At 40.4% G+C, this 132,839-nt stretch overlaps 8 protein-coding genes, 1 non-coding gene and 1 pseudogene across 13 annotated transcripts in view; 4 read left to right on the top strand and 6 right to left on the bottom strand.

Annotated features, from left to right (window-relative positions):
* REM2 (RRAD and GEM like GTPase 2) overlaps positions 1-2,176 on the top strand; it is a 3,650-nt gene extending 1,474 nt beyond the window's left edge. Inside the window, exons 2-5 of one of the 2 annotated variants that reach the window (XM_053468399.1) lie at positions 195-527; positions 616-689; positions 767-974; positions 1,163-2,176. In XM_053468399.1, the coding sequence (XP_053324374.1) occupies positions 195-527; positions 616-689; positions 767-974; positions 1,163-1,440 (893 nt within the window). In that variant the 3' untranslated portion in view covers positions 1,441-2,176. The remainder of the gene's footprint in view (positions 1-194; positions 528-615; positions 690-766; positions 975-1,162) is intronic. The other variant, XM_053468408.1, reaches the window with a different exon arrangement.
* Positions 2,177-9,140: 6,964 nt separating this feature from the next.
* On the bottom strand, positions 9,141-17,416 carry RBM23 (RNA binding motif protein 23). 4 transcript variants are annotated; one of them, XM_053468373.1, is made up of 14 exons: positions 17,278-17,416; positions 15,498-15,596; positions 13,487-13,566; positions 13,353-13,394; positions 13,070-13,231; positions 12,582-12,641; positions 12,022-12,139; positions 11,777-11,929; positions 11,223-11,360; positions 10,710-10,775; positions 10,425-10,629; positions 9,971-10,060; positions 9,807-9,891; positions 9,141-9,670 (listed from the first exon to the last, which is right to left on the bottom strand). In XM_053468373.1, exons 2-14 carry the CDS (start codon positions 15,567-15,569, stop codon positions 9,667-9,669), a joined length of 1,275 nt encoding a protein of 424 aa, XP_053324348.1. In that variant the 5' UTR covers positions 15,570-15,596; positions 17,278-17,416; the 3' UTR covers positions 9,141-9,666. The 4 variants fall into 4 exon arrangements, with proteins under 4 accessions (XP_053324348.1, XP_053324333.1, XP_053324354.1 ...); XM_053468358.1 differs by having other exon boundaries at positions 13,353-13,397; XM_053468379.1 differs by having other exon boundaries at positions 12,582-12,623; positions 13,064-13,231; positions 13,353-13,397.
* A 3,191-nt stretch (positions 17,417-20,607) lies between these two features.
* Positions 20,608-29,767, bottom strand: PRMT5 (protein arginine methyltransferase 5). The gene is made up of 17 exons (XM_053468303.1): positions 29,624-29,767; positions 28,020-28,138; positions 27,782-27,867; positions 26,980-27,114; positions 26,778-26,893; positions 26,649-26,698; positions 26,354-26,517; positions 26,114-26,275; positions 25,082-25,159; positions 23,113-23,171; positions 22,879-23,001; positions 22,412-22,587; positions 22,220-22,329; positions 21,591-21,684; positions 21,376-21,492; positions 21,203-21,267; positions 20,608-20,993 (listed from the first exon to the last, which is right to left on the bottom strand). Exons 1-17 carry the CDS (start codon positions 29,722-29,724, stop codon positions 20,841-20,843), a joined length of 1,908 nt encoding a protein of 635 aa, XP_053324278.1. The 5' UTR covers positions 29,725-29,767; the 3' UTR covers positions 20,608-20,840.
* Positions 29,768-30,072: 305 nt separating this feature from the next.
* On the top strand, positions 30,073-30,145 carry TRNAR-ACG (transfer RNA arginine (anticodon ACG)). Its single transcript has one exon. It is a non-coding gene; the product is annotated as a tRNA-Arg (tRNA).
* Positions 30,146-32,560: 2,415 nt separating this feature from the next.
* HAUS4 (HAUS augmin like complex subunit 4) lies at positions 32,561-37,484 on the bottom strand. Its single transcript, XM_053468390.1, has 10 exons — positions 37,411-37,484; positions 37,309-37,350; positions 36,149-36,288; positions 35,248-35,379; positions 34,987-35,127; positions 34,566-34,662; positions 33,686-33,831; positions 33,311-33,441; positions 33,146-33,214; positions 32,561-33,065 (listed from the first exon to the last, which is right to left on the bottom strand). The coding sequence occupies exons 2-10, from the start codon at positions 37,328-37,330 to the stop codon at positions 32,882-32,884; spliced, it is 1,062 nt and encodes a 353-aa protein (XP_053324365.1). The 5' UTR covers positions 37,331-37,350; positions 37,411-37,484; the 3' UTR covers positions 32,561-32,881.
* A 1,769-nt stretch (positions 37,485-39,253) lies between these two features.
* C1H14orf93 (chromosome 1 C14orf93 homolog) lies at positions 39,254-46,277 on the bottom strand. The gene is made up of 6 exons (XM_053468350.1): positions 45,683-46,277; positions 44,394-44,732; positions 43,741-43,802; positions 43,551-43,654; positions 40,353-40,465; positions 39,254-40,212 (listed from the first exon to the last, which is right to left on the bottom strand). Exons 1-6 carry the CDS (start codon positions 46,241-46,243, stop codon positions 39,808-39,810), a joined length of 1,584 nt encoding a protein of 527 aa, XP_053324325.1. The 5' UTR covers positions 46,244-46,277; the 3' UTR covers positions 39,254-39,807.
* An 11,819-nt stretch (positions 46,278-58,096) lies between these two features.
* Positions 58,097-61,837, bottom strand: PSMB5 (proteasome 20S subunit beta 5). The gene is made up of 3 exons (XM_053468445.1): positions 61,630-61,837; positions 59,679-59,985; positions 58,097-58,716 (listed from the first exon to the last, which is right to left on the bottom strand). The coding sequence occupies exons 1-3, from the start codon at positions 61,807-61,809 to the stop codon at positions 58,430-58,432; spliced, it is 774 nt and encodes a 257-aa protein (XP_053324420.1). The 5' UTR covers positions 61,810-61,837; the 3' UTR covers positions 58,097-58,429.
* Positions 61,838-66,257: 4,420 nt separating this feature from the next.
* LOC128468749 (uncharacterized) lies at positions 66,258-66,437 on the top strand (annotated as a pseudogene).
* A 2,589-nt stretch (positions 66,438-69,026) lies between these two features.
* On the top strand, positions 69,027-69,835 carry LOC128504138 (proteasome subunit beta type-11-like). The gene has a single exon (XM_053474290.1). The coding sequence runs from the start codon at positions 69,053-69,055 to the stop codon at positions 69,833-69,835; it is 783 nt and encodes a 260-aa protein (XP_053330265.1). The 5' UTR covers positions 69,027-69,052.
* A 6,831-nt stretch (positions 69,836-76,666) lies between these two features.
* On the bottom strand, positions 76,667-120,699 carry CDH24 (cadherin 24). Its single transcript, XM_053468466.1, has 12 exons — positions 120,445-120,699; positions 112,328-112,706; positions 108,752-109,046; positions 106,074-106,193; positions 104,026-104,193; positions 101,765-101,952; positions 99,886-100,139; positions 94,941-95,077; positions 94,434-94,555; positions 78,178-78,286; positions 77,793-78,041; positions 76,667-77,209 (listed from the first exon to the last, which is right to left on the bottom strand). The coding sequence occupies exons 2-12, from the start codon at positions 112,553-112,555 to the stop codon at positions 76,686-76,688; spliced, it is 2,394 nt and encodes a 797-aa protein (XP_053324441.1). The 5' UTR covers positions 112,556-112,706; positions 120,445-120,699; the 3' UTR covers positions 76,667-76,685.
* Positions 120,700-132,839: the final 12,140 nt, after the last annotated feature.

Below are 132,839 nucleotides of genomic sequence, written 5' to 3' on the forward strand. Positions count from 1 at the left end.
CACACTTTTTGATTGATGGCTGAAGTGTATATGAAATAAACGCATTACCATTGCCAGATGTTTAACCGTTTTAGTGCCATGGATTATGTAACAGTTTGAGTTGGTGGTTTATTAAATGTAGTTTGGACGAGGAATATTCAGATTTAATGTCTGATTTTTATATCTATTTTTTTTCTCGATATACCAACTTTTAGATCGACACCGTACCATGACACTAAATAAGAGAGAAAAGTTGGCCGGGATGCGGAAGCACTGGGGAAGCCTTCCTCTACCTCTAGAGCCACGTCGGCGTGGCAGTATGCCACTACCGTACAAACACCAACTTCGGCGTGCACAAGCTGTGGACGAACTGGACTGGCCAAGTGTCCATTCTGGATCATCAGACTCTGTAAGGTCCACAGACAGTATCTCCGAGCCTGGGGTCTACAAGGTGATGCTTCTCGGTGAGAGTGGAGTGGGAAAGACAACTCTGGCTGGAATATTTGGTGGAGTGGAGGATTCATACCCCCATGAGACAGACCACTCAGGTAATATATATAAGATTAATATTGGGTGCGCGTAAGACGTACATGGGCATGATGGAAGTTAGTGACCTGGTCATTTTGTTATACACAGAAGACACATATGAGCGGAATATGTTTGTTGATGGAGAGAAGACAACTCTAATTGTATATGACATCTGGGACCAGGTGAGCAAAGACATCTCACCTTTTCCATCTCCACTCGCTAGCCTCATTGTTTAGTGATACTTACCTATGTCTCTCAGTCTGTTTCACAGAGCTGGATGCAGGATAGCTGTCTACAGATGGGCGATGCATTTCTTCTCATCTTCTCAGTGACAGATCGAAGTAGTTTCCAGCGACTCCCTGGCCTTCTACTCCAGTTGCGTACAGCTCGTCCAAATCATCGCATCCCAGTTATCCTTGTTGGCAATAAGGGAGACCTGGCTCGTTCCAGGGAAGTCAACGTGGAAGGTACTGACACCTTTATTAAGATATCATCACAGTTCCTACATGGTGACTGGCCCTCCTATAAAATAGAGATATTTACACTTTCATGTACATCTTAATTAATTGCTTGTTGATTTCAGCACTGCTGTTGGGTATGTGTCCTATTTAGTTTAGTGCTATAAAAATACATTAAATATCATTATGTCTTTCAGAGGGACGTTCCCTAGCTAACATGCTCAACTGCAAATATACAGAAACTTCAGCAGCTCTCCATCACAATACACAGGAGTTGCTTGAAGGAGTGGTGAGGCAAATCCGCCTGCGCAGAGAGGAAGGGGAACACGTGCCCCAACCAGCTACCCTCCTTCCACCAGGACGCAGGGAAAGTATGACCAAGAGGGCCCGACGACTTCTTCATGGGCTGATGGGGAAGCACCGTGGCTTCTTCAAGCAACGGTCAAAGTCCTGCCATGATCTTTCTGTTCTGTGACCATCCTAATAACATACATTGAAGAAGTTAGACTGGCCATATGTCCTTAGAAAAGCCAGTGTGAACTGAAGCCTAGACTGACCATGTTAACCTGGGGGCTATTAACTGAGTGGGCTATAGTTCAAATCATTGAACCACGTTCTTAATAAGGGACCTTTATAGGTACAGACAAAACATCTAATCTAACTAAACATAATTATAGGGGGGAGAAAAAACACTTTCTGACTACTTAATAGAGTCCCCTGGGTGGCATCTGGTCACAAAATAGGGGTAGCTCTGTCACAGGACATGTGATCCAAAGATCACGCATTAATCCCAGGAATTCCAGGTCTGGGCCTGGGTTAATTTTAACACCACAGGTACCAACCAGTTGCCTTTTAAAACAACCATTAACCCATTCCTCATTACTGCAAATAAGTAATGCTTTGTTTATGTCTTATGCTTAACACTGTATATACACAAGTGCTCTAAAGTTAAAAGGGATTGGATAGGATTTAATATAGAGAATAAGGCAGGCATGAGTGTATACATTTTGGGCAGCCAATCTTGCCAACCATGGCACCATGCGCATACCGTGTGCTGTGAATAGTCACCAAAAATAAACAACAAGGCTGTTGGATTTAGGCTGATGAGGAAACGATTTGCTATGTGCACCCTGCACCTGTAGACTGTTTTTTTTTTGTGAAGCTCAAATTGTGTTTCTATATGACATTTTCTTGGAATAAAATGGAATAATCATACAGAGAAATAATTAACAAATGTTGTTAGAAAAGGGACATTGTAAAGGCCTGTGGTTTGCTGGAAGTGGGGAGGAGGCGGGTTGTGGTTTTTTTTAAATAGAGTACACGTGAGGTGGGAGATTGCAGCAAATGTGGCTATAGAGCTTGTGTGACTTTGCTGTGTTTTAAGTACCTCTATTCTCTATACACCTTCTCCCCCCCTCCATCTCGTTCTCTGTCTCTCGACCTTAAAAGGAAAAATTCATCTGAACAGCCTATGTTGTCATGGAGACCACAAGCCAACTCTCTTGCACTGCTCCCCCTGTATCAGGGGGAGACGTTACCATGGTGACTCATTCAAGGTACCCCATACCACAGTAAAGACTATTGTGATGGGAGCAAGAGGAGCACAGATAAATGTTTCTGGAAGCAAACATTTCAAGGCCTTGCACACTGAATGTTTATGAACGTGATGTACCTACAGACAATCACTCTTCATGTGAACGGCTATAATAATCATAACTGCTGTACAGATCCGCTAGGAAGAAAGGAATTTGCCATTTCCAGGCCAGAGGTGGAAAAAATGAAATATAATTGAACAGAGAGGGTCACGTGTACTTCGCTCTTTAATTATACAGTGCATTAATTACATGCCTGCTCAAAGGCAATTATACCCTAAATATGTAACGTAATATCATTATATATATATATATATATAGAACATGTCTCCTGTCTCAAGCATTTCTCGTATTTGTATAATTGACAATGCTGGGAGCAACCATTTTGCTTCTAAGGCAGACACCAGGGAGCTGGAATATTACCACATATTACATATATGTTATTCATTTACATGGTAACACTTTTTGTTATACATTTTTTAATGAACCTTTCAAATATTGCTTATATGTATTGTTATTTCAAAAGCTCCATCGTTTGGCCTGTTGGCCTAGTTTTACCATTTTTTTTTTAAATTTACATATGGTTTAGTAAAACATTGAAGACCCTAACTCTTCCCTCTATGAAAGGCTCGATTCAGTAAGATGTCCAAAATCCAGGCTAACAAACCAAACAGCCCTAGTAAGCAATTCAACTCTGTGGACACACAGTCAACAAGCAATAACCATTCAACCGCGCGCATACTTCCTTTAAGTTCCAGTTTTTGTAGGTCCCACTGTTGTAGGTAGTGGGGATCATGGACAAAATGGGACATCTGGCAAGTAGATGCTGCCAGGTGGCTCTTCCAGTAAGGTAACTCTGAATACACCCCATGTCTGGGAGCCCTACAGTATGAACTAAAACTGATAGAAGATAAATACAACCTTTACACATACATAAATATATTCTGTAGATTTTTAAATGTAACAAATATTTAGCATATAATAACTGCAAATGACCTCTGAATAATTAAAAATGGGAAATAAAGGCACAAACCTTAAATAGCTTAATTAAATATTATCCACATCGCAAGTAGTGGTGCCTAGTGCTGGGTTTTATTTATTAAATATAAATAGGTAATAGAATTGCAAAAATTATTTTTTTTATTCCGGTATTGCAAGCAGTGATGTAACCTGGCCTAGGCTGCCCAGGCCAGCAGGTGGCAGCCCCCACTGGGGGCAAATCGCTGAGAGCGTGTGTTTCCTCATGAGTTATGCAGTTATGCATAAATGTCTTGGGCCTTTTCAATCTACTTTTGATCTGTGGAGCACCACAAAATAAAATATTCCACACCGCTATACCTCCATATTACAACTTCCATGCACAGCACACTCACAGAACTCCTGCCTTCCCAACCTTCTCTGCTGCCTGCCAGGTAGTGGCGCCAATATGCAATGCACCCAGAAATGACAGCACATCTGCACAACTCGGGAAGTTGTCTTAAGATGGCTAAGAGGAGAGGGTGTTCTGCTTCACATCTTAAAACTGCCCCTAGTCTGTCGGAAAATGCACCTTCTGGACCCAGGGGACAATAAAGCCAAGTGGTCCCATTGGCCCCAATATACACAAGCTTACACTCTCAAACACCACCATTACACAGTCTGCAGGCAGTCATATTGTACGGTTATATATATTGAATGACTCCGCACAGATTTACAGACATCATACCCAATACCTAAACAAGAAGGGGGGGGGGATAGTTGGGTGACTTTGGGAGCAGAAATAAACAGATAAGCTGTTACTGTTAAAGGAAACCACAGAACAATTACTCTGACAGGGAACAAGCATATAGCATAGGTAGCTACTGCATTTGATTATGCTAAAAGCCTTGAAGCTGACAGCCTCTCCTTGTAACTGAAAAGCATATTTACACCCAGTTCCAAAGAGATGGTAAAGTCACCTACCATTGTTGAGTAATAGTCTGCTAAACTGATGGTTTATTATAAAGTGAAAAGAAAAGAGTGATATTCATGCCAGATATCTGGTGTAATGACACAACTTAACCCCTTGGCTGCTAAGCCATTTCACACCCTGGTGCTAAGCTAGTTTTCGGCATTTTGGTGCATCTCACGTTTAAACGCGTTTCAAGTACATTTCTTGGGAATAAACTATACAAACCATATATTGTTTTTTTCAGCACACCCAGCAGATTCCAAATATACCATTTTTATATGTGTATGTCTCATTAGATTTGCAAAATACAACCAAAAATGGGAAAAAAGTGTAATTTTTCACTTCCAACTCAATAAAAACTAGTTTGTAATGTTATTTTTCTAAACTCTAATATCAAAACCTGTGTTGCTAAATATTTGTAGTAGGTAACCGGTCTAAAATAAACAGACATTAAGAACAGTAGACTGTGTTTTTCTAATATTTTATTGCTAAAAGTTAAATTTATTAGACTATCACAAAATTCATCTTTAAATTTAATGCATGGCTGCGTCAATTAAACAGCTCTAGCTGCCCGGGATGTTAAAATATGCCAACAAAACTATATATTTTTAGAAACTACACCCCCAGCCACAGCAAATGAGGTCTTATTTGTATTTGTATCACAAATCTGACTTGCACAACAAATAAGTGAATATCACACAAATAAAAATAAAAAATAAATAAAATTAAAAGCGACAAGTTCATTTATGTCTTCCGCACTCCAGGTTTGTCCTAGAAACACATGCAGCCCCTCATTTGATGCGCCAAGGGGTGTAGTTTCTGAAAATATATACTTTATGTACCATAATTTAACTTCCCAGCTGTCTAGAGCTGTCTAAATGCAGCCATCACCCCTAAATGTTTTAAGACAATTTTTAACAAGATTCTCCAATCTGCCATATCTGAAGTTAAGGTGGTCTAGACATCTGGGAAGTTAAATTAGGGTACATAAAGTACACATTTCAAGAAACTACACCCCTTGGAGCTTCAAATGAGGGGTTACATGTATTTCTAGGACAAAAGTTAAGTTCACAGATAATGATGGAATATGTCGCTTTGGCTAGAAAATATGTTTTTTCTATCCATAGTGACATGTTCATTTGTGTCTTGCGCACTCCAGGTTTGTCCTAGAAACACACGCAGCCCCTCATTTGATGCGCCGAGGGGTGTAGTTTTTGAAAATATGTACTTTTTGTGCCATAATTTAACTTCTTACGTGAGCAGTAATGCCACGTCAAGGCTTCAACCCTAATTACTGACCATTCACACGCTTTTCATATCTCCATTCACTCGCAGAAGCACACACCATACTTTCCATACATTCACTCGCAGAAGCACACACACCATTCTTTCCCCTTACAATCCCAAAGAGATGATCGTAAAGGGAGAAAAACATCACTTTTACAGCAAAAATAAGTTTTGCAGTAAAAATGCAAGGGGCTCCAGGGATGACATGGTTAACTTACGTACTACAGGCTATACGGCTGATTTTTGCAGTTCATCTGGATTTCAAAAATTGCCTTCCTCTACCATTGGCTAAATTTAACTCCATGATCAAAGGGATCATGGGGTTAAAATTTAGTATCGGCCATTTTTAAAAAGGGAATGTAACTTTTTATAGCTGTATGATCACTGTGGTAACATTGGCTACCACAGTGATCATTTAGCTAGAATACTTAAACTTTTTTTTTTTTTTAAAGTTAAACCAGTTTATGTTTAGATAATTTAATTTGGGGGTCTCTAGGCAACTTTGATCTTTATTTATCTGCCTTTAGAGACCCCCAAATCATTTTTTTTACTTTTTTTGTACATTTTTATTTTTTTAACATAATATTTTTTATTCTTTTTTTAAAAGCATTATACCGTTGGAAAGGTGAGGCGATTACCTTTCCAACGGTATATGTTGGGGGTCTGTAGCTGCTCAGATGCCTGAGATACTGGCATCTAAGCAGCATGCCCCCATACCGTGAAAACTGACAATTGTCAGTTTTCAATAAAGTTGCGCGGTGACGTCATCGCGTCATTACGCGCGACGTCACCGGCCGGATCGGGTGGTCCCAGTGATGCCCTTCAAAATGAGGGGCAGATCGCCGGGGTAGGTGGTGATGGGGGTCCACAGACCCCCATCAAGGTAGGAGAGTGCCAGCGACGGCATGGTGCCGTCGTTAGCACCTGACTGGGACTGCTAGCGACGGCACCATGCCGTCGTTAGCAGTCAAGGGGTTAAACAAGTATAATACCTTGGTGCTGCAGAACCAACACACTGACCACAAGTGGGTAAAAGATAATACGCAAAACAAAGAAATAAAGTGCTGCGCAAAATCCTTCAATAGGTTCCTCTGTTGGGAAGCCCATAGAGCCCCTTCTGGGGAACATGGTTTCTTCCTTGGACCGGTGTACCAGAAAAGACCGGAGGAGAGAGTTAAAATAAAGTAGTAGCTTTAATATAAATAAAAAATCTTACATATAAGAACACTTTAAAGCTCCCGTGGAGAGGACCGGAATAATGCTGTGTAGTAGCAGTAACAGCTTGGTTCTCACAGGATTCCTCTGTGTCCACTTCCTCAATGGGCGTATTCAGCACAACGCGTTTCACCAATCAGCTTCCTCAGATGGTTTATTATAGACACTAACCGGTTATTAGATATGATGCCATCACTCTTGCATGAGCCCAAGAAGCAGGTACAGCTGGGTAGCCCACAGACCCTAGCCCCTCCTCACCCACATTGTGAGTATATGTATATATGTATGTGTATTGCACACCATTCCAAATATTCCAAGCCTGGTGCTAGTAACCAGCAGTTTCCATACAAAGCACTCTCAAAAGATGGTGAGCACTCCAGGTCTTTAAGTTAACAACTCAATTTGACGTTTCAGTCATTGCTGACTTTCATCAGGACATACCAGGTACAAGGATGCCGACCATCTTTTGAGAGTGTTACACACACACACACACAATCACCCTCACTCCCTTACCTGGAAGTCTTCAGCATGTTCCAGGGCCCTATGCAGGCTGGGAAGTCTGCAGCTGATCTTGTCAGTTTCTCATTTTTATGCTACAAGGCCCTGAGCGATTTACCTTGTTACTATGTCTCTGTTCGACTGTATCTTTGTCCTTAATTAGCGTACCTACACCTTTTTTTGTTTTAAAGGCAAAGAATAAGCAATTTCAGTTTTACCTGTAACTACATTCATTAACTTGCTTTGCCGCCTATATGCCTACAATATCTTTGTGAGGCACATACAAGTTGAGCATTTTTTCTTAATTTTAAGCCACCCCATGAAACTACAGCATTGGAAAGACAACCCAGGGTTATTTACTAGGAGCAATTTTTTTTTTTAATTTACTGCCACCCCCATAAAATTTTAAAAGCAATTATTTTGTATGACATATAGTATTATATATTTTACTTTTGTTACACTGATACCTGGTGTATAACAATGTATATAGACTCATTTTGGGTCTATGACCCCAGGGGAGCCACTTGTGTCATCCTATGGGGGAACCCTCAGATCTTTCCAGTCCTGTGGCAGCTGGCATTGGGGGGGCTGCAGCATACATTAAAGCACACAGACCCTGCTGCATCAAGGTGATTGCCACCACCCCCAGACGTTTGTTCAAGCAGTTTCCAGTCGTAAAGGGGTTAAATAACTAATTCATGCATACACATCGTTATCAAGGTAAATAAAATGATCTTCAGTCTCCCATCTGCCCAGAAGTGTAAGATTAAGTGAAGCAGACACATTAATTCATGGTTTGTCACCATTGCTATCTCAGCACAGTACTGATTAAACAGAACACTCCATGTTAAACCATATTTTTATTTCACTTCCTTCTATAGCAGAAAAAAACAAAATGTTAAACAAAAATACAAAATTTCTTAGAAATCATAAGCCCAGTTATCCAAACATTGTTCAGTCATCCCATGTGGTACAGATGATCCAAGAGCTACAAATAATCCAGACACACAGAATGATTTAACAGTTACAGATGTGTTATCGAGCCACAAAAAATGACACCAGTATGTCTCATGTAAGCTACATTTAGCAGCGGTGCATTTCAAACTGAATTGTTGATTCCTGAATTGTGAAAACGAACGGATAAATTCCATTTAAGTTCCGTGGCTCTTTAACTTGCAGCTTCGATAAGACAAGACCCATTATGCTGCCAAAAACATTCAGCCCTCACATAATTTCTGTACTAAAGATCTGCATGACAATGTAGATTTAAATACTACAAAAAGATTAAAAATAAAAAGATATAAAAAATAAAAACAGTCAGGGCTGCAAAGGAGTTCACTTACCTTTCCTAAGCAGAGGTGTTTATCTTCACCTCATCCCATGTCCACAAAAATCAGTCACAAGCCAACATTAAAATGTGGCCTTCAAAGAAATAATATTTCTGCTTGAAAAGGAACTACCCTCTTTAGCATGAGAAGACCACAGATGACGCAGTTATAGTAGCTGTGGTTTGGCTGATTAAGACCAACTGCCTCCTCCGTGACTTGGAAAAATATAACCATATGCCTCCTTACCAGAAGCACCAATATGTTTCCTTCACTTCTATTTGGGTACCAGGTCAGAAGGTTGTTGCGTCTACCTTAGGGTCACACGTGGAGGAAGATACCGATTAAATATGTTGGTGATTTAAACATTAACACAACCATGTGGCTGTCTTACAAATCCAGGATTTTTGGAATGACGATCTTTCCTTACACATACCTTCCAAAACGTATGCAGTGCTCGTGTAGGTTACCATCACAAGTATCAACATCCACCTAAATCAAGCAGTATTTACAAGTTCTACAGATCATAGATCTTCCAGAAGAACAGAATCATAGTGCAAAGTTGAGACAGACTGTACATAGGTAAGAAAGGGTCAAAGAGTATAATGAAAACCTCTAGGTGAGGGTGACTGATGAATACAGGCGTTATCGGCCGCAGGAACCTGGGGTAGTAGGAAAACTTATTTACAAAAAGGCTGCTCAGTTCTCAGTGGTTACATCGATCTCACAAGTCTATCCTTGAGTTGTTCAGTGAATCGGGCATGGCTGGTTTGGCAGGGAACCAGCATCCATCAGGAGAAATTCTGGGCTTGTACTGCTGTCCTGCAGTAGAATCTGGAATGCAACTTCTTTGATTACCTATAAGTAAACAATGCCAAAAAATAAATCAGACTAGATCTGGAAGCATGGGAAGATATATACATCTATAAAACACACACCTTAATTGTAATGACACCGCCTGAAAATACATGGTATACTGTTCACAATTACTCACATGGTCTGGGGGTTGAAGAGGTGCGAAAGTTCGAAGCACTGAGAGGAGATGGACTGTGTTGCTAGATTGAGAGCTGGACTCAGGGCTATGGGAAAATAAAATACATCAAAACAGAGTTCCTGAAAGCTCTGTAGAATATGACATATACACAATAGTCCTCTTACCAGAAAGTGCCGGACTTAGGGCAGTCAGGGGAATGGCTCCATTTAGCTGTAGAGCTGCCTGAGCAGCAAAAGGCATCTGCAGGCCGGTTCCTGAGAAAACAAAAAGCCACATAGAAAAAAAATTGGCAGAAAATTTCGATACATGTGAAGACTGCCCGTATCACGCTACCCAAGGCAACCTTCCTCTGTATCTAAAAAGGTATAAAGAATAATTCGCTAAATACAGTTTACAAACCCAAGAAATACTGAATCACTGATATTTAACACACTTAAACGATTCATAGGCAGGTTTTTTCTACCCACTTTATGCGTTAAAGAAAAAAAGAATGTGTGTGCTAGCTGAGTTTTATAAGAAAAATAAAATTACCATACAGCTTGATCTCCAATTATAATGCATGGATAAACTATTATCTTTAAGACACACGTCAGGAAGCCGGTCTACGGAGGCACTCACCTTCGGCCAGCTTAGCCATGAGCTGCAAACGACCTGTAGCTCCAAGATCAACACCACTGCGTTCAAGTTCATCACTGTCCAAAACGGATATATCATTACCGCCATCAACACGATCAGTCACACGGCCAACCTTCATAGGCCGCCCTGCAAGCTCAAACCCATTCAGTTGTTCCAGCGCACGGCGTGCACATTCTGCATCTGCAAACTAAGCACAAAACATAAATGATATAATTACGAAGACTCCTACCTCTGTCAGAGACCTGCCATGATCATTCATGATCTTACCGTTATGAAGCCAAAACCTTTAGATCTTCCAGTATCTGGCTCCTTCAGGAGCTGAATATTCTCAATCTGTAAATGAAAAAACAAAAAACATCAGTACTATAGAATTATGCGGAAGTCATACGATGAAGCACAGCAGCATAATAAAATGAGATCATTAGATGTAAAAAATTGCCATAAGATTGGCCACACAGAGAAAGCCAGTGCGTTCTCAGGAATACAATATAGCTGCCGAGATAGAAAGACAGAATGAGCATATATGTAGAATTTCAGGTACTTCAGAATTTATCTATATAAGCACATGTATAAAAAAAAAAAAATAAAAAAAAAAAAACAGACAAGGAGTTGCACACCGATATATATTTGCACACGTAGTTTGTGTTGGAGAAAAGGGCAACACTGTGGAACTAGAAACCAACAGAAGAATGTCCATAACCCTCCATTCCAGAAGCTTTGTTTTATCATTTGTAATTCTAACCTTGTATTTTGGAAGATTATATCTATATACACGCTCACCTTTCCAAAAGGCTCAAAGATTCCTCGTAACATGTCTTCTGTGATGTTAAAGTGTAGCGAGCCAACGTACAATCTCATAGGCCCAGAATTCCCCTTTTGTAGGTTATTTGCCATGGCTGCCAAACGGTTCTTCTCTGCCTGGAGAGCAAACATTTTCAGTATCATCAGTATAGAACTACTACTTGTGGCCAACAAAAAGCCCAGCTCATTCAATGTTACAAATCTCATACAGATTATATTTTATATAATCTTCAAAAATAATAATTCATTGCCGCAGCCACCATTTTAACTACACTAATAGAAATAATCTCGTCATTTTAATAAAACTTCTACGTGTTTATTTCTTGTTTCCATGGCAGACAGATGAATGGGATTTCTGTCATCTAGTCGGGAGACCCCCCCCCCACATGCTACAATAAGGTATCTTTTGCAATGTTTCCTTTATTCCACAAGTGCAGTGCCATGTATAGTTAACTATGAGCTACCCTATTACATCATCAAAATACATCTGAGTTGCTATTCTGATTAATCAAGGTGTTTCACAGCCCCATTACCTGTGAGGCCTGCACAATGATAGGCACGCCAAGTAGCCTCTGACCAGTGAGTCCGATGGCTAGCGGCACAGACTGTATGTCACAGAACTCAACGTATGCAATGCCCTTAGATCGACGGGAGTTTCGGTCTGAAATGATCCTCACATCACGCACCTAAATTTCAATAAAAATATAAAGTCATGTAAACTGAGCAGAAACCTCATTTACACAAACGCTTAAAAAAAAAAAAAAAAAAAAAAAGTCACCTTGCCAACCGCGGAAAAGAAGTCTTCAAGGTCTCGTGGACGGATGCGTGCAGCTAGCTGCATACAGAATACAGTCCGAGCATCACGCTCCTCTGGGGTCAATGTGTTTTCAGGTTCCCTGAATGAAGAATTTAAACAGGATAAATACTACAACATATGTACAATTTAGAGGCATAAAATATCACAACTTACATGAACAGGAAAAGAAAAGTGTGCAACAGCGACTTTTAGCCCATTTTAGGATTTAGAAAACACCTACAGTCTTCCTGTAATTCGGTTGTTAAACATGTTTAATATACATGACTGCACATTCCAGTCTTTCATTTAATGAGCAACACCAATACTTAAGCCCTTTGACCATGGAACATAACTTGTATCCCAGCCAAGCACTCCAGATAGCACATCAGAAGGTACAACCATCCTTTGAACTATTTAAGAGCAAAGCTTTTGTCTATTTATGCAAATAGGAATAGACAATTTAGTAATTCACACCCCATCCAAGCCTCGCATGCATGCAGTAGCCAACTGACAACCACAACAGCGTGTGAAAGTGGGAATACCTAAGAGGGCTTTTCTCCCGGTGTCTGGGACTGCGGCTCTTGCTGCGGGTAAAGTGACGTCTAATGGAAAAATAAACATATTATAATGGATGTTCCGAAACAAAACAAGTGTCTATAAATGTTGATATATACACAAACAATATAAGCAATTCTCAATAGTTACCCTGATTTAGAACAGAAACATAATTACACCAAGCCTTCTTGCGTTTTTGTAACAGGTACTGATCAGTGGAGTCTACCTAGGAGACCTGTACTATTACTTTACAGTAGCAAACATAATTTGGTTATAAATTATAATATTCCAAATCCACTGAATTTTCTCTAAAGAAAAAAAAGTTTACATAAAGCTGCCCCTTTTTCAGAAGGTACATCACACAATTAACCTGAAGGGAGAGAGCTTAATGCATCTGATATAAGCTGACAAGTCCTCAATTTACAAACAGGTATGCTAAATATGAGATTATATATATATAAAAACACACACATACCCAGGGCTACGATGCCTGGATCGCTCTTCTCTGCGCCGGTCATGGCTTCGGGAGCTGTAGCGTCTCCCCCGGCTCCTGCTGCGGCTCCTGTGTCGTCGTTCTCGACTTCGGGGCCTCTCCCTACTGCTTCGATGCCTGTGACGATCCCTACTGCGACTTCGGCTTATTTCAGTTAGGGAAAGGGAAGAAGCAATAAAGAAACAAAAAAAAGATGTATTTTAATACAATAACTAATTAACTGGAAGATTATAGCCAAAGTTCAATCCATAGTCAAGTTACATACCTTCTACGCCGATCGCGGCTTCGGCTGTGGCTTCTCTTCCTACTACTGTGTGGAGGGGAAAAAAATAGATGTCATGAAAGGATACATACAGAGTACACATACACACCCAGAAGCAGACAAGCACATGGCCTCACCTGCTGTGGCCTCTGCTCCCATGGCGGCTGCTGCTGCTGCGGTCTACATCTTTTTTTGTCTCCTTGTCTTGGCTTTCCTCCTGGTCAGCCAGACATAAAAATTAACAAGCCAAGCAACACCAGGAAGATCCAGCAAGAGGTGAGGAAAGGGTTATTAAGGAAAAGAAAATGGAGGGAAGAGGGAAAGAGGAAGAAAAATAATTAGTTGAATGCGCAGGTGGGAAATTACAGATATTCAGTAATCAGACGACATTAAAGTGCACAACTCTCCAGAATAAACGTTTGCATACCTTACAGTCCTAACTGGCAAACTGTTGACCCTACATGGAAGATAAACACAAGACATGTCTGCAAAGTGTACCTCCCATTATTACCTTACCTGTGTGGAAGAGGTGGATATTTAAAATAATTAAGGGTTTGCTATTTCCCCCACTGGGTCTTGTTTCACAAAATCCTCGGCCTGGAGCAAACATACAGAGGTCACATTGCTATACAGTTTCAGTAGTTACACGCAGACCGCACAGAAGTATGAGGTACGGACACTCGCACATACAACCGGCCTCGAGAAGTGGATTGTTCCCTTTACAGGAGTAACATCGAGCACAACATTTACTCCTCACAGTTCTAAAGCACATTCCTAGCTGCTAAATTTCATGCATAATAGACCATTAAGATTATAAGGAAACACTGTTGAGACACTATTATAAAATCATAAACAACGAGCCAGCTTATAAAAACCACCATATTTCATATTGGCAAACAATGGCAGATCTGTTTATTCTCATCACACTCAAAGGTTTTGAAACAAGATATCGAAGATAAAGCGGTGAACTTGGAAAGGAAGACCTAATATTTGGCTACAACTCTCGTTAGCAGCTCTCTCTGAAGACCGATAACCAAGAATTCTGAATACCTTGACATGAACGGAAAAAGCCACCCATCCCATTGTACAGTGCTACGGAATTTGATGGCGCTATATAAAACAATAAATAATAATAAGAAGGTATTCTTATATCCCATTGTGTTAATGAGTAAACTTCCTTAGGTTTGTATCCAGCGTGTCCTGGCACCCCTCAAGTCACCCAAATCGAGAATAAAAAAAATGCAGGGAAAATCTCTACAACCTGTGGATTGAATCCATAATTAAAAACTATCCAGTAGGTCACCTGAATTTCCTATGTATAATATGTATAAAACTGCTGAATTATAGAATTTATAAGCATTATCCCCAGCCTGTAGCACAAGGTAAATAGATGGATAGTAAAATCCATGCTGTCAATGGCCACATTTACTCCCACATCTGACAAGCGTCTGATCGGAGAAGCTAATCTATAAACTCTTAACTGAATGCCCACAGGGACAAGCAGTTCCTTCAATTTGTTAAAAACTTTCCCAGCACTCAAATTATAGATGAGTGACTAAGGCGTTAGGGAAATACAATCAAAATGTTTTCATACACCCTACACAAAGATCTTTGGTTTGGTCCTCTGGTAGTCTTGTCTCCAACCAGTTTTCAAGGCCCTTCCTCAGAAGAGCGGGGTAGAGAAGAGCACTAGGTTCTATGAAGAGAAAGGGATCATTGTGTGTTATTGAGCATGTGATATGGGTCTCTTTAAGGAAGTTATTTGTGTGAGAACACCAAAACCCACCCACAACATAGATATTTATTTTTATAACATGCAATGAATAATTAAATAACCGTGCAGATTTGACACTTTAGAAGGCACACCCACCCCCAAACACGCTGTCATATGCATACACAAGGGATGTAAACCCTTCAACTACCCATTTCACACCATTCAAGCTCAAATAGGTCTTAATATGCACAGCAGACTTTGGGGGCATAACAAGTCAGGTCCAACATTAACCCACTGATGAGGAATTTAGAGCCACTATTTAAATTGGGGGGATTTTGAGCAAACAAAGGTTTGAGCCAAGTGTAACACCTACCATACGTGACAAAAGCCCCAATTTATTCTGAGTAAATATATACCCGTTCTTTATTACATACCTCCTTCTCCTTGTTCTTATAAGGAGCTTCCAGCATTGCTTCTATCACAATATCAAAGTCATCCGAAGCCATGTTTGATTTGTGCTCACACACTGTAGCCTGGGGAGAAAGTAAATAAAAGCAAATGTAATCCTGTTCCACTAGCAGTATAAACATGCATGGTAAATCTGTTGCAAACCCCCCCAACAATAGCATAAAGCTCAGTGAAAGGTGCCACCTTCATCTAGATTCTAGAGTCACAAAAGTTCTCCGAACCTCAGGGAACTCTTCTTCATACATCGGGCCACTATAATGTATAGTGGTAACTTCCAAAGATAAGTTTTTTTTGAAAGGTCATAGGTACAATCTTCAGTCATCAAGTGTTCCAAGCGGTATCTTGTGATGACCGAACGCCAAGCACAGTGGATGCACAAACGCACGCGCCATCAAGGCACAATATTACACGTTTTTCACAGTAAGTGAAGCAATACTCCCAGAAACCTACAATCTATACACATAATAGCAACTAGGTTGAGGGTCACACAAATGCTGGCTATAGTGGTTCTTAAAATCTGATTTTTCCAAACAACCTAGCATTCAAGTTTCCAACATTTCAGTGCTTGCTTTCTTATATTGTGAAGCACTTTAACACACTGTACTTGAATATCCTTTGGCAGATTCCCTTTATTAAATGTGTTTACTTTACACAACAAAAAAAGCTCTTCCAAAAAAGGTAGATATTCTGTTGTCCATCGATCCAAAAAGCGATGTTGAACCAGACTAGAAAATTACTAGCAGTTTTGAGTCACATTTCTATTTACATTAAGCATTGCAGTCTATGGGCTCCAACTCTCAGCATGATTATTATTGGGTCAATCTCATCATCATATCCAGCTTCTACTTCAGGTGAGTGCTCTCATATCTTGGAAACATTTATATTAAAGTACTCGCAGAGTATGGAGATATGGATTCTTTGTTGGAGGGGTCACTTTAATGAAGTGTTACTGGATGGCATAAAATTGACAACTTTTATATGTATATCAGAAAACACCCAATTAATCATTTTTTAGTTTGCAAACACTAAAGGCCTGTATTTAACCCACTGAGGGCTGTTACTAAAGGGATGACCAGGTAGTAAGACACAGTATGGTGTGGATACCGTCTCAACACCACTTAATACATCTGTAATTCAAACTCACACTGCACATGCATGCATCCTTATACCCATGTTATACTGCATTAGGGTTTTCATCATGAGGAGATTACACAGAACATTTCATTCAATGTAATTGCAAGCGCAATCATTCATGAACTCTAATGCCAAGATTGACTTTCTCGCCTAAGTATCCACCTTAGTACTTATTCACTATCTACTCGCTTTCCCTGAAGAGCCAACGCTATCCTGCCCCTACTGAGGACCTTCATTATGTTTTTTAGGGAGCCTGAAAGGTTGATTCAAACAGTAAAAGCTTCCAGAAAGAAAGACGATATCTCCATTTAAAGACATTCATATTTCTCATATGTCCTTGGCCAGGCATACTCCAAGTGCCGCCCAGCAGCTTGCTTATGGCCTGTATGCTATTGAGGGAATTCATCTCACATACCGCTGGGCAACCCTTAACATGCACTAGAAATACGAGGAGGACGCTTCAAAATGTCATCACAAGAACCGACGTATACATAATACGAGACACACAACGAAACAGACTCCCGCCGAAACTTATTCTCACAAAGTGCATTTATCATACCGGTCACCGAATAATTATTTTTGTCGCTAGAATAATATGCCAATTTTTCATACCTGCTCAAGCGACGGTTCCTCTGAACTTCAACTGAACAAGATGGCGACCAGGCCTTATTTTCTAGAATCTTCCCCTCCTCGATCCAAGAGACAAATCTCCAATAACCAATAATGCACCGTAGCGTCAGACAAAAAGGCGGGACAATACGGCTATACCTGACTCAGAGCAGTGGGTTTCAACAAGCCAACCAATAATAGAAGCCGAAATGGCAGGAACCAAATGAAAACGAGTCTTGAACCGCTTCCATTGGCTACAATTATTGAAGCGTGGAACGCTTATAAATAATTACGCAATTGTAACGGAATTTTTCAGTGGTCTATGTTTTGCACGTGACCCCGTGTATCTACCCTTGGGACATACATTTCGCTAAATGAGGCGGTACATGCTCTTCTCTTGTTTAGAATAGTTTATTTTTGGAGTGCCGTTTAGAAGGTTAGAATGTGACAGCAGAAAACCATTCTGCCCAAATTTTCCTGATGCAGAGACACAAACCTTAATCAATCTTTGGTCTTGTCTTTATATCTATCCCATGCATGTATCAATTCCCTCACTATATTCACCTTTACCACATCTGCTGGGAGGCTGTTCCACTTATCTACCATCCTCTTAGTAAAACAAAACACCCTTACGTTGCATCTAAGCCTATGATCCACTAGTTTTAGACTACAATTTATTGTTGTAATGCCCCCCCTTCTTTGAAACAAACTTCTTCCCTGTACTTCCCTTTAAGTATTTAAATGTTTCAATGGCATCTCCCCTCTCTCTCCTTTCCTCCAAGCTATACAAATTCAGATCCCTTAGTCTTTCCTGATATTTTTTATCATGTAAACCAGGGGTCTCCAAACTACGGCCCACAGGCCACATGCAGCCTGCAGCAACCTGCCGAGGCAGTAGGCTGCCTTACCTGGGGCCAACCATCTCATAATATGTGTGGCCACAGCTGGAAGAGATCTGTGTTGACATCCAGATCTACCTTAACCTCTCCCGATCTCTCTCCTCCTGTCTTAGATCGTGTCACTAAGTGCCTGGCATCCGTCTCTGCCTGGATTTCTGCACCTTTCCTAAAACTGAACCTCTCATCTTCCCTATCTCCAATGCTAAGATTCCCTTCATCAGTTTCTGTTGATGTTAGCAGCGCTATCATCTCCCCGTCTCCTCATGCCCGCTGTCTTGGTGTTACCCTCGACTCCGACCTCTCATTCACCCCCCACATTCAGTCTTTCTCTAAAAACTGCTATCCCCCTTTTAAAACCATTGCCCGCATCCCTCCCTTCCTAACACAAGGACACAATATGCCACTTAGGCTCTTGTCCATGACCTCATTATCTCCCGCCTCGATTATTGTAACCCTTTCCTAGCTGGTCTGCCTTATACCCATCTCGCCCCTCTACAATCCACCATGAATGCTGCTGCCAGTCTTATCTTCCTCTCACATCGCTTTACTAACGTCTCTCCCCTCTGTCAGTCTCTTCACTGGATGCCTGTGCGCTTCAGGATTCATTTCAAAATCCTCACTCTTACTTTCAAAGCCCTTCACAGCAGTTGCCCTCCCTACATCTCCTCTCTCATCTCTAAATACACTCCTAACCGGTCTCTCCGCTCATCCAATGATCTCCTTCTATCCTCTCCTCTGATTTCTTGCTCTCATGCACACTTACAAGATTTCTCCAGGGCTGCCCCTATCCTCTGGAATACTCTCCCTCGGTCTATCCGTCTCTCCACCTGCCTTTATTCCTTCAAAAAATCCCTCAAGACCCACTTCTTCAAGGACACTTACAACATAGCACATTAACGCCCTCCATATTCCTTTAGCTCACCTTTCCTAGTCCCTCTCCTGCAACACTTTTATTAGCGTGGCTGGTCTATCCCTAACCACGGCACTTTTACCTGTTGCGTAATACACCCTAACTAGATTGTAAGATCCTTTGAGCAGGGCCCTCCTCACCTGATGTTTCTGTAAATCAAATTGTTATGTCATATATTGTCCTGTCCATTGTACACCACTACAGAACATGATGGCACTATATGAAACAATAATAAAGATCCAATGTACATCTCCCGGTCAGCATCACACCAAGTATGACATCATATCCGGCAGACATGCACAGCAAGAGCGCAGAGGGAACAGGGAGCTGCTCACTCCGTTTGGAATGCAGTACATCATTTATTAGCTATCAGGTATCGCTACACCCTTAATCCCTAACGAATTCGTAAACCGCAAAACGTATCCAAATGTTCATGGGGCGGCTCCACACACTAAGTAATGTACTAAAACTCAAAAAATGCTTCCAGGGTAGCGTTGTGTTATTTTCTATTGTGCCATATGGTGTTTTGCCCTTGTAGTTCACACAGTGGGGGTTACTCTGTATTGCGCTAGCTCTCGGAGAGTTATGCACTCATCTCAGATATATTTACTGTTAAGGCGCTTAAAACACAATATGAATCGGTGCATGATTGAGAGGGTATGAAAAGGCAATAAGGCTGGGTGGGTATAGAGATGGAGAGGGATAATGCTGGCGCAAAAGCGGGTGATAAAAGGCGATGAAAAATGATGGTGGGGAGGACTATGACCTATTAATTGGGTGTGATAATGGGCAGGGGAAGCCCTACAAACACAATCTATCACCTTACACTGACATATACACACAGCACAATTTTAAATTGAAACTGAAGATCACGTTAGGCTATTAAACTGTTATAGGCATTCTTTGTAATCTGTATGTTTCTCTGCTGATGGATGCCCACAATGCAGGGATTGCATGCGATAGCCAGTTGATCTACGCATCCATGTCGTTCTCATTTAATCTTTAAGCGCGATGCAGTTCGGACATTGGATTATCCAGTTGATCCAAATAAAACATTCATTGGTTTATAAAACAGATTGAGTTTCCTTGGCCCATGAAAAATGTGCAAAATATACGGTGTGGCCCTTATATAGAAATAGTGCAAAGACAGACCCCTCCTGTACACCATTCACCATTTTGTACCCCTCTTATGAACTCTAATATATCAATCTCCTTCTGGGAAAGGGGTCTCCAGAGCTATACACAATACCCTTGTGAGGGGTAAAGTGCCAGAACCACCTCGTTCTTTCTACACTAATGCCTCTAGCTATACAACCCACTATGCCTGTTTGCAGCTTTTACTAAAGACTCCATCTTACTTTGTCCACCGCACCAAATGGAACATATGAAAGCTCTCAAATGTTTTTTTCTTTTGCAGCTAATATTATTAAATATACCACATTAGAAACAACCCTGTATAAGGACACCTGAAATAGGATGTATAGCCATGTCAACAGGCATTTGTATATAAACATTACATGAACGGCATGAAAAACATTTATTTTAATCTTCTATTGCCATAGATAAAAAGAGCTACGAGCAACAAAAATGATACAGTACGTTGGCAGGATCCTTTGAATCAAGGCAAGTGCTAATAACTATCACATGTGTGTCACAGGCCTCTCCGTGTGGTCTGTAGCTTCTGTGAATATTCTGTCAGTTGTATCCTTGGAATCGGCCCCCTGGTAGTAAGTGTTATGACGGAGGCTGGTGGCACATTACAGGCCAATGGTGTAGGAACGTCCCGTAGGATTGTGAATAGCTGAGCAGATGGGGGAGGTTACAGCCCATTCATACCAGACTTTTTTGCCGTTGTTACATCGCCAGAACCGGACGCAAACCGTGTCACCTTCTCTTAGAGGAATAGGTTGCTGCAAGAGAAAAACACGAAAAAAAAACAAGCTATTTGAATGTTCTAGGATAAAGAAGCAGATTCTAACGGAACAGTAATACCACACAATTATTTACAGACGTTCAGAAACCGAATTTATGGGAGATAATCTGTAAAAGCATTCAGTTTTTCTTTCCAAAGAAAAAGTAGCAATTTAAAATCTAGTCTATTGCGTTCATCAGTATTTACCTTGATAGGGAAAAGTATAGGAAACCAAGAGAACATGCCAGGCGAATGGGTTTCAGGACAGATACCTACAGGAAACAGATTAAAAAAAATACATATATAAAGTAGCAGAAGGCCAGATTTATTTGGAAGCCACAGTGAATAGAGGAGTGCATACTGGATGATATGATACTAACTTAGAGTGACATCTTTGTATAGCACTGTTTGGAAGTACCCTGCAAATCCGTGCAGGACAGTATTCAGCTCCACATTGTATTCTAGACAGCAGTAACGGTTATTATCAATGACAGCATCTGAAAAGAAGACCATAGGAGCTATTACACTTATCATTAGGATCATTATCATTATCATTAGGATGACATTAATGTCTTCACAAGCTTCTAGAACTCACCTTTATTTGGGTGTACAAAAGTGAAACACGGCAGTGGTTCTGCCAGCTGGTGGAAGTTGTGCAGTCTAACTACGTACGGCATTTCAAACTGAGCCTAGAAAATGACAAGGTCACGGAGAGAAATCAGAGGCTGCGAGATATAGATATATTTGATGCATTGTGATTACAGATGGATATATTTAGCCTTGGGGATAAACAATGGTCAAAAGCAAAAACACTAAGCCCAACATAAATCAAGAATTTTGCTTTGAATAGATATATCCAGCTGGGTAGGAGACTAATGACATAGCGTTAACATTGTGGTTCCTTTCCACGGACTTGCTATTTTACATGCAGACCAAAAACAGAAACACTACGTTACAGGTCTAATAAAGATAGATTAAATATAATTAACTACAGCATGTAAAGAACCACACAAAGAGCACATGTACTGATACATACATTGATCCACTTTCATGTAGTTAAACATTTCTGCTGAGCTACCTGGCTCTGGCTTGCGTCATAAAGCTGGTGAGCCATTGTGTTTTATGGATGATGAGAGTTGCACACAATTGCAACAGTGTTCATTCACTGAAAGAAGCAAGAACAGCTTGCTTCTCAAATGTTTGAGAATTAAGACAGGAACTCACCTCAGGGTCCCTATCCTTCTCTCTACATGCACGTACTTCATTATAGAGTTTAGATGACGAGATTGGAGCCAAATAAGATGTGTATTCACCAGGTATACTAACACCATCCTCTGCCGAAAGGAAATAACATCAACGTTAAGAAAAGTTAGCTGCTATGGCATTAAGACTGCGTTAATTATTCACACACTGGACCTTTAAGGAAGTGCTGGGCTCCATCCAAACATTCAGGGGACAGCTCGTTGTCACCAAAAGATCCCAAAAGTTCACTGACTATGATATCGGCCTTCTCTGGAGCTTTCCATTGTCTCATGTCGCTTGACACCACAGTCACCTGACTGCCCCATTCCTCACAGCGCCATCCCTCAAGCCTGTAAATCAAACATGGATTCTTGTCAAAAGAGCAGCTGACAAAACTAGATTCACGCAATAAATCAGTGAGAAGCTGCAGGTGACCAACTGAATAAAAATCTCCAGTGAGAGATGGTTACCTGTGCCTCAAATGCACTTTCTAAAAATAACTTAATTTATAATTAATTTTAGCAAAGAGGGCTCTGGGTGCATACTGGGCTCTAGATATTCTACCACCAGCACAGAAACCATACGCAGGGAACATATATTCTACCACCAGCACACGCAGGGAACATATGTCCCATACTCACGTTATAACAGCGTTGGGATTCTTCTCCACAGCATACACCTTAATCTTGCGCTCTGCTTGCTTGGCAGCTCTGAGGGATGCATTCACCAGGGGACCACGACCTGCCCCAAGAACCATTAAGACCCTACAGACAGACAACAACCTCAGAAAACGGTTTGATTTAGCAAACTACAGTTATAACAGATCTACTGGAACACATCACTGAAATATCCAGAAAAAAAAAGTGAAAACTCACTGTGTGTTTGTTTCCTTCTCTTCTTCTGGCACTCTGTCCAGCAAACATTTATATACAGCCTTTTAGAAAATAACAGGGTAATTAAAAACTCGTACATAGAACAACTCCCTTGAAAAATCCAGCACTCGAATATAGACCCCCCCATTTGCTGCTCCAGTAGCCATCGGTCAATACAGACAAAACTAAGACAAATGGACAAAGAACAAGGTTTTCTATACATTAGATTTCTGTAATTGTGTTTTGGACAAGGAGCATGTAGGCTGCCAAATGTGACTGGCCTGCTTTATTAATGGAAAGGCTGGTTGGATTTAGGGCTGCAACTAACGATTATTTTAATAACCGATTAGTTGGCCGATTATTTTTTCGATTAATCGGATAAAAAAATGCAATTTTTTTTTATTTAAAATAATGTAATAAAAACTTACAATTTACACTTTCATCTCTTTATTGCAATGGCCTCTCGCTATTCACCTTCTTATTTTACCGACATAATAATAAAAGCTACAAGAACCCAAACACAGTGTTTCTCAAACTAGGTTTTAATACAAAGTTATTAGTAAATATTAATTCATATGTTAACTAGTTTTCATATTTAATAAAAACTGAGAAAAAAGCCTTGCTTATATTTTCTTTTATTTACCAAACTGCCCCCAGTTATGCACATCTGACCCCCAGCTTGCCACTATGCCAGTGATATCCAACTGAGCCCCCTGATATACCTTTTACCCCCAGATATGTCTTATAACTTCCAATATGCCACTCTCCCCATTTATGCCTTATATCTACCTATATGCCACTGTGCACCCTGATATGCCACTCCGCTCCCCATAAATGCCCTGCACCACCCTGAAATTCTCCCTGATTCACCACTCTGCCTCCCACAGATATGCCACTCTGAAATTCATTATACCCCCATACACCACTCTACCTCCCCCAGATATGCCATTCTGCCTCCCTGAAATTCATTATACCCCCCATACACCACTCTACCTCCCCCAGATATGCCATTCTGCCTCCCTGAAATTCATTATACCCCCCCATACACCACTATAACTCACCCATGCACCACTCTGCCTCCTCCCCCTCCCATGCACCACTCTGCCTCCTCCCATACTCCACTCTGCCTCCTCCCCCCTCCCATACTCCACTCTGCCTCCTGTCAGCAACAGAGGTTCACAAGACACAAGGGAGCCGGGTAGAGAGGCAGAGTAGCGTATGGGAGGGGGAGGAGCCAGAGTGGAGTATGGGAGGGTGGCCTCTCTCCCGACTCCCTGGTATTTTGTGAACCTCCGTTGCTGACAGGCACTTTCACTGCAGCTTCATAGAAGCCTCAGCGTAAGTGAAGGGCAGTAACGGAGGCCGTCTGTGCGATGCAGACCCCCACCAGCTGACAGAGAGGATGATCCTCTGCAGGAGACCTCGATTCTCTGTCAGCCGGTGGGGGTCTGCACGATGTGCACAGACAGCCTCCGTTACTGCCCTTCACTTACGCTGAGGCTTCTAAGAAGCTGCAGTGAAAGTGCCTGTCAGCAACGGAGGTTCACAAAATACCAGGGAGTCGGGAGAGAGGCAGAGTGGTGTATGGGAGGGGGGAGGAGTCAGAGGGGTGCATGGGAGGGGGAGAGAGAGACGGAAGTGAGAGACCGGCCGACAGTGAGGGGAATCCAGGATCTGGATTCTAGTGTTATAATCCGATCTCTGTTTGAGGTCGGATTATATAAGGATAAAAATTGATTCGACTAATAGATAATGAAAATCGTTGACCACGATTTTCATTATCGATTATTATCAATTTTATCGATTGTTTCAGCCCTAGTTGGATTTGCCTACTGAATGTTGTCAGCCGTCCTCTGCTTAGCATAGGCTCCAAAACCACAGAAAGGCATTGTTACCAACTGAAGAGGGTACAAGTGCGTGCGCGCGCACACACACACACACACACACACACACACACACACACACACCTCACCTGCTGGTACTGAGAGTATTTCACTGGATCTTTCTCAAAAACTTCATAGGTTTGAGATTCCAAGTTATCCATCAGAGGCTGAAAGAAAGTATTTGAGATACTGCATGTTTAAACCAAAGAACAAAAGATGTAAAGGCAGCCCTGCTCAAACAACTTAAATAATATGAATCCATGCATATTCACTCGTATCAACACTTGGGGAGGTAAAAAAAAACAAACAAAAAAAAAACACATTGCTAAAGACCCAACTCCCCAGCAAAGCCTGTCATCTGAAAGGTTAATATCCCTACTCCGCTTCCCTCAAAGTTTCTCACACCAAGTTGAGCGGCTGGTCCACAAGTTGAAAATTGTTACTATACAAATGAATGGAGTGTGATATTCACACAATATGCTTTCCTGGGGTCCTGCACGCATATAAAGTACTACTGCAGAGCCGATGCAACATTATATGGTGCAATTGCGTCACTAAGCATTTCATTTTATGCAAGTGTTTCAGAACAGCCCCATTCTGAATGTGCCTGTTTTAGGAGTATGTGCATTGTAACCCGTTGTACAGAGATACAGATGCCACCGGCACTATATAAATCACTGCTTTTCTTCTACGGGTTCATGACGAGGCACCTGTTGGGGAAGGGTCCCGCTTTGTGGGAATCTATTATGGTTATACATGCCAAACACTGCAGGGGTGCACTTTGTATGCCTAGGGCCTAGGTTAGCAACACGCGAAATGTATGTCAATTTAGAAGTAACAAAAACTCTAATCCACTTTTTCCTTTGGCGTTTGTTTTATTTTAAAGGGGAGGCGCATTGCAAACCTAACCACCAAGAGTAACTCCCACTTCCAAAGACAGGCAGAATATTCCCAGCACAGGTCAGGACAAAGAACTACAAAGACAGCCCTCAAAACATTTTCCCAGTAGCCGTTGCCAACACCTAGCAGGCTGCATCTCCACTGGGTTCAGGTTGGGACAAGAACCCCACCTCAACAAAAAAAAGTGAAAGATATTTGTGTATATTCTGCCACCAAATTACCTGTAGAGGAGACTGCAGGTAATCCTCATAGCCCTTGGCAAACATCTCATATGCATTTGGAGGTGGCCTGTTTTGGCTCAGATACTCTAGATACTGCAGGTACGAGGAGAAATCCTTCTCTGAATGATGATGGGAGCCTGAAATGACAAACTGTACCTCCAGCTAAAAAGAAACAAAAACAGTGCATTCAGTGAATATGGAACATCTTTCTTTGATCGTGTGAGGCTGCTGCATTGTTACCTTGAACAAACGAAAGATGAGACGCTGGTGGCTTTTGGATAATACAGGGAATCCTTTCTTGTTTGTTAGGAAGATGCTGGTTGGGAGGATGGCTGCCTTAATTGGTTCCCCAAGCCAACGGTCGATGATTTGACTACAAGGAAGGTCAGCACCCACCTCAATAGCTGATGGGGGAAAAAAATTCTATTATATATATATAGATATATATCTATATATCTATATATATCTATCTCAGATATGACACAAAGCTATTTTAAAAGCTATGAAAGACTAGGCAATCTCAAAGTATTCTTACCCAAAGCAACTCTCTTGTTATAATCGCATAGTGTTCGGAAATCATGCCACCTTGGAAAATAAAGATAAAGTAAAATCTCAGACATATAACAGACAATGCACTATTGTGCCTATTGTGCTTGTAACTCACCAAACCCAAGTCTTCTCCTCCCCGTTATCATTATTCTCAGACCTGACTAAGGGTTCATTCTCAATGAGGTCATCACGTAGGTCACTCGCATCCATAAGGGGCACTCGCATCCAGAACTAAGAGACAGATTATATTAATATATATATTATATATTCAAAGATAAGGGAAACTTAACAGCTAGTAACTTAGTAGTGGCTCTTACCATGGTGGAATGATGGCCCGTGTGAATATGGTTGAGGAGGAGCCGAGCCAAGTTGCTATTCTCTTCTTGCTTAATGGGGATAAGGAAGGCTGGAAGCCCCAAATAGGCAGAGAAATTTAACTCCTGCATTAAAGCCTGAAAGAGAAAGTTAGGGTATGGTTAATCTGGAAAGGTTATGGTATTATTATACAACAGGACATGGTTAGATGACAATAACCTACTGTGCTTGTATTTTGGCGTTTTGTAATATATTATATATATATATATATATATTTATTTATTTATTTATTTATAGCAAAAATAATAATTTTTGTTTCTCTAATTTACCAAATAGGACACTGAAACATAAAATTGGATTCATAGCATAACTAAGAATGTTATTCGGTAATGTATTCTAACTGCAAAAAGCAGCACCTTTTGGTTGTAGGGTGCACTTTGATGAGAAAAGGAGGCTTCTGTGCTCCTGACATTGAAGAATACACTGTGAGCGCTACTACAGTGTGTGCAGGGGTTTGTGTTACGTCACCCTGGTAGCACCAGACGAGAGTTATGGCTATGGACCCGTTATTATATATATATTATATACATACATATACACACACACATTTGCTTTGCCTTTGTCCAGCACAACTTATAGGTCCCACTAGAAAATGCTTTAGCTGGCATTGCTGTTTTTAAATAACACACTACAACCAAACTGACACCAGAAACATTTCATACAGAGCCCAGATTTAGACAGAACATTATCCGCCACTGCCTTATAATAATCTTTTAGCATGACCATTGAATCTTAACGTCTCACCATTTCTGAGGTTTTGCGGATTCTCAACACCTCGGAGTCTGGCTTTATCCATTCTGACAGCTTACCCACAATCAGCGTATTCCAGTCTGCAGGGGGAATTAAGCCACAATAAATTATGTTTAGAACCCCCTATGTAAATCCAATATACCAGTGTCCCAAGCATATGTCCACCCAGAGAGCTTCCTCAGGTGCCAAGATCTAACCGCATCCTATGAAAAGGCAAATCAGGAAACCTTACCACGCCCTGAAAGCAGCAGGTCCGAGCGGGTCTGGGGTCCCGGTCGTAAACTGGCCGGTTCTTTGTGAAATTCCCTTTTGAAGCGTGGGTGAAAAATCGGCATACACAGGAAATCGAATCTAAGAGGTAAAGTGACCAGACATTAGATCAGCTGAACAAAAGGCTTAAATTCCAGGATTTTACTGCCACGTACCTACCTTGCCGGACCATCATCTATCAATGTCTATGGGAAGGTCTATAGCGAGCAGTCCAAACAAAATAGTTATGGAGTTACCCAGTCCCAATAGTAACAAATATTGCCATAACAAAAGTAATAGGAAAGATGACACATGGACAACTTAACTGTAAGCAGTCTGACTCAAAATCTACTTAAATTATACACAGCAGCGCAAAAAAGTAAGTTACAAAGAAAAACACAGGAAGTCAAGTCACTTCTGCGATAACCTAGACTGTGTTTATGATGCAGTTCTGTCCATGTACACCCAATAAACACAAAAAAAAGATTTCAAATGAGGTATATTGAGCCCTAAGTCACCACTCTGTAGTGTCAATGTGTGCGGTTCTTTAACTGCCATGTGTGTTAATAAGCCCAGTTATCTGAACGGTGTGACACTTGGCAAGTTTGGAAGCTAGCAGTAGGTTCTGGTTAGGGTCGCATTAAAAGGACTATACAGCGTGCCGCACAGCCACACCAACGGAGAATACCGTACTTATTAATTAATATTCATTTTAGGCGAGGCCACACCCACTTAAAGCAGCCAATCACTGGCAGAAAAGAGGTGTCCTTTACCTCAATGGGAGCATTTTCTGGAGGAGGCAGCGGTGGAGTTGGCAGGGAGGACAGCTCAAGTGTGTGCCGGTAACAGGGATGGGGTGTGACAGCCAGGAAACAGCATAAATACATAAAAGGATTGTGATAAACCCCTTCATGCATTTTTTTGTGAACGGATATGTGAAAGTGCATATGATGGCTGCAGCATCCCTTTAATGCGGCATGATAACTGTGACAGGGCAGGGGGAGACAAAAATGCCCATAAAGGATAGCCCATGACACGCTTTCTCACAGGGAGACTGCCCTATCTGCGATCTGCATCTTTCACATGGGCGTCGGTAATCCCAGGTGAGACCTTCCCTGGGGGCAACATGGAGAACAGATTTAGAGTAAGAAACCTCGAAAGTCCCAAAACCGCTACATCCTTTACTGTGAAGGACCAACAAAATGTGTGCACTCGGACCCTAAACTCCGTCTTCTCTTGGGTCAGCAGCCCTATACCCACTTTTCACGCTGGGATCATGAAGAGCAGGCAGGCGGGAAAAATGTGTACCATGAGACCCTGACAGGTATAATACACATGTATGTAAGTCACGTGTGCCTGCATGTTTCTGTACCACAGCAGCATGACATGTAAGAAAGCCCAGAGTACATTATTAAATCGTTTACAGCATCATACATATGATGCCGTAATGTGCATAGATACACGCACGCTTCACACTAAAAACGGACTAGAGATGTCACACGGACTAGAGATGGACGCAAATACACGTGCCAGGTACATATACATCATAGCAGGCAAAGAATCCCCCGCTATATCAGGAGGCCTCACCCTTGCTTTGCCACAGCGCTCAAGGTGTCCGCCACCTCCGGGACACAGTTCAGATCCCGTCCGCTAGAAACGCGGCCTCCGCCGCTTCCCGCTGTCGCCATCTTTGCACTACAACTCGGTCCACGCGCGATAGGCTGGGCACCCCCTCCCAATCATGCCAACTGCAACCTTAGCCAATCATGACAAAGCTCATGGGGAAATATTCAACCAATCCGAGTGACGAATTTACAACAGCAGAGTCTCAGATTAAGAACAGTACGAAAAAAAATGAATACAGACAGAAACTTTACCCTATTACAACACAGAGCAAAATGTAGGCGTGGTAAATGCTGCATGCCGGCTTTTTGACTAAAGCACACCCATTAACACCATAGCAACAAAAAAGCCAACCAATCACCTTCATCCGAGAACATTCATACTGGTTGACCGAAACCACCTCGTATGTCAACGGGCCAGTGGCGCAATGGATAACGCGTCTGACTACGGATCAGAAGATTCTAGGTTCGACTCCTGGCTGGCTCGAAATGACAATTTTTTTTTTTGGCGAAATTATAAACACATTGCTCAGCACAAATTTTATTCACATGGTTACCAAAAATAGAGTGCTTTCAACAATAATTAATTTATGAAGTCAAACGTAATTTAGAAGTGACCTAAACAACATTATTCCTTCTGCAGCATTAACATCAAGTTTGCGTCATTGTGTCAAATAAACCACTCTTCTATCTCTAAGTGTCTTTCACTATGCAGGTTTATTGCTCATTTTAGAGTAAACCCAAGCAGTATGTAATGCAACCTGAAAAAATATATTTTTGATGTAGGAGTAAACAGCTAAAATTCTTCTGCATTCCAATACCCCCCCCCCCTGCAATCTTCAAGGGATATTCTTGCCTCTGACCTTTTGCTATGAAATTGGGGCAAACCTATTCAGTGTGTGTTTTATATATATTGGGGAGAATAAAAGTTAAAGAATTAAAAATATAAAAGGCAGACAAGTGAGAAAAAAAGGGAAAGAAGGAAGAAAACAAATGAGAAAAGGTGTCAGCAAGTAAGATACAAAAGGACAAAAGAACAGATCAGAAGGAAAAAAGACTGCAAGTGGATGTAAAGAAGAAAAATTGGGAGGGGGGCGCTAACATCCAGAGAAGGGACCCCTTCCTTTGTAATTGCTCCAGGGTCCAAAGATCCTTAATCTGACCTTGTGGGTTGAGCTACCATATAAGCAGAACAGGTCATTTAGGGCCCCCAATGATCTAAAGAGCCCCTTAGAGCATGGAAACAAGAGACCTATAAAGGTCTGGCACAGACTGCTCATAAAGCTATCACTATAATGTATTTTTCATGGTAATAAATACTGCATCATCAGTTTATGCATTATTCTTTTCATTACTTGTGTTAAAATGTTTGGTTTGGCGCACCAGAAATCTAAAGCTGTGCCTGTCCACATTCTGAAACAGAATCTTCACGGGGAGCACTCATGCGTTTATGTTTTGGAGTCTGTAAAGTAAACCTTTTCCCTATAAAGCAGGTTACAGTTAATGGTTGGTGGAAACACATCGGCATCTATAGCTTTGCATTATATCGATATCCTGGAAACAGAAGAGTAATAAAACAAATGAACCCTATGATTCACTTCACCTGTTAGTGGCCATAATGTTATGTGCATATATTATATATTAAGTTAATTAGGGTTAATTAGCCGTTTTCATTTGTAGCTGTGGTTTTCTAATGAGAACATTAGCCTTTTTAACTCAAACTTGAATTAGCCAACACATCATGTCATTGGAACACAGTGATGGTTGCCATTAAAGGGCCAATAAAGATATTCCATTAGAAATCATCCGTTTCCAGCTACAATAGTCATTTACAACATTAACAATGTCCGCAGTGTATTTCTGATACCTTTGATATTATTTTAATGGACATTTGGCTTTCTTTCAAAAACAAGGACATTTTCCAAATGTTTGAACAGTATTGTATATCATAGACTTACTAAGGGAGGTAGGAACTTTTAAGATAAATATTAAGTCTGCCGTACCCTTTGTTTGAAACTTATTATAAAATTATGTGTAGAGCAAAGTAGTAACTTTTTCTATACATGCATATTTAATTACCCTATGCCTCTAAGCATATGGCTATATAATTATATTATATGCAAGGAGGGACTGAAATGTGAAGTTTGAATATAAATCATTTGTGAACTTAAAAAAGCCCTGGCATACTGAGGTTCTTTCTTCTTATATTTGTTGAGCAGGCTGATGCACCCAAACCTACCAGACTCTAGGGTGAGTGACTAAAGAATATTATAGCTGAGAGGTCCCCCTTAAAAATGCATGAGGGGATTCGTCAAAACCTACTCAATATGAATTTACTTCTTTCCCCATCCTCCAACTATATGCCATGCTGGAGATAACTTTGGCCGAGCGTACAGTATCTCATGAGAAGTGGTATTCTTACTGCCAATCAGCTCTGCAAATATTCTGGGGGGTCTAATGAGATCCCCTAACCATGAGCATGTATGGAAAGCGCTACCTTTAAGTTCATAGGAAGCACTTTGCCACTAATTTGCTTTTTCAAGCAGCCACTCAGCAGTATACAACTGCGTCTCCCTTTTCAGGCTTTAAGAATGGATATCAAAAAACTTACAAAAGTACTTTCATACGAACAACGGTGTGTTCCTTTAGATTTCTATTGAAAGACATGTTTCTTAGACACACTAAACATGTTGCCAGCCACGAGCACACACATATATATTATATATAATATATAACGATAATGATGCTAGTAGTTGTTGTAGTCTACATTTACTAACAGTTAATTCATATTACTACATTTCCTATGATCCATAACCAGAAAATGGTTATTTCTTGTCAGACCTATGAGTTGCTCAAAGAGATGCTCGTGTTTGATGGTATTGGATCCAAAAGAGTGCAGACATTTTTAGTATGCTAACAAATAGTTTTTATTATACAAATATTGGTAAAGTGAATGCATGAAACTGGGAAAGGTATTGTGGTGGGATATATACAGCGTAGAGTAGCCACAGTTTATTATACAGTTTATTATACTTCAGGGCAGCCAGCACCCGTGATTTTTATAACCGCCATGTTCATGATTCATGGAAGTAACAGCTCCACCAGCTATAGTGTTAAGAGCAGCATCCTTATCACCTGCAGTTGTTATTGTTTACAATCCAAAAGTGACTGTTTATGGTGCATTTTTTGTTTTTAGAGGATGAAACATTGACATTTCGTGTATTCAAGGAAGCGTCTTGCTGAGCTCATGGAGCATCCAACGATTATCTTTAATCTTATCTCTCAGCTGAGTGTACTCTTGCACCAGCTCGTCAAATTCTGTACCCAGGAACTCGTAGGAGGAGAGAATCTGTCGGGACACAGATAACTCATGTTTCTCTGTCTTCACAGCAGTTTCCAGACTGGCCCTGTGAGGGAAATGGGGTTTTTTAGTCAACAAAAATCCCACCTCAAACATCTAATCTATAGGGATGGAAGAGGGTGTCACCTGATTTTCCTATGAATATCAATTTTCTCAGGAGTGTATGTGTCTGTGAGCACCTGCAACTCCTCCATCCTATGGGGAACGAAAGTGCACTCATAATTGTACTCATCGCTTAAATCAAGAATATGTACAAATTATCCATCCAGTTCACACATTTAACAATCTCACCGGAGCTTCAGGAACAAGGCATTACTTTTTGCCTCAAGGTACTCAGCATTTGTGCGATCGACTTCAGATTGAGCTTGAAGACGAAGCTCTGAGGCAGCTTGTCGCAGGAGAAGAAGGCAGCGCAATAACACCTTGACATGCACAAGAAAATATTAGTAGTGGCATTATGAAGGAAATCATTCTGATTGATATAAATAAGGAACTTTGTGAATCAACTATTTACCCCAAGGATTATCTACATACAGCATAGAAGTAACAGCATATCATCGCAGAATAGTGTATCAGGTCAGTGAATCTTTTGGGAAGATTTTTTTAAAAGCTAATCACATCACTATAAGATACAATGATATGCACATAAATCATATTCATACACACATGAGGATACGTTTCTTGCTGTCTTTCTAGCAAGGCTCCGGTCTCCATATACTTCTCTCTCTCATTCTGTAAACGTCTCTTCTCATCCTCCAATGTGCTGGCCAAGCGTAACGCTTTTGCTGCACGAAGGACATCACTTTCCTCATCTGAGAACACAAGGCAAATGAAAAAAAAAAGACAGCAATTCTATTTTCTACATGTGAACTGCTATCATCTACCTGTGACATAATTCTGTACCCAAACATAACCGAGTAAAAAGATCTTCTGAAAGATCTGTTGATAACAAAATAACAAAAAAAATATGACTTAGCATGATCAACCAAGACACATCTGTACCACAAAGTGAGTTAGACAGAGAATGAAGTATAACCTAACTAGCAACATGATCAGAGCTTTCTGAACATCAAAGAAATGCACAGAAAAATCCCTATAACCAAAAAATTTGAAATGTTGCCCCCCCCAAATAGAAAGTGATTAATGTGCTATGCCAAAGGGAATTAAAGCAAACAGAAAACATGAAAGTGGATAAATGCAAAAACATCAGTGTGAGTATGTGGCATTTTTAACGGCCAACTGGAGTCATAATTCTACATGTATGTTAATACAGTGGAAAAGGCCAAACTCCTGTGTGCCACAACATTTTGCAGTGGTGATGCAACCAAATAATCGTCACAGTGTGCCCATTTAACACAACAACAAATATCCAGCAAGATTCTCCCAGGAAACATCCTGCTGAAAATGGGGTTACCTTCCTGTAAAAAGGCACCCAGAAATACAAAAAGGTACGGTTGATGGAAACATTGTTTAATTGGGTTAGTCATCGGTTGTTCAGCGCAAAGTAAGTTTATCTGGATACAACGAGACCAGTATCTGTACAAACCTGCCTCAGGCTGGTGAAAGGTAAGAAACGTGAAACATTTCTTTCTCAAAGACTCTTCAAGATGTTTGTGTAGCCTATCTCTCATCCACAGAATGTGCTAGGAAGGAAAGTAAAGAAAATATATTGTAGGTCACTTTAAAGAGCCACCAAATTTGCCCTTTAACCCATTAAAATCAATGAATTGTGAGCCCAGCTTTATGTACCTTCTAAGGTATACAAAGTTTAAAACTGAAAGGAAGTGAAGAGGGTCCTCTTTTTTACCCCCATTCTAACTGCAATAAGATACAAGACTATAAGAGGCAGGCCTACACCAATTGCAGGAGACAAAATGATTTACAGCAAGTTAATTTAATCCTAATTATAAATGTAATGGTTTCCAGGTGAGAAGGAACAAAGATAACGGGCATCTTGTGGCTTTTACCACGTTTGAAGGCAGATGATCAAGCAAATCTTGCTTTTCCAGTCCAAGAAGAGACATAGAATCAGACAGAGACACTGTGTTTGACGTCAGCAATCGAGAGCATTCTGAGACCAGCATACATTGTTGCAGACTATCGTAGAACTACAAAGAAAACAGAAATGTGAAAGTTCTGATTTTGAGGCGTGAGTACATGGCATGAACACCAACTGGAATGTAAGTGGCATTTGGGACAAAACGATTGTAAACCCAACATCATTTTACCTTATTTTCTTCCTCATTTAGAGACCCATCTTGCTTCCGGACCTGAAAATCTAATAGCATCTCTTGTATCAGCCGGTGAATGATCTCTGACCTGAACCAGACTTTCCTCTGCAGCCGCAGCTCCCTCTGTGTCTACAACGCAAAGGCATGGTCCTCATAAAGTAGAGGTACTGCACAGCAAGTACTTCTTCGCTTAACACAGTTATGTCATAATAAGAATTACGACTGTAAAATTGACACGTGATTTGACAGCTATTGCCAATGCACAATATATATTTATATTACACAAAAGCGATTGGAAATATATATTAGATGGACATATGCAAGTTAATTTCAGAAGAAACTAATATTCTGCCTACCTGTTCTGCAGAATACCTTAACTCTCTCCTATACCGCCACACTGATGTTAGCAGCCAGATGCACCAATATCTGATTGCTTTCTACCTCTATGGAATCTGTAGGTGGACTCTGTAATTCCCACGCAGTTAACATTAGCTTTGCAATTTAGGCTGCAGTTCAATAGCAACTAGAAACCCAGACCCACGGTTTTGTATGGGATTGCAGGGTTTATTGACTATTTCACATTGGCTGCTTATTTGAAACCTTTGTTAAATGTTTGTAAGCTGCTGTATTACAAGCAGCAAATTGAGGTAGTTCACACGATTGCCCAACATATAATGTGTTTCACTGCACGTAGGGTAAAATCTTATTACAAATCTTAAAACCTGCCATATGGGGTGTTAAAAATAATGCAAGTTACCAGGGTACTTACACAGTCAGGGTGATATAAAGGGTCACAATTACAAAGATGTAAAAATGAATACACTAAATAAGATGGGTCTCTAAGCATTGAAAACAAGAAAAAAAACAAAAAAAAAAAAGCAATGATAGATGCCGTTACCTCTTCCAGCTCCTTGTTTAGGCTAACACTTGCACCACTTGGGTCAAGCATCTGAGACACTTCCAACAAAAGTTTGCTAAATTGGGTATTTCTCTCAAGATCCTCCTCGACTAATGGAATTATTGAAAGCCGATTGCTTACTAAAAAAAAAAAAAGGAGAGTTCAGAAGGCACTCTGAGCATTGACTTGTGCAGGCTAATCTTTGGAAAGTGAGCAATACATTAAAGATATCTGGAAGAGACAGTTATGTGCTGCCCTAAGCCTTAATAAGCTCAATGTCACCCAAAGTTAACTCTTAAATGGACTTAAACTCATTTCCGAGTGCATTATAAAGAAAGCATAAAAATAAGTCCCTTAAGAGGAAGCTGCAGCTCCCTGCCTTCTCCATGGTCTGATGATTAGTGTCAGGGAAACACTCCAATTGATATAAATGGGAGCACTTTTGGGGAAGTATATATATATGGGCGGTGTGTGCACATTCCCCCATGCATTTGCAAAGGGGAGATTGTTAAAGTGCATACGATGGCTGAAGAAGTGTCCCTTAAATCAGATAATAGTTGTATAACAACCCGATCAGGCATTCAATAAACTGAATATTGAGATATATATATATACACACACACATATATATATATATATATATATATATACATACATACACACACAGATACACACACACAGACACACATATTCTTGAAAGAATCCCGTAGCTGGATGGAGTTTGATGATTTCAATGCCATTTATAGCAGGCTGTCTTTTTTTTTTTTTACATAACTTAAATACTTAAAATCTAGAAAACATTACTTAATAGATGCATTATTAACCAATGATGCATCTACTGAATGTTTTGAAAAGCATATGCATTAACCACATATACAAAAGTTCCTAATGCAAGGCCTATTAGAAAATAGTTACTAAAAGAGAAAACTCAATACAAATTGCCCCATAGCATAGGACCAAATTGTTTAACTATTCTGTAAGGCATTTTCTATCGTCTACAATGTTTCTCAACGGAAACAATCTTTCAGGTACATACGAAAACAATGTCATTAAAAATAACATTCATAAATGAACTTGTTTTCCTTTTCACACCCGTGTGAAATATAGCCATTCAATGCAAGGTGACAGTCAATGGGTTAAATAACAATCAGTGATCTCACCATACTGCAAAGTACGTGACATCTTCTCCTCCGGTATATATCCTGTGCAGAAAACTCAAACGAATCACTTTTCGTTTCTTTATTCTTTTCAAACTTCATTACCGGCGCACAAAATCTATAGCAACTGTCACCGGCGCGGGAAATGTTCAAGAACTGGACGAAGTGACGTCATCTTTGCGCGTCTCGAAGGAAAGTAAAATGCGCCGAATTCTAAGTGATTCTGGTCGGTGTTCTGGTCATTTAAGGGAGATCTTATTCTAAAGCGAGTGCCACATGGCAGTTTACGCAGCTATATGCACTGCTGAATAAGATTATTTATGGAAGATGTAACCCGAACTACTGCAAGCCTGTATCATGTGATAGAAAAGAGATAGCTGCATTGTGTCTCGTCTGTATAGAAACTTTTAGAAATAGGGCTTTGATAGTTGCTGGTTTACCTTGTGAGCTACAGGTTCACCTGGTAAACTGCGGTGTCACAACCAGTTTTGTTTTTAGTAAATATGTAAAATCGACTTCTGGGTTAGGTGGAGAGACAGATGGGTATGTTCAGTTTGCTTGAAAGTTGTTTCAGCCAGAGATGTAACAAGAAACCCCAGGGCTCCGGGCAAATTACTCCGGGCCCTGACTTCACCAAGCAACATGTCCCATAGTAGCTCCAAACAGCTTGTCACTGCCTGTAAACAGCCTGTATGTGCCCTCTTTGCCATCTTTGTCCCAACCAACTGATCAGTGTAACAGCTTGTCTGTGCCTTCTTTGCCACCAAACTGCTTCTCTCTACCATCTTTTGCTGCCACAGATCAGTGCCCCAAACAGCCTGTCTGTGCCATCTATGTTTCTTGACAAATGCAGCTTACAACTGAACTGTTAAAGGGATATTTTGCCGATTGGTGTTTTTTCAGTAAGTTGAAGCCCCTCGCTGTAGTAGATTTAGTAGATTGTAAGAAAATTATTAGTGAAAAAGCCCTCTCCCTGTGGGTGTTACTTGTACCCTACACTTTGACGACCTTTTTCTGTTTTCAATTTGTGAAAAAATACCCTTTTTTAAACCTCATTATAAAAAGTAATTCTTGGCAAGTTTTTCCGGTATCAGGGCTGAATGTATAACGTATAGTTGAATAAATGAGATGAATTTCAATAAGGCTCATTGAACTACCCAGGGTCAGCACAGCACTTGCAGAAACAAGCTTCATAAGGCAGTGTGAAGTCTTCAACTATCCTGCAGACTCTATTCACTGCTGCCGTAATTTGTTAGTTTGATGGACCCTGGAAGCTAGGCTCATTTTGTGTTTTTTTTTTTTTTTTAGAGGTTGTGTGTCCTTATTTTGTTGATATGGGTGGGCACGTGTTATAGTGTTATTTTTTTAAGTTATAAACATGAAAACTGGGAGCCACACTAAGGTGCAGGCTGTATATACTGGTCCCTGTACATAGTTAAAGATCAGATTTATTTTGTGGCTGGCACTTAAAGAGTTAAACATAGTCAGTGATTAGATTACACAGAATATGCCACAAAACACATCCCTTCCATGTATCTACATTCAGTCCTGATATTATAGCTTTCAATCTGAAAAAGTAAGAATGAACCTATGACATTGCATCACTTTAGCTAGTGGGTATCATTACCCATCAGCTATAGAAATGAGGGAATCTTGGCCCATCAAGAACACCGTCTTTTCACACTAAATGAGCTTAACATAACAGTAACACTTGTGATAAGATCACCTCCTTACCTGTTGCTTCTGTAAGTCATACGGTTTGTTACATACTACTTGTTATGTCCTGTCTACCCATTGCACAGGGCTACAGAATTTGATGGTGCTATATGAAACAATAAATAATAATGATAAGTATACTCCCCGTGTAACTTTATTCACTTTCACCAGTGGAAGCTGGCACCTTTTGGCTTTTTAACCACGCATACCATCATGCTACCAAGCGTCACTCTAGCACACTTACATTTAATGGAGAAAAAAAACGTTACCATTGTCATGTGTAACAGCAAGGGTCACTTTGTTGCAACAGATAAAAACACCAGTTAATTTGACATACATGTAGATTTTTTTTGCAATTTATATAGCACAACATATAGCTGCCCCATCAGTATTACAGGACACCGATGTATATTAAAGTGGGGCATCTTCTTTGAATTTGGCAAGGCACCATACCAATTGCATACATTTGGTTTTCATTTCTCTACAAATATCTAATTTGCTTACAAAAATATATATATTGGAAGGTGATCTTTACTGAAGTTAACATTAATTATGAAAATAGTCATTTATTTAAAATTTTACAGCTGTGCAGTCAGCACATGGCAATTACACATGTACAGCTTTCATAGCGGTTTCGGTATGCCACACCATGCTGTAGATTCATTTCCTCTTCTTCTTTCATAAAATGGGAATCCCACCCGTCTTACTGTATGCTTCATTTTCCACACGTGAGTAACATTTCCCTAAATGTTTTCTTTTCTTCAAACTCGGTAAACAGTCATTCATTCATTCATCTTTTTCCACTTTAATCTGTATGTAAGAATTGAGATCAGGGCAGAATGATTTCCTTCCAGTCTCTCCATCCTCCGGTTCCCCTTCATCATAGTTTTCTCTTTCCCAATCTGAATTGTAGAGGTGCGGGGGTAGTAACTTTACCTCTGCGGAGGGTAACCGGTCGGAAAGAGCACCATAGACACGATTGGCCTTGTTGCCATGTTTAGAGTGTGAGTCTATACTGTAACAAAGTCTGGACAACTCAGCTGCTCGAAAGCGCGGTGGTCGGGCCACCCAGACTCCAGGTTCTGATAGACTGTCCTCTTCATCTGACATTAGCTCCTCGGTCACTCCTTCCCATAGAGCCTGATCCTCTACTGAAAACTGCTGTACACCCCAGGAACGGTTTGCAAAAAGCTGTGTAGTAGACAGATGGAAACATGATTAGAGAGATGCCTGATTCAAAAAACATGTTAAAATGTCATAGATGTGTGGTCAAATAGTCATTGTGTATGGCGGAAAAGCAAAGAAACTTTAGTGATGCAATGGACCCCCACCCTGTATCGCCGACTTCTCAGTTTCTTCTCCTCTTTCTCTTTCAGACTTTTGAAGGGATTCATTGAGTTTCGATATTCTCTTCTCTTGGTCAAGAAGTACGCGACACAGGCACCTGTCTCAGAAATAGCAGATCACGCTGTGCATGAATGCCAGGCAGTTTAATGTGGACAGCACTTTGCAGTCAATATCATGTATTTCTTTACTATTTAGCTCACTGTCTACAGACACAGAAGGTAAGCAACATGCTTTATAAGTGAGGTGCTTTGGGTCATAAAATATGACGCTATTTGACCATTTGTGGCAGGCAATGACGGCATCTGCTTAAGTAGTTCTTATGGCCAATCCACAGCTTTTAATGTGAATACTTTTATGTGCATTCTTAAAAACAAGCAAAAAATGACACTTACCTGACTTGGAAGATGCAGCCGCAGCGCTGCCTTATATCTCCGTGGTCTGACACTTCTTGACACTGATTAGCTGCTTGAAGCAGCCGATTACTGGCATGAAAACACTCCCATGTCACCTGACACAATTTTAGTTTTTGCATAATATAATATTTTCAGGCATCTGCATATAAGCTATTTGTGTTCTAGTTCTGTTAGCTTAGTCCAGTCTGCTAGACAAACACACATACTACTAAAGCGTGCACAGGCAGACACAAGTCTATGAAGGAAAGGACTTCATACCCAATGAAAATTAGGATTATTGGAGATTTGAGCTCTCGGCTACCTGCGAGGTGATACCTGCCGAGTCAGCAATAGGACTCTAAGGGACAGTTCATGCGCATAAAACGTAACTGTTCAAATAATTCTATATACCAACAACAAATTAATAAGGTTAACGATGAATTTATACAAAAAGGTTATCCAGAATCAATATTACAAAAAGCTATGAGAGAGACCGAGATGGTAGAACGGACACATTTATTAACATCCAAAAAAAGGGACGTTCAAGAGAATACGATACCTTTAATTTTCAATTATGATAAATGCCATCACGAGTTAAAAAAAATTGTCAAACGTCATTGGTCTATACTTTTAAAGGATGATGACCTGAAACACATCCTCCCTGAAACCCCTAAAGTGATTTATAGGGGGGCTCCAAATTTGAGTTTAAGTTTAACTTCTAGTTTTATTAAATCTCAACATAAGGTTAATGGATTTATACATAATAATACAGGGTTTTATAAATGTGGACAATGCACCTCATGCCAAGGGATAAACTGTATGAACAGGTCAGCAATAAAAGTGTTCAAGAGCTGTAGAACAGGCAAACAATATAACATAAAAAATGTAATAACATGCCATACTAAAAATGTTATTTATTTATTGGAATGTCCATGTGGACTCCAATATGTTGGAAGAACGGTGAGACCACTTCATAAAAGAATCGATGAACATGTCAGAGCAATAAGGGGGGCTCAAACAAATCACACTGTACCTCTACACTTTAAAGAATGTCACAACAGTGACCCTAAGCACCTTAAATACATAGGTATACAGGTAGTCCAGAGAAATTGGAGAGGAGGAAATTTTATTAAAAAAGTTGGTCAGATTGAGATGAAGTGGGTCTATTTATTGAAAACACTACATCCTATGGGATTGAATCAGGATTTTGATCTATTTAATTTTTTAGATTAATTATTCCCTCATATAATATGAAACTAATTTATTATTATTAATATATATGTATATGTGATTTTAGATACCTATTTCTTATATATGCTTTTATATGTTTTAAATTATGTAATGTATATCTGTTTATATGGGTATTTATACATGATTTTTATAAATATTCTACTAATATGTGAGAAACACTACATGCCCCATACGGATGGGTTTGATAGGTCTCTGAGCCAATTTTTAACTTATTATGATTAAAATGTTTTATAGTTAAGTGTGTTTTTAAATCATTCTCTTTGTGCAATATGGACATTGTTACAGTTATTTTCATGGACACTTTAATATGAGTGCTAAATATGGACAAACTTTTATACATAATGCATTCTAATAATATTGGATTTAAACATCAGCTGCACTTAAAGGGATTCCACCTGGCAGATCTAATGCAGCAGAGCATATAAGGATAATGAAGAGGAGGGACTGGTATGCATCTGAGGAAGCCTGATTGGGTGAAACGCGTTATGCAAATTGGCGACACGCCCACCTGGAAGTAGCACAAACTACACAGGCAAAGCATGGAACTTTGTTTGCTTGTTGCAAGCATATAGTTTTTTAGATTTTACTACTAATAAATTGCTATTTTTACTTTCAAATCCTCCTCTTCATTTTGACCTCCTGTATATCTTGAGCTGATACTCATTGAGGAACAACAACATTGAGTGGAACACCACAAGCTGCTGTTTTCCAGAAACTATTGGATCCTATGATATTCCTACACAGACGCCCTATAGTTTGAGCAAACTTGGTTGCTCAAAAGATTGTGAGTACCAATCTTATAGGAGGGTTAATATCTTTTGTATAAACAATATTATACTATTATCTATATGTTTCTTTTATTTTTCATGTGAACCTGCTGAGAGTCTCATAGAAGACATCACATGTGATTTGAATCTAAGTATACCTGGGTTTTTTTTTTTTTTTTTTTTTTTTTTATGCACGATGGGTGTTATTTTGTAAGGACGGACATGTTCAAGTATTGCATAACACTATTAATATAGAATTATTATAAACTGAGCGCTGCACTTTATCTTTTGCTTGTTTTATTGTCACGTAGGGGTTAAGTGTCAAGTGCTGGCAGCTATTTATACTTACTTTATATATCAAAATATTTATTAGAAGCGCCGTTATTCACTTTATTTTTGTACAGCAATAGGAGGGTGCCTATGGCCAGCAAAATGTAAAGATAATATAGCTATCTCTCTGATTTGATTGTCTCACTGCTATAGTTACGCATTTACATCTTTTTTTTGCAGAAACCCATGAGGGTAGATTACAGTTTATGTATATTATTTAATAGGGCTTTTTTGTAGATATCGATATTAAAAGGTTATATTTTATGAACATTGCAATGAAATCAAAAAAGTCAACCAAAACAACATCACATGACTCAAAAGAATGGTAGTCTCTAGGTCTGCAAACAAAGCAAGTTTCTTGGTCTTACTTTATCTGATTTATTTTATGCTCAAGGAGGAAAAAAACTCCATGGGACATCCCTCTTAAACGGAAGCCACTCACCTTTTAATTCTTTATCTGTGTAATTATGGATGCTGGACACAAGTTCCTGTCTCAGCTTTTCCACCAGGAACTTTAAAACAGAGATATTCCAGGATGATTTGATGCTACAATGAGAGTAAAAGATGGAAAATCATATGTCATTTGAAGAGGACACTCTGGAACACTATACCATTGTTATTTATGTCCTCACCTCTCTGAGCCATTGAAGCGTTTATTGTTGGAGATGTGATTGTGAATGTTGTGTACCAGTTTCTGAGGAAACAAAGAAACAGACTGTTATCAGGTATCTGTCACTAAAACAGACTGTAAGGGAACATAGAATTTGACAGCAGGTAAGAACCATTCGACCCATTTTTTCTTGATGTAACGACTCAGACCTTGATCAGTCCTTGGCCTTGTCTTAGATTCAGTATAGAATTAAGCTGATCCTATGCGTGCTTAAATTCCATCACTGTATTAGCCTCTACCACTTCTGATGGAAGGTGGTTTTCACTTATCTACCGCCCTCTTGGTACATTACATCTAGACCTCTGACTCTGCAGTCTTACACTATGGCCTCTTGTTCTATTATTTGTACTCTGAAAAAACTCCCTTGTACTTTAAAATTACTTTAATACATGATTTGCAGATAGCTTAGAATTGTGCATGTCACGCACAACCAATAGTACATTTAGCGATCGAGTATCAGTCTTGTATATGATAAAGAAACTTGAAATTGAGATCTTAAAAACAGCACCTGCATTTATGTTTAAACGTGTGATATTAATCCCTGTAATGAGTTACAATGGGTTTACAACTGTTGCTCTTAAATGCACAGCCTCCCCATAATGTACACACACTTACAGATAAAACCAGATCACGCTTCCGTCGGGAACATTTTTGACCGCTGCTTTTCTGGCGGCTGTTTGAGCCAGTGTAGAACTGTGATAATGGTGGCGAGGTCGATGGCCTCATGTCCAATGCTCCACTTGTGGCCTCTGCCATAATTAAGCCGCTGGGACTAAGTGAGCTATCCCTTTGTATCAAAAGATGAGAGTGTGTGGATTTATGTACTGGGGTGGGTGATTCGTTCAATGCTTCCATTATATCGCCATTGGGCCGGGGAGCAGTTAGCTGCTTGACGAAGCTCGGAGCCAAAATTCTCGGAGCAGAGACTTCTGGGTTTAGAAAATCATCAATAGCCTGCAAGAGCAGATTAGAACATCTTAGTTTATTCTTTTGAATATTGCAGAACCTGTGAATTTATGTATGCAGCATAACGTTTTCTGAGTGACGAGGGTTTCACAATATACAGTCCTGGTAAAGTAAGTCAGGTGCAGAGTTAACAAGCAGAGCAATCGCTAGTACAAAGTAAACACATAGCTATAAAATACAACAGATGGTCCAGCACTGGTACACCTGCCAGAACTGCTGTAAACAGAAGCAGTCCTTATTAAAAGTGATAGACTGGGACTCCCATGGGGATGAAGTAATCCTAAAACTAAGTGTATGCAGTCTGCGCTGATATACACCAATCACGCTGTGGTGCTAATTAAAAATGGCCTTTTGGAATAGGGATGTAATGTACTGAGTTTGGGGTGAGGGTGGATAACCAAAATTTATATATATATATATATATATATATATATATATATATATATATATATATATATATATAATTATACATACTATAATCAGTATCAATCTGTCTTTACCGTCACAAACCGCTCTGCGGGAAGTGAAATCTGACTAATCGCACAAGTAATGGATCGTAACCAATAATGGATTATTAGGTTCCAGCACATTTCACAGAATATTACAGACTTATATGGAAAAAAAAACCCCCTAAAGACAGTTGAAAAAAAGATGCTGCCAAAGATATACATTAAGAAAAAATTATATTGTAAAAACCATTTAGTCCCATTTTTAAAAGCCAAAATGATTTCACGTGCCACTCATTTGTAATTATTCACTGTATTGTCAGGTGCCTTGGAATGCAAATACTTAAATCTACTGCAAAAAAAAGAAATAAAACATCTTAAGGCATGTTAAATCTTTCTATTATACTGACGTTCTGTATACACTTTAGCATGTTTCTTAGATATTTCTGTGAATCTTGGTCTGAGAAAACCCAGTAGAAAGTATCCACTCACCTGTACATGCATGGGACTGAGTAAGGGGGTAGCTTCAGCAAGCGTTGGCCCTGAAGGTAAGGATCCTTCCCTTGAAGCCTTGTCCAAAGATGGTGGGTGAAGCCCAGAAACTAAAGATGCAGATGCTGCACCCAACTGCCTCAGCTCTTCTATTACCACTTGCACACTACCAATTTCTTCAACCTCCTCTTCATCGTCCGGTGTTTTGCATCTTGCGTTGGCAATTGGCGTTTGATCTCGCTCTGGTTTTTCACACAACTTTCTTAGACTGCTGACTTCTTCCTGAAGGCTGCTTAGCAGGGTGCTGTTAGCCTTGGCTACACCTAACGCAGCTTCAGCAAGCCCAACTGCCTTCTCCACCCGTTGATAAATTAGGTGCAGTAGCTGGTCACATCCCTGAACTGCAACTCCTTGACCAGTAACTGTGATGGGAGTAACTCCGATGGGAGTAACTCCTTCTGCGTGGACTGATCCTCCTTGGCTACCTTCATTTTTACACCCACATTTTCCCTCATTTTGCCCCGACGGAGGGGAGAAGAGAATAGTGGCACTAAATGACATTTTTAGGACACTGATCAATCATATATGTAATTATCACCAGTCAGGGATTTTATACAAGAAACAGAGATTTAGGAGCACTTTTATTTTGCGGAGCTCACTGAACTATTTATTCCTGGATGATAATCTACATTTATGCTTGAAATCTTTATTAATTTCCCATAATGCAAATTAAGTTGCTAGTCTTTTAAACAGGCGCATATATAACAATATATGTATATTGTTTTGTATATGTCCTCCTTACAAACTCTTTAAAATGAATTATTTTAAAAAAAATGACTTCATAATATTACCAAGTGAAGACGAACATCACATTTGCACTGCTCATACATAAAGCAAGGGTCACTTGATAGGTGTATATGCCCAGCGCACTAATCTATGACAATTTAAAATATAAGAAATTTAGATGATACATTAAAAAGCTCTTCACAGTGCCATTGCCCAATGACATTGGGTGGGCTCCTATTTTGCTCCTTCTAGCTTGTATTTTTTTTTTCTTGGCTAGTAAATCGTAGAATAAAATCTGGAGCTGTGCGCATTGCAGGGTTTGTAATGTTAATTCAGTAAAATAATCTGTGATGATAGGTTAAGGAGACCGTAATATATTGATACCTCCCTCCTCTCATACACGGTCACATGTGTTCTAAAATAGGTGTGCACCCTGGAAGGATACTGCCCAAGGTACGGTCAATATCTTGGCCCCAGAGACATCAAATAATTAGTTTATTATAAATACAATGTATACATCCACCATTCATTACAGACATGAGTAGATTCAGAGTGTTAAGCCCTCTAATACCAGGCACGAGCAGATTCAGAGAATTACCTCCTCTATTACCAGGCATTACACACACAGTGACAAACACAAAAACACCCATACCTGCTGCAGCTTACACTGAGCTTGGTGTGAAGGAGGTACTCAAGAGAGGCTTCTGAGTTGAAAAGTCTCTCCTGATTGGCTGAGACCTCCTTCACTCAGACTTCTCATTCCAGGACAGTGCATTGTCCCGGACTGAGGATGCCTGGACCCGGGACTTAAAAGTCCCATTGCGGGACTGTCCCAGGCAGTCCGGGACATGTGGTCAGCCTTAAATTGCGGAGGCATATTTACAAATGTTATAGCTAGACCATTTCCCCCCTTCCCGTTAGTTATTTTTAATTTATATACCAATAATATCCAGTATACTATTGGCATACTCAGTTGGCACCCTTAAGAGATCAGGTTATTGAAAATGTCCAAGTATATGTTTTATTCTGAGGACACTACATAAAATTTGACTCATGAATTGTAAATAAAAATACCATAGGAACGGTATAAAAATAATGTTACATTGAAGACTTTAGCCATATGAACCACTACAGGAGTTTCTACAGCAAAACTCTTGGGAGTTTTATGTTCGAATCTTCTAAAATACCACAAACACGTTCCATCCCAAACATTCCCGCGCTTACAGACGCTACGGATATTGGGCGTGGCCTGTATACACCAGGCACTTTGCATCATCACGTTACCCTGTACGCGCGACATACAGAGACCCGTGTACCGTGCGTGCACGCGAGGCCACACCCACACGGGCAGCCAATTGGATTTAAGCATAAGAGGCAGTAAGGCTCGACAACTAGCGCCAGTTGAGGAGGGGTTGAGGTTGAAAGACGGGTAACGAAGGCCCCTCTTTATTTGCCATACTCGCGCCCTCCTCGCCATTCGCTTGGCCACCGTACGAAAGTTGGGTTGAAAAACTAATAAAAAGACGTACCCTGTGTGGGAAGATTAACCCATTCACAGCCGTGTGCGCCAAAACCCTTGCCGGGCTACAATTAACATGTTCAATGCCAGAAGACGGCAAGCCTCAAACATCTTGCTCGTAAAGCCTACACGCTAGCGACGTAGTTTTATTCACTCGGACGTGGGTTAAATAAAGTAGTGATTAACTATTTCGGCGCCAGAAGAATGTGATCCCTTTGTACACTATAACCAATTAGAAGTACAGAACTCATTCTCTCACTAGATCATGCCACAGACACCGCGTATTATCTGAATAGCCCCACCACACTAACCATTAGCCTTTTCCGTGTACTACCTCCATTCACAGAACCGTAAAGCCGCTTATATCAGCCAGCACTACGCAAAGTAGTACGTGTTACCAGATACAAATATGCAAAGCACATCTAATTCACTGACAAAGCAGGACCCATCCCCTAAGAGACGTCAGTAACAGCATTCCCTTCAGTCTATTCCCACCATCCCCAAAAGACACGAGAGAATATACCAGCAGGGGGAGGGTAGGAAGGGCAGAGAATAAATATACACCCAGAGAAAGAAGGGATGTGAAAATACCCTGAATGATGGAGAGGAGAGAAAGGCAAAGTGAAAATAAAGGCAGGTCTTGGGGTTTAATAACCCCCTCGATTACATGAAAGGATACGTGAAGGTCAGCGTGTCCCCTTTGTATTCTTGGTGCTGTGTGTGCACAGACGGGTGCACAGCTAGTACACGCCTCTCCTGGCTCCCGATTGGTGATCAGGGTGTAAGGAGGCGGGATCTTACTGCGTACACGGGGACCTTCGGGGGACTCTTGTACATTTTAACCCCTTGAAGGTTTGACCAGCTAGCGCTCAGCAACTCCGAGTGCCCTAGTTTGACAGTGTGCTCCCTGTCTTGTTTTAATGCAGTTGGAAGCTTTTATGTACCAGTGTGGACATTGGGTAAGAGGCAGTACACTTGGCAAGTTGATATCATGGTTGCAAATGCACCCAAGAGGAAACATAAGTAACATTCCATCAAGACAAAGAACAAGGAGTGCTGGGAGTGGTGGTATGGCCCCCAGGGGTTGGATACAAAGAACATTTCTGGTGCAAAGTGGCATTAGTGGATTAATCAACAAGAGCATACTGTTGGTTTCTATGGTGATTGCACCACCTAACCATCTTACACCAGAATGGCTCTTGATCCAAATTTGTTTTGTATGAAAGGAAGCCTAGTGTCACTCCATATAACTTTTTGGTGAGAATACCACCAGCTGCTGGTATACCTTCCTGGTTGTACTTCTTTTCACTTGCTTTCGGTTGTTCAGAAAATCCTTCAAGACCAACTTCTTCAGGGTCGCTTACAAACCTGCACATTAACTCCCTTCCTCCCGCATCCCATTTGCACACCATTCCTAGTCCCACTCCTGGTTTCAGGCAATACTTACTTATGTCCAGCAATATTATTTTCTTATAACCCCTGTATGAAACTATAAATATTCATCATCATTGTTTAATAACATAGGTAATGAAATAATTTTGCAACTCACATGCTAAATACTGGTTACTATTACATACCTTATTCACTATTCATCATAATGATTATTGTTTTTTTTTTAACTGTAGCTGTATGATAAATTATCTTGGCAGGTCACAAAATATTAATATATTAATCACAATATTTGGCATTAATTACCATCTACATCGACAATAGTTGGTGTGTATAGCGTAACGACATGTCTAATTAGCATGAATTTTTACATATTATGTTTACGACCTTAAATGTTTTGTTAAAAAAAAACTATTAACGTGTCTATTTTTGAAAGCATTCTTACTTTATAGCATTTCTTCATACCTGCCTAAAACATTTGCACAGTACTGTATTTAACTGAACAAGTTGTGTGCTCTAGCTCCTTACCTCGTACTTCGTACCTCGTACCACTATAGATAAATTCGTGCAGTGTGCTTGTCCTACGTATTAAATGCTGGTCTTTGATTTGCCAGTTTTTAAAATTGCATTCTTTTTTGTTTATTTTTATCATTGTTGGAATAAATTACATTTTATATGGTACTACGTTATGGATGCTCATTATCATTTGTATCCTTGGTTGCTTACATCGTAATACTGGAGGACGGTCTCGCTCACATATCAGGTCAAAGGTATTTGGCAACAATGTCCTGTTCAATTTCAAAAAAAAGAACAGCATACAAAGATCTTAAATAGAGGAAAGATTTAATCATATTGTAAATGCTGCCCAAAAGATTTCTTACTCTAGATGTCCTTTTGGCTGAATATGGAATTTAAAGTGGAATTTTTCACAAGTAAAACCAGCTCCGATGTGACTGCCTATGTTTCCAGCCCACCTTCTCCGTCTTGTGTGTTTACTACAGACACAGTTAACTGCATGGATGAGATGTACTGAAACTAACAGACCTAAAACACCTGGAATTAAACATGTCTGCTGTTTTAAACATTTCTAAGCATGTTAGCTTTTTCAGCTTTAAGAAAAGCCCAGCATCTGATGGACTTTATAAATTAGAGGCCAGGGTGTAATAAATTACATGTATTTATATAGCACCTGCAGATTCCGTAGCGCCGTTACAACAGAGTCAGTAGAATATTTTAACCCCTTTAAAACAGCTCTGTCCTTTTTTTTGTAACCTTTGTGACAATGGCTGTTTTAACATTTCTGCGGAGCTCATTTTTAGCTTTAATTTTCCTTCTCATTTAGTTACCCATGCAAATTATATATTGTTTTAATTTGGAGAAGTTATTTCTTTAGATACTATTATTTTGAACATTTACTATAAAATATAGTGAAAAATTAAAAAAAGGACTTTACTTACCGTATTTTCCGGCGTATAAGACGACCCCCAATTTGGCAGTTAAAATATAGAGTTTGGGCTATACTCGCCGTATAAGACTACCCCTCTACCCAGTATATAACAACCAGCCAATCACGGCAAGCACTGTACCTTACCGGTGATTGTATACAAAGCCTGCTTGGATTGGGTGGGTCAGCTCTCCCTAACATACGTACACACCAGCTTACAAACACACATATACACATACACTGCCCTTAACATACGCCTGTCCATACATACACATTTATACACTGCCCTCACCACACACCCCTGCCTTTACACACACTGCCACTCTGTGTGTGCCCCCCCCAAGATATGCTGCCACTCTGTGTCCCCCCCAGATATGCTGCCACTCTGTGTCCCCCCCAGATATGCTGCCACTTTGTGTGTGTGTCCCCCGAGATATGCTGCCACTCTGTGTCCCCCCCGAGATGTGCCCCCCTCCCCTAGACTTACCAGTGCACACCCCCGGAGTCCTGGGTGTCTTGCGGGGCCGGTAGGGGACATCTATTCTACGCAGAACGGTATACAACTTCCGGCACCGGAAGTTGTATACCGTTCTGCACTGGTAAGGAGGATTGTTAAAGCTATCCCCCCTTGGGAATTCCCGGCAAGGGAGATTGTTAAAGCACACCGAGCAGACGTGCTGGCAGTGGGGGTTTACGCACACCGCCGCTGCCGGTGAACGTCTACGCGATGCGCTTAGACAACCTCCGGAGCCTGTCTGAGTGTATCGGAGAGTAGGATGCAGGTCCCTGCACCGCTGCGGGGGATCTGTATCCTAACCCTACCAGACCTCGAGCTCTCTGTTGGGCTAGTTAGAGGGAGGTCGTGATCTCCCCAACCAGCCCTGCTCATCGGGCGCCCGCTGATCAGGGCTAGTTGGGGAGATCACGATCTTGCAGCTACCTCGGCGCGGCCCTGAAGACCGGCCCAGGGGAGGCGGCTTCTCAGCTTGCCCCTCCCCTAGAGATTCGTGATTCTCCAGTCCGGCTCGGTGAGTAAGTATACCCGGCGTATAAGACGACCCCCGACTTTTGAGAAGATTTTCTCGGGTTCAAAAGTTGTCTTATAAGCCGGAATATACGGTACTTCTATTTGAAAAATCTTTTACTCATCTAATGAAAAAACTGCTAAATAGATTTGTAATAAATAAATATTTGTCTGAGTTAAGAAATACAAATTAATTTTTTTTAAATGGGACAATAAGTAGAATATTGTTATTTTTAAAACCATTTGTTTTAAATCTAGTCATTCTGCCCCCATGTCCTATTTGGGACATCTTTGAACCTGGTCAGTTCAGTTTTCCCATTCAAACCATATATGTTTGAAAACTAGACACCTCAGAGTATTTAAAATGATAGTATTTTAACGCTTTCCATGCACTAATTCTACTACCAAAATGTATGATTATGATTAGTAAGCCGACTCTATTGATTTGCATGGCATTTCAGCAACACCATTTGAGTTTAGGAGGCGATTGTCAATCGCTTCTAAGATCCTTTAAAGCAGATGTCTGCTGCCATATTTAATACGATCAGATGGGGTACCTGCAGCAGTTTTCTGTGTTGCTGAATGCATTCATATCAAGGCATTACAGCATTTCCGTAAAGTGCTTGGCACTTAAATTGTCTTCAAGAGGTTAAAATTACAAACGTTAACAAATTGGTACAAAAGGACAAAAGGGTCCTGCTCTTGCGAGCTTACAATCCACTCTGGGGTTAAGGGGGAAGTGAAACAGGAGAGGACTGCTCGAATGGGGATGAGTTGGTCAAATCAGGATAATCTGTAGAGGTTATTGGTCGTTCAGATTAGGATGCTGGTTTAGAGTGTTAGAAAGAAAGGTTGCACACTTTTTGAAAAAAGTGGGTTTTCAGAGAGCTTTTGAAAGTTGCGTATGAAAGTCTGACGGAAAGAGGAAGGGAATTCCAGAGAAGGAGTACAGCAGGGGTGAAATGCTGAATTTTTGGAGTGGGATGAGGTAATGATGGTAGAAGAAAGATGCAGGTCATGAGCAGAAGGGGAGCCAATGGAGCGACTGGCGTAGTGGAGCAGCAGATGAGGAACAGTGACAGAGAAAGATTAATTTTGCTACAGTGTTGAGGACGGATTGGAGCAGTGAAAAACGGGAGTGACCAGTAATAAATCCAGACAGGATTAGCAATAATCCATACAGGATATCACAAGGGAGTGGATTATTATTCTGGATGTTTCTTGTGTGAGGAATGGGCAAATTCGGGAGATGTTTTTCAGGTGAAAGCGGCAAGATTTGGTGAGGGACTGGATGGGAGGGATGAAGGAGAGAGCAGAGTCAAGTGTGACACCAAGGCATCGAACTTGGTCATTTGTTTGGATGGTGGAGTTGTCAACAATGATAGAGATGTTGATGGGATGACGAGATAACTCTAAGATCATTCTTTGGAATGTTAAACTTTGGATAATACAATGCCATTCATGATGCAATTCCAGAAAGGCAGTTGATAAAGCGGGTTAAAATAGAGGGTGAAAGGTTAGGAGAGGAGATATAGATTAGGGTGTCATCTGCATTTAGGTGATATTGGAAACCAAAGGGAGATATAAGTTGTCCAGGTGAAGACGTGTAAATAGAGAAGAGTAGAGGGCCAAGAACTGATCCAGTAGCCCACCCCAGACATACGTTCAGTTGGCATTAAGCAGTGCAGCTCAAACTTAAAGCTGCTGATTGACTGGGAGCTTTCCTTGTCTCTCAAAATGAAATGACCTAATGGTTAATAGGCTATAACTTTGTACCTAGCTTCAATTGCTTTTTCTGGCCACAAGGTGGCACAGGATGTCACTACCATCTGGAATAGGAAACTACGTACCGTATATGTTGTTTTGTCCAAATTCACTAATCAGTCAAATTGCATATGACGTTTTGTTTTTTTCTTCTTTCACTGAAAGAGTCGACTTCCTAATTTCCGAATACATCATGAGTTTTCTTGGTAGGTGACATCAGGCACAGGTACCAGGAGACGTGTATGGTGGCAGCTCATTTGGCACGCTGCATCGGTAGGACACGTATCTTAATCTGCTGGACATTGGTGGGCTCATGGGCAAACCCAGTTCTCAGGCTTATTATTAAATCAGCAGAAGTGAGCTTACTGGTGTGTGGCAAAGTGAAAAGAACTTGCATTTCTTTTTACTACAATGAAATGTATCTGTTGAGTCAATAACACCATGCTGCTGAATTACCAAATAACAGATCCTTGGGATTTTTGAACAGAATCATAGCTGTGCCAACCAGTTTTGGTACATCTGCCAGGCTAATAGAAGTGTCAACTATGGGCATATAAACCGTGCAATGTTGGTGGATGTTGATGTTCCGGAAACAGGGTTGGTCTTGGTACAAGGCATCCCAAAAAACTGCCTGGGACACCAGCCAGTGGCATATGGTCTAAAGTGATCACAGCCCTTCAGGCACTTTACTAGGGAAAGTTTGCCCTATTAGGACCAAAATATCTGTGTCTCGTTCGTATATTAATGTCCCCCTTTTTTAGGCGTTTAGAATGTACTAGGTATTAGTTGTACAACCCTAAAAGTCACAATCATGTATATAGAAACAGCACAAAATCTAAACTAAATAAATGCATAAAAAATAATCTAAAATGGAAAAAAAAAAACTATTACTAGACGAGTATTCGTGTCTTGGGTGACATTTTGTCCAGGACCGGTTCTGTCTTTAAAATGATGACAAAGCAAGGGATAAAGTAATTCAGAGAAGCCAAACACCTCCAACGAAAGGAGTACTGCTATTTAATTATTAAAGTGTATATTGAGATGTAGCAAAACGTGGTTGGCCAGACTTAATAGTAACGAGGAAGCATCAAGAGTGTGTCACAACTGTCTGTGCCGTTCGGAGGAGCTCAAATGGACATCATTCTAAAGAGCACTATATGTGGAGCAAACATAAGGAACAGTACATTGGTTTCCATGGTAACAGCTCTGCGTTACACATTTTGCTCTATACATTTTTTCCTAGTGACTGCACACTAGAGTAAGAGTCATGTCAATCAACTGATAAAATCAGTTGCGCTATTGCAAAAACCTCAAAATTGATCAAAACGTTTGAATAAGTTACCTTATATTCAGTATTTTAAATCTTCCAAAGTGTCATAATATTTAATGATTTATTTTAGTTGCAGCTAATAAAAGAGGTGTCCAGGCTACTATGTGACCAGCAGCTTTCCCTTGTTATTAGCAGAAATATGGCCCTTTTGGTATAAACAGTATTTCTACCATAGGAATGCAGATGCGATATGACATATGTAAAATGATGTATATTACATCACTATTTTGTTAATGCTGCATATTCATTTTTATACGAATAAGTGAAACACTGTGTACTATTACCGTTATTTGCGCGTCTTAAATCGTGTGGATAAATTGTATGCATCAAAGGCAATTTCCTGTAAAAAAAGCAGATGCCAGGACAAATGATACCTAAATGCGTTCCGTACCAGTAAATCCTCTTTATAATGAGCTACAGGTTGTCATCCCGGAACCTTTTGTTTCTTTTGTTCTTGACACGTAATTCCCAGGCACATCGTTCATTAACTGATGGGTATATTTATGTATTCTCAAAAGCCTCTTCATATAATGTGCAACAGAAATATTACGATAAAAATACATTTAAAAAATGTGGTCACATTCAGGACTCATGGAATGATGCAGAGGTGGCGATAAATAAAAAGCCTTTAACAATAGGTACCCACAGGCAAGGGGAAGAATCTCATACTCTCCCCAAGTTGTAGGTTAAGAAAATATGGCAGTTGAAATGGACGATAAAGCTTACCATAGGTAAACAAAGGAGCTGATTTGAGTTTATGTTTATTTTCATGCCTTATTTCTGCAGAACATTGCTGTGGGTGTCCATACTTAGAACGGTTACCGCACTTACATGTATAGTAGCCATCACTATATGGGTCCTATGAATTACCTCCAGTATGCATGCAGTAGTTTACTAGACGTGTGTAAATAAACGGCAGGGATGGTGCTCACATGTTAAACCTATTTGTAAGAAATTACACAGTAAGGGCTATGGTAGACTCATCCAGTGCAAAATATAAACCGTATGCACCAAGTCTTACAAAAGCCAGTAATACAATAAAGAAAGAGACCCTGAAAACTCCAGAGTGTATATATAGCAGGGAGAAACATGTAATAATATGCCTCATCGAGCCATGACTGAGCAAGCGCACATCATCTGAACAATGACAGCGCCGTGTCTGACAGGATGGGTACAGCGACAGTCGAGTGTCTAACAGAATTATGTCACAGGCACAAGGCTTCATCTGTGGAAGGACTGAGTTTCAGTGACAGGGGCACGTGTGGAAAAATGAAGATGCAGAGAGATTTATGTGCCTCTGTCATAACTAACCAGTACTTAAAGAGAAGTGTGTTACAAATGTCACAGAGATGTGACAGCGGGATATGGCATCTGTCAGGGCAGTAGATCACCAGCACACAAAACAAAGGACGGAGTCATTTACTAGAAATACTGCAGCATATGACTAGTTTGTAGAGGAAATCTTAATCTAATGATGTTTTTGTGTAAAGTCATGTTAAAATATATTTCCTTTGACACGTACAAGGGTGGCTGTTAAAGCCAATAGACTGCAGTTGTTACACCACAGACAAGCAGTGACTTTTTGGTTACTCGTGGTATAGATTTGTCTAGGGACCGTCAATGTTTTTACAAGTATGACATAACAACCTTACTAAAAAGAAAAGGCTGAAATGTTAAGCATTGAAGTAATCACAGCCAACCCGGAAATCTCTAAACGTCAATCAGTACCGTACCTGCAAAATATCGGAAAGGCACACATTCTACAAACCCTGTTATGGTTAAATGGGAAGTCTCCCTGAGCATAAAACACAGTGCTGTATACAATAATGAAGGTTAGCATTGCGGGAATTTATATCATTTGGTGGCAATAAACTTCCTTTATCTGCAGACCTGGTGGCTGTCAGTGTAGACAATTGATATTTTAGATGGCTTTTCCTACCCAAACACTGCATTGAGCTGATTCTTTATAAAATTACTTATGAAGTCTGTTCCTCACAGACTCATTAAATAAATGTCCGACTGGGTGATTAAAAACAAGCCACTCTATTCTTTACCGCAGGTAATATAAAGAGCCACGTTGTTTAGTAGCCTGGCATTAGATAACAGAGCTAGAATATATACCAATGACCAATATGCAGCTGCCTGAAAACATATGCAAAAACTAGAACTGTATTGAAAAATGCTTCATCGGATACTAACATTTGTTTAGAGCCCCTCTTTAATGTTGGTCAGGCTTCACACTGATGTGTGTGTGTGTATATTGTATAAATGTGCTGGTGGAAATGTCAGACAACGTTGTCTATTTGCAGAGCACTGCATCAGGATAGCACCGCACACAGAGGATTACACATTAGGCTCTGCTCATTGCAGCTGTCTGTTTTGCTCTGTAGGATGCAAGCAGCGTATACAATTATGACAGATGATTCCTGTGATGGGGGAATAATTCTTAATTTTTCCTCCTCACAGGTTTGTGGGCATCAGAGCGTGTTGTGCACACAACATTGAACCCCTCCCAGCATCAGTAAAAGCAAATTCTGCAGTCCTCCTTGTTCACATTCTCATAACGTGTCTTGCACACAAACACTGCCTCTTACACACAGATCTGCAATGCAGAGTTTTAACCCTTTTAAAGCAGCCAACATCAAGAAAGATGCTCACATACAATTCTTATCTGAAGGAGACGGCAGGGTAATGGAAGAGCATATCAGCCGGTATTAATGAACAGGAGTATTTGAAGTTATTTGCTAAGTATCCACAAACCTTACTTACAATAATCACTGGATGCAAAATTGCCTTTTTTATACTGATGTTTGGTTTGAAGGTTTTAAGTGATAGTGAAACCACATGAAACTCATCTAGTCAGAAGGAAAAATGTTAAAATTGTTGGTAATAGCAGGCAGAAGATGTAATAAAACACACACATATATATACATTAGTATATATTAGTAAGGTTAATGGCTCTTTGTGGCTGAGCTCTGGTTACACTTACACTAGCTGCAGAAAAAGATACAATAGTAGACAGAGGCCATTGGGACTGAAAGAATGTTAGCTCCAAAAGCTTGTTGGTTCTTTACCAAACTATAATGAACCTTCTTATTGTCACCTGCAATTAGACAAAGCTGAAGTAGCTCAGGGAGACATGAATAAACAGACTAGTGTTTGAGTATCAGAAAATTTAATGGAACATCTTCCAACAGGGAACAGAAGTCATAAGAAAATATCCAGACCATTAAAACCTACAACTAGGTTTATAGATAGGTCTGCCCCAAGGCCCTCTCACCCCCCCAACTGAAGCCAGCAAACCTTTACTAGTAACCTTAGTCGCTCTAGATGAATTCCCCCTTCAGTTGGTCTTGCTTCACTGCCGCCTTTGATATCACATTATTTAACAAGCCTTGAAGTCCCTCAAATAACCCCAAGACAACCTGCCCAAAATAAAGCCCTAACCATGACACTAAGTCACGGTGCCCAGTTACACAATCATGCGCCTATTATTTGCTCTCTTCTTTGTATTTCTGATGTAAATCGGCCACATCGTCCTGGGACACACGCACCCAGCCATCCTCTCGAACGTGGTACAGGTTCACTACTCCACCGGAGTAGGCATCACGGTAAGTAGCTTGGTAGATTGAACGCCGGGCCAGTTCTTGTGCCTCTTCTGGCTCCAGGTCATAGCTGTATCCTCTGTCCAGAACGCCATAAGCATACATAGAACCAGATCCCACAGAGAACACAGACCCAGACACACGGTTCCCTTCACTGTCCACATAGTACAGACCTGTGTGGAAAGGACCATTAGATGATTGGCAAAACATACCTCTACAGTACAACTTATTATAGGATTAATATATCTTTTATATAAAGAAACCGATGGCAGATAAGAACCATTTGGTCCATGTAGTCTGCCCAACCTCTGTATATGTATATAGATCAACAGATATACAAATGCTTTGGCTTGGACTAAGGGTTTTTTTATACATTTCTTCTAGATTGTGAGCTCATGTGAGCAGGGTCCTCCTTCCCTCTTGTTTATGTAAGTCAAATTATTTATTTTATATTTAGCTCCATCATATTTCGCTGCACTGTACTTGCAATGTCCTGTTTGCCCATTGTACAGCTCTGCAGAATATAATGGTACTACATAAAATATCTGATAAATGGCAAATGTTCTCTAAAATGTAGCATTTTGAAAAGCACACATACTTCTACAAAACATGTTATAATAAATAAGATTTCTCTAAAGGTCTGCATCAATCTCATTAAGTACATGCCACAATTCATGATTCCCCCAGTATTAGGAAAGGGGTACGCTATGTCACAAATATCAAGTTGATAATGCTGTACTCACCCTGACACACACACACGCTAACACCACATATGCTGACATCAAATACTAGCATATACAAACTGATGCTAACATCATATGCTAACACACACGTTAACAGATTCCATACAATAACACACACTTGTCAAAAGCATACACTCCCTAATGTCATACACTTTCACATACACAAAAGCTCTACCTCTCCCATCATCACAGCTTCTTTTCCTTCCTCTTCTCTTTTACATGGAGCCCTGTCTCCACTGCAGCCAGTGGGAGCTTCTGTCCTACCACTACTTGGCCACATATTACGAATCATGTGACCCTCACAGGGTGCCTAGGTTAGCCACAGTAAGGTGGGTGCCCGGCATCTAACGGAGAAAATACAATACAGTATACATCTTTTGGTTTTTACTCACCGGGACCTCTCTTGTCCCAGCCAGATATCATGGTTCCCATGGACAACCCCATTCCTTTATACTGGTACACCATATTGGCCAGCAGCTTGGATGCAGCTGCTACAGAAATGCGCTCCTTGTTCCTTAGTTCATAGATGCGACACTGTCGAGCCAGGAGTCTTTCCCAGAAGCTGCAGTCTGCTGCTCCTCCAGCCATCGTGCCTAGTAAGTAAGGATTAATTTCAATAACTTTCTTCACTGTCTGTGAGGCAATGTAAGAGCCGGCGGTGGCACGTGAATCAACAGCGACGATCACACCATGACGGAACTGAAATTAAGAAATAGAATGTCATAAGAGTCAGATACCAGGACATGCTCACAAAGCAGCTACCTCCCCCCATATTAAAACAATGAGCAAAAGAAACACACTTACTTACGCAATGATGCACACTAAATATTTAAACAATACTGTAGGAGAAGTGATAGAAAGTGTGAGTCAGACATACTATAGAGTGAGCGAAGCGCATCCATAGTGTCGAAAGTCTAGTTTTTACCAATAAATAGAACTATTAGTGGTAAGAGAGATGTGATAGTAAATAGTCTCATTCCTGATGTAGTAGGAAAAAATGCATATTAAAAGGGACTAATGAGTGCATGTGTGTGTGTATATATATGTATGGAAACCACTACCACTGAGGGTGTGTAGTTGCAGCTTTTTCTAAATATCAATACTTTGTTTTCCTACGACGTATGGCACCTAAACAATTAACTAATATATGTAAAAATAATTTGGACAACAGCTGATATACTATGCAGAAAACTTGTACACAATGACTCAAAGGTACATTCTATGGTCTGGCTCAACATAAGTTTTTCCTTTTGTCATCTACCTGTATTCTTATATTGATTATATTGAATAGCAATATCTTAACACATTTATTACTATATTAAAATATAGCAATACATTTTTGGCTATAACTCCTCTAAATATTAATGTAAAAATATAGTATCAAAGCTGAATTTCCAAAGTCGACAGGGATTTTTTTCCCCCAGAACGATATTTTGTTATATATTATAAAAATTTTCCTAGTACTAAAATATGAAAAAAATCAGTTCTTGACAAAATCTCATTTACCTCCTTCACGTGTGAGTACTTTCTCTACTACAGAACAAAGACACTCACTTTTAATGTAGCAACACAGGACATCAACACATCTGGGCAACTATGACAAGGTGTGAGTTTTTCAAGTGTGGCATGTTGATTGGACTATTCCATTGGTTGCTACGGTGATCAGACCACTTTTAAACACTTTGCATCACTTTTCATACTTAGTCCTTCTTTAAGTTATAAAGGCGAGTGTGCTATATGTATGTTAGGAGCCATACATCAATTGATAAGACACGCATGTACCAAAAATATAAAAAATAAATTGAGAATGAAAAACTACGGTGCTATTATAAACCCCAATGGACTGGCCGGCACCACAGTAAGAAAACAGCTTTATTACTCCCAACTTGGCATGATAATTAAGTTAATTTCCAGGACACTAAATTAAGCCAGGTACACCTGTCAAATAATGTGATGCTCTACCTGCTAGAAAAGTACCCTTTCCTATTAATAACTGACCCACCAATTATTTACAGATCTATAAAAATATCCACCATGCATTAAGATCCATTATTCCTGCTCCCCAGCAAATGAAACATCCCCCCTAACGACTTCCATTCACAGCATCCCTGCCGCTTCTGTTTGTATAAATCATATTATTAAGGGCCACAGCCCCGTCAATGAACTATGGTTTCTATGGGCTTTGTAATAAATGGCGACCACATAAGCCCAAAGCGAACGATGCCCTTCCATACAGACACATTAAACAATATAATTTGGTCTTGTCATACAAAGTGACCAGTTTACTCTAATAGCAGGACACATTATAATCAGGAATGCTGCGTAATCCCCATCATTGCGCACCTTGAAGGCAAGCGTGGTAGTCCCATGAAGAAACTCTATCCCGGGTTCGGCGACTCCCGTACCGGCCCCCGGAGGCAACTGGAAATTCAATGCCTCGTAGTCAGCGTTATTATTCGCCAAAATATCCCGGTGTCGGTTCCACAAAAGGCCTTCGCATTTCACTACGCTAGCAAGCGCCATATTTACTCCTGGGAAGCCGGGAAAGCGTGCTTGCCAATGTTTTATACGACGTAAAGCGACGTCTTACGTCAGCACAATGATGCTGCAGAATCGGCAGACATATCGCAAAAGGGCATGACTAGGCTTGAAGCGCTTGTGTTGTATACGTGGTAGCCATTTTGGAAGTGGGCACGCCTGCGTTTTCGGGCTCTTCGTTAGGTTTCAGCGAGCAGTGTACGGTTTGGGATTTAGACATTGACTAGCGTTATAGAAATATTTTTAAAACAAACTTAAATAGAAAAAAAACCCTCATCGTTTAATAGTGAACGCAGTATTAAATGGACAGTTCAGTGTTGCATACAGCAGTACCAATACAAAATGGCTAGTAAAATACTTTTTGTATGTGAAATCCCAGACGCCACCCGTGCTGTCTGGATGCCGGAATACATGCAGAATAGGCGTTAATGAGCAATGAAAGCTGTATATATCTGTGCGCAAGGACCAGATGTGAGGCACCACTAGGAAGGAGGTCAGGCGTACCAGTGAACGAGAGGGCTGTCTTGTACTTGAGCACAGGGTGGGCACTGATATTACTCAAGGTGGACATTTACTGGGGTCTTTGATGGACAATCTAATGATGTTCAATGGACCTTTACAAACCTTGCTATGGACACCTTGTAGGGACACGTTGCCTATCCCTGCTTGAGCAGGAGCATGAATGTCCTTAACAGGGACCCAAGAGCGTTCCTCATGTCTGTAGTTATATATTATCCTATATTACTAGTAATGCAATATGAAACAAATATGAAAACAATTCAGTTCTTGACACAATCTTTCATTTAAACCCTTCACGACCAAGTACTCTGTATCCCTATCAGTCTTCAAGATACTTTTTGAAACAGTGCCGATGTCCAGGATTTTGGGGACAATATATTGGTCCTCATCCTAGATGATAACAAGAAGAGTTTGAAGGGTAGGTCTGAAATGTTAACCTTGTGGGGACTTTTGTTAGAGCTGTTTCAGTAGAGTGAAGGGGTTTGAAATCAGACTGTAGAGGGTCAAGGAGGGAATGAGAGGAGAGGAAGTTAGTAAGGCAATTGTACACAATCTGTTCAAGCAACTTAGAGGTAAAAGGAAGCAGAGAGATATGGGATCTGAGGAAGGATTTTGTAGAATGGGTGTGATTAGCGCATGCTTGAAGGCTGTTAGTACAGTTCCAGATGATAGAGAAAGATTAAATAGGTGGGGAAGTGATGGACCAAGGGATGGACATAGAGACTTTGTGAGATGGGATGGGGTCAAGGGGACAGGTTGTTGGGTGAGAGGGAGAAAGAAGAGTGGCTATCTCTTCTCCGGTTGTAGCGGAAAAGGCAGTTAGTATGGGATGAGCGGAGAGAGTGATGGTGGGTGGTGTAGGAGGGGGTTGTAAAGAATAGGTCTTGTCTTGAAGTGGGTAGCAAGATCTTGGGCAGTAAGAGAGGTTTGTGGTGTGGGTATGGAGGGACAGAGAAGGGTGTTGAAGGCAGAAAAAAAGTGTCGCAGGTTGGTAGAAAGGGAGCATATGAGAGCGGAGAAGTAGAGCTGTTTGGCGAACGAGAGGGCAGAGTTGTAGGTGCGATTTATAGTGAGTAACGTCTCTGCTGGATTTGGATTTTCTGAATTAGCGTTCAGCCGTGCGGCAGCACTTCTGAAGAAACTGTGGTATAGGTCGTCCTGTCACATACACTATATAGAAGTAGTGGGCCATCTAACCATTACACCAACATGGACTTTTATGACATCACATTCTACACTTTTTCACAAGATTTTGGAGTGTTTCTGTAGGAATATTTGGCCATATTATGTTCTCATGACAGGTGACCTTTGCATGTGTGCAGTGGTGCCCATAATTAAATAATCTATATATTGCCCTGGCAAAGCTTGAGGGAAATGTATATATTAATCAAAGTGTGTGTGGAGGGGGGTGACAGATAATTGGGTGGAAGCTATTCATCACATTACTATATAACTCCTAATGGAAAAGCTAAAGTACCTGTCACGTTCAGTGTACCAGAGTAGATGATGAGGGCAGAGTAGGACACTGTGTCCCAAAAGAGTTCACTCTCCAGCTTGTTCCCTCTTGGGTTGAGCCTTAGGGTTCAGGCAGCCATGTGACTTGCTAGGATCCTCCTGGGACTGGGGCACACTTCTAGGGAGCACAGGCAGGATAATCAGAAACATGCCATAGTTGGGAAAAAGGTCAGGATATTCTTATAACTATCGAGAAGCCAGAGAACAGAGTGTGGGCAAGCCAAGGTCAAGTGATAATATTATACAGGAATGCTCTAAACAAGAACACATTATGACTAGCATAGGTATGACCATCTGATAGCATAGCGTACCAGCTTAAATAGGCATCCTTATCAGAAATACGGTCTTTGACACCAAAATCAAAAGTGATGAGGCAGGCATCGTGACATCACTCTATTATGCACACCCTCAGTGATCTTTAGTGCTGCAAGGCTGCATACGAGGCTGCATTAGATCATCAATGCCCGAAGGAGATGGGGCAGTGGCAGAATAGCTAGTGGGCCTTCCGGTTGTCATGGCCTTCTGCTCCACCATGGTGGAGTGGATTGCCTGCAGAGAGCCGGAGGGTGAGAAGTGCTAGCAGAAGGCCTGCCCCTACGGTGGGCCAGAAGGTAATGACGTTACTTTTATCAAAGCTCCTCCACTGTAACCACAAGATTGGAGCCTATTATTGCCATATCTTACAGTTGGCCTTTGGTTTGCAGTTTCCTCCTGATCCATTTATCTTTTGAATAAATAGTAAGTATACTTGCATTTTCTTTCAGGCAATGAAGCAAATATTCTTGCAAGCTTGAACTTCTTCATAATGGATGCTACTGTGAGTTTCAGCTTTTTGTAAATTTTTTATAGTCATTGCCTAACTTGGAGAGATTAATGACCCTTTGCACACTTTGTTCTGTGTTCTTGGACATTAACCATGGTGATAGATGTAGGATTTCATGATGCTGCTGCCTCATTTTATACCCTGAGGAAACAGGTGTCATTTTAAAGCTTCTGGAAGATATTCTATGAATTGTAACAGATCACAGTGTTGTTATGAGATATTTTTTAGGAATGTTTTATCTTGGATTTTTTATATTGGTTACTGTATTTTTTTAAATATAATTTTTATGTGTTTGGGGGTAGAGTTATTTGTTTAATGAGGTTTATTGACATATGCGCCACGAGGTGCTATGTGTCACTACTGCACTGTGTTCACATAGGTGCACATCACTAGAGCATCTGATTTTCGTTCAGCTATTTTAAACCCTCTGAGACTGATTCAGTTTTCCCCTCTTTGTAGCTATGCTTCCTCTGTTGTCTATTCTTGTTCTTCTGACTTTTTTTCTATCTAATTCTCCCCAGTATCGGCTCTTTAACAGACCCCTTCCTTAAAAGAGCACACCCCTTCCCCGATTAGAGGAATGGGGAGAGGCTGTCACCTGAGGGCATGCTGTGGCTCCGCCCTTTTGCTCAAGTACTCCAAGAGAGAACCGCATCTCTTTTTCTCTGCAAATCCATCTGCATTATTCTGACTTCTTGGAATACTTCTGCAAAAGAAACCACTCGGGGAGGCCTGATTAATAAAGCTAATACAGGGTATAAGAGGACAAAGAAATAAGACAGAAGAAGCAAAGGAAGAAGCGGAGCTGCTAAAATGAGACAGGGACAGAAGTGGCCGGTGGAGAAGGTAGGGAGACATAGAGAGAAAGTGGTAGACAGTCTGAGAGGGAGAGTGTGAGAGTAGGGGTAAGAGAGAGAGAGTGAAAAAGCAAGTAAATGAAAATTCTGAGCCCTCAGCTTCCATTTTTTTTTTCATTAGGGTTATACCTTGTTTTTGGACGATTTGTTAAATTTAAAATATGGATGAATTTGAATGTACGAGTCTAATTTGGATTAAAACCAACAAATTACATATAACCACATTTTAACATACAAATTTAATATTTGTGTTATAAACACTACACATATGTATAATTTGACACAAGTGTGTATTTATGGCTTATGGAGGCTTCGCCTCCAGACTCCCTTACCAATCTTCCTGAAATGCATTTCCCAAATTGAGACCTTTCAAGTGGCAAATAAAGTTCAATACAGACAAATATGAAGTTATGCATTATGAGAAAAATAATAACAATGCAATTTTTACTTTAAATCCTATCTCCCTAGGAAAAACTACTAAGGAGAGGAATTTTGGATTAATTGTAGACAACGGTGTGCAATGTCAGTCAGCAGCTGCAAAGGCCAATAAGATATTGGCATGTATAAAACAGGGTACCGTCTTGCCTTGTAAAAGAGACCTCACATTGACTATGTGGTGCAATTTTGGGCACCAGGGCTTTAATGGAAATTATTGAACTATAATAGGTGCAAAGGGGGCACCCTTTAATGTAACAACGGGATTGGAAGATCTCGGCCTTTTGGCTTCTCGGCCTTTTGGCTAAGATCAAGTGTAGTCTCTCTTGTGGTGGGGGGAGATGACACTGATCCTCTGGCCTTAGGGTTCGGGAAAGCAATGGAACCCGAGGTGAAATTGCCCTGGCAGAAATGCCGGAGTCACCGTGTGTGGTATTGCACGCCACTGCACACGGTGAGCGCACGTTTCCACTGGCGGCCTTCCAGCACTACTCGCCCCCATGTACCATTAGGTCTTGGGGATGAGATTTATTTTTGAATCCGGCAGGCCAGAAATGGCCTGTCCTTAAATTATTTTTCTTTATTTATTTAAATCACATCGTGTGATCACGAGTGCCAATTAATTTGTCCCCCTTTTTGAATTCACGGCTTTTGAAATTCACGGCTTGGCCATCACTATTCTTTGGCACACGATTTTGTCACTTCGTTTTTGGACACTGTTTTCTTTTTAAGAGGCAGTGAAGCCTGGACTTTGCTGGAGGAGGATTGGAGCCTTCTGGCCCTTTCCTCTCTTCAAGAAGGCCAGCAAGGAGTCTCACTCTTCGGGGTGAGACTCAAGATCCGACCCTCCCATGGGGGGGGGTTGGAATTTGTCCGAGTTCTCCGTGAGGGAACTCGGTATCGTAGTCTGGCTTCTGCTGCCTTGTGCACAGAATGCGGCACCAAAGGAGCACGCACCTCGGGCTTCCAAAAAAAAAAAAAAAAAAAAAAAACGGGATTGGAAGATCTAAGTTATGAAGAACGATTGAAAACATTGCATGTATATCTGTTAGAAAAACAATGTCTTAGAAGGTAAATTATAGCATTGTATCAATATGTGCAGGGCAAACAGGGCCGGCCGAAGACTTAACGCCGCCTGGGGCGAAGTTTAAAATGCCGCGGCGGCGGCATTTTAAACTTCACTGACGCCAGTATCCCCCCCCGTACTTACCTTTAAAGAGTCCTGCCGGCGAGTCTCCCTGCTCTGCCACGGTGTCGGTTTGTAATGCTGAGCGCCGGAAATTGACGCCACTTCCGGCGCTCATCATTACAAGCCGGCACCGAGACTGAACAGGGAGACTCGCCGCAGAGGAGAGAGAGAGGGCGCCGAGCGGGTAAGCGAAAACTACTCGGCGCCCCTCTCTCTCTCTCCTCCGCTTCAAAAAAAAAAAAAAAAAAAAGCGCTTGGGGCGGCAAAGTGCCGCCCCTTCTAAAGTGCCGCCTGGGGCAATTGCCCCAGTCGGCTCCATTGTAGGGCCGGCCCTACAGAAATGTACAAAGAACAAGAGGTCATCCTCTGAGACTGGAAGAGCGTAGTTTTCATACACCATAAAGGATAGAATAAACATTTTATTAGCTTTTTGATCCAAGGAGATATCTGATTTTAGAGTCAAGAAATATTTTTTTCACCCTAAGTACAAAATCCCCATAATAGCTTAATTGAGTTTTTGCTTTCTTTTGGATCAAAAGCAGGAAGTAGGAGTTGAACCTGATGCACTTTTTTTTTTACCTTGTTACTGTGTTATATCTACCTCAATATTGCTTTAGGAAGTGTTGTCAGTTGAGCGTATTTGTCAATGTTGTCCTTCAACGTAGCCAAAGCCAAATCAATATTTTTTGATGTTAAGAAAACAAGCCTGTGCAACCTATCACTTCATTTAGCGTCACATGTCTGTAGGCTGAAATTATCGGATACTACTTGTGGTCTGTTTATTGCTCTGAGGACTGGGTGCAAAATAGCTAATTCTGTCCAGATAGCAGAACACGAAGACCCAAGAAAAGACATTCCAATCTGCTGTCTAAGTAAAAACAGTGACCTTTTATGGTAACATCGGGAATTTGATGGCACAACAAAAGGTCACAGTTTTCACTGCCATTGAAGCTGGAATTAAACTGGCCAGATGAAAAATTGAATTGGGCAGAAAGTGACATGATTAAAGAATTATTTATAGGCAGGACTGTCCTGTTCAGTAACAGTAGGTATGATGTTCTTAACACTCTATATGGATGTCAATTACAGAGTAGCTGGAATAGAATCTATAAAAGGGCCATATTCTTATCACGAGGTTGATTGTTAGGGGACCCCAATGGATTAATGTCCCAATGGACAGTAAACTTTAGGAAGGAATATATTTTTTAGAACTAGAATTTGAAGGCATGATCTGAAGTTGGATTTTGGTAGGCTTTGTAAAGTGCTTTTCTATACAAAAGACACCAGTGAGGATAGTTGGCTATCCTGAAAAATTAAAAAGGGTTTATGGTGACAGACCATTGGTGAGTGAGATGGCCCATTCATTTGAATTCTGTCTGCAATTATATACACATATGTTTCCAGCTTATCATTTATATTAGTTACGTTTCCTTTATACACTATATAAATCAGCTGTACAATTGATTAACAATTGATCTTGGTATACAAGGATTACTGTATATGCCATACTTCTATGTAATACTTGATCATAGGAATTTTGTCAAAATCTGGTTTAATTGAAACACATGACTGAATAAAAACGTTTTGAAAGTCTATAGTCATGAAGTGGATAACATCGTAGCATCATGAAGCTATCTTCTTTTCCTCGTACACAAGCGCTTGTAAGCGTCTACCCAAGTATCTTATAACACAAGAGATCAGCTTGACACCCAACAGAGTGCAGGTAAACCTGCCCAAACAGAGCGTAATGCGTCCATCCAGAGTAGGAAAGAACAGCAAAACATTCATGAGCTGTACACAGCCCCTCTTATATAAATAAGAGGTTATTCACAGTATTGTGGTTCAGCAGCCTTTACGTTTTTTAATACCATCAAGAGGTCTATACATTCGATGGCTTTACAGAGTGTGTGTGGCTGGGATCTGACTCCCTCAAGACGAACTAAGCAGCCTGACCTCTTACCTCCTCCTACTTTAAGATTCTCTGATTCTCCTCATCTGTTTTTGCCACCACATGGCTTGGCATCTTATCATCGCAACCAGTCAGGTCCTCCACCACCGGAACATGGCACCACTACTCTGGCCTTCATCTATGCAGAGGGGGTAATGGTTGCAACTGACACACGCTCCTCTGCAGGGCATCTTGTTGCTAGTCCAGACAGCCGAAAAGCTACCCCTATCCACAGCCATCTCCTTGCTTCTACTTCTGGAAGTGCTGCCGACTGCCAGTTCTTTGGACGACTTTTGGCCAGAGAGTGTCGTCTCTATCAGCTACGAAATGGATGCATGCCTACTGTGAAAGGAGCAGCCAAAATGCTGAGTATGATGATGCTGCCATTCCGTGGCACAGATGTTTGTGCTGCTATCACTCTGTCTGGCTGGGATAAAAATGGGCCCTGTATTTGTTATGTATACAGTGACGGAACATTTCTCAGCTCTGATGTCATCTCTGTGGGATCAGGGTCCCCTTATGCTTACAGCATTATAGATGAGGGCTACAGGGCAGGAATGAAGGAAGAAGAGGCCCGCCAGCTAGCAAGGAGAGCAGTGTGCCATGCTGGGAGAAGAGATGCCTATTCTGGGGGGTTTGTGGATGTGTATTTGGTGACAAAGGAGGGATGCAAGAAAGATGCAAGGGAGGATCTAGTAGAACTGTACAACAAACAGAATTCCTAAATTTGTTGAGAAATGAAAATGTTTAACTATGAGATAAATTAAGGATCGGCATTAATTGTGTTAACGTAATCTTAAATGTAGTTATTGTACTTTGGATTGTCTTAGTGTCTTTTAGTTATGTACCAAAGTGTTCTATGAGAGTGGCTAAAGGTAGCTGATAAGAATAACTATATACTTACTTTGTTAGCCACTGCAAATATCTCACACATAGTTACGATTGTATAGGTTTGTGTAAATCCAAATTGTTCTGAGATGTACTACTTGTTATGCCTTGGTTGCCCACCGTACAGCACTGTGGAATATGATGGAGCTATATAAATACATACATAATAATAAAAAAAACAATACTACAAAAAACATTTGGCCTGCTTCTGACCATCAATGCCTAGAATTTGACATCCGTACCTGGAAACACTTGAAGTGGTCACCTTCTGCAAAATACATGCAGATTATTACGTTAAACAGTTATTGCTCCTCTGTATAATGGAATGTGTGGCTTTGTTTTTTTTGTCCCTTTTTAATGTTTTTTTTTTCTGCACTTTGGTGGGAACACTAGAATAGGTTCTTGGTAGTTGTAATAGCAGTGGTTTGTGGTCAAAGTCTAGCAAGCAAGGTTGAGTAACATAAAAATGTCAAGACCCGGAGTTGCCTTCTTTTCTTTTCTTTCTGACACAGCAATATGTATTTTCCTGACGATGGAATGAAGTTTGTGCTATCGTGAATATTATATTAATTAGCATGCAGCAGCCTGGTTGCTGAATGCTAATCATGCTACTATACTCTCGACATGCCTTCAGGACATTTGAATGTCCTTGGTGCAGACTTCTAAATAAAGCATGCCACGTTAAGATACACAAAAGAGCTAAAACATTGTGTGCCCTCTATTAGCAAGGGTGGCATGTTAATACAGTGCTTTGATTTTTTTTAAAAAATAAAATAAATATGCTCATTACATGTTTTTACTGTTTTCTTTTCTTACTGGGATATTATTTGCTATGTTGGCAACAATAATAATAAAAAAAACATGTATATACTTGATGTAGTTGCCAAACATTGTTGCAAAACAGTACATTTTAAAGAAAAAAATGATTGCGGACAGTCAGGATTTGTAGCCTATTTTCATCAAAATGATATAATAAAGGGGAGGATTCTGAATCTCATTTCACCCATATAGCAGCGCAGCAGCCAATGTTTCTGTAATCAGCGCTGCTCAACCTGTTAAAATTGGAACATTTTACCTTTACATCCGGTAAAAAGAAAGAATGCAACAATATTGTCACTGACAGGGTGGACTGGTCTAGGTAATTAGCACTGATTGTCAAAAAATATCACTGCAGAATTTACTAAAATGTTTCAATTCAAATATGTTACAGAGATCCTTGCCCCCCCCCCTCTTTGTGCAAGTCAGCTATGTGAAATGACAAAGGTTTCGACACTTGAAAAAAGATATATTCCTCCCTCTTTCTTTATATAGTGTACTTATGGAATTAAGTAAGTTTGATACTTTTAGAGATAATGGTCAGAAGATGTTATAAAACTCACATTTGGTTCATGCATTTCAATGACAGTCACTCCTTTTCCAGTAAGGACCTATTATTACAAATGTGGCCCTTGATCTTGGGTAATTTCAATGTCCTGACACCAGACGATAAAGTAGGACGTAATCCTTAATGCTCTGTTTTATTGGGTAAATTGCTTCATCATTTTAAATGGAAGGTTTAAATTCTGGCTGCGCATTGTTTCCAGATGTGGTCAGTATATAGTCAAAATGTATAAATTGTGGCAAAGCATGTCAAGAGGGTCTCTTGAGTGTGTGCGCAGATCATACATTGTATTTTGAAATTGACAAAAGTCTTTATCTGAATTAGTATACAATTAAAATCCTCTTACGATCACACAATTCCAACTCTGGTTCCAGTTGGCTTTATTAATGTATAGGCTACTTAGCCCATATGTTATTACTTTGGCTGCTTTGGGCTTTCGAGTTGGTGGTTGCAGTTCCTCTTTCATCAGGGGATAACATTAACCCAGACGCATGTGCTCATTTATTAAAAGGATTTGTCTTTTCCTTAACATTTTCACAATGCCACACTGCTACACATAACAGGTTTAATGGAGAAAAACATGCTGCATCCATTTATTATATAGTAGACATTCAAGAAAATCAATTATTACCCAGCTAATGGTAATAAACAACAGGCTTTCTCCAGAGAAGAATGGCATAGTAAGCAAGTGGTAATGCATCGTGATATATAAGGCACATTATCTTCCAGTAATGGCTTTTCTGGACCCATCACAGAGTCTGCAGCAAAAGTAATACAGGTTTATATCATGTGACATGTCTAATTGTAAATAAAACTTAGGTATTTCCTATAATGGGCAAAAAATGTTCCTGGTTGAAACTCTCAGATCACTGTGCAGCAGTTAGGCATAGAGCACTACCTGGATATTAAGGAAGGAGAAAATACTCGGTGAGCTACTTGGTCAGGTGTGCATTGTCCTTCACACACCAAGACGAGAGTCTCTCCCATCGTTAGACGTAATACATAATTGTATTATGGGTCGGTTGTGGTTAAGTCTAGCCATACCTAGAATGGAATACTGTGTACAGTACTGGGCACCAGTGTACAAGAAAGATATAGTGGAGCTGGAGAGGGTTCAAAGACGGGCAACCAGAGTAATAAGGGGAATGGAAGGACTGCAGTACCCAGAAAGATTATCAGAATTAGGGTTATTTAGTTTGGAAAAAAGACGGCTTAGGGGGGACTTAATAACTATGTATAAATATATAAGGGGGCAGTACAGAGATCACTCCCAGGACCTATTTATACCCAGGACGGTATCTATAACAAGGGGACATCCTCTACGGCTGGAGGAAAGAAGGTTTCTACACCAGCACAGACGGGGGTTCTTTACAGTAAGAGCGGTGAGACTATGGAACTCTCTGCCAGAGGAAGTGGTAATGGTAAACTCAATAAAAGAGTTTAAAAGGAGCCTGGACGTGTTTCTTGAAAGCAATAATATTACAAGTTATGGATAGTAGATTAATAGGGACAGAACGTTGATCCAGGGATTTATTCTGATTGCCATATTTGGAGTCGGGAAGGAATTTTCCCCCTGGTATGGGGCAATTGGCATCTGCTTCATAAGGGTTTTTTGCCTTCCTCTGGATCAACACGGTAGGGACACAATATGTATATAGGTTGAACTTGATGGACTTTGGTCTTTTTTCAACCTTATGAACTATGTTACTATGTTACCTACTTGGCTGGAATACTAGAATGAATACTTTATCCAGGTGCCTGGTGTGCCTTTCTGGATGCAGGAAACATAGTGTTTTGTTGGTTCAGCATGTGAAATACATGAAATAAATAGGTTATTGCCAGTAATAAACTATATATATATATGATCCAGGGCAGGGCTGGCAGCCTAAGGCCTGGGGAGCAAATCAAGTGAAGTGGCTCCGCCCCCTCGCACGGACCTTTCACCCCTCACGCTGCTCCCATCACTATGCGGCCATCAGACTGCTGGAAAACTTATCTAAACGGCCGCTGGGTGCTGATTGCGCCGGCCGGAGCTACTTTAATCCTTTTTTTTATTTATTTAATATGCCGGATCGGCTTGCCATATTAAAAATAAATACATAAAGTATTAAAGTAGCGCTGGCCGGCAGCATCAGCACGCAGCGGCCGTTTAGATTCGATTTCCAACAATCTGATGGCCGCATAGTGATGGGAGCAGCGTGAGGGGTGAAAGGTCCTTGCGAGGGGGCGGAGCTTTCACCCCTCACGCTGCTCCCATCACTTGGCGGCCATCGCATACGGCCGCTGGGTGCTGATGGCGCCGGCCGGCACAGCTTTAATACTATTTTTTTTCATTTAATAGCCGATCCGGCTTGCCATATTAACTTTAAAAAAAAAAAGTATTAAAGTAGCGCCGGCCGGCGGCATCAGCACCCAGCGGCCGTTTAGATTAGAATTGCCCCCCTGCCCCCCAGCCCAGCCCGCCCCTGCATGGATCTGATGGCTTGCATTTCTTTGGACTTTCTCTCTCCCAAATTATTTATTTTCATAGTGTGGTAGCAGCTGGTATTGTTCTGATGGCAGCTCTAAGGGCAGGCATTCAAACACAAGACATCTGCTGCAAAAGATAACCTCAGCCCTAGAGAGTTTCAGACCTAAGAAAAAGTCCACTAGCCCATTTCCTATAGGGAGAATGCCTCTGCTCTTTAGAGCAACAGAACGCCAAACCTGTGTTTTTCATAAAAGTGATTCACAATTTTATTGAAGTAACGAGGACCTAGTAGTTGCTTATGTGACCAGACTGTAAAGCTTTCTTTCAGAATTGAGTTTGGACAGAACCAAGCTGATGGTGCTGGCCATACAAAAACCAAAATGTCAGTGTCAAAATGTCAAAAGTGTAAACATAAAAAACATAATTTGGTGGCAGAAATGGTTTATCTAGCCTGTCTGTTTTCCTGTTCTAAAAACCTCAAACCTTATTTGGTCCTTGGTCTTGTCTCATCACTAACATGTTAAATTCCCTATGTCAACATCTGCCACTTCTGCTGGAAGGCTTTTCCACTTATCTTCCACCCTCTCGTTGATGTAAAATTTACTTACATTACATCTAACCTTCTGACCCTCTTGATTTAGAAAATGACTTCTTCTAACATTTGAATTCTTTTTTGTATTCAAATGTTTCTTTCACATCCCATCTTTCATCTCTTCTCCAAGATATGCGTTTTTCTTGATATTTTTTATCCAGCAAACCACTCACTATTTTAGTAACCCTCCTCTTAACTCTCTCCAGAATGTCAATATGTTTCTGGAGGTGGGATCCCCAGAGCAGCATGCAATACACAGGTCAGATGAGGTCTCACCAGAGATCCACCTCCCTCTTTCTGCTACTAATGCCTCTACCTATACAACCCAGCTGTGTACCTTTGTCTGTGTACCTTTAAGTCATCAGAAGTAATTACTCCAAAACCCCTTTCCAGTGTTGCCCATAGCAGAGTATCCTTTAATACTATGTTCTGCCTTTGACTTTGGGTTAAAATACAAGTACAGTCCCATCGATTCAGCTCCTTGGTAAGTAATATAGCCGTAAAAAATAGATAGGACTCGCCAAACTTGGAGTACTTTGATGTTGTGGTGGGTTAAGCATCATATGGCCATATAGCGTGACAGAATCCCCAATGTTTATGTTTTAGGTACCGTAGCTGTTTTTAAATGGTGTTCACTGGGTATGCACTGAATTCTTGCATTATTTTGTGTATTTATTGGTCATTATTACTCTAGTAGCAACCCGGGAATCTGAATTTGTATGTCTTCTATACTTTTCAGGTTGTGTGCTCCGCTATTTTTGTATATTTTTTCTGCCTTTGATTTATGCCTAAGGACTTATTTCATGTAAACGTTCATGCCTTGGTTTCATCTCTGATGCAGGAGATAATCACTTCTGTGGTTCGGTTTTATATCATTACTGGACAGTTCAGAATACAGCTTTTGCCACAGACCACATATTTCATCTCCATGGTAGTTGGCTTCATGGCTATTGTTATTTTATGGTGACAGTATATATTTATAGATCACTGTAGCTCTTTCTTTACATATGGGGAACTGCATAACAAAGGCTTGGGATTTCTAAAACTTGACAGCTTTATCAACAATTAATACATATCAATATACTTTGTAAGTTTTAAGAAGCTAATAACAGCATAACATCCACTCTGCAGTCAGCAATTCCAGTCTCTAACACCAGTCTCTAACATATATGTTTTGTAGCTTTTCTCTTTTTATTGTGGTTAATCAAATGAAATGTCTCATAGGATACTGTGAATGCTAAAAATGTATGTGATCTTGAACCATTAAAATATCAAATATGAGAAATATTAGATATGGGCACTTGTGGGTAGTATTTAATGTACTTGAAAAGTGAAACCCCTGTTCTTATACTTACTCTGCTTGCTATGATCTGAGTTATGAAAACCAGTTAAAGGCATCATCACCTCCAAAGAATGGAACAATGACACCTGACCCTGGGTCATATGGTTAAACTTGCAGTCATTTCCTAGGAAGCTCAATGATGGATGTGGTACGATGGTGATATTTATCATACAGACCTACAATACATGTTGGCCAGTTCTCAGTATTGCTCATCTTAATGGAATATGTCTCACAGTGAGAATGCAGAATAATATTCCTTAGCAATGATGGTCAGTCACCGGAAATTCTAGTTGTATCCCATCCTAATTTGTAGAACTGCAAGTTTAAAATAATCAAAACAATGGTAACCTGAATTATTAAAATGTAAGCAATTCAGGGGACTATGCCCTATGTGTACACGCTGTAGCTTCTCACAGTTATTTGTTGTTCAACATTGCCTTTTACGTTATAGTTTTATCTAAAGCACCATCACAGAACTCCAAAGGAGATATCTTTTGAACAATGTGCACACACTTTTATGCACATGAACACTGATTCAGATTTACAAAGGACACAACTCTTATCCCGACTGTTTGCTTTGCATATTTTGAATTTTTATTTAGAAAATAAAATGTATGCTTTCCATAAACGACACACATCCAACTGTTTCTGAGACACCCGCAGCAAGCGGTGGGAAGACTTGAAGAACTGAATAGAGCTTGTAAACAGCACAACATCCTTAAGAACATTTCACAAGTCATCTGGAACCTTCATATGGTGACATTGCAGGTGATTCTCTGGAAGGAGAGATGATGAATCACTGTTCAGTAGGTGTTTCTGGAAAAGAAGAGTTAGTAAATTCTTTTGTCCCTCTGGCTGGTAAGGAACAAATCTCACCCTCCACATGTCTGGCATAGTTGGGATTAATTCTCATTTTCCTCTGGGGTGTTTCTTCCACTCACTCCATAAATTTCAGCCAGTGTTTTGAAGTGGGGGCCCCACTCCCACATATCCTCTGCTACGGTTTCTTCATCTCCTGCTCCCCCAGAACTGCTGGTCAGTGAGCTAAGTGACCCAGCAGAAGAGCCCCCTCCCTCAAACCCATACACCTGGATGGAATCATAAGGGGGGGCAGTAGGGTCTCTTTCTGCCTCTCGAATGCGAAATGCCAGGAATCGCTGCACATCAACTGGGACAGGTTGGGGAGATCGAGGTACCGGCTGGTGGGGAACCCGAGGGAGAACATCCATTCGAGGTGGGTGAAAGAACCCCCCTGTGAGGCCTGTCTGTGGAGGCTGCAAAGCAGACATGTCAAAAGCCTGTGTGTCCTGTTCTCCCCCACCCTCATCGTCATAGGTTATAATATTCTCTCTCACATCCTCATCTTCACAAAGGGAGAGGGGAGAAGGCTTGTGCCTGCGCTGTAAAGAGAAAAGAGACACCAAGGCTGGAGGGGCAAAGGGAAGCAGTGGAATACAAATCAGGAAGTGAAATGAGAGAGAAAAAGAGAGATAACATTAGTCATCTAAAGGAACAATAAAAAATAAAACAACAAAAATAGATCACAGTGGGGCAAGGGCAGCAAAACTTGTAGTAAATGCTCTGTTTCTTATCTCCATTTATACCATTCCTCCATTTCTTATTTCTAAAATATTTAATGATGAATACTTCAAGGGAAAGCATGGGAATATGAATATTGCTTTGGTCACCCCTACACCTGCCATGTAAAATGGGTACATTTGTTAACTGCCCAAACTCTCCCAGGTTCCGAGCTAAGAAGCAGTTTGAAAATTTTTGTTTGATCAGAGAATAAAACAAAAATCAGATTCTGATCAGCACTATGAGAATCACTCATGTTTAATTTATAACATTTTCTGACATATTGTTAGGCATTGATTCTAAGCACACAGACACATTATTAGTAGTAGTATTTTGTAAGCTGTTGTAATCTTTATAGATATCATGTCATTGGTAGTAGAACAGTTATTAGCTTTATATATGCTGGTAAGTAGTGGCAGTAGAAATATTACCCAAAAGACTCAGTGCACAAGCCAGGATGGCCAGGAGAGCGGGAGTGCTGAGTCCAGCTGCCGATCCTGTAGTCATATGACAAGTCAGGACTGCCCCACCTGTCTCACAGTGACACAGAGAGACTGTTAATGTGTCCGTGCTAGTAAGAGGTGGATCTCCTCCATCCTTAATCTCTATCGGCACCAAGAAGACATCTCTCTGGGATCTCCAGAAACCACTTTGTCTAACCAGGAGAGATGCACTGCCATCTGTCAGAGTAACACGGAGGAAATGAAAATTACTGGTAGTATTTACAGGATACAGAAGGAAAAAGATAAATATAGAAAGAAAGCGCAAGAAACAGAGCAACTAAAAAAGAGACTGTAATAACACAATAAATACAACCTTTGTTATCCCTAAGGGTGAAATTTCCATCAGAAAAAGCCCCAGGGCTCTGAAAAGAGAAAAGACCACTCTCGCTGTCTGCATCTTTCACTCTGACTGTCTGGATGACCTTCAAAAACATAAGAGGACAAGAGAGATGTATGAGTGAAACAGGGATGTCAGCAAATGACGTAAGAGAGCAAATGTGTGCCATATAACATGAATTTAACTAGATAATCAGGAAGGGAAATAGAAGGTGCCCTACAGGGCAGCAATGCAACAAAATTCCCCCATTAACTAATAACAACACTGAGGGATATGGGGAACCGCATAAGTATGCTTAAACAAGTCAGGGGAAGTCATTTTTATATGCACAGACACATCGGGAAATGAAGAAACATTAAGTTCAGATTGTACTGTGCCCACACACACATATATATATATATATATATATATATATAGGTGAAAGTTATAAAATACTTTTCTATAAAAAGGAAATGACATGGGCATTGTTAGCAATAGTAAAGTCACATTTATATTCAACTGGAAGTGTGTGTGTGTGATCTCCAGTGAAATTCTTAATAAAAATCTGAAGTATATGTTTTGTCTGTTAGTGGTATAGAATTATCCAAATGGAACGCTAACCAAAATCCTGAGAACCTGAAATAATTCCTCATTGTTAGGGAGCCTCATAAGGGGGGATGTCATAGATTTAGAATATATGATGTTAAACTAAAGTACTAATACCAATATAGTTTTTATTCATTCGAGTATGCTAAGGTTATAGTAATGCAAAAAAAAAATCCAATCCAATACGGGATGTCCCGGGGATCTAGGAAACAAACCCTGCATTACAGAGCACTTTGCACTGTAAGTATTTTCATATGCTTTGTTCATAACTAAAAAATAAAAACGTACTTACCTTCAGGAGAAGCTGTAGCTTCTCACCCCCACTGTGGTTCAGGAATTCTCCACACTGATTTGTGGCATGAAGCAGCCAATCAGTGGTCTAAAGTTATTCCCACTGAAGCTTCTCACCCCCTCTGTGGTTCAAGAATTCTCCACACTGATTCGCGGCATGAAGCAGCCAATCAGTGGTCTAAAGTTATTCCCACTGAAGCTTCTCACCCCCTCTGTGGTTCAAGAATTCTCCACACTGATTCGCGGCATGAAGCAGCCAATCAGTGGTCGAAAGGTATTCCCACTGAAATCAATGGCATTTTCTGTGCATCTGCCAGCAATGTTCACAGTACTGGTGGTAAGTATGTCACATGCCAGGAGATGTGTTCAGCTGAAGACATCTCCTGCACGGAAAATATCTTGGGGACAGGCAAATTCATATGAGGGGGGATTCTGCATTTGCAAGAGGAACACCGCGGAAATTGAAAGGGACCTCTGAGGTATCATATAACGGTTGATGTCCCTTGAACACGTGCACCCCCTGCATCAGCCATCTATAGCAATCTGGCTCAAGCTAAACAGAAATAACTATAAACTTGACATACTCATACCTCATACTTTAATCTAAAAGGATGTGATTCACACTGTTATCACCGATGTATCCTTTAAGATAAAACATATTCATATTCAGGTGTAAACTCACTTAAAACTTGTTTTTTTTTTTTTGGACAATTCATGAAAACAATCGCACTATGCCAGTTATTTACTCCAAAATTATGTACAATGAATTCATTGAGTGCTTAATATAGCTCTAATTACTAATTCCTTATTTAAACTAAACATAATCTGATGCTAGAGCATGTGCAGGTTGTATTCACACTAACTTTAGTTTATATAATCTTATGAAACCACAGGCTCGGTTTAGACAAATGGTGGTATGTAACTGCTTACATTCATGTCAAAAAGTCTGATTATTTCTCAGTAAAATAAATGTACTCAATGCACCTCCAATTCAACCCCCCTTTTCAATGTATTAAGATCATTCAGTTTGTGAACTGCAATCAAACATACTGTTAGTTGAATATTTAGGTAGCGATACAACCCACTAACTGTGACCATGATTGTTCTTTCAGAAGGAGGACATTAAAGAGCTTTGACATTTCTTCCCAGAAACATTCACACAAGAAATGGGACATTGGTTCAAGAAGATCTGTGCTTTTATCTCGAGAGATGTAGCTCATTCAGATTTTTAAATTAGATCTGACATACAGTTTATCATAAAAACAAAAGAGCAATGGTATTTCTCATGTTGATGGAAAAAGTCTAATTTCATTTTCAAAGCATTCAATATCTTGGCAGAAGATATAACTTTAAATTAAATTGCAGACTAATACTAACAGAATCATATTTATCTTTCTTTCATCTCAACTGTTGTGACAAAATAAAATATTAGAATAAATGAATTTTTTTCTGGAAAAATAAAATTAAAATATGCTACATTAAACACATTTTCTCCTACTTATTTAAAAAATATTCAGATTTTTACAGATGTAAAACACTGTGATACAGTAATACCCACCAAACATTCTGAGCTCCTAGAAAAGAAGGACAGAGGGATTTGGGTTCCATAGATGAAAACGTGCAAGATTTTTTTTTTTTATGATTCTACCTTTATCATACCATTTTAAAAAAATGATTTATTTAGACTTATTTCTGGTATTCTTTTACTATTCACTATTTAATTATAATAAAATATTATTATAATTAGCAATTCTATTGTTTAGTTAAATTCATACCTGGGAGCTCTGGCTACCCGGAGCCTTCCCTTGTGGGACGCAGCCAGGACGCAGCCGGCAAACCCGGAGAGTTCCCAGGTATGGTTATATTTCATGCCTCTAAGCTTGAGTTTGCCATACTTTGTCTAATACACGAAGCTTTGCTTCTTTTATATATGCAATACCGCTCACACTTAGAAAAGTCCTTGTTTTTGAAAGAAAAGCAAATTTTGTTGATTGAAATAGCATCACATTTATCAGAAATACAGTGCAGACGTTGTTAATGTCGTAAATGGCTAATCGTAAATAGCTGGAAACTGCTGATTTATAATGGAATTGGATTATATATGTTATATATATAAATATATATATATATACCGTATTTGCTCGATTATAAGACGAGGTTTTTTTCAGAGCAAATGCTCTGAAAAATACCCCTCGTCTTCTAATCGGGGTCGTCTTCTAATCAGACCTCAAATAGAGGTCTGATTAGGAGACTAAGATCCAGATCCCCCGCACCGCTGCAGGGGACCTGGATCCTCCTGTCTCCCCCCCCCATCATACACACACTTACCGGTGCTTCCTGCTGTGTTGCCGGGGCAGCGGGTTGACGTCTACGCGATCCGCGTAGACAACGTCCGCTGCAGCCGGAAGGAGGTGTGGCTAGCAGCGGGGGTTGTCTGCGTCCGTCGCGTAGACCTTCCCCGACTGTCAGAGATCAGAGCTCCCCGCAGAGGTGCGGGGAGCTCTGATCTCTGACAGCCGGGGAAAGTATACGCGACGGACGCATACAAACCCCCGCTGCCAACTCCACCTCCTTCCGGCTGCAGCGGAACGCAACGTCAACCCGCTGCCCTGGCTGGAACCACCGGTAAGAGAGGGGTGAGAGAGAGAGAGAGAGAGAGTGTGTGTGTGTGTGTGTGTGTTAGTTAAATGGGGGTATAGGGTGTGTGTGTGTTAAATGGGGGCATAGGGTATTTCTGGAGTGGCGTTAAGGGGGCATTTAATAGAGCACTCTGCCTCCTGAAATGCCTTATACCTCCCTATATGGCACTCTGCCCCATAATATGCCTTTTAACCCCCTAAATGCCAGAGTGGCATATAGGGGTATAAGGCATTTCTGGAGGCAGAGTGCTCTATACAATGCCTTTTAACTCCCTTAATGCCACTCTGCCTCCTGAAATGCCTTATACCTCCCTATATGCCACTCTGCCCCATAATATGCATTTTAACCCCCTAAATGCCAGAATGGGATATAGGGGTATAAGGCATTTCTGGAGGCAGAGTGGCACATAGGGGGTCAAAAGGCATACCATGGGGCACAGTGGCATATAGAGGGTTAAAAGGCATATCATGGGCCACAGTGCCATATTGGAGTGGCAAGCCTGGGGGCAGATGTGCGTAACTGGGGGACAGGTTGGAAAATACAAGAAATAAAAACAAAAAAAATATTTTTCTCAATCATAGCTTTTATTAAAAAAAATAGTTTACATGAATTAACATTTACTGGTAAAACTTTTTTCCTTTGGGGTCGTCTTATATTCAGGCTTTTTCTTTTTTTTCCTAAGTTAATATTCAGATTTTGGGGGGTCGTCTTATAATCAGGGTCGTCTTATAATCGAGCAAATACGGTATATATACCGTATCTGCTCAATTATCAGACTTTTTTTCAGAGCAAATGCAGCAAAATATCCCTCGTCTTATATTCTTATAATCAGATCCAAAATAGAGGTCTGCCTACAAGACTAAGATCCAGATCCCCCGCAGCGCTGCAGGGGACCTGGATCCTTCTCTCTGGCAGCCTGTGGGCATCTGTGCGATGCGGGCAGACAACCTCCGCTGCTGCCGGCACTTCCTCTGGGGCTTCCATGACGGTGTGCCGGCATCACATGACCTTCCGGTGCTTCACCATAGAAGCCCCATAGGAAGTGCCAGCAGCAGCAGAGGTTGTCTGTGCCCATCCTGCAGCCGGTAAATGTTTGCAGGATGCGCATAGACAACCTCCACTGCTGTCGGCTCTTCCCCAGGGCTTCATTGACAGAGCACCGGCATGACATGACCTTCTGGTGCTCAGTCATAGAAGCCCCGGCGGAAGTACCGGCCAGCTGCAGCGGACATTGCCTGCGTGCATCGCACAGACCTCCACCAGCTGCCCCACTAGACACCAGGGAGTCTGAAGCACGGGGGACAAGGGATGCACTGGTAAGTCGGGGGGGGGTAATGGTTTTCTGGAGGCAGAGTGGCATATAGGGGGTTAAAAGGCATATCAGGGAGGCAGAGTGGTATATATATATGGGGTACGAAGCATTTCTGGGGGGCAGAGTGGCATATCTATGGGGCAGAGTGGCAAATAAAAGTAAATAAAAAAACAATAAAAACTTTTTTCTCAATCATAGTTTCTATTAAATATGAAAAAATAGTTTACATGGGAATTAATATTTACTAGTAAAACTTTTTTCCTTTAGGGTAGTCTTATATCTGGGCCTTTTCTTTTTTTTCCTAAATTAATATTCAAATTGTGGGGGGTCGTCTTATAATTGAGCAAATATAGTATACATACTGTGTATAATTACATAAAAGATGTCTACATATTAAATAAATTGCCATATTGTCATGTTGGGAGACGCAAGTCTTGATTGGCTCCTAAGCCTGAAAGAGGCAATCTTGCCAACATCCATGGGAACACACCCACAGTATGCAGGACAGGATTCCTCTATGCTGACACACTTGGGTTGGCTCCCACCTCCATATAGACAGGGTATTAGTGTTGCTATGGAGACACCTTAGCAATGCAGCAATAAATCAATTAAAGAGACCTTCCCCAGGTGTGAGTTAAATACCCTAATGCATATATAAATACCCTAATGCAGGGCTCGACAAATCCCAGGCGCCAGGTCGCCATGGCGACTCAGAATTTTGTCCTGGCGCCTAGGAGTTTGTCAGCCTCTTACATCCACACAAAAATGCCCCCGCGTCACCACACGGGGGTGCTGCTGCCGCTGTCTGCCCAGGAATCTGGGCAGACAGCACAGCCACTCAGAGCCCGCCCCCGAGCCTGTGATCACTCCCACCGAGTGATCCTGTAGGCTGAAACCGCAATTGCAGGAAAACCTGCAATAGCGTTTTCAGGCAGCTTCAGGAAAGGGGGTTCAGCGTTGAATGGGTCCCCACACAACAGGGCAGCGGTAACCCCTTCAATGCCGCGATCGCGGCATTTAGGGGTTAATTCCCGTTTTTCCAGGGGCTCTGCTGCTGGTGGTCTGCCTGCAAGCCCAGGGAGACCAGCAACAGCAAAAACGAGCCCCCACAAGCCCTTTGATGACTCCTGTAGGCATGGAAGCCTACAGCAGTCATCAGAGACTCCCCCCTGCAATGGCTGGTCTATAGACCAGCAATTGCTTCCCAGCTGCCAAAGGCAGCTTCAGTGACAGGGGGAGAGGGTTCCCCAACACCCCCCTGCTGCCTGATCGCTCCATGAGAGCAACAGTGCAGCGTTAACCCCTTCAATTCCACAATTGTCTATAACACATTCGTGGCATTGCAGGGGTTAACATTTGTCCCCACAAGCTTGTGGGGACTAAATATCAGTCAATGCTGTGCTCCAATGGAACATCAGCATTGAAAGCGTTAAAAATATATATATATATATATCCAAAAAAATAATTAAAAAAACAAAAACAAACAACAAAAAAAAAACAGCACTGACCTGAAAGTCCAGGGTACTTCCAGGTCAAATGCTGTGAGTTTAGTAAGTGGGCTGATGATGATCAGATCACTCCTAACCAACTGTTAGTTTAAAAAAAAAATTCTGGCTCCTAACTTTTTTAGCTGGCGCCTAGAGTCACAACAAATTTGTCAAGCCCTGCCCTAATGCATATATATATATATACCGTTATTACCGTTACATCGACGACATCTTCATAATATGGACAGAAGGAGAAGAAAACCTTTTAAAATTCCACGAATCTTTCAATTCATTCCACCCATCTATAAAACTCAAAATGAATTTCTCAAAACACAGTGTGAGCTTCCTGGACTGCACTATAACTGTCACCTCTGGCTTTCTTCACTCTTCTGTGTATAGAAAACCCACAGACAGGTACAGCTACCTTCACAATTCAAGCTTTCATCCCAAACACACTAAACAAGGTGTCATTTACAGCCAAGCCATAAGATACCACTGTATCTGCTCTGACACTCAGGACAGAGACAAACACCTGGGCGCACTGGCAGAGTCATTTCAGAAGAAGGGCTACAAGGAAAAAACTATATCCAAAAAAATTAAATCTGCTGTAAGAACACCACGGGAAAGGCTTCTAGAATACAAAAAAAGGATTACACAAGCAGGATCCCTCTGGTAGTTACCTACAACCCAACTCTTGAGGAAATCTGCAAAATTATTAAAGACCTACAGCCGATATTCCCAGAAGACCCCATACTGAAAAAAATATTCCCTCAGCCCCCAATACTGGCTTTCAAACAACCACCAAACCTGAGGAAAAGATTAGTGCGCAGCAAACTGGCCCCGGAACAGGAGCATACACAGAATGGCACTGTACCATGCAAAAAATCCCGCTGCAAACTTTGCCAACATATATGTGACAGTAACACAGCCAGTCACAACAACAAAACATACAGCATCAAAGACTCTTACTCATGTACATCGGCAAACGGGGTGTACATGATACAATGTTCTGCATGTGACAAAGGGTGCTACATTTGGAAAAACTGGGCTTAAGCTGCACCTTAGAATGAACCTGCACCGAAGCCCCATCAAAAACCATGAGGACATCATTTCACACAGAACAATCACTCCATCCAAAACCTAAAAATTAAAGTACTCAAAGGAAATTTCAGAGACTCTCAGGAAAGAAAAACATTTGAGATGAAAATGATTACACATTTTAACACCATAAAAGAGGGACTTAATGTGGATTCTGGTTTCCTTACACACTACCAGAACTTCATATGAACTTCATCTAGTCATCCAATGTCTAATTGCTGTTATCTTTGATGTTTTACTGTGGTTATTGGTTTCCCTAAGTTTATTTGTTCTGTCCCTGGGTTATCTCTCTACCTCTCTGCATTTCTCACCTCCAGACCTATTATTTACGACACCCCACTCAACCCCCCCTTCTCTTATACCATCACTTGCTTTAAGTTGTAACCTCTATCACAGTGATGGCGAACCTATGACACGCGTGTCAGTGGTGACACGCGTAGCCATTTGGGGTGACACGCGCAGGATTTCCTGCGATTCATCCTCGGCTCCTGCACGGCCGCCGAGGATGAAAGAATCTGCGCTGGAGGACCCGTTCCTCCAGCACAGATTCTTTCATCCTCGGCGGCCGTGCAGGAGCCGAGGATGAATCGCAGGAAATCCTGCGCGTGTCACCCCCCCCAAAAGGGGGGGGGGCGGGACGTGCGTTAGCGTAACTAGCGGGGGGCGGGGCGGTGGAGGAGCAGGCTCGCAAGGGAGCGGTATCGGAGGTCTTTAACAGACCACCGGCTCCCTTGAGTGATTTTAAGCCGGTTCAAGGATCTCCCTTGAACCCGGCTTAAAATCACTCAAGGGAGCCGGAGGTCTGTTAAAGACCTCCGATACCGCTCCCTTGCGATCCGCGCGGCAACAGCTGTTGTGCGCCGGGGTTTGTTGTTAGATCCCGGCGCACAACACTGAAGCCGCGCCCACCGCTGTCCGTGCCCTCTGAACCCCGTGCCCTCGGAAGAAGAACTGAAGAAGAAGAGGAGCGAAGAGCAGGAAAAGGAGCTGTAAGGAGAAAAGAGGAAAGGTAAGAAAGCATACAGTGAGAGTGGATTGGTATGTGTGTGTGGATTGGTGTATGCATGTGGATTGGTGTATGCATGTGGATTGGTGTATGCGTGGGGATTGGTGTATGTGTGGGGATTGGTGTATGTGTGGGGATTGGTGTATGTGTGGGGATTGGTGTATGTGTGTGGATTGGTTTGTGTGTGTGGATTGGTATGTGTGTGGATTGGTATATGTGTGGATTAGTATATGTGTGGATTGGTGTATGCATGTGGATTGGTGTATGTGTGTGGATTGGTATGTGTGTGTGGATTGGTATGTGTGTGTGTGGATTGGTATGTGTGTGTGTGTGGATTGGTATGTGTGTGTGTGGATTGGTATGTGTGTGTGGATTGGTATGTGTGTGGATTGGTATGTGTGTGGATTGGTGTATGTGTGGATTGGTGGATGTGTGTGGATTGGTGGATGTGTGTGGATTAGTATATACGTGTGGATTGGTATATATGTGTGGATTGGTATGTGTTTGTGGATTGGTATGTGTTTGTGGATTGGTATGTGTTTGTGGATTGGTATGCGTGTGGATTGGTATATATGTGTGGATTGGTGTGTATGTGTGTGGATTGGTATGTGTTTGTGGATTGGTATGCGTGTGGATTGGTATATATGTGTGGATTGGTGTATATGTGTGGATTGGTATATGTGTGTGGATTGGTATATGTGTGGATTGGTATGCGTGTGGATTGGTATGCGTGTGGATTGGTAACTGTGTGAGAGTGATGGGTGTTATGCTGTACCATTTCCAATGTATTTTCCATTATATAATTATGCTCTAAAGTACATCATAACTCCCATCACTCTATACTGTTCCATACAGTGGCAGAGCTGGGAGGCAGAGGCCTTGCACCCCCACCGCAGGACTCCTGAAAGGTGAGTAGTTACTAAGCAGGTATGTTAAATAATTTGTTTTTGGTTTATTAAATACAATTATATATTGCAATTATACATTTTTGTAGTTTAAACTATAAATTGCGCAAAATTATGTTTTTTTGTCGAAGTGACACACCACGCGAGTTATGCTCGATTTTTTGCCGATTTTTGACACACCACGCCAAAAAGGTTGCCCATCACTGCTCTATCATGTTGATTAGTATTGCTTCAGACCTGATGAAGGGAGGATAACTCTCGAAAGCTTGTCTTTTTAATATTATGTTAGTCCAATAAAAAAGGTATCACCGCATACTCTGCAATACTCTATTTTTTGACATCGTATATATATATATATATATATATATATAATATAAAAAGTCTATACACTCCTGTTAAAATGCCAGGTTCTTGTGATATTAAAGAATGAGACAAAGATAAATCATGTCAGAACTTTTGATCTATAATGTGATTAATTCAATTGCAAAACAAGCTGAAATCTTTGAGGGGGGAAAAAATAAAAAATACCTCACAATAACCTGGTTGCATAAGTGTGCACACCCTCTTATAACTGGGGCTGAGGCTGTGTTCAGAATTAACCAATCACATTCAAACTCATGTTAAATAGAAGTCATTACACACTTGCCGTCATTTAAAGTGACTCTGATTAATCACAAATAAAGTTCAGCTGTTCTAGTAGGATTTACCTGACATTTGCTTAGTTGCATCTCAGAGCAAAAGCCATGGTCCACAGAGAGCTTCCAAAGCATCAGAGTGATCTCATTGTTGAACGATATCAGTCAGGAGAAGGGTACAAAATAATTTCCAAAGCATTAGATATACCATGGAACACGGTGAAGACAATATGGCACAACAGAGACATTACCAAGAACTGGACATCCCTCCAAAATTGATGAAAAGACGAGAAGAAAACTGGTCAGGAAAGCTTACCAGAGGCCTACTGTAACATTAAAGGAACTGCAGGAATTTCTGGCAAGTACTGGCTGTGTGCTACATGTGACAACAATCTCCCGTACAAAACCTTCAGGCGTTCATTAGGAAGCTGAAGATGAAGAGGACATTCACCTTTCAGCACGACAACGACCAAAAGCACACATCCAAATCCACAAAAACAAGGCTTCACCAGAAGAAGATTAACGTTTTGGAATGGCCCAGCCGGAGCCCAGATCTGAATCCAATTGAACATCTGTGGGGTGATCTGAAGAGGGCTGTTTACAGGAGATGTCCTCGCAATCTGACAGATTTGGAGCGCTTTTGCAAAGAAGAGTGGGCATATATTGCCACATCAAGATGTGCCATGCTAATAGACTCCTACCCAAGACTGTTCGCTGTAATAAAATCAAAAGGTGATTCAACAAAGTATTAGTTTAAGGGTGTGCACACTTATGCAACCAGGTTATTTAAAAAAAAATACCCCCTCAAAGATTTCAGCTTGTTTTGCAATTGAATGGTTCACTTTATAGGTCACATTAAAGGTGGGAAAAGTTCTAACATGATCTACCTGGCATTTTAACAGGGGTGTGTAGACTTTTTATATCCACTGTATAGCCACACCTCTTTTCCTTGCTTAGTTATTAAACTACCTTCATCGTACCTGTTGTTATATTAATACTTTGTGCTTTGACCTCCAACTGCTGGGAACAGTGTCTCTGTTTGCACATACGTGCGGCTATCTCTCCTGCTCCTGGATTCCGACGTTACACATATAAATTCATTTCCCAATAAATAACATGATGTTCAGAAAACATCCCCTGGTTTAATTAAAAAAAATATTCGGGTCGCTTTAATAATGGTTTCATCCCAAATAAACCTTCTTTTGATCTATCTTTCAAATTTTGTTATCAAAAGATTCACACTGAAAAAGATAAAGAGCTTTATGCCATTTCAACCAAAATTAAATTCAGCAGTGTCTAAGAAAAGTAGCTTTTCTGTTACAAAAATCCCACTTTTGCAATCTGATAAAAGTACCCAGCAACCCTTTTCTGGATACATCCGATCCTGAACCCCTTCCCAATGACACAGCAGAATGACATTCAGTAATATAAATTGGCATGCAAATTAGCACGAGTGAGTCCTGCCTTTAAAACTATTTTGTATCATAATAAAACCATGGGTGGTACACACTGAATCACAGAATTTGAATTAAAAGAACGTCGTAGAAAGAAATAAATCTGAAAAACATGAATAAAAAGCTTCACAGTATGAAGTAATTTCAACTTTTTCTCCACTTGAATTATCATATTTTACTGTTATGATCTTTAGTGTAAATAACACTATTAAATTAACTTCATTTGCTAAGAATATTTAATTTAAAACTAAAATCAAATCACCATATGATTCTTTACTGCATACTTCTGCTTTGCATACAAGTTTTAATACGGATCAATCCAGCGAGATGTCTAAACCTTCACTGTTAATGGTGGTAAAGAATGCATAGTTTGCTATTCAACTACCTGCCTAAATTCTAATATGTGATTCTAGACTGCAACTAAAAGAATGATGCCCAGTAAGCAATGGGAAGCCATTCCTCCTATGTGATTCAGTGGTGTGCGCACAGTATTAGTATGTCTGCAGTGAATACATTTTAACTTGGACATTCTACAACCATTAAGAAGTCTAGAAATCTTTGGACATGTCTAAATAAATGTAACGCACTGTAGATGGATCAAACACCCCGCACATATGCAAAGAAAAAACACAATGCTATACGATTCTATAACATAAAGACAATTATCACCAATCATTACAATTTTACTTACATTTGTTATTTAAGAATCTTGTGCTTTTGCTGTTTGAAAATATTTTAATTGTACCCCCATTTAAGACTATATAAAAAAGAGTCCAAATCTACACAATTACAGGTTAAAGCAGGACACTGCAACCACTGCTAACTCTACACATTTGTGGTTTACACATGCTTTATTGAACTTAGAACAATTGTTTTCTTTGACCTCATTGAAGGCCCAGTAGTTTGCTTTGGCATAAATAAATATGCATAAACGTTTAGGTGCATCTAAGTGGTTACCGAGCATTGTGTGTTGGTGCCTAACCAAGGACACCATCTTCACTTCAAACTGCTGGGTAATGACATCATACCCCAGTGTTCTGTGTCTTAAAGGCACACAGCACCATTTAATGTAGGCTGTGCCAGCTTGGGTCTTAGTGATCTCCTTTGTAACAGTCTGTTTGATCAGCAACGCATTGGACAGGGGTGTCCCCTCAGTTTTCCAGCAGGGAAACTACCTCCCCCCCTGTACCTGCCGCCATACTTTGGAACTCTCCAGGTTTTACCCGGAGACCCAGAGAGAAGCGCCTGTTCTCCAGGTCGAATCCTCTGGTTCGCGGGACCAGGTTCTTGACACGCCTCAATCCCTGCCCATGACGTTTGCGGGAAGGCCCACTGACATCAGTATGACTGCCACCAACGTCAGGAGGCGCGCCCACCAAAGTGGGAGCGCCCACCGAAGCACGAGGGACCGCCAGCCGATGTCAGTGGGTATTCCTATATGCGTCCCGCAAGGGTAGGCTTCAGGTAGCTGGAGCTCTCAAGTTCGCCAGGTTTGGCTACCTCCTTGCACCTAGCTCAAGATACTTCACTGACTAGTAAGATTGTTTTAGATGTGTCACTGAACTAAGCCTATAATTTCCATACTTTTAATAAAGGCATGCACCCATGCTGCTTTGATCATTGATTTTTTTAATGGTTGTACTAAGATGGTTAACAAGATTATCTTACAATGCCTTAGTGTTATTTCTAATTAAACAAATGTTAAAAGCATGCTGTTTTAAAGGATCAATAAATAACAGTAAAATCCAGTGAGTATTTTCGAGAGAAATAATGTTTTGGTTACTTTCCCAATGGCTGCTGAAAATATATAGGTGCCATGTGAGCAAAGAGAAGGTGCTTAGCAACTCTGCATTTTATTCCCACAGAAGTGCACATGGGGGTTTAAGGCATTCACATTATAAATTGTGTCTGACTGTTCCTTTATTATTATTTTTTTATTAAAGTTCTACTCATTCTACTAATAACTAAATGCAACCCAGAGGGGCTTTTATGATTCATGCCTACATTTTTCTTGGTTGCCTTCACAATACCACTGTGTGCCCCTTAAAAGTGCTAGTGAGGAAAACTTCCATTTACTTTGGAACTAGAATGGATCTTGTAATGTTAACATCTTTTTTAATTTCAGAAACAAAACTAGTCGTTATAGTAGGCGGACCATAATATAAATATATACATGAAGAACGATTTGACACTGGGGATACCTAGCTGAAACAATCACATACTAGTGGTATGTGTTTAAAGTACAGTTCAGAGACGGTTTAAGATCGCTACCACTTCTGCGGTAGCTGATATTCCTTGCTGCCCAGTTGACTATACAATGCAATTTACTCTTTATTTAGAATTCTTAATTTTGCTTGTTGACCATTTGTATCCTCAAATTTTTAGTTGGCATTCACAATATGACCACTTGCTTCTTAAGTATCCTCATATTTGACAAATCTCTTATGTCTTCCAGAAGATCCTCAAAGGGTTTGTAGGGTAAACCATTAAGGTCTAGTGTGGGGGCATTTGAATGTTTTTTTTTGCTGGAAAGTCCATTACTGCAAAGTAAATCACAAGCTGCTTCAACAAAGACATTGTTGATAATGAGGATCAGAGAGTATTATTCAGTGGAAATGTTATTCTCATAAGTCCACTTACCTACTGCGTCCTACATTTTCATCTTGTGTAAGCGACCAGCCACATTACACCCGAACACATAATGATTGATGCAGATTGATGCACTTCCAGCATGACTTCTGTTTGAATACTAAACTAAACTGAAGTAAACACTACTCACTGAAACTATGTAGTGCCTTGGTTTGGGGAACGTTCTTTGATTGTTTTGGATTTCTTTGCCTGCATATTTCTGGATGTTGCTTGTGTTGTCTGACCCTGATGTTTAGCCTGTTAGTGGATTCTGATTTTGGATTTGCCCCTTTGCTTATTTGAAGTTTTCATCTGGTGATTAACTAAATATATGGGACCTTATATTTGTATTTTTACTATTAGCTGTGGAGTCTTAGTGAGCCAGAAACATTCTGAGCCAGCCATTATAAAAATAGATATGTGATCCCTAAAATACGTGGAAATACTGTGATTTCTTCATCTTTAAAAAAAGTCTCTAACTATCATTCCACACCGCTTCTCATTGAAGGTCATTTTTGGTGTCATTTAGAATTTGACAACGTCTGTTAATCCATAACATGTTATGACCTCAGAGTGAAATGAAAATGTTGCAGTCACTTCTCTTTACTTTGACAGTTGAACCAGCCTTAGGTATTTCCAAATGTCATATTCTTTGGTTTGGTGGAAAAATGATTTCGTGATTGGGACAGCTTAAATCTTACAACAAAATGCTGTGACCCAGGAAAACTTACTAGAACACAAATGGTGGTTTCAAAGCACATTGTTATAGTAGGTGAGGCCTTCTGTACATGAGCAGGTTTGATAAACTAAGAACTGGACCCTTCTGGCAGGAGAATATCACCTAAGCACAGGGGGGATTTAAATAATAGAAATTGTAATATGTTGTTTAACGTGGATATGGTGTATATTATAGTAGTAATATGGGTTATCTTTAGTTTCTATGTTTATGCTTACATTTATGTGTGGTGTTGCGAGAAGGGCCTTTATTATCAGCTTCATATAATTCCCTATATGATATTCAGGGGGCTGCATACGAAAATAGGAATAAAACATATGTCCTCTACTCTCATTTTTGGGGCTACCTGGTTTCATTAATAAACCAGCCGCAAGTGGGAAAAGCATTGGGAGTATTAATGCATGCTCCTGACAGACAAGGGTCAGGTGGCAGTCAATGCGTAACAGAACACTATTTCTCACCCCTCCTTCCTTATATTTTTAAAGACCTTTCTATCGTTTTTATCTTTCCTACATTTTACACTTCTATACAATAAATAAATGTATGTAACTGAGTTGGAAGATTAAAATAAGGAATATATGTGTAATAAAAACCTCCATTATATGTATACAATAGAAAAACATATTTTAACATTTTGTTCTCAGGATCTGCAGGATGTTTCCTTTCTTTACCTTTTTTCTTTTCAATATCTCACCTCTGTTGTTAAGTTACTGATTGTTGTTGATTAGTCCAGGCAGCTTTTACAAGGGACAGAGGAGCGGATGGGAAGGAACTTTAAGAAGGGAAATTGATTAGCTAATGCTGGCTATGCCACAAGCTTTCACCAATCGCAATATCCACAAGGTGAACTTTTCAACTAAATACCTCAACAGCAATTACACTGATTGCCAAACAAAAAGCACAAGCTACACATAGTTTTAATCAATAAATATACTAATGCTAATAAATGTGACCACAACTGTTCCCGTTTATGGTGGATCTATTATTTTCTCTAAATCTTCCATTTTACAGTTAATTTCACTTAATTAAACAAAAGTAATGGTGTTTATAGATTAAGTAAACAACATATACATATTAGACAGATACTCATATCTATAAACCTAGGTGGCAATTCTCAGCGCTAGACATTGAAGTAATCGTGTTGATTTAACTATGCATTGTACAAGGCAAGCCAAGCATTTCTTCTAGAAGAAGCTCACTGAGGTTGGAACTTTATAATGTATAGTGAAATGAAGGAGCAAAACACTCTTGCACACTCTCCTGTCCACTCTCCCTTTAGTGACGAAACCCCTCTAGGTTGAGAACTCAACTATTGTCAACAAAAACTTGTTATTGTCAGAATATGTCCCTGTTCACTCTGGCCACTGAACTCACTGCATGTGCAGTGTAGCAGGAATTGAAGATATACCAAGTAACAAAAGGATGTCAAAGAGGGAGAACACAGGTTAATGTTACCTGCCCAGGCTGTGCATTGTCACACACATGTGGTTTATACAATTCAGCCAGAGTTGGTGGATTGTCATTCACATCTAGCACCTGAATCACGACTTCAGCTTGAGACATCTGAGAAGGGCTATCTGAAACAAAAAACATGCACACAGACACAACACAGAGACAGAACACAAATGATACGCCATACACAATACACATGAAAAAGAAGAAACAAATTGTTAAGCTTGTCCATCACCTCCCAAAGCTTTTGAGTTTTTTAGTCCATTTAATCATGAAAAGATCACCTGTTTGTCCAAACTCAGCAGAACAGTGCATTTAGAGTTGAGAGGGAAGATACATTTTCGTAAACTATATATAGATTTAAACTATACACATATATAGGAAATATGGCTAATCTAAGAGTGAAACAGGGGGTCAAGGTCATATTTACATTTGTTTTTATTAATATTTATTTTCTGGCAAATTAGTCTGGAATCAATCCATAGATTTAGGTTGATTTCTTCTACTCACCAGTCTCAATGGCCCTGACAGTGATACGGTGCTCCTCCTTTGCCTCGCGGTCCAAGGATATGCTTGTTCTCAGAGTCCCATCCACAGGGTGAATAGAAAAGAGGAGCTCTGGGTCCGAAAGTGGGTCGATGGAATAACTGCGTTTCAAGAAGCTTGGTTAACTTTTTTTTTTTATTATTGTATATTCTTATGAATGGAAAGGAAGATGCAGAAAAGGAGGCATTAGCAGTGAAAGCAAAGGTATACGTGGATCAGTACAAGTGATAGAAGTTAATACAGTGAGAAAATCAAACATACATGTGATAGACGTAAGGTTTTCCTGAAGACAGACATGGGAAGAGGAAAGCAAGAGAAATATGAATTTGTGAATTGAAATAAGATACTGTAGTGAGAAGTGCTGCATAACTACTTAGCACTATACATGCCCCCCAACTGTCCTGATTTGTGTGGGACAGTCCCAATTTTGCCACTCTATCCTGCCAAGCTCAAACTCTGGCTCACTTTTCAGGACAGAGGTAGAGTTTGGCACGACAGGGGGATTCTGGAACATAACATCGTGGTCCAGATTTCATTCTTTGGTGTCTGAGACACCAACGAATACATACTGTGCACATGCACAGTTGCCAGTGATCCCAGGCCCTGGGAAATTGAGTGTACTAACAGAAGCCTCCAGGCAAATGGCCCACAATACCGTCATGGATATTGCGCATGCAGTGCTGAGTTTGCATGCACAGGTATTGAGGATCATATGTCCATTTCTCCCCATGTATTTCCTGCAGCGACAGCCTTCAGGATTGTATTTCCATGTTCTGTGCATCAGGTAATGATGTGGGTCTGCAAAAAGGCCTCTTGTCTTTTTGAAACTGATCTAGTAATGCTTTCATTTTATATTTTCTATGGATGTTTAACATTTTTCTCCATTCTTAGTGTAGAAATGGAAAATGTATTATTATAGTAGTCAGATGATAATGTAATTTCCAGAAATTCCAGTGTCCTTGCATAGAAACCCTATATTTTGTGTCACCCCTTTTTGGCATCATGTTTTCAATCAACTAAATTGTGAATGCAGACCTAATGTGCCATCCTTATTCTACTTTATTCTACATAATATTTCCCTGTTTCATTTTACAGACAGAAGTTACATTTGTTCCATTGGAGACTCCCAATGAAGCCATAGCAGCTGGGGCTGATCTAAAGTTATGGTCACATTATTGAAACCCATAAATGTTTATTTTATGTTGTGTACAATATCTTTAGAAATGATTGGAAATGTATCTACTTTGTATTATCAGAACGGAATGTCCAAATGAATGTCCAAAGGTATTCAACAAAAAAGATGGCTTTTCACCTGACATATAGTGATTTTACAGAAGAAAAAAGGTACTTAGTTGCACAACCCTTGGTAACATTAGCAGCCTACAATTGCTTCTCGTAGCCACCTGTAAGCTTCTTGCACTTGCTTACTGTTAGTATCTCCCACTCTTAATTTGCAATTTCTTCAAGCTCTTGAATGTTTGCAGTATTCTTTTTTTCCAATGAAAAGATTTTCAACCGGATTTAGGTAGCTTTTGGCAAAGATCAGTTGCTCCTTTTTATGTTTTGCTTCCAGCAGTGGGGTCCTCCCTGGTGTTCAACCATAGTGCCCTTCTTGGTTTAGTTTATGGCATATAGTACAGGTTGAAACCATCATTAAAGATCATTCTAAGAAAATGCCCTGTAGACTTGTGTCCTTTGTACCTCCCACTTACCATAATTGCCATTCATGAGACTAATTCAATGTGTAGCTACCGCTTGGATACACACAGCTATACACTGCAATAGGTGGGCTACCTTAACTGCACACATGTGCAAGAGTGGATTTTCATCCCAACTCTGTTGCTGACCTGGCTCAATTAGAATAATGTAGCTAAACATAAGGGTAATTGTGAGCTGTCCAATGTTTCTGCACAAACTGTTACATTTACCACTTAGTAGTGCTAGCATGTAAAAGAGTAGTGCTTCACCATGAGCTTGAACCAGACAACCCACAGGAAAGGAAGCATTAACCACAAACCTAAAAACAATATTCTGCATACATAAGTACAGCATGTTCAACCATTTAAAGATTAATTGCTGTTTAGATAACACCACTTCTATATGAAATGCTTTTCATAGCTTTACAGCTCTCATTGTAAAGAATGTCCTTCTCTGTTGGAACTTGGCTTCTCTAATCATAATAGATGACCCTCTTATTATCTGCTGTCTCCAATGAGTGAAAAATTCACCTGGCACGGCCTTATGCAGGCAGAAATGTATTTGTAAATTTGTAGAGTGTATCGATAGCATAAATAAATCCAATTTAGCTAAATGCTTTTTATAACTGAAATCTCCAATTTCCTTTATTACGTTTTTGCCCTACTTTGTACTTTTTCCAAGTTGATTACACCTTTCTCATGAATTGGTGCCAAAACTGAACTGCATATTTTATATGTAGCTTAACTAATGTTTTGTACAAAGGTTTATAAAAAAAAAAGAAAGTACACCCTCTTTGAATTCTATAGTTTGACATATCAGGACATAATAGCAACCATCTGTTCCTTAACAGGTCTAATAATTAAGTAAATACAACCTCAGATGAACAACAATACATGACTTTACAACACATGGTATTACACTGTATCATGATCGATTCAACAAAAATAAAGCCAAAATGGAGAAGCCATGTGTGAAAAAGTATACCTTATGATTCAATAGCTTGTAGAACCACCTTTAGCAGCAATAACTTGAAGTAATTGTTTTCTGTATACATTTGTCAGCCTCTCACATTGTTGTGGAGGAATTTTGATGCACTCTTCAGTTCATTAAGGTTTGTGGGCATTTGTTTATGCGCAGCTCTCTTAAGGTCCTACCACAGCATTTCAGTCGGATTGAGGTCTGGACTTGGATTGGGCCATTGCAACACATTGATTCTTTTTTTTTTGCCATTCTGTTGTAGATTTGCTGGTGTGCTTGGGATCACTGTCCTGTTACATGACCTAAATGTGGCCATGCTTTAGCTGTCAGACAGATGGCCTCACATTTTACTCTACAGTACTTCAGTTTACAGAGGTCTCAAAGACAAGGTTTCCAGGTCCTGTGGCTGCAAAACAAGCCTAAATCATCACCCCTCCACCACTGTGCTTGATAGATGGTATGAGGTGTTTGTGCTGATATACTGTGTTTGGAACAGTGGAACTGTGCATTATGGCCAAACATCTCCACTTTGGTCTCTTTTGTCCAAAGGACATTGTTCCTGAAGTCTTGTGGTATGCAACATTGCAAACCTAAGCTGCGCTGCCATCACAAACTGATCTTGTGGTGAATTTGGTGGGACGTCCACTGCTGGGAAGATTGGCTACTGTCTTAAATGTTTTCCACTTTTGAATAACCTTTCTCACTGTAGAATGATAGACTTTAAATTCTTTGGAAATAGCCTTATAACACTTCTCAGATTGATGAGCAGCAACAATTGCTTCTCTAAGACCATTGCTAATGCCCTTCCTCCTTGGCATTGTGTTAACACACACCTGAATGCTCCAGACCAGCAAACTGCTAAAACTTTGGCCTTTATAGAGGTGGTCACACTTAATGATGATCAATTAATCAAGGACATTTGATTAGAAGCACCCGTCTGCTACTTAGCATCCTAATTCCTATGGAAGCATTAAGGGTGTACTTAGTTTTTCATATATGGCGTCTCCATTTTGGGTTTATTTTTGTTGAATAAATCATGACACAGTGTAATATGTCATGTGTTGTTGTTCATGTGAGGTTGTATTTGCCTAATTTTTAGACCTGATAATGAACAAATGATTAGTTAGTATGTGCTGGTATGTCAAACCATAGAATTGAAAGAGGGTGTACTTTCTTTTTTACACAACTGTAACTACCTTTTTAATGCATGCTAATATTGTGTTTGCAATATGTTACTTGTTTTTTTGTGTATGCACGCTGAGTTTGGCATCAACTAGTACTCATAAACATACTCAGTTCACATCCCCATTCTGATCAAATTTAGTTATATTTAACACTATTTAAGTGCATAACTTTATACTTATGAATGTTGAATCTCACCTGCCAATTTCCTGTATATTTTCAAATTTTTATCAAATTACTCTGCAATAAGAAAGCACAGCCGAATTTATAATACGCCATAATGCTATAAAACTACTAAAAGTTGCCTAGAAAAAATATTATTACACCTTTGTCAAATATGCCTATTCCAAACATGTTTTAATTTCCCCATCCCCATTCTGATCAAATTTAGTTATATTTAACACTATTTAAGTGCATAACTTTATACTTATGAATGTTGAATCTCACCTGCCAATTTCCTGTATATTTTCAAATTTTTATCAAATTACTCTGCAATAAGAAAGCACAGCCGAATTTATAATACGCCATAATGCTATAAAACTACTAAAAGTTGCCTAGAAAAAATATTATTACACCTTTGTCAAATATGCCTATTCCAAACATGTTTTAATTTCCTCACTTCTGCTGGGAGGCTGTTCCACTTATCTACCACCCTTTTAGTGCAGTAAAACTTATTTACATTACATCTAATCCTCTAGTTTTATATTATGACCTTTTGTTCTAATTTGTTCCTCCTTGAAAATAAACTCTTGTATTTGTGTTAAATCCCTTTGCATATTTTAATATTTATATCATATCTTCTTTCTCCCTTGTCTTTCAATATTCTAATACTAGGCAAATATCTAAAGTCTCATGTGTCATCTTTTAGTATCTTCAAAAACCCAAGGCATCCATCACATGATATAAAGTGTTTTAAAAGGATCTGAGGAAGGCTATGCCTGATGTTCTGTGGCAAGTACTTTACTTTTTAACACGGACATGACCCAATGGTAAGAAGCAATAAGCTAAATTACAGATTTTGGGATTTTTTTTTTATTTAGTAACCGATTACCTGATAGAGCTACTGCGTATGTCAGGGTCACGAGCTTGTACCACCCCCACAAGTATCCCCGGAGGCAGGTTCTCCAGCACACTAAAGGTAAAGTGGTTCTGAGAGAACATAGGGGGTTCATTCACATCTCCAACAGTCACTCTTACTGTGGTGACATCCTTGAATGGGCCTCGGCGGATATATTGCGGGTCAATCACCGTGTTCATCACTTCTACACGGAATGTATAGGAGCGTCGGGACTCAAAATCCAGTGGCTACATGAACAAGACAGGGAAAAAAAGAACAAAAGTGTGATATAGTTGAAGAGAGTGGGGAAAAAGGAAGAGAAATTGCATATGTGGAAATGAGTTGATCCATGAACAGGGCAAAGGAGAAACCTTCTATACAGATTATTGTATTATCTGTAAAAAAGGCAAGAGCATTGTGGTTTAAATGGGAACGAAAGGTAATGGAAGGAGTAACAGACATGGAATGTTGGTGGAGATTGTATGGATGTAACAACAGGAGACAAGGAGAATAGGTCCATTTCCCATTGGGTGGCTAAACACAGTTTTGTTATCATTTCTCATAGGCTCATCATGTGTCACATGGCAGTCCCCCATGGCTCACCATAAGTGGACTGCCCCACACAGTTTATTTATAGTAAGGCTGCTGTCTAAACACTATTGTATCAGGGATTGGGATTTGCCTGTATAGAGAGCTATTAAGTAGCCGAGGTCCATAAACATTTTTATTAAGTCTTCTGAAGTAGGTAGGGAAAACTTTTGGCACATGACAACACTTTCCCATATCATGAATTCTCTCCCACCTGCTTAATTACTAAGAACTTGTAATGCATCTGGAATTCTTGTAATATACTTGGTTACAAATCATTATCAACAGCTGTAAAGCCAATGCTTTGACCTGCTTATCAACTTTATAAGGACATTTTCACACAAAAAAAGTAAAATCCACTAGATTGTAAGCTGATTTGAGCAGGGTCCTCCTTAGCTCTTTTTTCTGTAAGGCAAACTGTTATGTGATACACTACTTGTTATGTCCTATTTACCCAATGTACAGTGCTGCAGAATATGATGGTGTTATATATAAAATAAAAATACATAATAACAACAGCTTTTCTTCATTCATCCACTCAAGCAAACAAACTCGTATCTGGGTGCATTTTATGCCAATGCATGGCATTTCCTGCTGGTTGTACATGACATAGGAGTAGAACATGATATTCAGGTACACACCAATGATGTATATAAAGTCTAAGTCACAATGGCAAAAATTATATTAATCATTTGACAAAGGACAAAACGCAGGCATGTAACCAAAAACATAGATACAAAAATGACATATACAGAGACTTGGCAGATATGCATGCAACAGGTCCCCACAGTCACTGGATTTTTGCTTTTCTGTAAGTACAAATATAGCTTTTCCTCACAATAACTATCTGTATTTACTGCCAATAGACAGTCTGTTGTTACGAGTGTTTTTTTTTTATTTCTGCTTGCCCACTGGATGAAATCACATCCACTTAATATAAAATATTATACATACTGGGTTGGGCTATCCTAAATAGCCTGTCTTAAACTGATAAAGAGTATTCATTGACTGAAGCTGCCTCCGTCACAGGCTACTATGATTGAACAATATCTAGTTGCCCTATTAGGTGCTTTTCTTACTGATATATATGACAGTCGGAATACAAGTGTTGCAATTTAGACTATCTTAACCTCTTAAAAGTATTAATTTTCATGAGGATTTGAGGCATTTGGTTGCTAGCATTTTTTTATTCTTATGTCGCCACATATGTGACTACAACAACCACTGATATGCAAGTGTCTATCCATTTAGCCTTAAACTACTGGCTAGGGTAAAGACATTTTACCTTTCGGACCCTTAAAATGCCATCTTGCCCCACAGAGTCTGCCATGACAGTAAATGTATCACCAGCATCGCCATCCATGATACTGTATGACATTACTGCGTTCTCGCCAATATCTGGATCATGTGCCCGTAGCCGGCCAATAACAGAGCCCGGAGAAGTATCCTCCAGAACAGTGAATTGGTACAAACCTTCAGAAGGAGAGATACAAATATATTTCGTGACTAAAACAAACACAATGAATAACATTTTACTAAGAAAAAAATAACATGGACATTTAGTTCTTCATACAGTGTACACCAATGAGCTCTTACAGATGGATAGTACATCACGAGATGTACAATGCTATCAATGATGTAATTTCTTGCTTCACTTAGCACAGCAATTCCAGTTGTATCTTTAGCTACAATCTCCCACATACTTTCTCTTCATACTTTTATTTATCTATTTATATCACCTATTCTATCTTACAACTCCTCCTATAACTCCCCTCTCCTTCATATAAATGATAACTCTAAATCTGTGGTGTCCCTAAGCAATCTTGCCTAGTACCAGTCCAGTATAGTGATTTAATCAATAGGTGTGCAATGCCCAGCTATATACAGTCGTGTGAAAAACAAAGCAAACCTTTGAATTCTATGGTTTCACATATCAAGACATAATTAAAATCATGATAATCATCTGTTCCTTAGCAGGTCTAAAATTAGGCAAATACAACCTCAGATAAAAAACAACACATGACCTATTACACTTTGTCATGATTTAATCAACAAAAATAAACCCAAAGAGAAGCCATTTGTGAAAAATGAATTACACCTTTACTGCTTCCATAGGCATTAAGTCGCTAAGTAGCAGACAGGTGCTGCTAATCAAATGCCCTTGATTAATTGATCATCAGCAAGTGTGACCACCATTATAAAAGCCAACATATTAGCAGTTTGCTGGTCTGTAGCATTCAGATGTGTCTTAACACAATGCCAGGGAGGAAAGACATCAGCCATGCTGTGCTGGCCATCAATCTGGAAAGGGTTATGAGTCCATTTCCAAACAATTAAAAGTCTATCATTCTACAGTGAGAACGGGTATTCAAAAGTGGAAAACATTCAAGACAGTTGCCAGTCTTCCAGGAGTGGACGTCCCAGCAAATTTACCACAAGATCAGATCATAAAATGCTCAGAGAAATTGCAAAAAATCCAAGAGTTACATCTTAGACTCTACATGCCTCAGTTAGCATGTTAAATGTTAAAGTTCATGACAGTACAATTAGAAAAAGAAGTATGGTTTGTTTGGAAGGGTTCCCAGGAGAAAGCCTCTACTCTCTAAAAAGAACATGGCAGTATGGCTTAGGTTTGCAAAGTTGCATGTGAACAAACCACAAGACTTCTGGAACAATTTCTTTTGGACAAACAAGACCAAAGTGGAGGTGTTTGGCCATAATGCACAGTGCCACATTTGGTGAAAACCAAACACTGTACATCAGCACAAACACCTCATACCAACTGTGAAGCACAGTGGTAGAGGGGTGATGATTTAGGCTTGTTTCGCAGCCACTGGACTTGGGAACCTTGCAGACATTAAGTCCATCATGAATTCCTCTGTATACCAAAGTATTCTAGAGTCAAGTGTGAGGCCATCTGTCCGACAGATAAAGCTTGGCCGCAACTGGGTCATACAACGAGACAATGATCCCAAGCACACCAGCTAATCTACAACAGAATTGCTGAAAAAGAGAATAAAGGTATCAATGGCCCAGTCAAAGTTGAAATGTTGTGGCAGGACCTTAAGAGAGCTGTGCATAAACAAATGCCCGCAAACCTCAATAAACTGAAGCAATGTTGTAAAGAAGAATGAACCAAAACTCCTCCACAATGTGAGACTGATAAAGTCACACAAAAAAGGATTACTTCAAGTTATTGCTGCTAAAGGTGGTTCTACAAGCTACTGAATCATATGGTGTACTTAATTTTTCACACATGGTTTCTCCATTTTAGCTTTATTTTTGTTAGATAAATAATGACATGCGTAATGAACAATGCCATGCGTTATTGTTCATCTGAATTGTATTTATCTAATTTTTGGACCTGTTAAGGAACAGATGGAATTCAAAGAAGGTGTACTTTCTTTTTCACATGGCTATATATATATATATATATATATATATATATATATTTAAAATGTATATGCATCATTTGGAGTAAGCCATATATTCTCTGTTGAAAGGTTATGGAAGGAAACTAGAGCTCAGTAATTCAGCTTTTCTTACTCTGAGGGAACTTGGGTGGGTTGTCATTGACATCTGTCAGTGTTACAGTCACTGTAGTGGATCCTGAAAGCCCTCCTACATGTCCTCCCATATCCTTGGCTTGGATGACAACCAAGAACTCATCCTGGGTCTCCCGGTCCATGTTTGGGATTGCTGTACGAATCACACCTGGGGAAATGAAGACAAAGTCTGCAAGAGTAGCATAAAGCGTTAACAGCTAAGAAATGTCAGTACTAGTGAGTATTAACATAGAAGAAATGTCAGTACTAGTGAGTATTAACATAGAAGAAATGTCAGTACTAGTGGTGTGTGAGCAGGGCATGAAGTAGGACCAGTGTTACAGAGACAGAGATAAGGAGATAATATTACAGCTACGCTTCTAGGCTGTGACATTACAAGGACACAAGAATTGATGGAATCTTCACAGACCTTAGAGTAAGAGATAAAATATTCTACAAACAATAAGGCAGCTGTAAAGCAGATTTAATCATGGAAACATCAGACCGCCAGTTTAAATTTCAACCGCTGTATCTATGAGGCATGCATTTGCCATAATAATCCCTGATTAAAAAGGCATTAGTTATTCCTTTCCTCCTGGGATGAACAATTTTAAAAGCTTTGAAAATACAGGAATCTCCAGGTGTGCTGATCTTTTTCACAGAGCTTCCTGCAAATCATTGGTTGAATGACTCTTCTGTGTTTACTTCTTAATACGAATTTTGATATATTTAATTGCATGGTATTGTCTGAGCTTCAGAGGTCCGTGATTATAAATTAATATACTATCGTCACAGACCCGGTTAACATCACCTAACTGATACTGTAGGCTGTAAGCATTAAGACAGGAAATGTCAGCAAGAACATGATTATAAAAGATTATTCAAGTGGACCTTTCCTTTTAGTTGAGTGTTAACTATTATTGCAGCTAACGCAGTGTAAAAGGTACATACTTGTGATCCTGGAACACATTCCCTCAAACAGGGCTGCCATCAGAAATCTTGTTGCTTGGTACAAACCTATAGGCAGGGTGTAACTGCCCAGCCTCATGCTTGCAATGAGGCCACCAGGCCCCAAAGTCCAGAAAAATACAACCAGGCCCCAATCCTAAGAAAGGGCCCCAAAGCCCACAAGGATGTTGACTTCGGTATTGGTTGTGCCCCCCCCAATGAGGTCACAATTTGTATCCAGGGTCATAACCAACTCTACTTCTCACTCCGTCTTATTGCCCTTTAAACTCCTAAAATAGTGAAAACTTGCAAGAACAGGGACCTCTTCTCTTTATGTGCCAGTATTTCTAAAAATATGTTAATCTTATTATCAAATTGTATATTGTCAGTTTTAATATTAAATTGAATTTTAACTGTCCCATATTGTAATTGTGCTACATAAACTGGTGGTGCTCTATACATAAATGCTTGTTACCACAGATCACCTAATCTCTGAGAAACCTTTTTTTTTCCAAAATGTTCAGTTTGTTTTTATAGGATTTTGTTTGGTTATCTTCTGACACATTTTCATATTTTAAAATGCAATATTATTGAAAATAAAAAATTCAAAAGAACTGTGCTATGCCTTTCCATAGAAAATTGGATTCATGATGTACCATTGTCAGTTTATGATACAACTATACTAGAACTGACATACCTCAGGGAATGAATAATGGGTTTTGTATCATAATGATAAACGCCATCACCTGATATTGCCAAAAGAACTGATCTTTGTGGATAATTCCATTAATCTTCTTAACTATATCATCCTCTGTATATTAAGCCTGCATATATGAATGGATTTTTCTTTAGATACACCATAACGCACATTGCCATTTATTTCCTAATAAAAGATAAGATAACAATAGGGTTTAAAGAAAACCATTCTGCAATGTCTGTATTACAGCCATGCTTTCAGGCGTTTTCTTCCAGGAGAATCTTCTATCAGTGAATTGTAAATATGTTTCTCTTTCTGTATATAAGACACATGGTGTTGAATCCCCATAGATGTTAACCCTTGCCAATGTTCTGACATGTAACATCCATTCTTTTATGTATTACCTGTTTGAGGATCCACTGAGAAGTAAGGCTGCCCTTCCAGCACAGTGTACACCAGTCGAGCACTGTTTCCATAGGTAGGGTCATCGGCGTCACTGGCGGTCACCTGGATCACGGATGTTCCTGTAGGTACCATGGCACCATGAGATGGTTTATATTCCCACAGCCAGTACCCAGCCTACACCTGAGTCATTTTCTAGTAACAAAATCTATCAAACGTTGAATTACATTGATATTGTGCTTTTTATTTTGCAATCATACCTCCAAAATAAAAATACTGGTGTAATCGCAGATGGGACGTTTTGGTAGACTAGCACTAGAGTCAAAAAACGATTTAATAATCTTTGAGTAGTAAAAGCTTCTATATTAAGTTGCTAAAATCATATTAAATTGGTGAGTTTAGGGTTAATGGTAACGACCTACATTTGTGTAGGACCAATCTATACTTTATCGTATTTAAGACAAAGGGTAATTTATGCCCAAAAGACTGTGCATGGGGGGAAGGGCTTTTCCATTTTTACCATATTTTATTCACCTACTATTCCCTTTTTCATGTTTAGGGAACCCACACAAGTTATATTTTATATTTTTTAGTACAATTGGGGCTTTCATTTGAGACAATAATAGTACCTATAATACCACATGCATAGATTTCTTTTAAACATGTTCCCTTTCACTTATACACTACACATTTTTGTATTTTGTAAATTTTGGGTGAAGTGAAGAAACTTATTTAATGTTATGATTCTACTGGCAACGGTACGGGGTCTTTCAAATTTTCTTTCTTTTTTACCAAAAAGAATCCCTGTTTCCCACTTTCATTCTAATCCATGTGCTGTCACGTTGATCAGAAAGCAGGGCTCTGCTCTGAATTCCCTTGGGACATCATTAAAACTTAAATAATACAAAAGGGTGTGTGACTGGGGCTAATACACATGGCAGTGGGGGCATCAATAGACAAGAGAGTGGTTGGGCATCACATAAATTTATACTAAAGGGGGCTGGCTGGGAGGCATCACCTAAACCACTATAAAATGGGTGGGGGCATCAATACACAAGGGAGGAGGGTGGGCTGGGGGCAACACATAAATCAATACACATGGGTGGGCAATACACAAGGTTGTGGGGCGGAACACATTAATCAATACTAAAGGGGGGAATGGCTGTGGCATTAATACACAAGGGGCAAAAATATAAAGGGGAGGTTAATGACAAAGCAGTGTAGAAAATAATTTGTTTTATGCTTCGTAGTGGCTTAGCCTGTCCCGGTATGTGTGTTTGTGTGTTGGTGTGGCAGAGCCTGTCCTGGTGTGTGTGTTTGGGTGTAGGTGTGGCAGAGCCTGTCTTGGTGTATGTTTGTGTGTCAGTGTGGCAGTGCCTGTCCTGGTGTATGTGTTTGGGTGACGGTGTGGCAGTGCCTGTCCTGGTGTGTGTGTTTGGGTGTGGCAGATCATGTCCTGCTGTGTGTGTTTGGGTGTTGGTGTGGCAGAGCCTGTCCTGGTGTGTGTGTGTGTGTGTGTTTGTGTGTCGGTGTGGCAGAGCCTGTCCTGGTGTGTGTGTTTGGGTGTAGGTGTGGCAGAGCTTGCCTTGGTGTGTGTTTGTGTGGCAGTGCCTGTCCTGGTGTGTGTGTTTGGGTGTCAGTGTGGCAGAGCCTGTCCTGGTGTGTGTGTTTGGGCATTGGTGTGGCGGAGCCTGTCCTGGTGTTTGGGTGTTCGTGTGGCAGAACCTGTCCTGGTGTGTGTGTGTGTGTGTGTTTGGGTGTCGGTGTGGCAGAGCCTGTCCCGGTGTGTGTGTTTGGTGTGTCAGTGTGGCAGAGCCTGTCCTGATGTGTGTGTTTGGGTGTTGGTGGGGCAGAGCTTGTCCTGGTGTGTGTGTTTGGGTGTCATTGTGGCAATGCCTATCCTGGTATGTGTTTTTGGGTGCCGGTGTAGCAGAGCCTGTCTTGGTGTGTGTGTGTTTGGGTGTCGGCGTGGCAGACCCTGTCCTGGTGTGTGTGTTTAGGGGTGTGTGTGGCAGAGCCTGCCCTGGTGTGTGTGTGTTTGGGTGTCGGTGTGGCAGAGCCTGTCCTGGTGTGTGTGTTTGGGTCTCTTAATCCGGCCCTGGCTCAAGTGTGCGCCATCTTAAACCCAGCTTGTACCCACAGTGTGCTCCAGCCTTGTGCAGTTTTATTTGGCTAAACTTGTTTTAAATGGTTTGTGGACTGACTTTGTTTTACTGTTTTAAGTAATTTAGTATTGATAGTTGATAAAAAAAACTTTTCCATCGCCAAATTAACCCTGTATTAATATGCACTATAAAGCTAAAAGGCAATATTTTCTCTCAGTGAAAAATTATTTCGGCCCACGCACACATACATTTCTGATGAAGTGGCCCACTGCAGAAAAAACTTGGGCACCCCTGGAATAGCACATCACGCAGAAGATCAACCAGTTTAAACTCTAAATAAATCAATTTTTCTTATTTTAATAACATATGTCATCAAACGCTTTACGAATGCAGCTTTCAGAGTTTTAAAGTTTTTATGAACCTACATTGTGTTCTATGTCTTAAGTAGTCTTGTTCCTTTTGAGATGTGTCACGGAATGCTTTTTCCACCCCTTGACTTGCAGAGACAGGTATTTAAGAACCTTGCTAGCAGTAGAAGAATACATCACTACACAAAAAAAACATGTTTCCCTCACCTACATTGGACATCTCTGGCACGGTGGCCCTGTAGGGAGGGTGTAGAAAAACAGGAGGGTTGTCATTAATATCTTGTACTTTGATGATGAATTGGGATGGGGGTTCCAGAGGTCGAAGGGTCAACTTGTCCACAGCCTGAGCTAGTAGCACATATTCTGCTTTCTCCTCACGGTCCAAGGATTTAGTGACATGTATATTTCCTGTCTTTTCATCAATGACAAACACGGAGCCAGCCCCTTCTCCAGTCAGTAGATACTTTGCTCTTCCCTCCCCACGGTCTACATCTGTGTGCAACTAAAATAACATACACATTGCACATTACACATAAAGCATCAAAACATTTAACAATTCAACACTTAGTAGTGGTTACTCTTGAGCATGCCTGCTAAAAACAGGAGCAGAGCCTTCTGTATTACTCCGTATTACAATGAACACATCTGAATTATGGAGAGTTCCCTCAAATTTATATATATATATATATATATATATATATATATATATATATAAAACATATATATAATATTCGGTGTAATCTATATTTAAATTTGCCTTCAACAAACAGCATCAATTCTTCTAGATATACTTCCACAAAGTCAGGGATTTTGTAGGCATATAGTTAGGTTTATGATTAAACAATAATCCCAAACACGTATTAATAATCATCAATTCAATATATAGATTGAAACACAATCATTACCCGCAACTGAAACAGCTATGTTGGAGGAATAAAACATCCAGTCTCACTAACAAGGTGAGGTTTCTGAAAACACTTTAATGTCAATAGTCATACATAATGGCAAGACTGACCACAGCAACAAGACACAAAGTACTTATGCTGCATCAGCAAGGTCTCTCCCAGGCAGAAATTTCAAGGCAGACACAATTATTGGCCAAGAAAGATGGGGAGATGTCCAACAGTGCCATCAACTCAGATGGTACACCCATTTCTTGTCCGGAGAAGTCTGAAAAGAAGTGGTCTTCATGGAAGACTTGTGGCCAAAATGCTGTACCTCCAACATGGAAACAAGGCCAAGCAACTCAACTATTCACAAAAACACAGGAACTGGTGCGCAGAAAAATGGCAGCAAGTGCTCTGGAATGAGCCAAAATTTGAAATATTTGACTGTATTTGTTTGCTGAATGGCTGGATAGCGGTACAGGAATGATTGTTTGCAGGCAACAGTAAACCATAGTGGAGGTTCCTTGCAATCAGGGAGGCATCTGATTGGCTCCAAATTTATTCTGCACCGTGACAATGAGACAATGACCCCAAAGATACAGCCAAAGTAATTAAGAATGCTCTTCAGCGTAAAGAAGAATTCATGGTACGCCCCCCTCAAAGCTCTAATCTCAACATCATTGAATCTGGGATTACATGAAGATAGAGAAGCAACCTAAATCCATGGAATTACTTTGGGTAGTTCTCCTAGATGTTTTGAACAATCTACCTGCTGAGTTCCTTAAAAAAACATGTACCTAGAAGAATTGATGCTTTTTTAAAGGCAAAGGGTGGTCACATCAGGTATTCACTTGATTTAGATGTTTCTATTGTGCACTATAGATATGGATCTTAGTCTTGTAGTCAGACCTCCAGAGAGCACCATTTGCTCTGAAAAAACTTGTCTTATATTCGAGCAAATACGGTAGTAGCCCTTCAAGAAGGATTCTCCAAATAAGTTCAACCAACCATTGGATATAGGAACAAACTAGGACATACCGTTACTGTCTTTGTTCATTCATCCACTGGGACATAACCAGAGTAATTTGATTTGTGCACTTGATGGGATCAGGGAAGCCAGGCTGATTATCAGACCTGGCAAAGGACAGTGATGGTCTAACATCAATTACTATTGACACTGAGTAAAGGCTGGGCATAAGGCCAGAACATACTAAGGATTAGACAATCCTTTTTTCTTGCATACTCAAGGTGGTGGAGAACTGAAGATGAATTATGCCTTATCAGTCTATGGGTTAGTGATAACAACAATGGTAATGGCTGACTTACACAAACCATTTAAAAATGCCACAGATGTATTTATTTTTGGGGTAAAATGATTTTGTTTAAACCAATAAATTAAGATAGGTTAAGCAAACATTACAATTACTGATGTTATTTAACCATAAACTGTTGTCATGTCAATGGAAAAATCTTCTGCATGGTATGATGACCCATGAAAACCTGGTCAGACTGATTCGGGTAATATTACCCCTTTACTTTTTAGGACCCAGACAATGTGATCTGACACCCCTTTGGACAGATAAGCCGCATAGAATAATACATCAACTAATTGAGCACTTGCAAAGCAAACATCTATATAATCCCATTTCATGTTAAAAGGGCCTGAAACATGATAGAAAAGGGATATAGTATGACTTTCAGTATTATTTTACTTATTTCACTAATAAATACCATCCACTGCAAAATCACATATGATCATGCGATTCTGCTGACAATGAGATATTTGTGCATATTTGTGCAAATGTTTGTGGTTTCTCTCAGGGTCAAGACAGTGGAGATATATCACAATCGTGTGAAAAGGATTCGGGGTCTAGGATTTTTTTTGGCTTCCCTTGGCACATGCCTCCCAGCCTGCTAGGACATACAAGTTTGATGACACAAATATAGTTTCAGGTTTGAATTTTCATTAGCAAGGCTTGTGACTTTCAAGTCTATACCGACTGCTCCCGCACTAAATTTCCCTAGTGTGTTTGTTCCTGCTACTGGGGCTGTTGCAGGAAATGTAGATCATCATAGTAACTTACTCTCTTTCCTCCACAGAAAAAAAAAAAAGATCAGTGCAGAGGAATAAAAGGGTGCAATTATTAAAAAGAGAATGTTTTAATTTTCCATTCTGACAAATATTTATGGTTTTCTGCATAAGACTTTATGTGAATTGGAATGCTCACCTAGATGAATACTATAAGAAAAAATGTAAAAGTGTTTTTTCTGGATGTATATTATTGTTTCAATATGCCTTTTCAGTTAATTTGTTATATTTTTTCTGATTACTTGATTTGTTCCCCGCTATAATTTAATAGTATCTAAACTGTGCATAAGCTTTGGATCATCATGTTGAACAACCATTATCCCTAGTCACATTACATTTTATTAATAAAGCATCGTCAGGTTAGCACTATAACTATGATTGGAAAATTCTAAATAAACAATCACATGAATTGAATCACATGAATAGGAAAGACATATTATAACACAGGGCTCACATTTGCAGATGCACATTTTGTAGAAAAAGGAAAATGCAAGGGGAGAAATGGTTCCCCCTTGCCTTTTGGGTAAAAATCACACACACTACCATTCAAAAGTTTGGGGTCACTTAGCTGTTTACCACATCTACAATGACTACACCATACTTCTGATCCATTGTATGTTATTTTAATGGACATTTGCTTTTCAATCAAAAACAAGGACATTTCTAAGTAACCCTCAAATGCCAGTGTATGTTTCAAAATGGTAAGTTTTAAGACCTTTATAGAAGATGAGCATGTTATTCACGTTCATCTGAATGCATAAGAGCAGAAATTAGCAGCTTTATAACATAAAAAATGTAGATACTCACCCTCCCTATTAGGACTGGCTCTGGTCCTGCATACTCTTCTATCACGAAGAACTGGTTCCAGACCCAGCTACGCTTGGACCGCAGGGGTGGGCCAGGTCCCTGAGGAGGGCTGGCTGGGGATGCGGTATTCCCACCAAGCCCAGGAAACATCTCCCCAACAAGAGGAGTAGAAGGTGAACAACCCCACAGGAGTAGAGAAAGAAGAGGGCACAGATGGAGGGTAGGCATTGGGCGTTTGGAGACTTCACTGTAACACGCTGTGGTCAAAGGAGAAAAGTCACGCCAGGCTTTAAAGCCACTCGTATCTCAGTGTTTTCCATGTATAAATGTGAATGGAAAGCTGCACCTCATCACACGAATCATAGAGTTGGATGATTTCCTGAGGCAAAAAAACATAAACATTACAATCCTGATTGTCCATTTCATGTCAAACCTGACTGGATAGATTGTGCATATTGCACTTACATCCTGTCTTGCACAAGTGTTGTGTCTTTTAACTCTCGTTTCGTCTAAAGTCTTGTTCATGGGTCTGAAACACTCATTTACTCACTTTGAAGACAGTATAAAAAATGTGTGTATTGTTTGACCCCACACAGCAGCATCTCTGCTTGTGTCACAAATGCCACCAGTGGATGGTCTTAACATATAGTTTCTCCATATAGGGACCCAAATGAGCGCACAATAGTTTCCTATCTCTGATATAGTAAAATGTCCACCTTCTTGTGTGGAATACAGTTCTGCATGCACCTAAAAATTGACAATAACAAATCAGTTTCTCACCTCTTTAACCCTTTGTTTCCTAGCAATATTATTCCATTTTACTGTTTTCTGCCTATATGAGTCAATACTTTGGTAGTTACGATTAACCCCCCCATCAGGGATCGGCATCTACTGGCACTTCAGCTCCCGTGGACTACAACTTCCATGATGCTGATGGCGGATCAAGGATTATGGGAGCTCTCATTTAAAGAAGCAGGAATGACAGAGGCTTCATGTTGCCCTCCCCACATTTTCTGGACTCTTATCCTATTGCCTGTAAAAGATCTTTTAGTGTTTTTAATCTCTTAGCATCCCTGTAGACTAGAGTAGATATTGGGCAATAAAACAGCGATAACAATTTCCCAGTCCCCCACCCTGCCTCTCCTCTAGCCTGTCATCTCTTCTTCTTTAACTTATTCCCCCCTGTTTAGTGTTGTATGTGTACAAATTGTACCATCTGTCTCTCCTTTTCCCTTCTCCTTCCTTTTTTCCTCTCTCTTTTTCTCTCCTCACTCTCTCTCTGTCTCTTTGTATGCCCGTCATGTTCAGCACTTTACGCTTTACTGCAATAAGAAGAGGATAAGAAATCATAGAGGGAGAAAGGAGGGGGGAAAGACAGAGAGAAAGATAAAAAGGGAGAGACAGAGAGAAAAACGAAGACCAAGACACAGAAAGAAAATCAGAAAAATGAAGAAAATCAGAGGACAATAGAGAGGGGACAAATGAGTCAGGGGAATGGTGTTGTATTGGAGATTAGCGGACAAAAATGTTTCCACTCGAGAAGTTCACTGTTTCTCATAGACATACATGAGCATCTTGTGAGACAATTTTGAAATGTAATCATTTTTGGGTAGAATTTGGTTTACTAATATGATTACGTCGGTTGGGGTTTGTCAGGGGAATCATGTTATTATCATAGAGGCTTTGCATGACTATGCATATACTAAACATTTCTTCATTTTTCAGTTTTGTTTCCTATCTTTTGCTGGCTCTGAACTGTCCATCCCTCTCCCTTTGTTCCAGTTGCTTGTAAAATTCATGTTTTTCATTCATTTTCCCCTGTAGCTTTCACTAGATTATTCTAAAACTCTGGGTGCAGTATATTAATGTACAACTAAAGATTGATTTGATTAGCTTCTCCATGAGTGTGCATTAGATATATTAAACTCTTAAATAAAACATACATGTTAAAAGGATTATCCGCAATGGAGAATGAACAAAAGGTTATTTAGCTTTGCTATAATATAGGGATTAGTTATCTTGGTTTGCCCAGAAGTGCTTCCAATACCTTCTTAATCTATTTCATTGTCTAATGGATTCCAAATAACTCCTCCTATTGCACAATAAAATTCTTCATCTTTACAAATAAATTCTCTAATTTCTCCAGAGTTGAGTGGGCTGTTGTCCAATGTGCCTAGAGATTTGGGTTGAGTGCCAGTCTTAGATTTTTAGGGCAACCACCCATAACTAACTTTAATTCTTTCGTGGAAGTTCTGTTGGAAATAAAAGGTTTTTTTTTCTAGCGGAACTGTAATAAAAAGTAAATTAACGGAATGGTTGCCAGTGAACATTGTTAAACCAGTCAGAGCAGCTTAGTACACTAAATCCATTGACAATATGGGTGCTGCAGGTCAGAATATAAAGACCTGTAGGCAGGTGTAAACCAAGTGTTTCTGGTATAGCTTGTAGATGACATTAGTGCCCCTTTACTTTTGGGTAATGGAATACACTCCTCATACTTCTCTAGTCTCATACCCTGGGGACCAACAAATGAAAGAACCTGGTGATGGTTCCCCTTACCAGCTCAATGCTGAAGGAAGCTGCCCAGGTGGCCTACACAATAGGCTTGGCCCTGCCACCTATAGCATTTCATGCTTCCACTTCTCATACATCTGATTTCATTAGCGCCTCCAAGTTGCTGCATATAAACCAGTGATGATTTGCAGAAGGGTGACAACAGGCTGGCAACAGTAACAGAGGATGTCACAGACATCTGTGGCCATGTAGGGTTTACACATACTATGCAGCACATATTGCTGAAATAAACATAGGACATCAGTGCAGAAAAAAGGATGCAAACCAGCTATCATGCGAGGTATAGGTGGCAGTATAAGGATCCTCAATGCAGAGCTGGTATCACCTGATGGGCAACACAGCACAGGAACAGCATGAATGTAGGGCATTAGAACAAGGAGGAATCTTATTCAAGGCAAGCCACGGTCAGATATAGCGGAACAGGACTCGAGATGTCAGTACACAGAGATAAGACAGGGATGAAGATCAAGGCCAAGCAAAGGTCTAGTACAAAGTTGAGGATACAATGGTGACAGTACAACAGGTATGATAACCGGTGGTCAAGGCAAGGCAAGGAACTAGCATAAGCAAGGGCTACCAGGAGAGTGAGGTATAAGGAAAAGAAAGTTCATACCCAGCAATTAAAACTGAGCGTGTGTTCCACTTTAAAAATATAGGGTAGCTGTTGCCATTAAACTCTTTACTGAGTAGTTATACTCTGGCGACAGCTACCCCAAACAACCCTGCCATGCATCACTGCACAAACGGGACAGTGAGACCATGCCCTTGGGGTTCCCGTCATTAGTAAACTGGTGAGAGGAACCAGAGCGGCCAGGAGGAGGCCTGTGCAGCATGGAAGGGGTGTACTTTGGCAGCCACATGCACATCAGAGGCAGAAACCCAGGACCTTTCTTCCAGACCAAATCCTCTCCAGTCAATTAAATATTAAAGGGATCCTCTGACCCTTCCTAAGTCAGAAATCTTGTGGACCACATGGTCGTCATGGTCTTGGACCCGAAAAGGCAGAGCGGTGGGGAAAAGGTTTCTGATCATGGGTTTCAATAGGGAGACGTGAAAAGCATTGGGTATTCTGAGGGCAGCTAGGAGCTCCAATTCAAAAGAGAGCCTCTTGGTTACTCTGTAGGGATCCTACAAAAAGAACTGAACACCCTGGAGGGTTGTCTAAGGTTTATTTTCCATGGGGACAACCAGGCAAAATCACCATTCTGAAATATGCCACTGCTTTGACTGTGTTCAGGTCCACCTCTAAACGTTTGGAGGAGATGATGTAACCTAAACATGGCATGAAAGACTTTTCAAAGTCACATTTTTGACTTTGGCATAATAGAAGATCACTCACAGGTGTTGTTGAACCTGTCCCACATCATTTCTATGTTCTGCCAGGGACTTGGAATAAATAAGAATGTCAAGATATGCCATAACCTACAACAATGGATTAAAAACTGGCTGGAACATTTACATAGGCCATGACCAGCATTATCAGGTAGGAAGCCGTACCATGTATTAAATGCACATTTTCACTAGTGATCTTCTTTGATCCGTACAAGATTATATGCTCTTCGAAGACTCAATTTATTGAAGTAGTTGTATCCCTGGAGTTGGTTGTATAACTCATATATGAATGGTAGTGGATACTTATTCTTTACAGTGATCTTGATGAGGCCCCAATAGTCTATGCAGGGACATAATGAGCCCTGCTTTTTGGAGACGAAAAATAATCCTGTACTGGCTGAAAGAAGAGGGTTGAATAAATTCCTTGTATAGATTGTCCTGGATGTATTGTGAGAGAGCCTTATTATCAGGTATGATAGAGGACATAGTCTTCGAGAACATGTCAAGGTGATCCCAATAAGTGGACGGGACAAGCTTCTTGGGGTCTTGACAAAAGCCACATTTTTGACTTTGTGTCAAATATGTGTCTTGATGTGACTGACTACTAGTTGAAGTGAGGATTATGGATACGGAGCTAGGGATGGGCAGTGTAGGACTTCCTGGTTTAGGACCCCAACTGAGAGAAACAATGAAACCATGTCATGGGCCTCTTGGCCAGAACTGATAGGTTTGCAATCTAGGGAGGTGACGGAAACCTTAATTTCTTTGGACACCAGAAGTACTCGTTTCTGTTTAGCCCATGTTTGGTGAATGAAGATATCTGCTTGGTCTATGCTTGGTAGTTTCCCAGGTTCAGGCATCATTCATGTACTAGAAGACCATTTTCATCGCAATACAAGAAAAGGGCGTTCTCCATCTTGCTTCTTTTCTCATGCTCTGTAAGCCACTTTTATTCTACCCACCCTCACAGGTTCCTCAGATGATAGTTAGGTGGTAGTGATGATACCCTCACTGGAGACCTGAAAGGACAGGTGAGGATGCCGTCTGTTCCTTTCCTTCTCAGCGTGTTGCTCCTGGTTGCAGTTGTCAAGCCGAAACACATGATTATGAATTTCTCTAGACTATCCAGAGGGTATTTAGGGTATTCATTCAGGCCTCTCCGAAAGGACTGGTGTGGATGGATGCTTGATGGAGATCCCTGAGGGCCATACTAGCTTTATGATCAGGAAAGTCAAGACTGACTTGAAGGATTTGATGAACTCGCAATAGTCCTCCAGCAAATATAAGTCCTCCTCCACTAAGGGGTTAGGCTATCCCAAGGCCTTGCCTGTTAGCCGAGAAATCATGAATATAACCATTGCAGTCAGGATCCATTCTGCAGATGGCACTGGTCTAAAAGGAAACCTCTGCACCCTTTCAGATCCCCAGCATACTTTTCAAGATGCAGCATGGGAAGTCTGTACGAATCTCATTGGAGTCTCATTGGAATCATGGCTGACAGCAGGTATGGGAGATACCAGAGATGGCCTGGCTTGGGTGGCTGGCATATTATGGACCATTTCGGTTAAAGCACCCAACTTGTGTTGCATGGCTTGTAACTAGGAGTCATGAGATGACAGTTCAAGATCCAATGGTGACAGTACAAGAGAATAAGTTAATCCATGGTCAAGGCAAGGAACCAGTGCAGGACTCAAGACAAGGCAATAACAATTAACACCCAGAGACTAAAGATAGCCCTTGCATGGGGACGACTAGTTGTAAGTATAAGCAAGTGCACATCCAGCAATTAAAACTGGGCATGTGTTCCAATTCAAAAATAATGGGCAGAAGTTGCCCCTTAAATCTTTGCTCAATAGCACACGCATGTGCAGAACTGCATGCGAATGCACAGAACTGCACACCTGCAGCAGGAGACAAGGATTCCCCACCGTTTACTAGTAGTATGGCCAAACAAGGGGTACCCCCCCATTAATACTCTGGTGCGTGAGACCAGAGCGGTGAGGACCTGGAGGCGTGTGTGACACCAGCACACCACATGGTGGAAGACCATGAGATCTAATACCCAAAGATTTAGAAGATTTGTAGAAAGCCTTTGTATTATGCCTCTTGTTCCATGTAACATTGATATTAAACTTATGTTAAACCTTAAAGCCATAACACACTCCTTTGTGTGCATCCTTTTCACCCTGGCCCTTGAAACATGGGACTGGCAGACATTTCACACCTTTAATCTTGTGACTGTGCTCAAAAACTATTTTTATTGCCTTCGCTGAACATTTACATACGGTAAAATCTCTTTATATTCTGCTCTGGAAAGGTTTAGCAAGGGGGTCAAGGTGGCAATTACCCACTGGGCTGATCTGAATGAAAGATTTGGGCCACTACCAAAAGCTACTTTGTGTGTGTACATTCAGTGCAGCTCCCCATATTGTATAGCCACCAGAGTGTCTGGAGACACAAAACAAAGATGCTACCTAGCATATTTATATGATAACGAGAACCTTTGTATTTTCGCTGTAATCCATTATCGTAACTGTGGGTTCGAAAGGGCTGGACAGTTCACAGTAAACTTGTGGACTTGCTCACCTGACTGAATGCTGCCAGCCCTCCCCTGTTTTACTCTATTATTCTGCAAAATTAAAATGATCTGTCAAACAAAACGCATTTTTGAACCATCTCACATAACAGAGAAATTCTACCTAAATACTTCAAATTGTACAAATGTTCTGCCACACTGGAACCTTGGCAAATAACTGTTCATCGTAAATATTTTATGCATAGATAAGGTCAATGAAATGTCACAAATTCAATAATCAATAACAATTTAAAACTTAAAGACTTAAGACTATGAAGGCTTAAATATATGCGTAAACTGTATTTAAGCAGGACATGCTATGGCATACTAGTAGAAGAAGCACCAATCTGGAGGTTTTTCTATCATCAAATCATTGAAGCATGCATGACCTCAAGAATGGGCCTCTTTTTGTTGAGGTTGTTTTTGTTGTTTATACAAATGTGTGTTGTCCTAATTCCATTGTATCCATTTTACTAACCTATAGATTTGCTGTCAAAGCAGGTACAATATGTATTTGTAAGTAACAGGTTGTGACCTCAATTTGTTTCTGGATGATAGGTTCTCTTTAACTACTCCACCTGTCTCACTTAATAGATAACTCCATGCTTGCAATGCTCCTAATATCCCATAACTCAGCTGCTTCTTGATGTCTCCCTGCAACTCATCCTACTGCTACATACCATTCCCACAATACTTTAGTGTTCTAGATTGCCTAAATAAACCCTTCCTGCTACTCCAAATAATTACTTACTTTTAACATCACCCCTTACTCCATTCGGTCCATTCTGCTATGTTCCTACATAGCCGTGTATTCATTATACGTGCCTTCATGCAACACTGCAATTGCTCTACACAAACCCTTCTATAATTCATCTACCTAATCAGCAACTCATTCATTTGTATAGCTCTACCTATAGCTTCACCTAGTAGTTTCTCCATTTGTCTATTTTTTTCAACAATTCTACATCCAACTTTCCTTATATTATTATTACATTCTTGAGCATAAAATACACTTTTATTTAATATACAGTTGTCATTTAGACCAAAGTTGAAGAAAATATTAATACCTTATTGTCTGTCTGTATAAAGCACACCCAGTACAATATGTCAAACAGCATTATATTCATGATTTTACAGTATTTTTTCCTTTGTACTCCTCCTGTTTCTACTAATAACCCCTCACTATTATTACCACACTTGTTCCATCTATAACTTATTTTATAGTAAGTAGTCGACATAACTTCACCTTCCACTTGATTTTACTAGTGCCTATAAAAATGTAGTGCAGCACTATACAGATACATGCATAAAAATGCAGTTTGTAAACATGCGTTTTATATTCACACAATTATTATATGAACACGCAAATACAATATGTGTCTACCTGATTATTTATCTAATCAACTATCTACAAATAATACATATATATATATATATATATATATATATACAGTATATATGTGTGTGTAAATATATATATATATATATTTAGTATGTATATACAGTGAGACGCACACAGATACTACGCATACTATACAGATGTCCAAAGACCCTAGCAGATGCACAAAGCCCATCTTAAACACATATATACTCAAGATGCAGACACATACACACGACCAGAAGTTTTTTAACGCACCGTATAACTCCAGACGTTTGAGACAGACCTCTGCAGAGACAGCTCCTGATATACGAAATGTCTGCACAAATACCTCAAGCTGCAGAGAGACAGCTTCAGGTGTGCATGAGATAGCTGATAACAATACACCCGATGTAAGACAGCCTCCCTCGGACCCAGTAACAGAGGAGAGAAAATGAGACTGCTGCAGAGACCTCTCTAAATCTGCGAGACCCTGGTGCAGAGACCATGTGATACAGACTGTAATAGAGACAGAGACAGAAAAAGCAGATAATGTCACAGACGTGAAGGGAGAGAGAAGAAGAACATGAGAGGTGGCAGAGTAGAGAAAGTGAGACATGCACAGTGATAACAGACGGAGTGGTAGGGAGAAGCGTGAGACAGTAAGACACAGGTTTCCGCAGATGCTGCTCTGGGTTTACAGCGAGTGATGCTGAGAATACGAGTTGACATGCACCCCCCAAATCCTCTGCACTCCCACCCCCTCCTCTTGCTCTCTTTCTTTCTCTCTCTCTCTCTCTCTCGCTTTTGCTCTCTCCTCCTCTTTCTTCCTCTTTCTCCTTTCCTCTAATGCAAGAGGACACAAAGAACAGAGCGAGACAGAGACAAAGTGACAGCGAGAAACCAGAGAGACATGGAGAGAGATAAACACAGAGCTCCGAATGGTCAGACAGCAGCAGGGCACATATACAGAGGACACAAAGATATTATGTGCAGAATGAAGAGATGGACATGAGCAGGATAGATAGATAGCTGGATAGATAGATAGATAGATAGATAGATAGATAGATAGATAGATAGATAGATAGATAGATAGATAATAGATATAGGTATCATGCTGGTAGCGGATTATAATACAAGGATGAGTTTAGAGATACAGGACAGATAACGGCAGTGAAGGGGTTATTTGGGGTATTATGAGGGTTGATGCCCCTGGGATCAATGTGGCAGAAATTCGACTTTAGTAGGATGCACAGATGGGACCAAAACCTCACTGAAAAATAAAAACAGAAGGGAGGGGGGCAGTTAAAAGGGGTATTAATATAATTATCACATAAATGAGGAGGAATTGTCTGTTAGAAAATAAAGGCATTGAGAATGTGTAAGAGGTATGTAAGTGGTTGGGGTGCTGGGAGGTCCAAAAGGAAAACACTGTTGTACTGCAGATGCGTGTTTTATTCGGCAAATACACTGCTTTTTGAATCAGGAAAGGCAATATATCTTAATCAGTCAGATTCATTTGTCCCATGATGGAAATATTGTTCACACACGCTGTAATTGAAGAAGACAATGCAAGTGTAATTGGAAAACCAGGACCTTATAAGTCTCTTCTCCACATGTGATATGTTAATGCTCTTTGAGAGACTAAGAGAAAGTGTAGACAGCTAAACAAGAGAGAGACTGACGTGTAAATACAGTCAGCACTGCAGAATGTATAAATATACATCTAATAATAATATGAATAGCAAATTGTTTTCCAGCCATTGAATACGGTTAAGGGACACGGGTTTCAGAGGAATGGGGAGAGAACGAGAAAAGAAAAGCATGAGAGGGAAGCAAAAAAGGCTGAGAAGCATATTAGGAAAAATGAAGTAATTACTAGGAACATCTAGAGTAAGAGAGAGGCATAAAAAATTGAATGACCCACAGAAAGTGACATAATCAATAACTGTGATGATTAACACATACAGTGACAGGACACGGAAAGTGACATAATCAAGGGCTGAGATGAGTAACACTTATAGTGACACATAATGTGACATAGCCAATGACTGTAATAAAGAAAACCGTGACACGGAAAGTGACATAATCAATAAAAAGCAGTACTTAAAATGACATAATCAATGACTATAGCATGTACAGCAAGTATAGTGACACAGATCATGACCGAATCAGTGACTGTAGCACAAGCCAAGTGACATAAAATATTATCAAGCCTGTAATACAAACATAGTGACAGTTAAAGTGGCTTTATGATATTGACTACAATATGACAAGAATGACACAATCATGGCAAGCCGTGTGAATATGGTACATGACACGTAAGAATTCCTGGGACCTGGATTTGGAGATGTTTCCCCACCTTCTCTTCTGTCACATTTTGTCACAAAAAAACATGGACACTCTCTTGTGACCACTGATAAGATATGCCAAGGCTTAACCAATAATTAACAAGCAAAAGTGCCGAAATTACAAATGTGATACATTTTGGCCCTAAACCTAGATGTACTTGTAGTGGTGCTGGTGGTGATTTCCGCATCAGTTTGGCTTACAGCCAATGCAAGGATATGCAGCAAATATCAGTTATGGTACAAAGGGGTAAAAGTTGTGCAATCGACTGAAACATTCAGATCACCATAAGTATTTACGCAGGCCAATTTTTTGGATTAGACAATAATGTAGGTTTGCCTACCTTAACCTTAACCTTTTTGGGTGGTGTAATGTAATAATAATGACATTTTTTTCTTTATATACTTTGAAGGCAAAGGGTAGAAATTGTGTTACACAGGCATTCTGTTGATACAATGTGTATTATGGTGATTTTCATGTTATGCCTTCCATCTCGAATGAGTGCATAGTGTTCATGTTTCTTTCCTTCCCCATTTCATTTATCTTTAATAAAATGTAATTTACAAAAAAACATAGATTACAAAGAAAAAAGTAGTGTCCATTTTACTGTTGTATGTGTAAAAAAATTTCGGGAGCTTTCTACAAACCATACCACTTCCGTAGCTTAATGAGAGAAACAGCACTACTATTCACAAACCCCCCTTAATGTATACTCTACGTATACACTATTTATCCGCCATTCATATGCCCAAAGCACGCACCTGCAAATAGCCACGTATCGACAAGAAATTGCAAGAATCCTGATATCACCTGTGCTAGCCCAAATGGACTATCAAAAGATAATTTATTTGGCACTCAGGGCAGTATTTGCATACTCTACAGCTTATTTCACTGCTTCAGCTGTACACAGTAACAGTAAATATATATATTGGGATAGTGCACAAAGTAATCTATACAACATGTTATAAAATCTCGTACAACTATAACCCTTGCCTCTGTTTGTAACTGTATGCTTGGGTGATTCCCAAAACTCATTATCTCCAAAATGAAACATCGTATCTTCCATTCCTCCAGTGATAACATAACTACAACAGATTCCATCAATGTCAATGGTACAACCATCACCCCATCCCCACACACTCGTTGCTTTGATGTCACCCTAGTCTTTGATCTCTCATTGATCCCCCACTTCCAGTCTGTCTCAAAAAACTGCCACCAACATCTTAAAAACATTGCCTGCATTTGCCCCTCCTAACACAAGATGCCACTAAGGCTCTTGTTCATGCCTTCATGATCTCCCGTCTTAACTACTGCAACTGTGTCTTTACTGGTCCCAATCATACCTGTTTTGCCCCCTGACAATCCAACATGAATGCTGCTGCCAGACTTACGGTATCTCACAAAAGTAAGTACACCCCTCACATTTTTGTAAATTTTTTATTATATCTTTTCATGTGACAACACTGAAGAAATGGCACTCTGCTATAATGTAAAGTAGTGAGTATACAGCCTGGATAACAGTGTAAATTTGCTGTCCCCTCAAAATAACTCAACACACAGCATTAACGTCTAAACCTTGGCAACAAAAGTGAGTACATCCCTTAGTGGAAATGTCCAAATTGGGCCCCAAGTTCAATATTTTGTGTGGCCACCATTATTTTCCAGCATTGCCTTAACCCTCTTGGTCATGGAGTTCACCAGAGCTTCACAGGTAGCCATCCTCTTCCACTCTTCCATGACCACATCACGGAGCTGGTGGATGTTAAAGACCTTGCACTTCCCCACCTTCTGTTTGAGGATGCCCCACAGACAGTGGCGGAACTACCGGGGTCGCAGGGGTCGCGACTGCGACCGGGCCCTGGAGTTCTGCCAGTCAGGGGGACCCAAGGGGTGCCGAGCGGTTGCTGAAAACGACCGCTCGGCAACTCTTGGGCCCCCCTGACTGACAGAAATCCAGGATGCCTCGGCTCCCCGCCGCTGCTGCCGCCGTCGCCGCTGCCGCTGCTGCCGCCGCGCTGCCCAGAGTGCAGTGTTGGGAGCTTGAGGCGTTTGTCTCGGGTGCCGGCGCTTCACGCTGAGCGCCGGCACCCGAGACAAATGCCTCACGCTCCCAACACAGGACTTGACGGTAAGTGACCAAAGGGGGGGTAGGGAGGGAGTGGGTAGATCGTGAAAGGGGGGGGTTAGGGAGGGAGTGGGTAGATTGTGAGAAGGGGGGGTAGGGAGGGAGTGGGTAGATTGTGAGAAGGAGGGGTAGGGAGGGAGTGGGTAGATCGTGAGAAGGGGGGTAGGGAGGAAGAGGGTAGATCGTGAGAAGGGGGGTAGGGAGGGAGAGGGTAGATCGTGAGAAGGGGTGGGGGGGCCCTTAACAGATTCTCGCACCGGGGCCCTGAGGTTTCTAGTTACGCCCCTGCCCACAGATGCTCAATAGGGTTTAGGTCTGGAGACATTCTTGGCCAGTCCATCACCTTTACTCTCAGCTTCTTTAGCAAGGCAGTGGTCGTCTTGGAGGTGTGTTTGGGGTCGTTATCATGATGGAATACTGCCCTGCGGCCAGAGGCGTATCTAGGGTATGGCACCTATGGCTCCTGCCATAGGCGCCATTTGAAGGGGGCGCCAGTGAGCGGCTTTCAAGCGCCGTCTTTTTTTTTTAATGCGGAGGAGAGAGAGGGGCGCCTAGCAACCGCTCGGTGCCCCTCGTTCTCCCCCTCATCAAAAAAAAAAAAGACAGTGTTTAAAAGCCGCTCGCTGGTGCCTGCTGCTTCACTGCTGAGTGCCGAAATACGACGTCATATTTCGGCGCTCAGCAGTGAAGCAGCGGGCACCAGCGAGCGGCTTTTAAACGTTGTCTTTTTTTTTGATGCAGAGGAGAGAGAGGGGCGCCTAGCAACCACTCGGCGCCCCTCGTTCTCCCCCGCATCAAAAAAAAAAAAAAAAGACAGTGTTTAAAAGCCGCTCGCTGGTGCCCGCTGCTTCACTGCTGAGCGCCGAAATACGACGTCATATTACGGCGCTCAGCAGCAGTGAAGCAGCGGGCAGTACAGGAAGACAAAAGACTCGTGCTCCCGTCACTGGACCTCAAGGTGAGAGAACTACAAAGGGGGAGAAGGGTTAGACAGTGATAAGGGAGGGAGAGGGGTTAGACATTGATAAGGGAGGGAGAGGGGTTAGACATATGGTCTGTAGTGACCAGGGCCTTGTGCTTGTTAATTCTTTATGCTAGCTGTATACACTCTCCATGTTTTTTTGGAATTCCCATTCTGTGCCAGCTATCCCTTACCGGCTATCTACTACCGTTTTTGATAATGTAGAATTGAAACATTCTTTTCACTTAGGCTTTATTTCATCATTTGACAAAGACATTTGGGTCATAAAGATGGACCGGCCATCCAAAAACTGCATACTTAAGGAAGTATGTCATGTCTCAGCCATATTACTTTTATGAGAAAGCCTCAGTCATTGTGAGATTTTGAGCCACTGGAACTTGCATTATGATTATAGTAAAACAGCCCAAGATTTAACGGTTTGTAGTCTCCCTTGCTATACAGCAAGTGAACACACAGAAAATGGAGGTGGGTTCAGGCCACAACATGGGCGAGGCAAACTGTAGGGGGCTGTGAAGTTAAAGCTTGGCGTCTTCACTTAGCAGCAACATGTCTGGACTTGAATGGACACGTGAGTTAAACTGAGAGCCTTTACATATATGTCGCTGAACAACCTACATGGAATGCTGTAAATGACACAGGTATGTTTCCATGGAGCGTTATTATTGATAGGATATTTATTTTATTACTGTAAAAAAACTGTAGAAACGGTGTAGAAAAAGGGGAAAAAATGGTCTTACGGAGAAATGCTAATAATTTGAACACTACTTATAGGGAGTATGCCTGTGATCGCATAACTATTATATGATAATCAGCGAGATGACTTTGAAATATACCCACATTAACTATACATATTGTGCAGGGCTAACACATGGGGTTAGCGCTTTATAATGCATAGTGAAGGCAGAAAATTGAAATGTTCACCTTTCTCACTGTAGGAAATGCAGTTAGAAGATTCAGAACCGTACTTATTTTCTAAATCGAAACTGATATTTTTGTAATTTTTTGGAGGGTTGGTGATTTATATAAAATACTTTTAAGAACAACTGAAAATGCAAAACACTAAGTGCATGTTATAACAAAAATGTTACATTTGGCAGACTAATGTTATCAACAGTTTAGAAAGTGAAATTCACCTCCAAGGAACTTGGTTTTTTCTAAGCATGCAAATTCTTACATAATATCCCAGAGAGATTAATGGCACTATTTTGCATCCACAAAATTTCACACTATCTTGACTTAATAGGCCTGGCTGCAGGCAAAGAACACACTAGATATGCACAGACTAGGATGACCAGATTTTTTAAATTAGAATACATTGTATAATTAAAATATAAATGTCCCCGAATTCATTGTAGGATTTATTTATATTTATTATCCCAAATAGTTATTAGCAGAAGAGCGGGAAGTATACAATGTATTTGGCGGAGTAAAAAGAAAATGTATCTGATATAAGATCTGATATAAACATAACATAAAAACATATACATAACATACAATAAAATGTCTTTCTTTATTCCAGTCGATTTGAACGTATGTTATTTTCAGGGCATTATTTAATGAATGTATTATTACGTAAAATAATTTGTGTGATTTGTATAATGCCATTGACTATAGGACGCTGTCTACTACCTTATCTGCTATACTGTATGTATGCACCTAAATGGCATTTACTTATTTTTTTGGGAACATGAATTGCGCATTTGTGAGTTTGGTGTTTTGTTATGTGCTATTATGTTATGGATCGAAATTTGGGCAAATAATTAGGGAAGGCCTTAGCAGCTAACAGATCTCATTAATGGCAGAATAACATGCCCAACTTCATCAAGGATCCAATGTTCATGTTATATGCAATGCCTGACTACGTCAGAGAAAGTACTGTATCGTATGTAATCTGCATACCAGGAAAACACCTAGGTACGATGACTCTTAGGTGTCCCACCTCTGCTCCATGTAGACGATGGATGGGGCAGAGTCAGCCCACCAAGCGTTACTTCCCAACAAGCAAAAGAATTCCACCCCACCTTAGGTAATTCCCCACACCCCCTCTATCCCCATATTAACAAGTCAGAAACCTAGGAACAGCAATGAAGTTTTCTCTAAAACCTCAAATAGAGGCAATAATGAAAACTTCTCTGAAAACAGTAACCACATGACTATTCCTAACATGCCTCGACTACAACAATGCTCTATATGTGGGCATGCCAGATTACCCGTTCTCCTCTCCAAGGTCAGCTCAGCCATGTTATTGTTGGTGCAGATACTGTTGCTATAAACCTTGTGATAACATAACGTGTCACCTATTTGTTTGCTAGGAACATAGCTAACACAATGTATAGCCGAAATAATATAGCCAGTTTTATGACTTGTGCACCTTAAACTCAAGAACAATACTTAATTGTCATTCTCCTTGTATCTTAATGGTTATTTACAAACCTGCCTTTGCTTTTTTATGTGCGCACTTCTGATTTTGACAACACTAAAAATATATTTCCTGTCGTGTTTCTTATAAGACTTTGGTACTTATCCTTAGTGATGTCTGATTCCTACGGGGATAATTTCCCCACTTCCTGCTGGATTCTCCTATTACATTTGTTAAAAGGAAGACGATCATAGGATTATTTTAACCCTATTCATCCGGATAAACAGAGCTATAGATAGAGCTGGCAGTTTTCTTGACTATTGTAAGGTCTTTTTTTTTTTTTTTTTTAAAACTCTTTTTATTGAGAGACAGAGTTGTATATAATGACACATAATAAATAAGCATTTAGTTTCATTACAGATGAATGAAACTTCCTTCATTAAACCCATATGAATATATATTGCATCATAACAATGTTGTAAAAAAAGTGTGTGTGTGTGTGTGTGTGGGGTAGTTTTGCGCCCAAGGTGCCAAGATGAGCTTGTAAAGTTTTAGCTACCTTGTACCATCCTGTACAATTGGCACCTGCTGGTAAAGGATATTGGGAAAATCGACCGGATCCTAAGGTTTTGCTCTGTTCTAGAGAGAATGCGGATAATGTTTTGTTTGTAAAGATGATGAAGGTTTGAAAGAATGATTAATTGTAGATACTTCAAATGTGGTGAGGGGCCATTTCAATAGAAAGGGGCATAATCCATAAATTGCTATGGTCTTTGTCTTCTGAGCATTGACTTAGAAGACAGATGTCCCGTGGAATTTGTCCAAAGTTTGCAACAGAAAGGGCATCATTGTTTTTGGTTGTGACATAAAAATTTGCAAATAATCAGCAAAGGCTACTGTTTTAATTTCTTTGGAGTCAACTCTGATTCACGGAAACCCCGGGGCTTGTTCTAAAACTCTTATAAGTGGTTCCATTGCTAAGTTAAATAATAAAGGATAAAGTGGGCGTCCTGGTCGTGTACCAGGTTCTAGCCCAAAGAAAGTAGAATTCAGATTGTTTATAGTTACTAGGGCTCTTGGTATTGAGTACAAGGCTCAGAATATTTTTAGGAAAATGGGCTCAAATGATGGATCACAACTGATGATAATGTTTGACCTGGATTTTTGAAGTTTGGTATGGGCTATAGCTGCTATTAATGTATGTATATTTAGTGGAAAGTCTAAAAAAATATATAATTTCAGCCAACCCAGATTACAATCTATTGGCCACTATCTTCTGGTTCAACAGGGATATGGGCAGGATATAGGAGTACAAGGCATTTCGGGAGGCAGAGTGGCACATAGGGGGTCAAAAGGCATATAGAGGGTTAAAAGGCATATAGAGGGTTAAAGGGCATATCATGGGGCACAGTGGCATTTAGAGGGTTAAAAGGCTTATCATGGGGCACAGTGGCATATAAGGCATTTCTGGGGCAGAGTGGCAAGCCTGGGGGCAGAGTGGCAAGATGTACATAACTGGGGGAGCAGGTTGGAAAATAAAAGTAAATAAAAACAGAATATTTTTATCAATCACAGCTTTTATTAAAAAAAATAGTTTACATGAATTAACATTTACTGGTAAAACTTTTTCCTATAGGGTCATCTTATATTCAGGCTTTTTCTTTTTTCCTAAATTAATATTCAGATTTTGGGGGGTCGTCTCATAATCAGGGTCATCTTATAATCGAGCAAATACGGTAATTTGGGCATGTTCACTTTCTGAAAAATAGAGTTGATTGCAGCCGAATCAGATGGATCAGCCTGTTTCCTCCCTTTAGCTACATATTGCTGTGATATGAGGTCTCATAACAGGTTGAATCCACAGACACAGAAAATAGGTTCAGGGCATTTACATATTGTCATCTTCATAGTTCCCCCTAGCGTATTAAATAATCTTTAAAATAATCTGAATGGAGTAAGTAAAATGGGAACTGCCAATTTCATGACACTTGCAATGTAGATTGTAGTTTAATGTCCACCCGACAAGGGAGATGATCACAGATGGCTATTAAGTCTATTTTGGTGGATTGAATTCTATGTAACCATAGACTCTGCCACAGAGACATAGCGAATTCTAGATAGGGAATCATGCGGATGGGGAAAAAAAGAAAATTGCTGCCCAATTTCGTTTTGGTGCGGCAAAGTATCTACCAGTCTAAAATGATTAAAGAGTGGTGGTGTAGATAGAGTAGTAGTAGAGTTACTAGAGGTGGATTTGTCTAAGTAAAGATTAATTGTTAGTCTTGCGGAAGCAACCTACTCCACCTCCCCTGCCTCCCTGTCTCATAACCCTAAACATCTCTTCAGTACCTTCAGTTCCTTTGCCAAATACTTCAGTAATAAAATTGAAATAATCAGATGTGAAATATCTGCCCTTCCCTCTGACCCCGTTACATTCTTGACAATGAAGATAAGGCTCATATTCTTCTTCTTTCCTTTTGTCAAATCTCATGTCCCCTTGATTCCTTCTCAGCTTACTCAGTATTATTTTCTTCGTTTTTTTTATTGCGCCAACAATTTACAATTTTATTCATACAATCTAATTTATTATTCATCTGAATATTGTTTCATAAGAAATCCCTTCGTGTGCTGGTACACTAATTGATAAAGAGAGAAATCCCTTCTTGTGCTGACTAAAAATATATAAATTGGGCGGGTACACTAATTGATAAAGAGAGAAATTACGATTGAAGAAAGACATAGAAAAAACATGAAAATTGACTGGTCCTTTAGTGCAAACATCATGATTTAACCCTGTTCCTTAAGATATTTTTTATTTATACAATTTAGTTGATACACCCATTTCTAGCTGTTCAGTTCATACTTAGCACACATTCTGAGCGCCTAGAAATGAGTCACATGAGAGAAAGACATTTGGGACCCAAACAGGGATTGATGCTCCTGATGACGGAATTTAGGAAGTATGATAATCTGTTACTATTTCTATTTCGAATGGAAAGGTAAAGTTATCACGACCTTTATAGAAGATTCCACAAGCGTCAGATGAAAATGTAATCAACATAGAACTAGCCATGTGGATAATTTAATCATTGGTGTTTTTTTTTTTATTAATAAAGCAGGCTATTATTTATGAAACACATTAAAAGTTTTCATTTAGTGTGGTATGTCTTAAATATAGTTTCTAGTCTATCTGGGAGAAGAAAAGATTCTTGACAAATAGGTGGAAAACAGGGCAGGGACAAATGGAAAATTCATATAAAGTAAAGGGTATGGGAGCAGAAACAAATGGAGAGGGGTTACGTACCAGATTAAATCAGAAAGAGGATGAAATAGATGGGGAGAAAAACATATAATATTTTTTTCAGGGATGGAGAGAAATTTAAAGTGGCAGAAACTAACATGGAATTGGTAGAAAGGGAGGTGGAATCAGAAATCTAAATGGAGGTCGGGAACAAAATATACAGAGGGATGAATTTAATTATGTCCAGGGCCAGACTGGGAAATTACTTTCACAGTAGGTAATAAACAGTGCAAATAAACTTGTAGCTTCTCTTAAAAAAGAGGAAGGTTTAGGGAGGGTGACGTGTGTGAGCTGCATGGATTATCAGAAAGAGTGAATGTGTGTATGTATATATATGTGTGGAAGTGTGTATGGTTAGAATTGCTGTGTGTGTGTGTACCTGGATGGTTTTAGAGTGTGCGTGTATGCATGTGTATGCTGATGGAAGGGCTGTGCGTGTATGTATGTGTAAGTGTATGATGTTAGGGTGGCTGTGTATGCATGTGTATGTTGTAAGAGTGTATATATAAATGTTTGTGTAAAGTGTATGTGCATAGGTATGTATGTTAGAGTATTATGACCACTGACAGTGAAAGCGAATAACACTGATAATCTTGTTAACATTGCACCTGTAAGTAGGTGGGATTAGGCAGCAATTGAAAATATCGTCCTCAAAGTTAATGTGAAAAAATGGGCAAGCGTAGGATCTGATCAACCTTTGACAAGGGCCAACTTCTGATGACTAGACGACTGGGTCAGAGCATCTTCAAAACTGCGCCAAAAGATCAAAGATCTTGTCAGTACACCCAAACAGCCTGCCTGTTCCATTTTTGCTACACAGCTTGTCAGTCCCCCCAAACAGCATGCTTGCACCATGTTTGCCCCCAAAGAGTCTGCCTGTGTCACCAGGGCCGGCCCAAGACTTAATGCCGCCTGGGGCGAAGTTTAAAATGCCGCCCCCCCGCCGACGCCGGGGGGGCGGCATTTTAAACTTCGCCGACGCTATTATCTACCCTAACACCCCCCCAAGGGACTTACCTTTAAACAGTCCTGCGGCGAGTCTCCCTGCTCTGCCACGGTGCCGGCTTGTAATGCTGAGCGCCGTAAATTGACGTCACTTCCGGCGCTCAGCATTACAAGCCGGCACCGTGGCAGAGAGACTCGCCGCAGAGTAAGCGAAAACCACTCGGCGCCCCTCTCTCTCCTCCGCTTAAAAAAAAAGCGCTTGGGGCGGCAAAGTGCCGCCCCTTCAAAAGTGCCGCCTGGGGCAATTGCCCCAGTCGGCTCCATTGTAGGGCCGGCCCTGTGTGTCACCTTTGCCCCAAAACAATTACACATACATTCTCACATGGGTACACTTACACATTAATGCTCAATGCATTTACATATTCATGTTAACACACACTTATGCATACATTCTCATTCTCATAAACATACATAAATACATACTCTCTCTGCCACCCTCTTACTTACAGCTTTCTCTCTATCCGCCTTTTTAAAGCTGCTCTCCTTGCACACCGCGGGCCCTTACCTTACATCTTTGGTGCACACACTGTGTGAGCAGCCTCGTTTTATATGC

This window comes from Spea bombifrons, chromosome 1 (genome assembly GCF_027358695.1).
Source record: "Spea bombifrons isolate aSpeBom1 chromosome 1, aSpeBom1.2.pri, whole genome shotgun sequence".
NCBI classification, from domain to species: domain Eukaryota; kingdom Metazoa; phylum Chordata; class Amphibia; order Anura; family Pelobatidae; genus Spea; species Spea bombifrons.

Bases quoted from the DNA above. Each gene is read 5' to 3' on its own strand.
- RBM23 (XM_053468358.1), bottom strand. From the start codon at position 15,569: ATGGCTTCGGATGACTTTGATATTGTGATAGAAGCAATGCTGGAAGCT. The intron at 13,567-15,497 runs GTATGTAATAAA...CTGGCTGACCAG, and splicing joins ATAAGAACAAGGAGAAGGAG to GAGGAAAGCCAAGACAAGGA. The intron at 12,642-13,069 runs GTATGTGTGTGT...TTTTTCCATTAG, and splicing joins TCCAGGCATCGTAGCCCTGG to ACGTCACTTTACCCGCAGCA.
- CDH24 (XM_053468466.1), bottom strand. From the start codon at position 112,555: ATGCCTACCCTCCATCTGTGCCCTCTTCTTTCTCTACTCCTGTGGGGT. The intron at 104,194-106,073 runs GTAATACATAAA...TCATTTCCCCAG, and splicing joins CTCAGTGGATCCTCAAACAG to GTGTGATTCGTACAGCAATC. The intron at 94,556-94,940 runs GTGAGTAGAAGA...TTTTTGTTTCAG, and splicing joins TGTCAGGGCCATTGAGACTG to ATAGCCCTTCTCAGATGTCT.
- C1H14orf93 (XM_053468350.1), bottom strand. From the start codon at position 46,243: ATGTCATTTAGTGCCACTATTCTCTTCTCCCCTCCGTCGGGGCAAAAT. The intron at 43,803-44,393 runs GTAAGTGTGTGT...TTGTTTCCTCAG, and splicing joins AGCGTGATCTGGTTTTATCT to AAACTGGTACACAACATTCA. The intron at 43,655-43,740 runs GTGAGGACATAA...CTCTCATTGTAG, and splicing joins CGCTTCAATGGCTCAGAGAG to CATCAAATCATCCTGGAATA.
- PRMT5 (XM_053468303.1), bottom strand. From the start codon at position 29,724: ATGGCGACAGCGGGAAGCGGCGGAGGCCGCGTTTCTAGCGGACGGGAT. The intron at 26,894-26,979 runs GTAAGAGCCACT...TCTGTCTCTTAG, and splicing joins CGGGCCATCATTCCACCATG to TTCTGGATGCGAGTGCCCCT. The intron at 20,994-21,202 runs GTAAATACTGAT...TTTCTCTTGCAG, and splicing joins CTATACTTTTCCCTATCAAG to CAACCTATTCCTCTAAGAGA.
- LOC128504138 (XM_053474290.1), top strand. From the start codon at position 69,053: ATGGCTTTACAGAGTGTGTGTGGCTGGGATCTGACTCCCTCAAGACGA.
- PSMB5 (XM_053468445.1), bottom strand. From the start codon at position 61,809: ATGGCGCTTGCTAGCGTAGTGAAATGCGAAGGCCTTTTGTGGAACCGA. The intron at 59,986-61,629 runs GTGCGCAATGAT...TCTTAATTTCAG, and splicing joins CTACCACGCTTGCCTTCAAG to TTCCGTCATGGTGTGATCGT. The intron at 58,717-59,678 runs GTGAGTAAAAAC...CTTTCCACACAG, and splicing joins CTGGGACAAGAGAGGTCCCG to GTCTGTACTATGTGGACAGT.
- HAUS4 (XM_053468390.1), bottom strand. From the start codon at position 37,330: ATGTCACGTACTTTGCAGTATG. The intron at 35,380-36,148 runs GTAACGGCATCT...TTTGCGTTGTAG, and splicing joins TAAACAAGGAGCTGGAAGAG to ACACAGAGGGAGCTGCGGCT. The intron at 33,832-34,565 runs GTTTGTACAGAT...TTGTGTTCTCAG, and splicing joins CTTTCACCAGCCTGAGGCAG to ATGAGGAAAGTGATGTCCTT.